This window comes from Mustela lutreola, chromosome 16 (genome assembly GCF_030435805.1).
Source record: "Mustela lutreola isolate mMusLut2 chromosome 16, mMusLut2.pri, whole genome shotgun sequence".
Taxonomy (NCBI): Eukaryota; Metazoa; Chordata; class Mammalia; order Carnivora; family Mustelidae; genus Mustela; species Mustela lutreola.
This window is the reverse complement of record NC_081305.1, coordinates 2,152,007-2,293,902: the sequence shown is the minus strand read 5'-3', so window position 1 is coordinate 2,293,902 and position 141,896 is coordinate 2,152,007. Positions and strand designations below refer to the sequence as shown.

General features: G+C 58.7%; 2 long non-coding RNA genes across 2 annotated transcripts; both read right to left on the bottom strand.

Moving 5' to 3' along the window:
- Positions 1–32,781: 32,781 nt before the first annotated feature.
- Positions 32,782–87,933, bottom strand: LOC131817886 (uncharacterized). The gene is made up of 3 exons (XR_009348625.1): positions 87,745–87,933; positions 68,595–68,694; positions 32,782–32,995 (listed from the first exon to the last, which is right to left on the bottom strand). It is a non-coding gene; the product is annotated as an uncharacterized LOC131817886 (long non-coding RNA).
- A 4,568-nt stretch (positions 87,934–92,501) lies between these two features.
- Positions 92,502–100,878, bottom strand: LOC131817884 (uncharacterized). Its single transcript, XR_009348623.1, has 4 exons — positions 96,295–100,878; positions 96,080–96,176; positions 94,973–95,151; positions 92,502–93,244 (listed from the first exon to the last, which is right to left on the bottom strand). It is a non-coding gene; the product is annotated as an uncharacterized LOC131817884 (long non-coding RNA).
- Positions 100,879–141,896: the final 41,018 nt, after the last annotated feature.

The window sequence follows — 141,896 nt, the reverse complement described above, 5'->3', positions numbered from 1 at the left end:
GTGTGCGCAAGTGGCCTGGGGTGGCGATGGGCAGGGGCTAGAGGGGCTCTGGGCGTCCCACTCCGTCCCTCTGCCGGGAGCCGGGCGCTGGCGACACGGCGTCCTCCCCAGGTCACGACCCCTCAGCCTGTATCGAGGTGAGAGTGTGCTTTTCCGACGGCATCTCACGCGCTGATAGAAAGTGAACTTGGCAGAAGTCTGACAGTCCTGACGGCAGGTAAGCACTGACCTGGCATTGTTTTCTAGATTCTCGGCTCATGTCTTGATCTAACAAGGTGGACACAGGACGTTTATCGACAGGACGTGCAGGAACTCGAGCCGCTGGTCGGAAGCGTTTCAGGGGCCTGTCCTCAAGCCCACACCAACCCTTCCACGCGTCCCTGCTGCCGACGGGGAGCAAACCGTCCTGGGCCTGCAGGCCAGCGAGTGGGGTCAGGAGCAGGCCAGCCCGTCTGCCCCACTGCCCTTGCGCGGGCCCCTTACCCGAGCATGAAGGCCAGGGGCCGGCTCACGGCCAGGGTCACGCAGGTTCTCCAGGGACGGGACGAACAAGAAGGGGGTTGCTTGCCGTCCAAGCCCCCCACCCGACACACACACCGGGAGACGCCGTCCAAGCCCCCACCCGACACACACACCGGGAGACGCGGAGAGAGCTCAGCGTGGCCTGTGCGCGGGGGCGCGGGGAGGTCTGCGTTACAATTTCGGGACATTGGGGAGTTCCTGGGGTCATCGCAGACTGATTTGTTCCGGGTCACAGGTTATCAGAGAGCGCGCTTCAAGTCAGGGGAATAGGGAAGTGGGTGGTTTCTGCGGGCCTGTGAGCAAAGACCGGAAACGGCGGTTTCTCAGCCGCCGAAATCCCGGGAGGGGGCTGCAGGCTCCGTGCCGGGCCGGCCCCGCTCACCGGCCCCCAGGCCACCCGGCCACAACAGGGACAGGTCAGCAAACGTCTGGCCGCAGCTCACAGGCCCCACAGGGCCTCTGGAGACGAGCGGCTCTGACCGGAGAAGCGGCCGGCCCGGTCACCTCCCCAGGTCCCCCGAACAGCAGGACAGCAGGCCCGGTGGGGTCCCCCACCACACGCTCACCCTCGGGGCAGAGACTCAGGAGGTCGGGGAGGGCTGCTGACAAGCAGCCTCTCAGGAAGCCCCAGGAACCCCCACAGCTTCAGGCGTCGTATCGAGCGCTCACACACACCCCAGACGGTTCGCCTGACGGGGCGGGTCAGTGGGGTTCAGCGCCCTGTCCTCACCGGCTTGTGTGACCGTCACCACAGGCCATCGGAGGGCGTTTCCATCGCTGCTAGAAGAAACCCAGCCTCCCTCGGCCACCACCTGCCCTGCCCAGTCCCACACCCATCCCAGCCCCAGCAACCAGGAATCCACTTCTTGTCCCGGAGTCATTGGATACGTGGCCTTTGAGGTCTGGCATCCTCCCCGTGGGGTGATGTCCTCAAGGTTCACCCACGCCACGGCCTGTGCCACAGCTTTGTTCCTTTTTATGGTTGAATCATACCCCGCTGCCTGGACACACATTTTACCACGATCTGGGGATTTTGCGTTGAAAGTGGTGCCGGGTTCTCATCCCCGTCTCCTAAGCTAGCTCGTGGGGGAGGGTCCTGCCTGACCGCAGATATCCTTGCGTGTTTTCGGAGAGGGGTCAGGGAGGCAGGCGCGCTGCCCAGGGACGTTCCGGAAGTTGACCTGTCTGGGAATTAGGGAGAGCGTGCTGTGCCGGCATGAGGGGCATTTCCCACATGTAGGGCTCAGCTGCCAATGAAGTTATGGAGTGGACAGAGCTGCCGTCCCCACGGCTCACCGTATAGATGATGAGGCACAGACGGGGTCTCCTGCCCGAGGACGCTGGAGTGGCAGGCGTCCTCCACTTCCACGGCCCCCCGACGGCCCCTGTGAGCGCAGCGGGCTCCCCCTCCCCGGGGCACGGACCTCTGACTCTTCTCTCACTAACGGCTTCCCAGACGTGGAAGAGACTCCAGGTCCAGGGGGACCCGGCCCGAGCTCATCTCCATTTCATGACACGCCTCTCTTGGCGCGGACCTTTGGCCCTTTCTGAAAGCACCCACAGGCATCACAGACCCCAAAGTGGCCTCCAGACCCCCAGCTCCGTCTGGATGGTTGCTGTGCGGATGTGGGAGGCACTGATTTCACCCAATTCCCGACACAGGTCCGGGTTCCGGGAGAAGCCTCGCAGCACCGGGGGTGGGCAGGGAAGCTCCTGGTCACTGGCTGGACACCTCTGGTCCCTTATCACTGGTGCCTTCAAAGCAAGCATATTCGGGAGCCAGATATTTTTCATAAATAACGGGGGTCAAAGCTGATAAAAATCAACGCATCTGAAACAACGGTCCGTTCCTGGTGCGGCGTCCAGCGGATATCTTGTGGCCCGGCGGGTCCCTTTGAAATGCTCACAACAACAGAAAGGCTTGTTTTTCCATCCAAAGCAAATGGAAGCACTTGCAGGAGCAAAAGCAAATAGTGTCTGGGGGCTGGAGTGTTTCCGGCGGCCCAGGGGCGCCGAGGGGGCCCAGGAGATTCACGGCTACGGCCGTCTGCTGGGAGCGGCGTGTCCGTGGAGCAGGCCGCGGGGTGAGGAGGCCTTGGGGCTGAAGAGCCGGCAAGAAAGAACTCAGAGTGCGGTGACAGTGGCTTGTGGAGCCGGGGGACCCCGGGTTCCATTCCTGTGGCCACCACTCGTCTACCTCCTTCCCTCTGGGAGCCTCGGTTTGCCTGTCAGCCAAATGGGATAGTAACATCTGTTTTGGTTTGTTTTCTGTAGGTTGTCGGGAGAGAAAAACGGGTTCCGACGCACAAGTCCTACCTTAGTGCCCGTTCTCCACCCTGTCAGGAGCTAGAGAGCTCTGAGTCCCCCGCGGGAGCTCACGTTTAACCCGCACCCAGGACCCAGAATGCTTCCATCCCCGTGTGTTCCTGTCGGCGGTCACTTTCAGGACCAGCACGTGAAAACTGGATCCCTTCCAAGGCTCTTCAACCGTGTGGCTGAGTCTCTTCTCTCCAACTCGATTGCAAGGCGCCCGGGGCAGAGGCCATGCCCGGCCCATCTCCTGTGTCTGCCCTGGACGCCCATGGAGTGAGAACAGCCAGTGGTCGCGGAGCCTTGGGGAGTGCTCACCAGTACCGGCGCCTGTCACAGAACCCACGTCACCCCCACGACCACCCCCTGTTGGGGCGACGCAGTCATTATCCACACTTAACGATGGGGCCAAAGCTCAGGACGGCCCACGACTTGTCCGTGGGCATCAGCGCCAGCGAGGCGGCCTGGCCCTCTGGGTCCACCCACGGTCTGAGCCTCAGGGAGGAAGTCCAGCGAGGGGGTGGGAAGCGGCCACCGCAGGGAGGTCATGCAGAGAGCCCCAGGGTCAGCGGCTGGGTGCAGTCTGGAGCAGGCATGTTTGGACGGGCCCAGGAGAGAACTACAAAGCAGCAGACTGGGAACGGGACGTGGGGCTGCCCGTGGAGAGCAGCGTAACGGTCCCTCAGAAACATCAACACGGAATTAGCACGTGAGCCAGCAAGTCCACTGCTAGGGGTGTGCCCAGGACGACTGAGAGCAGGTGTTCAAAGACCCTCGCACACGTGTTCACAGCGACACTAGTCACAGCAGCCACAAGGGGGGAACCACCCAGGTGTTCATCAGTGGATGAACAGATAGATCCAGACGCGGTCCATCCACGGCCCGGAATCTTCCGCGGCCACAGGAAGGCACGGGTTCTCATGTGCGCGACCACGGGGAGGCGACACCATCAAGCCCCGCGACAGAAGCCCGACGCCAGAGACCACATCCTGCATGACTCTGTGGCAAATCCACAGAGACGGACAGCGGGTAGGCGGTCCCCGGGGGCGGGGGGAGGGCATCAGGGGACACCAAAAGGCTCGGACTGACACAAAGCGGGTGACCACACAACACGTGCCCCACACTCAAGGCCACGGAATTGTTCACTTTATACTGGTCAATCATGTGACTTTCACGTGAACCGAACAGGAGGCCGGGGAGGAGGCGGGCCTTGCACAGACGGAGACGCAGGCACCGGAGGAGGGAGGCAGAGTCTCAAAGACGTGAAAAGGTAACGCCCACTCAGAGCAGGGAACCCAGAGCCGTGGCAGGGGCAGGCCAGCCCAGGGCACAGCCAAGGCCACGATGCCAGCAAGGCACAAAGAGTCCAAGCTGTTCTCACCAGACGGTGGCTGCCTGGCCTGTGGGTACGGACGGTGCAGCCCGGCCCAAAGCCAGGGTGAAAGGCAAGCAGCAGAGGCGGTGTCGAGAGGGGGTGACTGGCTTTGCCAATCACAAAATGCATCCATTGGCTCCTTCGTGAACATGTTTTAACTGAGCACCTACTGCGCGCTGGTAGGAAAACTCAGTGGTCAAGAAAGATCTGATTCCTGCCCTTGTAGAAGTTACATTCTAGAAAGACACACACGGAGTCAGCCATCGTGGGACGTGACCTGAGTACTGAGCAGGTGCTACGATGAATGTCAGGGACCCCTTACCTGGCCAGTGAGTCAGGGAAGGCTTCCTGGAGGAAGTGACATTAGCCAGGGATAGAGAGGCAAGAAGAGCACTGTGCAGAGAGCAGATGGCGTGTGCCCAAGTTCCAAGCTCAGAGGGAGCACAGTGAGGGTGAGGGGCAGAGGACAGCCCCCCATGTGGTACCGGCTCAGAGAGAGTGGGGCCAACTGGTAATGCTGGTCGTGTGCCGGGCACGGAGCTGAGTGCCTTGCACCAGGGTCCCCGTGCCATCCAGTGGTTCCCACTTTCCAGGGAGGACGTTTGAGCACACAGAGAATCATTAACGTGCCCGAGGTCCCTCGGCCAGGGAGCACGGGGCAATTTGCACCCGCCGGCAGGCGGCAGAGTCGGCTCCGAGCAGCTCGCCGTTACACGGGGAGGGCGGGGGCGGCGAGGCCCAGAGCAGACTCAGAAGCCACAGCCCAGTCTCCCCACTTCATGGCACGAGCGCGGAGAAGCTCCTGAGGGTGGAGGCAGGGTCAGGTCTGCGCTGTGAAGGGGACCGTCCCGGGACACGGGCAGTAAGGGACGGGAGGCAGAGCAGGAAGACCCATGCGGAGACGCGGTCAACAAAAATCTTCACTGAAATTCATGAAAATTTCCATTTCTGTGAAAATTTATTTCCACGCAAAAACTCATCCATGAGCATTCACCGCAGCTTTATCCCAGACGGAAGCTGGAAGCCACCCGATATCTTTCCGCAGAGGCGCGGGCCGACAGCCAGGGTGCCTCGCGCGTGACCGGGATCCGCGGCCGGGCTTCGGCGAGCCTCTAGACAGCCCCGTGAGGAAAACGAGCCCGTGTCAAGGGACTGTGCGCGGCGATGCCCCCCGCACAGCGTTCCCGACGCGGCGGCGTGGTGGGGGTGGAGGGCGACTGGGGGTCGGCGGGGCTGGAGGCCTGCGGCTGTGGCCCCAGGAAGGAGGCACCGGGGAGAGAGGCGTGCGGGCTTCCCGGGGCTGTCTCTCACCGCGGCACGCAGACCGACAGTTAAAGCAAGGCCAAAGGTTTTTTAATGGAAGTGGATCGAGGGTCCCCCAAATCTTAATTAAATTAGAGGAAGTGGGAGACGGTGGCACCCTGGGTGCGGGAGGTCCCCGGAAAGCGATCACCCAGAGGAAGGACTCTGCTGCACCCGGACGCTAGGAGGACCTCACCGTCCCACCAGGGAGCGAGGACGGGAAAGGCAGGCCTTGTCCCCGCGGCTGCTGGGCAGGGTCCCCAGCCGTACGTGCGAGCGACGCTGGCATTTCTGAAGCGTCCCCAGTTGGTTCCGTGGGGGCCGCTGGGGCAGGGGGAGGCCCCGTCTCCGGCCGGGTCTCATTCTCAGGGCTGGCAGGGGACGGTTCCCTCGAATCAAAGGAATTCACGGGCACAGGGAAAGCGTCAGCGCCTGCAGAGATGCGGCGAGAGCGCGGTGCGGGCCTTTCTGGAAGTTCTCTCTTCTGCCTGCTCCCCCGTCATTTTCTCGGGGCAAAAATAAATACCGACATCCCCGCTTGTGTCAACGTGACGGGTGTGTCCACCGTCAGCGTGAAAAGTTATGCCCCGAAGCCGAGCTCGACAACCAAACAAAACCTCCCTGTCAGTGAGTGGATGTGTCCAATATTTCAAGCAAAACGGTTTAAAGCTATTTTTGTAATGTGACTCTAAGTGGATAATGGAAGGCCACGGCAGAGCCCAGCGCATGAATACATTTTTGTTTGCAGCTTGAAAATCAAGAGCAGACTTGGAGACCCTGTGAGCATTTGTGCACAAGACAGTCTGTGTCATTGGATCGTGGCCCGGCGGCCTGGGGAGGAGGGACCGGCCTCTGGCTTCGACGGGCCAACGCCAGCCTCGGGGACAGAGGACCGGACTCTCTACCGACCGCTGCTAATGACCACGTGTGCGCGCACAAACGCTGTCCCCGGGTCCTCACCCTCTTTCTGAATCTGAATCTGGGATGGTGGGTTCGGCCTCAGGGACAGTTTAATTCACCTGCGGTGAAGGTCTGTGTCTGTCTGGAGGCTATGAGCCTCCTTGTCTGGCCTCCGTGGCCACCAACAGGTTTTCTTAAGCAACACCTCCTCGCACACATGCTCCCTCCGTGGGGACACGGTCTCCCTCCTGGGCATTGAGACAGCCAAGCACTCAGCTCCGAAGCCCCCACACCTCTTGCCTGAATTGTTGGAAGACTTCCTAGTGGAGTGGTGCTTCCCCTGGGTCCTCCTCTGATATCTAGTGGCTCTGTGGGGCCCTTGATTTGGGTGCAGAATTCCATGTGGAATCCATCTTCCTGGGACGCATGTCGGTCAGCTTCTCTGCCTCTCACGGAACCCACCCCCACAGCCTGACGCTCAACTGTCCCGAGCAGGTCCAACTACCCCCCACCCCCGCACCTGCCAGCCTGCACACAGAACCCAGTCACCCTGCTGTGGGGCTTTAAAACATATTTTTCCCATACTACCAAAGTGATGCATTCTCCTTACAGAACGCTGAGAAAAATCCAGATAACACTGATATCCAGATTCCAGACCCCGATGCCAAAACTCCAGCGCGATCGTATCTGCTGCCTCCTGCTCCAGATGCCTGGCTGCCCCCAGCACTGAGGCGAATTGCCGACCTCTATGCTGCCCGTGGGTCTCCGCGGCCCAGGGTCCCCTTCCGGCACTGTCACCTAATAGCCGCTCTATTAAGTCTGCATAATAAACAAACGGTGTTTCCAAACTGGCCATCTGGTATCGCACAGATAAGACCTCTTATCTGCTGATAAAGAGAACTGGAACCCCAGAGGCAAACGTGCACCACTAACTTATTCTCATCCTGCCTCCATCCCATTTGAATCACCGCTAAGATTTCCTGAGAGCCGGTGCTGTGGGGTCCCCCTGAAGGCACACGTGGGGACTCGGGTGACAAGGATCTGGAGGCAGGTGAGTTCAGGAAGTGCTGGGCAGGGAGCTGGCCTGGGGGCTTTAACAGAGAGGTCGCTGCTGGGTAGTTGGGGTGGGCCCTGCTGGGAGCCTCAGGGAGCCATGGGGAGACACGTGGAATACTCCTCCTATGGGGCCAGACCTGCGTGTGTGCAGCCTGCTCCTGTCCTCACCGAGGGGGCGGGGGTTGCTCTGGGGACAGCGACTCCCTGCAGGGCCTGGGCTTTGAACCAAGAACCCTCATGGGTGGAGAGTAGCCGGTGCTTAAGGAGGGAGGCTGTGCGGGCACAGGAGAGTCGCCCACCCAAGGCTTAGGCAACCTCTAGGGAGGCAGAGAGGGGAATCGAACAGGTTTGCTACGTGCAACTCTTGTGGGCCAATTCCCTGCTAAGAACTGTGGGTGCGCCGCAGCTTGACCATGCCCCCCACCCAGTGGGGGAACAACCTCGGCTTGGCCATGCCCCCCACCCAGTGCGAGGACAACCTCGGCTTGGCCATGCCCCCCACCCAGTGCGAGGACAACCTCGGCTTGACCATGCCCCCCACCCAGTGGGGGGACAACCTCGGCTTGGCCATGCCCCCCACCCAGTGCGAGGACAACCTCGGCTTGGCCATGCCCCCCACCCAGTGGGGGGACAACCTCATTGCTCTCCTGCCTCAAGTACGAGACACCGAGAGGCGGATGGCAGAGGACTTCGCCGTGGCCCTCCCGAGCAGCGGTGGACGGCACACCTAAGCCCGTTTTTGTCTGATTCCAAGTCCCACGACCTCCACCAGCACGCAGGGCGCCTCCCTGGGGAAGGGCCCGGATGGCACCTCACCGGGCCGGCAGAGAAGATGCCAGCAACAGGGAAGCGCTGAGTCGCGGCACCTGAGTTCTGCTGACCTCATCTGTCCCAACACTTTCAGGAAAAACAATACATTCTCTTTGATCGACATCCAGGTCCATGACGGGCTCAAGTTCAAAATCAACACGTTCCCAACGTGTGGAAGCCCTTAGGTTCTGGGAAAGCAGGGAGAAAAGGGTTTTTCTTCCTGGAGTTTATTTAAGATTTCCCCTCCCGTGTTGCAAAAGTGTCCTTGAGGGAGGCCACGTGGCAGCAGGCACCGGGCACCCCCCCCCCCCCGTTCAGGACGCAACATTCCAGGAGAAGCCTTGCTGAGAGGCCATGTCTGCAGGAAGGCCTCAGTTTCCCCCTTTGCAGAATGGGATGGGTGCCCCAGTCCCACTGGAAGCTGTCACCCAGACCGGCTCTGGTCACACACGAGTGACGCGAGGCCTGGAGTCTGCGTCTCACCTCTACCATCACCGTGCGGACAAGAGGGCCCGGGAGGCATTAGGTGCGCCCCGCTGGGGGACAGAGGGCTTGGACGTGGGGAAGCGAGACGGAGAAGGGTCTGCATGGGGGGCCGCGCCTGCCGGGGGCCACATGCTTACCTCTAGCCACGCCAATGCCCAGCGACCGTGGTCGGACCCTCAGGCCCCACCGCCTACTTTGGAGCCCCTGCTTTGAGCCAGTAGGTCAAACTGTTTTCCTTGCTAGAAAAAGAATCTTAGGGCCTGGACAGGACTCGGAGATCTGCACACAGTCCCTTCCCATTTGCTCTCAGGCCACCTGCACAGAGCTGGTAGGGGGCATTCCTGAATCCACGGGGTGACCAGAAAGCCCCTTAAACCACGTGGACCCGGGTCTTTCCACCTGGGACTGACGACGTCCAGGATCTCTCTGACACGGAGCAGAAAGGAAAGCTCAGGCCAGGAAGCAACCCTGATTTTTTGCGCTATTTTCAACGAGAAGGATTTCATCTGGGAAGCCGGGCGGTGAGCACATACACACCGAACACACACACTCTCTCCGGGAGGCGAGAGGCCCGTGCTAATGATAATACATTTCCTGAGAACTTTCCACTTGCTCCGAAACACTTCTAATTATGTCTGGAGTCCTTCCTTCCTACCCCACAGGATGAGCTGGAATATGCAGCCCAGGAGTCTTATCTCTCGCGCGGCGGCCTGGACCTGTGCCCAGGACTCGGGACTCAGAGCAGGAGGGGAGCCCTGGGCCGTCACCCCCCTGAGCTGCCCTTGCTCACCTGCCAAGGGTGGGCAGCAGGACCATCGGCACATGAGGGGTCCCTGGAAGGATTCAGTGACGTGGTGAGTGGAGACCCCCATCTGCCGGTGGCCCCCGTGCGCCTGATGTTCTTGCCCTGGTTCTGGAGGGGGAGGCAAAGGGGGGGTCCCCCCCGCACCCAGCATTGTCTGGATTGTCATGAAACTACGACGATCTTGTAAGGAACTCTTGGGAAGCCAAATGCTTCTTTGAGAACATATGGCCTCCGAGCCAGCATGTCCCCAACCATCTCCTGGGGCTTCACAGTTTCCGGACTGAAACAGAGCGTGACTCACTTTACATAATGACATTATGTTAAATGATAAATATAGGCTGGTTGTGGAAAACACGTCAAATAAGGGGGAGATGCTGGAATCAGGGACACGAGGGACTGAGTACAAGAACGCAAGGACATGGAGGTCACTCAGCCTTGTCCCCAAGCCTCGAGCCAGGCCTCCGAGGTCTGGAGTTGTTAGCTCTGCCCTGACCCCTGGGCCTGGTCTTTCTGAGCCTGTCTCCTGACCCAGCACCTAGGGGCAGGGCCCTCATCATGAGGTGACCGGCGCCGCAGAAGCTTTGCCGAGCCCGCCTACACAGACGGCACGCACAACGTGTGCCCCGGGGAATCTGTACCTTCGCTCCTGCTAGCAGGTTTCCCTTGTTGGGACCTGGGGACGGATGAGGAAACAAGGCTGGGAGAGCTGAAGGCTCTAGTCCAAAGTCATGGGACCCAGGACAGAAGGTGCTGGAATCCTGAGTCCTAAAGGTCCTGTTATGCATGTCTGTGGGCTGCACTCCACAATCCGGCCAGAGAGTCCGCTCTGGCGCTCTTCCCCCTTGCACCGCAAAGGCAGGTCCCAGCAGGCGTCCGGGCTGGCGTGTCGGTTCCTCCGCTTTCCCTGCCAGCTCCAGCCCCAGCTCCTTACCTGGCCACCCACGGACAGTGTGGGGGGCGAAGGAGGGGGAGGAGGTGCCCCCACCTTTCCAGATGCCGCCCTGACCCTCCCACGTTCTCCCAAGACAGAGGTCTGTGCTCTCTGCTTGTGGCGGGGGCGGGTCCTCAGCATATGGCGGCCCCAATGCCTTTGAAAGGACTTTAGCAAGTCTCACTTCACAGCACTGGGGACTCATTTCCCTGCACCTCAGCAATCACAACATTTCTTGGGTCTAGTACTGAGCCTGGCACGAGGCCAGCAGGCATTACAGGAGCAGGTAGCCTTTGGCCTTTGGCATCAGATAGACCCACTTAACTACCTGGCCACCTACTGGTGGTGTCACCTAGACAGGTTACTTCATTCCACCAAGACTTAATTTCCTCATCTGTAAAATGGGGATTATTTCCAGGATTGCATTTGGCTTACTGGGTTCTTAGAGGGATTAAATAGCCTGTATAGGGCCCTTAGCACTGTGCCTGAGTGAAGATACACACTCAAGAAATGAAAACTAGCATCCTCACCGTCACCACTGTCACCATCATCACCACCATCTTCATCACCACCATCCTCACCACTCCCACCTTTATCATAATCACCAACACCAAAATTACATCATCACGATGATCATCACCGCCACATCACCACCATCACTACCATCATCACCACCAACAACATCATCATCATCACCATCTTCATCACCATCATTACCAACACCATCACCACCACCACCATCAACATCACCTTCATCAACACCATTATCACCATCATCACCACCATCATCATCCCCACCATCATCACCTTCACCACCATCACCATCATCTTACCATCACATCACCATGATCATCATCAATCATCACCACCATCACCATTACAATTATCACCATCATCACCACCTTCACCACCACCATCACCATTACCACTATCACCATTACCATGACCACTATCACCACCATCACCATCATCAATACCACAATCACCATCATCACCATGATTGCTACCATCACCATCATCACCACCATCATCATCTTCACCATCATCACCCTCACCATATTCATCACCATCATCACCATCACCATCATCATCACCACCATCACCGTCATCATCACGAACACCATCACCATCATCATTATAATCACCATCTTCATCACCACCATCACCATCATCATCACCAACATCACCATCATCATCACCAACACCATCACCATCATCATTACAATCACCATCATCATCATCATCACCATCATCATCACCATCATCACCACCATCACCACCATCAGCATCTTCACCATCATCACCATCAACATCACCACCATCACCGTCATCATCCCGAACACCATCACCATCATCATCACTTTCACTGCCATCACCACCATTGTTTCCTCTGTAGGCGCCGGCCTGACACAAAGACTTATTCTCATGGCAGCCACTGCAGCCTCGGTTTAGAGCTAGTTGTGAAGCAATTCAAAGCACGTCTGACTCTGATTTTCCCAACTTTACTAGCCTCTTCAATTTAGCTAACTCGCTTTAACGACAGCATGACAAAGGCAGGAGGCCCAGGAAAGGGCCAGTACCCTGTGTGCTCCAACTGCTCAGGGTCCTGCCATGCGGTCTGGGGCAGGTGTTTGGGTGGATTTCAGCAACACCACCGCCTCCCCCTCTCTATAACGGAGGTCCCCAACTGGCCAGCTGAGCCAGGGTGTGGTAAGAATTACTCATTCCGTGGCCTCCTTTAAGACCTGCGCCAGGAAGTGAAGAAGTCACTTCAGAGGCTCCTGTCCAGAAATGGAACATTTTCTTCTCACTTGTGAGCTCAGTGTGTACTCAACCAGGATGAGACCCACGCCAACCAGCGGGCTGTGCCAGGGTGTTAGGAACGTTTAGATCCTAGGTGGAGAAATGAGAAGCAGGGATGTGCCCACATTTCCGATGACCGGTGGTCACTGCTAAATGTCTCCGCTGCGGCAGTGGAGCGGTTCTCTCATCCCTGAAGAATGTTTATGACGGGGGAGATGCCCTCAACCTGCTTCCTTCCCTCCAAAAGCCACCTTCAGCGTGGAGCTTATGTCATTCTTGGCCGAGAATGTGGCAAGTTTTTATGAGTGATGCCTTCCCGAGAGAGTGGTTGTTATACCTGTTTCTTTGAAAAGGAATCACAGCCCAGATATGCCAAGTGCCATGCAGAGAGTTGGACAACGTTTGCCGGAGCGTCCAGGTCTTGCTCTGATCTCTGCTTGAGTCCAGTTTTCTGAAATACGTGACGGCTGACCTTTGTTGAGGGTGTGCTCTGGACACTATACATTAGTGGGTCTGCTCTCTATAATAACCCAATAAATTAAAATTTTCAAGACCCCCTGTGGGTGAATGAGGAAAGGGAGACCAGAGATGTTACGTAATTCACCCAAAGTCACACGGTTAGTATGTAGGAAGCTAGGATTGGAGGCCAGGAAATCTTTCCCAAGAACCTCCTTCACGGGTCACTGTAATCTTTGGTCTGTGCTGGTCTGGGACCGGCCCTGCCCCCTTGTCACTGCTCTCTAGATCTGGGAAGTACCTTTCCCAGCTCCCTGCTCTGACTGCCCGGCAGGCTCAGGCGACAGAAGGCATTGGTGGACAGGAGGCGCAGGGCGGCAGGAGGAGAAAGCCCAGGGCATCTCTCTTTGCCTCTCTCCACACATCTCCTTCTTGACTGCATGGTCCCTCCATGGTCCCTGGTCCCACTGCACAGGACCAGCGAGGCGCCAGCCTCCACCAGGTGGCCCTGGCGCCCGATTACATGCCCGTCCAGCCCAGGAGTGCCGCCGGTTCTCTGCTCTTGCCATTCCTCGCGGTTCCCCACATCCCTCCATGGTGTTTGCACATGCTTGTCACCTATAAAGCCGCATCCCTGAATGAGATCCCTCCATGTGAAAGACCCACAGTGGCTCCTGTCGGTGGAAGGGACACAGAGGTCAGGAGAAGAGCGGGCGGCAGAGAAAGCAGAACTCAGTGAGCAAAGCTATGACCTTGGCATCGCACTGCGTGCCTCCCAGGCGCCAGGGAAGCAGGTGCTGTCTTCGGCCGCGTCTCACGGAGGAGGAAAGTCCGCTCCGTGAGGCTTAGCAACTGGTCCCACCGAGAGAGAACAGACACTCAACCTCACTCTCCTTGGATCAAATGCGTGGCTCTCGCCTCCATGCCCCACTGCCGCCCCAAATGCCCGCCAGCAGCTCCCACCCACAGCCTCGCAGGAGGGCATGATCTGTACGAGCTCGTGCACCTGACCTCAGCCTGGGGAAAACAGGATTCTACGCCGCCTTCTAGCGCTTGGGATTCTGACCACATTCACACTCCCGGGCTTTCCACGGCCGCACGGTGAGGCCCGAGCCGGACGCCCTTGGCGAGAGCTGCCCTGGCAGGCCCAGATTTATGGCTTTGTTATTACTGTGTTTGGGAGCTGTTACAGCCCCACGCTCCCTGGAGAATCCCAGCGCTTTCTCTAGGACATATCATTCAGACGGTGGAGGAAATATCCAAAATGCTGGGAACATCCTGTGTCATAGTGTCCCCCCCCCTCCTCTGGCCCCCAGGTACCGGCGGCCTTTTGTTTGCAGCCAGAGGGAGGAGGAAACTGATAAAGGGCGGGCGGTGGGGGGGGGGGAGGTTGGCCGCTGCCGGCACCTCTGGTGCCCTGGTCTGTCCTCCCCCATGACAATGCCCCCAACTTCCTGACCCAAACAGTCATCACCGTGGGCCCTCTGATGTGCGGCCAGAGCTCCGGCTGGAGCGAGCCCCTCTTAATTAGCCCCACTCGCTCCGGGCAGATTGCTGACTCCGCAAGGAGCCTGTGCGCTCGCCGGCGGGGTCCGGTGGAGTTTGCCCACATAGGAAACAAGGCCCCATTGTCCTGCGGCTGCCCCTCCCCCACGGCCCGCCCCTCTCTCCCAGCATCCTCTGGGCGGCCGCTCACTCGGGGACTGGGCCTAAATTCCAAGGGAGGCCGGGGAGGACCGGTGGGAGGGAGAAGGGAGCCGGGCCGGTAGGAGCGAGGCCAGAGCGAGGCCGGGGAAGGAGGCGCTGGCTACGATGACAGCCGGAGCCTGTTTGGTTCTAAAGTACACACACATAAAAATAACAGAACCAGGAACGAGCAGAGATACAGGAAGGTCTGGGAGACGTAGCTGAGCTGTGGAAGGGGCCTTTTCTCTGACTGGTGGGATACATTCATTTTTCTTTCCATCAGGCTGTACCAGTTCCGAGGAGAGCGTCTGTCACTTGTTCATAGGAACAATCATTGTTTTGCTCGGACGCGTGTAACCCTGATTCCCTCTAAGGGTCCTTCATGCGGGCCCCTGGCGCCGGGGCAGACAGGCGTTCGGGAGGCGTGCGTGTGCGTGTGCGTGTGCGTGTGCGGCCCGTGCCCTGGTGTTTCCGTCCGTGCCCTCGCGCCGGCCCCCGGGGCTCCCCTGTACTCGGCGGAGGGAGGACGGGCCCCGACAGCCCCTGCCTGGGGCCGTGCCGCCTGCGCAGCCAGGGCAGCAGGCCTGGAGCAGCAGAGGAGGCCGGCCGGCTCAACCCGGCGCCTGGCAAGGGGCAAGGCACGTGGTGGACAGCCCCCCTCTTGTCGACCCGCAGCCCCGTGTCCCCCCCGCACCCCACAGACTCCGCAGGCCCAGGCTGGCCCCGGGGTGGGCAGCAGATGGACGGGGACAGAGGCAGCGGGGCCTCCGCTGTGGAGGCCACCCAGAGATTGGGCCCCAACCTTCCACCCTGAGAAACAAATGTGACCTGTCCTCTGACCTCCAGCTCACCCTCATCTCCTCTCTGACCCGCCCCCAAATCCAGGCCCTCTGAGTCCCCCCACAGGCAGCTGCCGGGCCACGCCTGTGCTCTCAGGCGCAGGTCTTTGGCCTCCCCAGCGCGCCGCTGCTAAAAACACACCGTTATTGACGGGCGACATGTGGGGGGCTGTTCTCGGTGTCGGCCGAGCACAGTGGAGCCATTCATGATTCTAGTGTCTGGGGGCAGAAGAAATGCTCCCCTGTGGTGACAGATGTCCCCACGCCCAGACTCCAGTCTGACCGGGGCTCGGAGGCGGCGCTCGGCATCTGGGATACTGAGCTGCGTGCGGGCGGCTCCCGTCCGTGTGGCGTCCTGCTCTGGACCCCGCGGAGGTGGGTGAGCCCAGTCCTCGGAGCCAGGGTGGGCTCCCCACATCGCCTGCTTCTCTCCCCTGCCCACCCAATGGCACCGGGCACGAGGGATCGCCAGGCTCACCCCAGAGGGGGAGCTTGGAGCTGCCCTCACTCTGGGTTCAGCCACGGCCACCGTCACAGCTCACGTCGCTACTTGAGTCCATAAAAGCTTCTAAGAAGGAGGAGAAGGAAGGAAAGAAGCTGTGTGCCCACCGCCCCGAGGGCGAGGGCTGCTTAGAGCTCCCCTCCCGAGATGAGACCCAGAGATGCTGAGCAGGTCCTCCAAGGGCACAGCGTGCGACTTCCAGGATGCCCAGCAGGTCTGTCTGACTCTGCCTCCTCTGTCCACGACACACTCATGCGGGAACAAGGAGCGCAAGATGACCCTCGCGGTCGGGCCCGTACGTCAGAACAGTATGGACCAAGCTCTCGGCATAACAGCACAGGGTGGAGCAGGACACTGGGTCTTGTTCTCGTGGTTCAACATTTGTCCTTCCACTGAACGACCCGGAAATATGTGGGAAGCTTCAGGGGAGACATGGGGAGCCTGGGCGGCTGAGCCTGGGAGCCAGGGTCCAGCTGGTCTCCAGGAACAGGGAACAGTTAGACCCCAGCCCCGGGCCCGGCCTGCCCGCCGTCCCGCTCCAACCCCAGTGAGACGCTCCACCTCCGAGACAATCCCTGGCGCGTGGACACCGTGTCCCCCTCAGCGTTCCCTGTCCCAGTCTCACGGACATCGTTCTCGTGAACCAGGTCAAAACTCACCCATTCGAGGGACAGGGCTGAGAAACTTAAAGGATGACACGACCCACGTCAGAGCCCATCGCGTGGGGCACCTCAGCAGGCGTCTCGCTCAGGCCGTGCACACGGAGCTTCGGCATGTCCACGGCCCTTGAGGGTTGCAGAGGTGAAGCGGGTGTGGCAGCAACGGCCGTGGGCCCGGAGCGCGAAGGGGTGGCGTACAGTCCTGCCTGTGCCCACAGCTCCCGGGGCAAGCACTGCGTGTCTGAGCCTCAGTTTCCCCTTCCGCACAACGAGGCAACCAGACGGACCGTTTCCAAATGGAAATCCCAGTAGTTCCTACGGTTTGGTTGACTGCTGTCAGCCTGTCACAGACTCGAGGGAGGAGGCGCGTGGTGGAATGTGGCCGGCCACAGGGAGGTGACCAAAAGCAGATGAGTGGACGGGGCGGCAGTCGAGGGCCCGCCGTGCGTCTGGAGCTTAGCAACGGCGTGTCGGCGCGTCTCGTTTTCTCTCTCCGTGGGGATCGGGGCAAGGCTGCCTACTTCCCAGAGCGGGCGGTGAGGGGAGAAGTAAAACGGACCAGAAACGCTCGGCTCAGCGGGCTCCCGGCCCCGAGTGAGTGCTGCAGTCTCGGAATGTGCTGGAAGAGTGGCCTCCAATTGTTGCTAAAACTCACCAAGACAGGGGCACCCACAAACATCACCGCCCAGGGCCCATCCACCCTGGGGAGAACGCTCTGCCCGTCTAAGCGGGCCTCACCCCAGGCCAGCGTGCCAGCCCGCAGCACGACGGCCCTGGTACGCTCGAGGCCCTGCGGGCTGGGGATCTGCCCGGAGCACAGCAGAAGTGACGAGGGAGGGAGGGTGCCCACGCCCCGGCCCTGGGTCCTCTAGGAGCCCTGCATCCCGCATCCGGCACCTGGCCTGGGACGACGGGAAAGAGGAGGTGAGAGGGGCCGTCGACTGGGTGTCCACAGTGCGCTCCACGCTCGAGCCGAGCTGCCTGACGGTACGGCGGCCGCGGGGCCGCGCGACGTGCCTACAAACGCCTCCAGCTTGCAGCCTTGGTGGGCCTGCCTCAGAAGACGGGCGCATCGCTGCCTTCTGGCGCGGTCACCCACCCGCCCAGACTGAAGGTGGCCATGTGGGGACAGCCTGTGTGACCCAGTGCCTTCCCTCTCACAGTCAGCCCTACAGAACCACCTGGTCCGCCCTTCCAACACGCCTGCCCCAGGCCCCGTAGGACCACCCTCCCCTCACTCCCCCTACACTAGCCACATCAGCGGGCGGCCTCCCTGCCACGGGCTCTCTGAGCCCACGCCCACCCCAGGGCCTTGGCTTCGCAGTTCCGCCTGCCGTGCCTGCTGCCTCCCTGACGGTTCTGCTCTGACGCCATCTGGTCAAAGAGACCCGCCCCCGCCCGGAAGAGTGCCCCATCTCCCGTCTTCCCCCCCGCCCCGACACTATTCACGGCACTCACTATCCCCAACTCCTTATGTCTATTCGGAACGTCTGCGCCCCCCAAAACACAACCCCAGAAAGCGGGCTTGGAGGCACAGCTGCGTCCTGCTCCAGCCCTCAGCAGAGTAAGCCAACACTTGCCGAATGAACGAATGCGTGTGCACAAACCCAGCAGGCGGCCTTGGGTCCAGAGGAGCGTGGGGGTCAGGTCGCAGACACAGGTGGCGAGGCTGGGACGTGCGGCCAGGAGATGTCCGTGGTGCAAAGGAAAAGACCACTGGGCCACACTCGGAGGGGAGATCGGAGTCTGGGTTTGACTCGGTCCCTCCCTGACCAACCGGATCCGCTTGAGGTCAGCTTCCGCGAGCCCGTCTCCCACCTGGAAAACCAGCGTGACGCCTGCCCAACAGTGTGGCGCAGAATGCCCGGCAGCTGGCCCAGGACGGAAACCGCTAGAACGCAGTGGCTCAGGCTGCTACGGCGATAGTAGCACAAGCACCCGCACACCTGCCCCTGGTGGGCCCCTTCCTGGGAAGACGCGTCGCCACGCGTGACTATGCCCCAGGGCAAGCTCGAGGCTCCGGGGGGAAAGGACCGCCCCCTCCGGACGGCCTTCCTCCCACCTGTGCGCTGACCACCGCCAGCCTGCCTCTCCCCGGGCCTCTGTCCCACACGAGTGACCCGGGAAGGTCTCCCAGGCTTGTCCACTGTGGAATGCCACGGAGATGAGGGCGTCTGTGTGCATGTGGTGGGAAGCCGATCCGGGGATGCCCATCCGTGGCCCCGCTGCTCTGATGAGAAGCCAGGCCCGGACAGGAGGTGGGAGCAGGCTTTCCCTGCACCGGGACAGGCAGCAGGGCCTCGCCCAGGAGAGACGGACGCATCTCTAAACACTTGGTACGCCGTAGGTCATTGTGAGAGCGAGACAGGACGGAGGAGCACAGATGAGAAAACTCCGTCCACGCAGCTCACCGCGAACACCCAGGGACAGCGCGCGAGCTCGGCATGGCCGTGCGAGGGCGGCGGTCTGGGGGACAAAGGCTCCGTAACCTTCCATTGCTGCACAAGAGACACGCGGCACAGCACCCCGAAGTGTCCGGCGCAGGGACCCCGCCAACCAAGCATGCATGTGCCAGGCACGGACGATGTGGAGACACGCGGGGTAGAGGCGGGGCCCAGCCCCTTCCACGATGGCATCCATCCCCACGAGCATATTCTCTGGTCTCACGGGAGCCTGCACCGCCACGTGCCGGCCCTCGCCCCAGAAGGAGCTCACGTGGCAGCGCGGGTCTCGGGAACACGACAGTCTGCGTCCCCAGCGGGACCGGGTCCCCCAGGGCAGGACCACCGGGCCTCTCGGCTCCCCATCCCGGCCTGGGTTCCAAGAAGCCGACTGTCCCAGCTCACCTCTTGGCTCCCTGCCGTCGCCAGGAGACATGGGACCCCGCTTGCTCCCACCACGACTTCACCAAGGCCAAACCAGGGTGGACGCGGGAAAGATTTACCCGGCGCTCAGCCCCGTTGAAAGCCTTCTGTCAGAGCGTTTGAAAACCGCGGCCCACATTCAGCGTTGGGAGACAGCGGTTCCCTGGGAAGGGGGTGACGGAAAACACGCCGGTCTCTCGTGTGGCCGCCCAGCAGCCGGGCGCTTGGGTCCCGACAGATGGGGGCCGCGGAGGCCAGGGAGCCCGGCGCAGAGACGGCTCCTGCCCAGCCCCAAGTCCCCCTTTGGAAGGCCAGTGCAGCCTCAGGGGCTCCGGGGACGCTTTGGGGGAGAGGCCCGAGACGGGGCTCTGGGGACACTATAGATGGAGCACGTGGAGGTTCGTGGCTGGGAAGAGGGAGGCACGGGATGATGCTGCAGAGTCTCCGGCTCAGCCTCGGCCTCCACTGGGAGCCATGGAAAAGGGGGCGCGCGGCTGGCAGGGAGCGGTTTCTGGGGCGCCTTCTTTCGGAAAGCTGGGGCTGAGCAGGCCGTGGCCCGGCTGCTGTGGGGAGGGCAGGCTCTCCGTCCTGCTCTGTGCACCCGCCCCCCAGCAGGGCCTCCACGGGTGTGAGGGGGTGGACCTTGAAACACAGGCGTGTGCAACGGACTGCTGTAGGACCCTGCCTGGCTCTTCCGAAAGGCCTCTGGGGCCCCGGCCAGTCTCTTAGCCAGGGACTGTCCCCATGGCTGACGTTGTTGTCCAGCTCGCGCCGGCCCAACATCACCCCCTCTGACAGCCTCCCTAGTCACCCATTCTGCAGAGGAGCCCCGACATCACAGCCAGGCATCTGCACACACATGCACACGTGCCCAGGCTCAGGTGTGCACATGCTCACAGCTGTGTGTGCACACCTGCACACAGTACACATGCACACGCACACTCATGAACCTGCACACACAGATACATGCACATGGACACTCATGAACCTGCACACACAGGTGCACACACAGGTACATGCATGTGCACACTTGTACACACGTGCACACACCTGCACACACAGGTGTGCACACAGACATGTGCACGCACAGCACACGTACACACACGCACACACCACAACAGGACTCTGGAGCTACTGCGCAAATCCTGTCTCTGCCATGTGTCTATGGATAGGTTACTTAACCTCTCTGTGCCTCAGTATCCCCATAAGTGAGATGGTGCATGGCTGCACTGTCCAGTTGCTAGGACCCTTGGGGAGGGGCGCTAGATGAGGCAGCGGGGCAGCACTTCTCCTGTCCCTGCCGCATGGGGACACAGTGAGAGGCTGTTGTCAAAGTCATCGCCACGTCAACACTACCCGAAATGACTTAGCGACGCACCTGCTTGCTGCTCCACGACCTCCCTCCCCGGAACGGAAGGGCCCCCAAGGCAGTGTGGCCCTTCATGGAGGCCAAAGAGTAATGGGGGGAGGTGTGGGAAGACGGGGTCTCCTCTGCAGCCTCCCCAGGAGCCCGGCTGTGCGTGGCCACACACTGCATGTACAGAGGCCCCGAAGGCTCTCCACACGCAGGTCCGGGCCACCCCTGTGCGCCAGGCGGCATGCCAGCTGGAACCCGCACTTCTTCCTTGCAACCCGACCACGGGACGGGGCCTGTCATCACCGTGTTTCAGACAAAGCAGAACGGAAGCCCAGAGAGGGCGCGTAAATCAGACAAAGTCCCACAGCGGAAAACAGGAATGATCGTCTTAGAGCCCAACATGTCCTTCCTGTAACGTGGACCTCAAACACGCTTTCCTTCCCAGAAGCTCCTGTGAGACAAGAAAGCCTTTCTCTATATTTTCTCACAGAGCCTCCTGACAACCCTCTTGGCAGGTCCTTCTTTGACGTTCTCACCAGAGTGGGTGAGGCCCAGGTGATGTCCTCAGAGCGGCCCAGGGCCAGGGTGGCAGAGCCCCAGTCAAGCAACGGTGGACACGGGGCTGGCGTTCACTCCGCTGTGACCTCCCTGACCTGCACAGCAGTACCGTGCGCTCCCCCCATATAAAGTGAGGCTCAGAGAGGAGCACCGACGCGCCCAGCCCCAGCCCCCGGGGCCGGTGGGAGTGGCCGTGGACTCAGCCCTGGGGGGCGCTGGCTGTGCTACCCTCCCACCATGCCCACGCGGCGGTTCCAGGTCCTGTAACTCTGGCCCGGCTTCCATGGGCTGGCACACGCCAGCTGACCCAGGTTCCGTGGCTGGCACACGCCAGCTGACCCAGTTCCGGGGCTGGCACACGCCAGCTGACCCAGTTCCGGGGCTGGCACACGCCAGCTGACCCAGTTCCGGGGCTGGCACACGCTGCTTTGCACAGTCTTGGCCGAGTCCCTTTTCCATCTTGTCCCACTGGGTGCACGAGGACGGGCTCCCAGGCCTTCTCGGCCTCCGTGTGGAAGGTTCACAGACGAGGCTCCCAGCAGAGTCCCTGAGGTGCTCAGTGCCCAGGGGCTGTCTCTTATTGGGGGTGGCAGCAGGCAGCTGCTCGCTCTGTCCCCGGGACTGACCGGAGCCGCTCGGGTGACACTCTCGGAGCCCGCTCCCACACTCCTTGGCCGGAATCACCGGACGGCCAGAGCCCAGGAATCTGGCTGCTTGCGGGAATCAAATCCACATTTTGCTGCCCACACCCAGGACCCGGAGGGTCTCTCGGAATAAGGTTTATGAGGTGGCTTCTGGATTTGATTACAAGGAAATGTGTTCCCCATCTCAACCCTTCAACTCTCTCTGCCCTCGGCTGCAGGAATGTGACGCTGGCTGGTTTCTCAGCAGCTCCCTCGTTTCTCGCAGACACCAGATGATGAGCCGGCGTTCTACGCGCCTGTGCGACTCACGGATCTCGTGCGACTCGAAGGGACCGTCAGACTTCTGGGCCCCTCCGTCGGTGAGAAGCGAGCGTCCGGGGCCACCGCAATAAATCACCACCACCTGGGTGGTTTCCAACGCCAGGAATTCATTCTCTCACTGGTCTGGAGGCAAAAAGTCCAGAACCAGGTGTCACGGAGGTCACTGCACTCCCTCCAGAGGCTCCGGGGAGGATCCTTCCTGCCTCCCGCAGCTCGTGGGGGCTCAGGCGTCCCCTGGATGCAGCCATGTCCTCCTGTCTCTGCCTCCCTCCCCTCCCTCCCCTCTCCCTGTGGGTGTGTCTCTCCTCTGTGTCTCTTCTAAGAAACTGCTCATTGGATTTAGGGCCTGGCTGGGTGACCCAGACTGAGCTCATCTCAAAATCCCTGGTTTAACTACATCTGCAAGGCCCTATTTCTAAATATCATCATCTCCACCGGTTCTGCAGATGAGGACATGGACACATCTCTTTAGGGGACACCATCCGAAGCTCTACCGTGGATTTCCTACGCTTTCTCCTGAGCAAGCGTAGGAAGAGCCCTCAACCGGCTGGGCTGTCCCTGGGGAAGAACGGAGCTGGCAGGTGGCAGGGGCACGTGCTCGAGTCGCAGCCCCTCCCTCCCCTCCCACAACCAAAGGAGACCTTGGTTCTCGTCTCCAGCATCCCTGTTCTCCAAGCTGGGGATGCAGCGAGAGCCATGACCATCGGAGGCCGGGCCTCCTCTGATATCACGCACCACCGAGGGAGCCAGACAACAACCAAACATGAGAATAAATGGGCGGATAACTATGCCACGTGGTGCTAGAGCGCTTCAAAGGACACTACAGCAGGATGCAGGCAAGGGAATAAGGGAGCAGGAAGGCTGCTTTAGATGCAATAGTCGTTGGAGGTCTTCCTGATGACAGCACTGCAGAGGTCAAGTCTCTCGGTCCTGAAAATAGCTAGGGGTTCTTACAGAAGAGGGAACTGCCATGCAAAGGCCCTGGGGTAGGTGTGCACTGGGAGTGTTTATGGAGCACAAGGAGGCCCAGTAGGGTCAAAGAGATGATGACACAAGATGATGTGGGGCCTGGGAGGCTCAGGGAGGGTTTTTGAATTTTCTCAAACTATGCACAGAAGCTGCTGGAAGGTTTCCGGCAGTAAGCGATGGAGTTGGATTTCCCTTTAAGGGGCTCCCTCTGGACGGTGAGTGGACAGTAGAGTCCAAGCAGAACAAGCAGGGAGCTGGGCGGTGTCCTGAGCAGGCAGAAGCAAGGCCCACGATTCTGTTCTGGGTGGAACTTGAATCGTGCTCTCGACCGGCTCCCTCATCTGTGTAAGGTAAGGGGAGACACCCCCAGACCACACTCGGCCCCTGAGGAGCCGTGCAGAATGCAGAACCGCTTCCCGGTGCCCACGTGTCCCAGAAGGAACAGGACAGCACAGTCATCACCTCACCCGAAACAACCGTGAGCAGCGACATCCCGGAGCACCATCGCACGTGGGAAGTTTGGCCAAGAACGGGGTTTCTCTCCCTCAACACCTCTGACGTTGGGACTGGATGGTTCCTTGTGATGGGGCCATCCTAGGCCCCGTCGGGTGCTGACAGCCTCCCTGGCCTGCCCCCGCGAGGTACCAGTGTCACCCCTCCACTGACACCAGCTCACGTCGCCCGCACACGTCGCCCACCGTCCCCTGCGGGTGCACGCAGGCCAGGTGAGAACCTCTGTCCCAGGGGATGGCCAGCATGGTCTCACCTGGCACGGGGCTCCCGGCTCCTGCAGACCCGTGCCAGCCCTCAGACCTCCCACGGGCATGGAGACAAGAGTGCCTCCCCTGCTGCGGCGGGGCTAGAAGGCGCCGTGTGACCGAGCCCCTGCTCAGATCCTGGAAGCTACCAGACCCTGGCTTCTCCCACAGAGCCCACCATCCCTGGACCCCAGAGGGGTCCCCTCCTCTTCCTCGTCTGTTCCCAGCAAGCCCCAGAACCTCGGCAGACTACCTGCCCCGTGACCCCGGCTTCTTGGCCCTAAGGCGGAAACAGTGATAAAATGACCAGGTGCGTGTGCCATCGTCCACAGCCTCAGTCCCGGACCCCCGTGCCTCCCAGCTCTGGCCTTCTGTCTCTACCCCCGCCACGCCCGTCTGCAGCCACTCTTGGCACACCTCTGCCCACCCCTGCCACATTTGGTGCCCTGGGTGGTTGGGTGCAAAGGGAGGCCAGGGGACCGCGTGGTAGCGTGTGACCGGCTGCCAGCCAAAACAGGTTTCCGGAACGCCGGCTGCCCTGGTGCGTGATGGGCTTTGAGGGCCTGCCAGAAATGATAGCCAGGCCCTGTGTGCTTTGTCTTATCTGAGTGTTTTGCACCAGTATTACCTCCTGCCCCCTCTGTCCCCCTGTGGTGGTTATCAGCAGGCAGCCACAGCAGCTGTCCCGCAGGGTGAAGCCCGCGGCGACCTTTCCCACGCCCATCTGTCTGCACCCGAGATCAAGGCCCTCCACTTCCACGCACACCCTGCCAGAGGGCCGGCCTCAAAACGGGGAGCCTGGAAAAGAAACCTGTCGTCCTTCAGAATTCAGCTCGGAGGGAGCCCCAGAGAGGCGTGTCTGCGAGTGAGGAGGGGACCTTAGCTGTTTTCTGTCCCGGGGCCCGGCATTCTAGAACCAGCTGGGGCTGCCGTGACGGAGGACCGCAGGCTGGGTGGCCGACACAACAGGAGTTCACCAGAGGCCCCTAGTCCGAGATCAGGGTGTAGACAGGGCAGGTCCTCCTGGGACCCCCAGGGACTCTGTGGCCGGCCTCTCTCCGGCTCCCGCTGGCTTGCTAGAGACCCCGGGCACCTTCGCTGTCGACGCATCACCCCATCTCTGTCTGGCCCCGGTCCTCACACGGCCTCTCCTAGTGAGCGCATCAATGTCCACATTCCCGCCCGTTTTATAAGGACACGGTCGTATGGCCGACGAGGAAAACGCTGATGACCACATCTTAACTTGGTCCCCTTCTGCAAAGGAGAATATAAGGTCACATTCACAGTCCCTGGGGTCAGGCCTTCAGCATCATTTCGGGGGGACACGACTGGGAACTAAAAAGCACACGTCCAACTTCCGTGCCGTCCCGTCAGCAAAAGCAGGAATCCACAGGGAGGCTGGGCGATTCCAGAAGAAAGCCCTCAGCACTGCGCCTGAGCCAATGGACGTGGGGAGACGGAAGCCCCAAAACGGGACCCGTCCCGGCTCAGCTGATGGCACCAGCAGCCTGCGGCTGCGGCCCCCTCCTCCTCACTCACCGCCGCGTCCTCAGCCACAGGCTCCGCAGAGGCAGAGCCGGGCCCAAGGATGCTGTCCAGGCCGCACGGTGGGGGTCCATGTGGAGTGCAGGGCCGAAGCCGCGGCCGAGATTTCCAGGCTGGTTTCCCGCACGTGTTTGGTTTGCACGTCTCACCGCAGAGGGCGTGAGGCAGGACCGTCTCCGTTCTCTCTACGTGGGAGAGGAAGCTCAGAGAAGCAGGTTCTCTTACTCAGGGCAGCAGAGCCAGCCAGGCCCATCCAGCTCCACAGCCTGCCCCCCACCCAAACAACACAGCCTGGGAAAACCAAGCCTGTGGGCGCTGGGCTGGGAGGCGGTCCCGGGACAGACTGTGGGGGTGCGGGAGTCTTCCTGCGGCGGGCTCAGGAACGGCTCAGAACAGAGCACGCCCACGGCCCGGTCCCAGCTCTGCCGGCTCTGCCCAGCTCTGCCGCGGACCGGCTGCGTGGCCTGTGCCTTGGTTTCCGCACAGGTAAAATAGGCACAAAAGAGCACCAACCAGTGAGGGGCCTGGCGATTTGACAGAGTGGCAAATGTTGGCTTGCGGCTCCACAGAGGTGGGCCCGGCTGTCCCCCCGCTGCTCTCCCCAAATTTATGTTTCAGATCAGCCCCGGCCCCGTCTCCACTCACGACCGCCTCCCTCCGTGGACGCACGACAGCTCACTCCAAGACCCGTCCGAGCCATGGCTGAGGTGATAAACCTCCCTCCGGCCCCCGCCGCCCGCTGCGCTCCCCACACGGAGACTGAGCTGTTAGGAATGTGTCCGGCCCACGAAACCTAACCCCGACACGCCCCGGGACAGGGTGGCATCGGCGACCTCCAGCGCCAAATCTGACTGGAAGCCAAAGCCTGCACCACCCCCACACCCCCCAAAGCGGCAGCACGGGGCTCTGCAAAGAGGAGATTCACTACCAACGCTAACCTGGGGCGCACCTCTGGCGGGGGGGGGTCTCCACGGAGCCGAGCCTGGGGCGCACCTCTGGAGGGGTGGGACTCCTCGGAGCGGAGCCTGGGGCGTACCTCTGGGGGGGTGGATCTCCACGGAGCGAAGCCGGGTGCGAGCGAGAGCAAACCATGGGAGTTAGCAAGGAGGAGGGAAAGCGGCGTGCGAGCCCGGGCACCCACAGCTGGGCACCCACAGCTGGGCACCCACAGCTAGGCCCCAGCCCATGCTCTGGGATCTGTCTTTCCACTCATTTGGGGCAATAATGCCATTCTCATCCTGCTCCCCGTAAAAGAACTTACTGGCTTCTATAACAAAACAGTCAACCCAGGGGGGGTCTGGGGCTTCAGGCATGGCTTGCTCCAGGCCTCCAACAGTGTCTCTAGAAACTGACTTCCGTCTCTATTTCTGGGCTCCACCACAGGCTCGGGGATATGATGTGGATCATGTAGGTGGGGCTACGGGGCATTTTTCAGCCTATTACACACACACATTTCGGGGTGTAGAAAAATGCTCTGTGACTGGTGCAGACTAGTACTCCTAAGGACAAAGCTGACATTTGACTTTGGCCCTCTGGTTTATGAAACCCTGTGCCCAGAAAATTTTATTTTACAAATAACAGTAAATGCTACTTATGGAGTGCTTACTACTCCCCGTCTGGGATCCACGCTGAAGCTCTTCCTTGCCTTCCAAGGGGAGGGCTACACACCCACTTTGCTCACCAGGAAATCACAGCCCAGAGACTGACTTAATTTGCCCAAAGGCAGAGCAGGGGTTCAGCCAAATGCCTCTGACTCCAGAGCCTGTGCCCTTTCCACCACATCCTGTGGTCTTCGTCATTCGGAAACCCATCACTGGACGATGAGCTGGCTTCGGGGCTAAGTATTAGTAAACCCGACAGCTACGATGGTCCGGGGCGCGGCTCACACTCACACGCTCACCGATTCCACACACCGGAAACCATCTTTTTGGGGAGCCGGATGCAGTGGTGGTGTGGAGGAGGAAAGTCACTTCCCCCTGCCCTCGAGGAACTTGGAATCTGCAACCCACGTCAGAATGCACATAAAAATCCTGCTCTGAGGAGGACCCTGAGGTTCAGAGAGGACCCCAGCTGGTGAACAAGGGAGCCAGGATGTGCCAGCCCCGCACCTCGTTCCCCTTCCAGGTTCGGTAGCTGTGTTCTTGTGCTAAAATGCTGTGGATTACCACTGGCCCCGAAAAGACGAGGCCCCCAGACGAGCTGTGTGAACTTGGGACAGGTAATGAGCCTCTCAGGACCCCCTTCTCCTGTGCTACAGACAGAGGGCGGACCTGTCAGACAGTCACAGCAGGCAACGGACTAACGACTCTGAAACGCCCTGAGCATGAGGGTCCCACACCCGACCGCTGCTGAAACCACGTCAGGCCGGTGGGTTCTCCTCTCCCCTGTGGTCCGTGCTTCAGTTCTGGACCCGTGCTCAGGGCTCTCCTGGCAACCGGCAGCCCCCACAGCTTCCTCCACCCGGATTCCAGCCCAGCAGGGAAGAGGGAGCGTTTCCACGCCAGTGTTCTCTGGGCAGCCTGCGGGCATCTTCTGGCAGGGCTGTCCCCAGTCACCCGGGCCCTGCTCACCCTTGAACCAGGCAGGCTGGCCGGGGCAGGCTGGATGGCGGAGCCCTGGGTCGTGTGCCGCTGGCTCCGTCCCGAACAGGCACAAGGAAGGAGGGATGCACCCAGGCACATCCACGGCACCCACACGGCACCCACACGGGAGGGCTCCACGGTTCCGGGCTCAGAGCACACGCTGCCATCACCGGGAGCTCGCAGAAATGCCGGTGCCTCCGGGCGAGACGGGCTAAGTCCGACCTGCTGGGACGGGCCCAGACATCCGTGTGCCGTGCCACACCCGTAGGTGCTGCCGGGCACCAATACCAAAAACTTGCTTACTTAACCAAGGTGGTTTTTTTTTTTTTTTTTTATCTTTGAAAGGCTGACAGCCACAGGCAGAGCCTCGTTTGATGGTGTCTGGAGTCTTCGAAGCTTGATTCCCCCATGATCTCCAAAATGTTCTCCTGCAGACAGGCCTCAAGAGCTGGCCGGGAGGTCCCAGCAGGCACCGCGGCTGCTCTGGTGTCCCCGTGGCCGAACAGCCTCCTCTCTCGGGGGGAAGGTCGTCCACTTCCACCCAGCGCGTGGCCTCGGGAGGGACGCATGTGGGGCGATGGGGGAGGAAGGGGGCGCCCGCCCACGCAGCCAGGCCAGCCAGTCAACCCTGGTGGTCAGGGGGGCGACAGACGTTGCAGCTGTGATGCCCCCACGTCCTCAACTTCCATGTTCAGCAAGCGGAGTCTTAGCCTGACAGGGCGGCGCTACGTAAGGGCCAGAGACGGGGGCTTCCACGGGCTTCTGTGTTCTCACGGTTCTCCCTGCCGTGTTTCTCCCACTTTGTACAAGGACACTGACCGCCTTGTATGGGACCCCAGCTGGCCCTGCCCCTCCCTGCGGCTTCACCTCCCACGGCCGTCCCGTTAGAGGCTGGGCCTTCAACACGGGAACTTGCCGGGGATGGGGCTCGGTCCGTAGGAAAGTGCTTGTCCCCATATCACTGATACAGGCCCAGAATGTTCTAGGGGGAAAGAGAACACATCAGAAATTCTGCACGACAAGGATCTGGACATGGGAGCAGACCGCCGTGTCGTGGAGTGAAATGGCGTGAAGGGTGACAGGCATGGGGTCCCGGCCGGCCTCCTCATGCTTCTCCATTCAACGGACTCATTCGGATGTCCACGGAGGCGCCCACCAAGCCACCGGCCCCCCTGAAAATTCTTTATCCGCTTGCAACGGACAGAGCAGAGAGCCAGACACGGTAAATTACTCGGAGCCTTCCGATGACCCAGCTGGAGTCACCCTTGTCAGCCCGCGGGGTCGGATGACTGACGGGTACACACGCGGTTCCGTCCATCACGAGGGCCTGAGTCGGGAGGGACAGGCCAGCAGGAGAGCCGCAACAGATGTGGGGCGGGAGAGCCGGGCCCGCCACGCAGCCGGGCCAGGTGCGCCCTCCGCCCCCGTGTCGTCCAGGCGGTCTTCACGGACGGGACAAGGTCAGGCACTCCCTTCTTCAAAATAAGCCACCAAATGCCTACATGTTACTGTAACGTCCGGGTGGTTATAATAAATAAATTCTACATTTGCAGGAAGAGAGAAAATTGACTTTCTCAGTATCTGCGTATGTGGGAGCAGCTCCTATCGTTTTCGTGAGGGGCTGAACGCTGTTCACTCTCGGATGACCCCATGGCGGCACCTGCTCGTCGTCCGTGGGGACTCCGGCGCTCGGGAGGGCCGGCAGCCAGGAAACCCGGAGCACGTTAGCACTGTCTGCTCACTTTGTTCTAAGAAACATGTCTAATACCTTTTCAGCGGTTTCCATACCACAACATTGAAATTTAGAGCAAATTTTTACTTTTGGGTCACGAGGACAATCCCTGATGGCATGGGGCCTGCGTGGTTCCCAGCGAGAGCCCAGCGCTTCCTTCCTTCAAGATCTCTCGGGACGCCTGGGTGGCTCAGTTGGTTAAGCAGCTGCCTTCAGCCCAGGTCATGATCCCAGCGTCCTGGGATCGAGTCCCACATCGGGCTCCTTGCTTGGCAGGGAGCCTGCTTCTCCCTCTGCCTCTACCTGCCACTCTGTCTGCCTGTGCTTGCTCTCGCTCCTCTCTCTCTCTGATAAATAAATAATCTTAAATAAAAAATAAAAAGCTTTAAGATCTCTGGACGGAGGGTGCCGGGCAGTCGTGGGCGGGCAAGACACTGAGGCTCAGGCCTCAGCGGAGACACACTCGAGCCATAGAACTCGCGGACGTCTGAGCTGGCGGGAGCCCTGAGGACGCACCGCAGAGGCGCGGCACCGCCGGGATCATCGGCACACTCGGCGGGATGCACCTCACGTCTGCCCCAGCTCTAGGGATCTCCGACCCGGGGATTTCAGACAGCCTTGAAGGGATCTGGCTACACATCCAGGGGTCACACGGAGCCGAGCCTGGTCCAGCTCCTTGTCTTGAGACAGGGAACGCGAGCGCCCACGGAGGGCGGCTGGCGACCGGGACCGCGCGGTGAGGAGCAGAGCCGAGGTTGGGCCGTGCAGCAGGGCCTCGGCTCCCACACTCCCCGAGGCTTCAAGCACCGAGACCATGTTAGTGGGTGGAATCGTGCCCCCCCAGAAGACACTGCCGAGTCCTAAGCCCTGGCACCTGTGAGCGTGACCCCCGTGGAAATTGGGCCTGTAGAGGTGCGATCAGTCATGAGCCCTAGATCCACAACGCTTGGTGTCCTTCTAGGCAGAGGAGGATCTGAGACGCAGACGCAGAGGTGAAGGCTAGGCGGGGGTGGGGGCTGACACTGGGGGACGTGGCCACAATCCAGGAAACCCCTGGGAGCCGGAGAGGCCGAAAGGATCTGGGACTTTCCCAGAAGCAGAGCAGACAGCATGAGGAGGCGTCAGCCCAGCCGCACGTTGGGGAAGTTTCCACAGCAGGTCTGGCTCCGAGGGGCCGTTTCCCCGCAGCCCTGGGCAGGCCGGGCCACGGCCCCGGACCGCACCTCCCACCTCCCTCCGCAGCCCCATCCACCGAGGCTTGACCCATTCCCGCTGCAGCCGGGAGACCCGTCCGGTCCAGAAGGGCCACATTCCGTCTTCCCGCCCTTGTCCTCCGCTGGGACTCCTGACTCCAGACAGAGTCCCCACCTCCACCGAGGGGCAAAGGCTCACCAGAACCAGCCCCACCTGAAGCACGTGGACCGTCACAGGCCAGGCCGCGCCCACAGCTACGGTCCCACCACGGGCTGGCAGGGAACCAATACTGGCACCGGCCAAGAGTGTGTGCCGGCGTCGCCCGTCGGCGCCCAAACGTGGCCTCTGCCGCTGCCCGGGGCGGACACGCAGAGCTCCCCAGCTCCTTGCAGCCACACGTCCTGCTCCTCAGCGGAGAACATCACATGTAGCTCTCGTGGACGGTGCTGGGAGTAAACACCATGGCGCTTGTCACAAGGGGAGCTCACCACCAAACGCGACCGTCACGGAGGGCTTTGCCGGCTCAGGCCATCCGCTGCCGGGGCCCAGCTGTTTGGCAGCTGGTAGGTGGTTTAAGCTGAGGACTGAGGGCCTCTGGAGGCCCAGCGGAAGCAGGAAGCAGGCTAACACGAGAGGCCCCAGAAGGGACCCTGGGATGTGCTGCTGCTGGAGGCAAGCAATCCTCTCCGGGGCAGCTCCACGTGGCGGAGCCCAGCGAACAAGGGAGCACACCGGGGGCGACGTCTGCGTCTGGAGACGGGGACAGGGAGCAGAAAGGGAGTGGAGGTCCGGCTCGCTCCTGTCCTGCCCCCTGACAGTCTCCAGAAGCTCCTTGGAACCCCCAGGCCCACAGCCATGGCCCCGGTACACCCTTCAGAGCCGCTCTGGTCGGGTCTCTGAGCACCAGGCCAGCTTCATCCCTCGCCAGGCCGTCTCCGTCCCCACCTCCAAGTGTACAGCCCAGCCGGGCCGGCCTGGTTTTAATCCTCTTAGTGACTGACGGGTGGGCGGATGGATGGAGGGAAGGAAGGAACGGACGGACGGACGGACGGACGGAGGAGGAGGGAGGGGGGAGGGCCAACGAAGGGATGACGGGTGAGTGCAGGGGTGCGTGAGGGAATGAGTGAGCGCAGGGGTGCGTGAGGGAATGAGTGAAGGAACAAATGAACACAGGCCGGCCCTGTGACACAGACAGTGTCTTCCCTCCGTCCTCAGCACTGTCCTTTCCGTCCTCTGGCTACGTGCGTCACACGCGTCCCCCTAGGTGGTGCCCCAAGTTCAGATGGACTTGATGCGAGCATGGCCTGGGGCGGGGTGAGGCGAGAGAGAGCTCAAGACTCCCTGGTGGAAAACTTACCTGCAGAGCTGATTTCTCTACAGTAAGTTCTATCCTGTCTTGTGTTTTTAATCCTGTCACATATTGATTGTGAAATTGCAAACACTTACAAATTACAAAAACTGTGAAATGCACAAACACTGGAGGCGTCTTAAAAAGATCGCTCAAGGGGTGTCCGGGGGGCTCCGTCGCTGAGCATCTGCCTTCGGCTCAGGTCATGATCCTAGGGTGCTGGGATCGAGCCCCCCATCGGGCTCCCCGCTCGGAGGGAAGCCTGTTTCTCCCTCTCACGCTCCCCCTGCTTGTGTTCCCTCTCTCGCTGTCTCTCTCTGTCAAATTAATAAATAAATAAGATCTTTAAAAATAGAGAGAGATCAGTCAATGTCGGGCTCTGCTACGCCCGTGTCCTGCTCTGGTGTTAATGTGGGGCCCCCACAGGGACCCTCTTCCCAGACAAACGCCGAGAGAGGGCTGACAGACCTTGGCTTGCTTCCCGTGCTTCAGAACTTTCCTCAATCGTCAGCACAACAGCTTCACTGGGGGTCTGTGCGGACTTCGAAGGGACGCTGCGTGAAGCCTCTCGGTGTGTGGTTTTCGTATTTCTCTGCTCCCGGGGAGTCGTCCAGGGTTGCACGGCTACTGGGTCACCGAGCCAACATTCGATCCCGGGTGTGCTAAAAATACTTTCTCCTCCTACAAAAGAGCGGTGTCCTCAGAGGCTGACCCCTTCATGAGAGGAAGCTTGGATTTAAGATATAGATCAACGCTTTCGGAATCCGAGTGACCCAGGCCTCCCCTCTGAGTGGGGCCAGCAAGTCTGTTCCCGCGTCCCGAGGTGGTGAAAAGTTCAGCGTCGGAGCCTCTGCAATCTGACTTCCTGAGCTCGAACCCAGCCCTGCAACCTGGGAGAGCGACCCTGGGCAGCCTCGCTCCCCGGCCCGCGTGCGGCCGCTCCCGCACGAACACGTTTTTGGAGCAGTGGCATAGCCTGCGGAGGCAGGTCCCGCGTGCGCCCCAAGGCCCAGCAGTCCCACCAGCCCGTGTCCGCGTGTCCCCCAGAACCGGGGCAGGCCTGCCCGTGAGACCCCGCCCGACTGCCCGAACCCCACGCACAGGGAGGTGATGCGTCTGCTGTGCGGCGGCTGCTGGGGGAGACCCCGCGGTGTCATCGATTCCCAAACAATGCAGGCGGCTTCCACGAGCAGCCCCGGCAGCAGAGCCCCGCGCGAGTGTGTCTGCGGTGCGGCTCACTTACACTACGTTCACAAGGGGCAGAAACACTGGAGCTGGGACTTCGGGAGAGCCACCATCTGGGGCTAGGGGGGCCTCTGGGCCTCATGACACTCCCTGTCTGGACCACGAGTGTGCTCCGCGCGTGAACGTGGCTGTGCAGGTCTAGATGGGAAGAAGTACAGATCCTACAGATGTAGACACGGTAAAACTCGAATGAAGCGTGACTTCTACCTGCAAATTCCTCACTCAACACCACACCTGCCCCCAGATAAGCCATCGGGAGCACCGGTCCCCAGCGCTTCCCCCGGCTACACTAGCGCACACACCTTCACACCAAAGGAAAACGTCTTCTGGGTCTCCCGGGCTGGTGCGTTCCACGTGGGCCGTCACCGTGGGAACCACGCAGTCCGCCCAGGGCGGGCCCACCAGCCGCGACACGGTTCCACGCCGCGCGCCTCCACTGCAGTCCCCCTCCTCTCCCGCGCCCGGGGTGGAGGCGCGGGGCTGTGAGGTCGGCAGGTGGGCAGGCAAGACCTTGAGCAGAGGTGAGCCAGGCCGAGCATCGAGCCGGGGCTACGGCAGCAGCACGGCCTGAGGGAAACCCTTCTGAAGGTCTGGGGGAGCTAAAGGCATAGCCGGAATCTGGGTACCGAGGCACCCCTCCAGGAGGCTGGGGAAAGTTGCACGAGGGAGGCCCAGTGCTTACAGAACAGTGTGCGGTGATGTCGAAAGTGTGAGGTGGGGGCCATCCAGAAGCCCAGGGTGCAGAGGACAGGTGCAGGAGCTCAGAGGCGAGGCTGGGGAGCACAGCCATCCGGGACCTCCTGAAGTACGAGCTGGGGCTCGAGCAGAGCCTGGTGGGATCAGGTAGGGAACAGAATTGCTCTCAGAGGGTTGAGGGGCTCCAAGTTAACCCTTCTGACTCCCAGCCTACCCACCTGATGGCCCTTTATGGGGTTTCTGGGGCTCCAGGGAGCAGTCGGTAAAGCTCCAGGAGATGTGGGCCATGGTCTAGACAATGAACGCTGAAATCAACAGAGTGAGTAAAGCAGATTGCTCTCCATCACGTAGGTGAGCCTCATCTAATCAGGTGATGTCCTTCATAGAGAAAAGACTCACTTTCCCCAAGCAAAAGGGAATTATACCACTGACAGTCTTCACACTCAAGCTGTAGCAAGAGCTCTTCCCTGGGTCTCCAGTCGGCTGGCCCGCCCTGCAGACTGCAGACTTGGCCAGCCTCCACAATCACATGAGCCAACTCCTTTGAATGAATGAACGAAACTTAGAGATGAATTTAGAGATAGAACTTTCCAAGCATTTGTTGCCAATGTAGATAGAGGCAGAAGAGAGGGTCTGCCGCCAGCAGAAAGCCAGCTGGACTGGGACAGCTGCAGGGTTGGACACTGTGTAAGAAGCAGGTGCACCAAATCTCCATGACATCCTGTGACTGGACAGCCCTGGACACTCACTGTCACAAGTGACACCCACTTGCCAGCGGGGCCCTGGGAGCTGACCACACCTGGCACAGGTGCAAGAGGCACTTGGTGCACAGGTGCAGACACATGGCTGGAAGTCCCCCTTCAGGTGTGAACCGCGCCCAGGGGGGTGCTTCTCTGTTTCCCCGTAGCGCCTGCTCAGTCTAGGACACGCTGTTCCTCCGTGGCCTTCAGCTTGGTGTCCCGTTCCTACTTTCCAGTACACCAGGGTAGTTCATTTCTTTGAGATGCACTGTAAATAAGCCTATTTGTGACAACCACGGGATTTAATATTGTAAGGGCCACACAAAAAAGCCTAACACTGCTCCTGGCAAAGAAAAGTGAATTTTTTAAAAATATGTTTCCCTTAGACGTTTCTCAGAATGAAATGTTTCGAGTCGAGCAATGACTACAGCTCCCGCCCACAAACAAAGTGCTTTAACGTCTTGGCACGCTTTGTACAGCAGCACCGGGGACACTTCTCACCGTTGTGCTGCGGAACAAAAGGAGCCGACACAGAGGAGAGCCCTCTGCACGGCCCCAGGACGGGCGCTTGGAGCCCTGAGAGTCAGTGGGAGAATCAGAGAGAAGCTTCCCCGCGGAGGAAAGGGCTGGTGTTGACCAGAGGGGCATAGGGGCTGCCGGGGGCAGCAGTAGACCAGGCAGATGTTGGTCTCCGTGATGCTCATGTGGGTGCGTGCACGCGGGAGAAACCCAGAGCGGAACACGGAGACGGGCGCTCCTCCCGGAATGCGCTGACGTCAGTAGAAAATACGCAAAACGGCCTTATCCTAGAATCGAGGCTAGGGAGCAGTGGGTTTAAATGTTTTTACAATGGCTGGGGGGAAACGCGTGTCCGTGGCTCTGAGCTCGGAAGATCTCCGCTCAGAAACCTCATGCCATCCCGGTCTCCCCCTGCCCCACGGGCTCCCCGCACGGCCTGCCACGTACCAGTGCACCTGACGGGCCTGGCTCTTGGATACGCCACACGATTTTACCTCCTCCAGCCGGGAACCGCGAGTTAAGAATTACTGAGGGCTCCCTGGGCACCCGACATTACAAATGCCACTTCTGTTTTTTATCCCCCTTTCATTGGTGGGGAAATTGAGGCACGGGCATGGTAAGCAATCTGCTCCAGGCCACGGAGCTAGTGAGGGGCGGAGCTGGGCTCTGAGCCGTGCCCTCAGCCCTGTCCCGTGGTGCGGGATGCCTGGCTGGGGAACTGGACCATAATAGCCAGTCGTGAATTTTCTGGCGACAGACCGATAGGGATGTTGCTGGGGAGCAAAATCCATCTCTTTTACGACTGTCCTGACATGTTTATAGATCCGTGCGTTTGATGGGGGAGGGGAGGAGAGAGGGCCCTCCCACCCACCCCAACCACTACGCAGGGCTGCATCCAGCCCCTGCAGAAGAATGAGGACCACTGCCCATTTTGCACGATTTCTACCAAAGAAGGTTCCAGAGTTGATCTTCCCCGCATCAGCCGCCCGGACCCCGGCTGATTTTAAAGCGTTGTCTGGAAAGCAACGCAGACGTTGGCAGGGAATTTGACGTTTGCATCTCAAAACCTTGTTCAGACACCCATGGCCCTGACCTTGTTCCTGCACCACTCTGTGGCTTCTGACGGGGTGCCCCCTCACCACGGCACACAAGACGGGGAAGGCCCCAGGGCCAGAGAAAGGACAGAGTGCCGTCTGCCACCCAGAGTCCAGGGACCCAGCACCTGACGCTCTCCCCGTGGGGTAACTCCCCACCATCCACGTTCGTGGAGCACGGTGTGGACTCGGGGGCAGCGTCCCAAAGGCACTACGGCTTCTGTTCTCTCAGTTTACTTCCTCCGGGGGCACAGGATGAATCCCTCTTCTCCCCGCGGGACAGAAAACATCCCGGAGGCAGCTCAGAAGACAGCCTTCTCGTCGTGCGGAAGTAGAGCCCAGAGTCAGGGGTCTGGGTGTGCCCTCTGAAGGAAGGGGCAGAGGACTGCGGTTCAAGGCTCGTCCTCTGCGCTGAGCTGCCTGTCTTCGTGAGTGGCACCTAGACCGGGCAAGCTACTTATACAAGCGGAGGGACACCGGCTGCCTATGGAACCCGTCGAGGGAAGGGGCAGGCACCCAGACCGTGATGGCCAGCAGGACCTCGCCCGAGACAGCGGGCCACGGCCGCTCCCCACAAAAGCCAGACCATGTAAGCTGCTCCGTGGAGAGGCGCCCTCTGCCAAGACGCAATGATCACCCGTAATTATTATGCAAGCTTCTCATCACTGCATGCTGGCTAATTAGCTACAAATTGCTCTGGCAGTAAATCACCTCGGGCAGAAAGAGCTCCTTCCCTCGGAATGTGGGCGGGTTCCTGAGGGGGAGGCAGGCAGTGCTGCCCCACAGAGGTGGCCTGACTGAGGAGTCTCTGGGCAGAGAGGGTCGGGGATGGATGGCAGCCCCAGGCCAAACTGCCGCACGCCGTCGGGATGGAGGAACAGGGTGTGCGCTCCCGGACGGGCCCCAGCTCTGGTCGGGCTCCACAGAACCTCCTCCGCGCCTGCCTGTTCTTGCCCCCCCGGGAAGGGCTGCCGCTACCCCAGCTCCCAGCACCCGCAGCACCGGAAAGCCGGACCCCGACTCGAAATCTGCCTGCTCACACGCGCTGGCGAGCTGCAGAGAGCCCCGTTGCGCCCAACCCTGTCTTCTGGGGTCCTGTTGCTAATTTTTAAAGAAGACATTAATTAAAAAACAAGTGTCCTCTCCGGGGCGCCCACACCAGCAGAGCCTTTGCCTCCGTGGAAAGCGGCGGGACCTCGCGCTGGATGCAAGCTCCATGGGGCGGGGCCACACACGCCCCGGCTCCAGAGCAGTGTCGTTGTCGGGCACACAGTAGGTGCTCAATAGATGTGCGCAGCAGGAAGGGCTTGGGCAGGACAAACCAGCTGCCACCCTGAGGCACTGAGGTGTGGTCTCGCAGGCACCGACTTCAAGCAAACCAAGCCAGTCCCGCACACACAAGGAAGATCTCACTCCTTCCGTGCTCACTGACACGGCTCGGCTGGCACGCGTGGGACAGTGCCGACCGGCCACCGTGCCGGAGCCCTCGGATGAAAGGCGGCGCCCACGGTGGTCAGGGGACAGCAGGCGGGTGGCCACGCATGGCTACAACGTGGAGTGGCCCCCGCCCGGCCTTCTGGAGACCAGCAGGCTTGAACTTCTGAACCTGAGTTTTGCTGAGCTCCCAGGCTCGGGCTGTAGGGAGGGGGTGCTGGACCCTCCCAGGGCCCTGGGGCTCGCTCTCCGCCAAGGACGCTGGGGGCCCCTGGTCCCGGGTGAAGCTGGATGAGGGGCTTCCTCAGCGGCCCCCTACTGACTCAGACTCTGTTTAAGCTGCCGCCCCATGATGGCTGCTCGCAAGTCCTAGAGCAGAGTGTCCTCTGAGCACCGGCACCCATGCTACACGTGTGGTTCTGTACAAACCACAAAGCGACGGGAAATCTGTGCGTGAGGCCCCGAGTGTGGATGTTGTTCTTACACCCATTTTACAGATGGGGACATGGAGGAACCCCAGGAGAGGACAGGCGCCGTCTGCTACACACCCCTCCCTGAGCCTCGGCTCCCACCCCAGGAAAATGGAACTGTGAGGGCAGCTCTGCTGAGGTGGCCTCTCTGGGGGCGGGGAGGCCGAGGGCACTGACAGCCCTTCCTGGCCGGACTATATCCGTGTCGAGGACCCTCAGTGGCGCAGCCGGGACCAAGGCCACAGCAGCCGCTTAAGGAGCCACCATCCAGGAGCCGATACAGCAGAAACGCTTGCTACAGCGCCCAGTGCTCCAGAGTCCAGGGTTCTAACGCGCCGAGCGGACTCCTATCCTGGGGCTGCATGAGCATGAGCTCACAGGACCCACACACCTGTGCCCTGTGGGGATGGGGACAGGCGCCTGGGAAGGATGGCTGCCCTTGGCTCTCTTCATGGACGGCCAGATCCCGGGGCTCACGCTACGAGCTGTCTCTCTCCTGCTGCGTAACGTGTGCTGCTGATGGTGCTGGAGGCAGCGACGGTGCCCACCTCACCCTCCGGCTCAAATCACAACTTTCAAGTCCCTTGAAGTGGCCGCTCCTGGCTCAGCCCTCTGGACGCCCCTAGAGTTTGTTACGTGGATGCTCCCCGCGCTGGGACTGCCTGGCCTCAGTCCAGCTCCCCGCTGAGAAAGCAGCCAGGCCTGGCCGCCCCCGTCTTGCTCCTCCTCCGGCCTACCCAAGCCTCCTTCATGTTGCTGGCGGGGGTTGGCTCCAAGAGCTCCCATTTTAGAGGTCAGACTGCAAAGAAGCTTCCCTTAGGGCACCCCCGGGACGCGTGCGGGCTGACGGGTTTAAGTTCCACTTTGGCCTGGTGACTGTTTCACCGAGCTAAGGCTCGGTCTCCTCCACCAAGAAGTAGGAAGAGAACATTATAGGATTAATGCATACATGGGGATGAACGGTGTCTCCCCAAAGCTCACATCTACCCAGCATCTCAGAACGTGGCCTTATTTGGAAATAGGATCCTTGCAGATGCAATTAGTTAAGCTAAAGTCGCAGTGGATGACCGCGGTGCTAATCTAATGACTGGTGTCCCTAAAAGAGGCCGTATGAAGACAGAGAGGGGGGTCGAGGCCCTGTGACCATGGAAGCAGAGGGGAGGGACGCCGGAGGCCACCAGAAACCCCCCCCCCCACACTGTGACTGGGGGCGTGTGGCCTCCAGGACTGGTGGGCACAGCACCTCTGCACCCCCAGACTGCAACAGCGGGCTGCGGCAGCCCTGGGAGGCAGAGAGGGGCCTCAGCACACTGCTCTCAGGGCGGGGAGGGCGGCTCTAACTTAGCGCCCGCCTGCATTGCCAACACCACGGTGGTAACCACCACTTTCTGGGAGACACAGCAGGACCCGAGTATGGGCCACCTTGGCAAGACATCCAAAGGCACCAAATGAGATAGGAGAGGCCTGCGGTTTCGGGACCGTCCCCTCTGCGCGAGCCCTGGTGGAGGCTGTGCCCACAGACCTCCCCCTTTGCAGTGACCACAGCTGCCCCAGAGCCCCCAACCAGGCAGAGCCCCCAACAGTGGAGCAGACTGTGGGATGCTGCCTTTGTCTGCCTGTTTAGGGAACAGGACCTCGTCTGCCCCCTGGAACCCAAATACAGATGTGTGGGGTCAGAGGCCGGGGCTAATTAGCTTAGGAAGGCCACGTACACTTGACCGGAGCCATGAAGGTCATCGGGAGACCCCAAGATGCCCCTGTGCTATTTTTAGCCTTGGGGGCCCTGTGATTAGATCACAAGGTCTGCATGGCCCGGGATGGCTGGGTGGGGCTCCGCTGAAGACGACGGAGAGGAAGGAACGAAAGGGTGTCCAGGCCAGTGATGAAGGGTGCCCCGGAAGACACCAGCCGGCCCGCCAGGGCCTGCGTGACGGTCACAGGGCCAGCGCTCCCTGGGACTTTTCACTCGCACTCTCTGTTCAGGTTCATAGCAGCCCTGTGGGCGTCGGCTCCCTCTCGATGCTGGGGAAACTGAGGCAGGGAGTGACAAATGTCCCATACACGAGCCCGTGATATCCCAACGAGACCCCGCAGACCCTCTGTACCGTAGGAGTCACGTCTGAGGGTTTCGCAGGGTAGAAAAACACATGCTTTCATGCAGGATTAGGGGGTGCACGGACGTTCCCAGACGTGAGCTCTGGGGCAGGCAGGAGAGAGGTGAACCTCACTCCACCACTCCCGGCGTGAACTCAGAGCCGGGCTTCTGTGTGCGGGGCCTCAGGGCCTCTGCTGCAAAATGCAGATTCCTGCCCGAGGGTCAGAGGGAGAGGGGCCGCGTCCGGTGAGCTTAGCATGTCTCCCCAAGAGGTCAGGGCTATACCGGGCTTCCTGTGACACCACAGCCACCCCAGCTTAAGGCAGCAGAGGCCAGCGACAGAGGAGGAAGCCTTGCAGGGCTGCCCTGGGGCAGGGGTGGCCCCCCAGGGCACAGGAATGGGGGAAGCCAAGGAGGAAAGGGGGACAAGGCAGGCCAGCCGGGCCGGCTCCAAGGCTGCGGCGTCCCGAGTGCGGGGCCCCAGCCGTGGCTGGGACGCTGAGCGCAGGGAGACGGGAGATTGATGGGGCTCTGATTACAGGGAGATAGGGCTCTCCACCGGCTTCCAGGGGCCCCCTTTGTGGGATTAGTATTTATTACGCCCTGAATTAGCTTGCAAGAGGGTCGGCTGCTGTGGAGACGGTCAGCAGAGCCTCGAAGCATAATGTTCCTTTTACTGCCCCATAAACCCAGCCGAGGCTCCCTCCTCTTCCTCCCGCCCTCTCTCAGTCCCGTCCTTTTACGCCTTTTAAACCTTTAATCAGAGGCTAATTGGGCAGAATAATAACAAATCCCTTTCAGCTCTGCCCTTCCAGAAGCCCCGCCTAGAGGTGGCTGAGGGAGCAAAGCCCTACAAAAGACGCGTACAGCCCAGGAGGGCAGAACCTCACGCGTGTCCTATGAAATACAGAATACCTAATACCACTGCTCAAACAAGCGGCAGAGAACAGTCTCAGAGGAGGTTATTGCTGCTGCATGCTCCTCTAGGGGAAGCCATTTTAACCTCACCCCGAGCTGTGCAGTGCACAACCTGGGCAGCCACGCTACAGCAACCAGGTAAAATAGAAATGCGAAGACACACAGTCAAGGCCAGCAGTGGCATATTAAAGGAAACTTGTTTTCTTCTGAGCTTCCCCTGCATTTTCTAACCATTCTTCTGTAGTGAAGAGGCTTAGAAAAGCCAGCCCAGTTCCAAGTGCTTGGTAGGTATTCACTCTGCTCACAGGCACAATAATCCTAAAAGCCAGGTCTTATCATTAATCGCCATCTTACAGATGAGGCACTGAGGTGTCACGTGACGGACCGTGGATGGCCAAGCTGGCCACTCTGATTCTGTCCTCCCAATTACGAACACCACATAGATCGCCTCTTACTGCTCCATTCCCAAATGATGTCAACTGCATTTAAGTGAACCGGCCACATGTCACATCTAGCCCTTCAGTGGCCGCCCTCTCCCTTTCTCCAGGTACCTGCTTTTCCTTCACTCAAACCCTCTGCTTCCCACCACACAGCTCTCTGACAGACAGACTTGGTCCTTATCAGTCATTTACACTCTAGCAAGAATTTTAGACCATACATAGCCCCCCAGGGACCTCACTTCTAACTGAATGGTGAAATTCCTCCCTGGGATCAGTACACAAGCAGAGAGGATCCGGAATGGGAATAGGGAATTCTGCTACAGATCCAGAAATCAAAATGGCTAGGCATTCCTGAACAGAACCTGACGGGCTAACTTCTAGGAACAGAAGGGTGTTAGTGATTGTTTAATGACAATTCTAGCTATGGGAAAAATGAGGAAGGAATGCAATTTCTGCAAAGCACACAGGAAGACCGTTTACAACCAAAACTGTGAGTCTCACTCAAAGATTATCTTCAGACCTGGCTTCACGTGAGAGAACATAGGCGTCCGACAAGCCCCCTCCTCAGACTGACCCGAGCCCTGAGACATGGAAACATCGCTGCATATGCTACAGACGTCAGGGGCAAAGGGTGCCTGGGGGCCCAGATGGAACTGCCCCATCGCAAGATGGGGAAGGCGAGGCTGAGAGAGTTAACAACGCCGACTGTGGCTTAGCAAACCCCTGTGAGTCACCAGGCCCCGTGCCGACTGTAAAACTCACCGCAGTTAACCTGCTAGCCCGTAAGGTAGCCAGAGGTTTGGCAGACGCTGGGCTAAGGACACTGGGACAGAGTCTGTGTTTGTTTGTCTTAACGGCAGGCTTTTCAGAGCCTTGACAGTGTTTACGTGTGCTGTGACTCTCCACAAAATAGACAGGATTGCTGACTTCCCTTGTCGTCTGGGCAAAGAAACCCCTTTCTGTGGAGCCCGTCCTGGAACACGGTCCGGTTCTAGATTAGAACCACATTGACCGTCCAAGAGCTCTGTCAGTTTGGCGTGTATGCAGATGCCCTGTAAGTGGTCCCAGCGGTGAGGGCCCGAATTCCAGGACAGGCAGGCGGGGTCACCCTGCCTCTGTCCGGCATCACACAGACGCGTGTGGGGCTCCTTCTAGCAGAGGCCACGGAGCCCGTCACCAGCGCGTCTTGTAGGCGAGTGAGATGAAACCGTGTGCTAGACATGGTCAGTGGCACAATCAAGCTTCTCTTTGTCTCAGACACAAGAAGACCACGCTTCTCAGCCCTCCTGCCCCCGGGGAGCATGGTATGTGCCTGGTTCTTCAGCCTGGGAGCCAAAGGGACACGGGTAAGTCCAGGGCCTGGTGGGTAAGGAGAGGTGAGGCCCCCACGTGCTAACGTGAAAGCCTCACGTCAGGGCAGCAGGATGGAATGGCCCAGGCCCTGGACCACTGCATGGAGGGCAGCTGCCCCAGAAGCTCACGGGGACCCCCAGGGGAGCGGCAGGAGCTCGAGCTCGCCACCTGCCGCCTCACCGAGGTCGGGAGCTGTGTGTTACCGCAAAGCAGCTCAGCAGAGCCTGGTGGCCCGGAGAGCACCCAGCAAAGATCAGTGAACCAGACACGAATCCCTCCTTGGGGCACAGCGCTCAGAAGGGGAGGTTCGACTTGAGACACGGGCCTGGACCCAGCTCTCGTGAGGTTGTCAGTCCTGGGAAGTCCGAGCCTCCCTCTGCCCCCAGTGACCTCAATCACACACCTTCCACCTGCCCCCTCTCCCTCAGTCCCACGCCCCTGACCACCCCAGTAAAGTCCAGCTCCAGAGTGCAGCTTAGGGGGACCCCGGATAAGACCAGGAAGGTATTACCGGAATCAGAAGGGGAAGGTTTTATTTTGTTTTGTTTTACAATTCTTTTTTTAAGATTTTATTTATTTGACACATGGAGATCACTAGTAAACAGAGAGGCAGAGAGAGGGGGGGGAAGCAGGCTCCCCGCTGAGCAGAGAGCCCGATGCGGGGCTTGATCCCAGGACCCTGAGATCATGACCTGAGCCGAAGGCAGAGGCTTTAACCCACTGAGCCACCCAGGCGCCCTAGGCGAAGGTTTTGTAACAGACTCAGGGAATAAAACATTGAAAAGCAAACACTGCTCCACAGAGAAGTGACAGCAAAGGTGGCTGGCGATGAAAGCCGCTGGCCAGGACCCCCGGCCCCTTCATCGTTTCCTCTAAGCTTCCCCACAAATACCTTTAATTACTTCCTTGATTCTACACATTTGGAAACTGAGGCTCAGAAAGGTACCCTCTGTGCTCTGAACGGGGTGACTTCCCATCCACCCAAAATATGTTCTGGGAGAAGCAGCAACAGGAGAGAAAAGGTGACTCTCCATTCAGCCCACTCCAAGAAGGCTTCCTGGAGGAAGTGGACAGTTTTGGACATGGAACCCTTTATGGGGAACCAACACAAATGCGCAACATCATGATAACTGTTGTGACTATCCCCATCCCAGTGAAAAGCCTGAGGCCTGGGGTGTTCCGTCAGTCCCAGATCGTTTGTTAGAGCCAGGAGTCTCTAAGTGCTCCTTTCCTGAGCTTGGAGGGCCTGGGCTCCCATGCACGGTCAGGAGACAGTACCCAGCACAGGCCGTGGCTAGGAGAAGCTCAGCAGCAGTGGACAGAGAGGGACAGCCGTCTGATCTCTGGGGCCGCACGGACAGCCAGCCTGGACAGGCACATCCCACCCCGTGGCATTTGCACGAGATGGGCTAACGCGTCTGTCACGGAACAAGCCGGTGGACAGCAGCATCACGGCAGCCGTAGGGGCACAGGATCTCAGCCTCGCGTCCAGCTGCAGACCGTCTCCCCAGCAGGCGGTGTCCTCCTGCCCCGCTTGTCCTGCCCGTCCCACGCCCAGGTATGGACCATCCAAGACCGTTTCACTCCCAGATGGAGTTATAAACCAGTTCTTTACTGGGACGGTGCCCACGACCCCGCCTGGCTGGCCAAGAGTGAAGACAAAGGCCTGGCCCCAGGCAGAGGCGGCAGGACCACAATATTTGTTCAGCGGGTCGGTGCGGCCGAGCTCCCACGAGAGCCCCGTGTCAGGGAGAGCCGGTCCTTTGAACCGTCCCCCGCTTTGTTATCCTAAGAGGCTTGACGATAAGCCCACCCAGCACAACGGATTCTCAGCTCGGGCCATATGGACTCCATTAATCGGCCCTCACACCTTTAAGAGCTCCGCAGCTCCCGCGGCCGCCAGCTCCAGGCAGGGCGAGAGCCCCAGGGTTAATTTTCTTAAATGGATTTTAGTCAGGCGTAGCCGGGCCTCTCCGGAGTGCATGAAGTTGACAACCGCCCACCAGCGGCGATCTGGCCTTGGGGGAAAGGCGGCTGCCCGCCCTGCACCTCCCACCTCCTTGATGGAGGGACACGTCGGGTCCACCGGCCGAGGGAGACCCCGCACGGCGTCGGGGGCAACGGGCTCGCGTCAGAACCGCAGCCCACCCCCGGCCAGCCGTGTAGCTTGGGCACACGCCTTGGCATCTCTGGGCCTCAGTTTCTCCCCCGTAAAGCACAGGACGCGCCCGCAGCCAGCTCAGGCAGACTGTGAGCCGGAGCTCAAGAACCTGGTGCTAACCTCCCGGGGCATACTGGGCTCAAAAGGTCTCTGTCGGTTGGGGGGGGGGGCAGGAGCAGCCCCGGCCGTAACAAGACTCCCCTCAAGACGGAAAGGCCCATGCGCGGCACCCGGAGTCCCCATGGCCGGTGGCGCCCAGCCGGCTGTGAAGGCCAGCCCTCTCTTGGGTCCAGCCGAGCCCTGCGGCCCGTCTCTCCGGGGGCTCCCGCCCATCACTCCGGGCGTCCGCGTGCGTCCGGCTCACCTCCGCTCTCCTCCACCGACCACGGGCGCTGAGAAAGCCCCACGGAGCTGGTAGAGCACGGCTGGTCCCCAGCCCCGGTGGTCATCTGCAGGGACGTCACCGCGCGTGCTTCCCCTTGACCGCATACGGGATCGAAGCACCTGGCCCAGGGTCGCCCGGACCTCGGCAGCGCCCCTGCCCCCCGCCCTGCTGCAGGCAGACCCACGGCTGCCCGAGGGAGGTGGCCTGGAAGGCGCAGCCTGGCGGGCTCGGGCCACCCTGTCCTTCCTCCTGGTGCGAAAGCTGCCAGCGGGCCCGACGGCGGATGCACAGCCTCGGGCACGGCGCTCTGTGGCCGGCCAGGAATTCCCTTGCCGGTTCTGTGTTCGGTGTCTTCATTTTTCTTCTGCTGCGTTTGGGGCACAGGGAAGGGCTGTGACTTCCCCCAGAGGCTGTTATTTGGCAAGAACCAGCGTCAGATTCAGCCCCCTCAGAGCTCCGTCTACTGCCGCCAGACGGCGCCTCGGGTCGGGGCTTATGGGTCGACGGTTACGTGGGACGCCGAACTGTGCCGCAGACGCCTCTCCTCCGCCATCCCCAGCGCCGGGAAATGCCTCAGCACACGGGACGGCCCTGCGGGCGTCATGCTAGGTGACGTGTGGGACACAAGAGTCCGCGCAAGCCAAAGTCCGGACACCGGCCAGAGAACGGGGTCCCTGGGCATGGGCAGGGGGCGATGGGGGCGGGGGTCACGGGTCAGAATTCCCGCCCCAAGATGAGGACCTTGGGGGGGCGCTCAGGTGCGGCGTGGGAGCTGCGGGATGGATCTCGGATGGTCTCCCCACAGCAAGTGCGCAGGTGGAGGCCTCTCGCGGTGACCGCCGTGCAGCACACACGCCTCCGGTTGTCCCACGGACACCTCAAGGCGCCCGGCATCTCCTCCCTACCACGGACCCCTGAGGCTGGGAACGTGACCAGCGCACCTCCCAGATGGAATCATTACCAGTGGGGGACTCGGTCCTTCCATCTGGGACCTCCCTGTGAGGCGGGGGCACGGGGCCGAGCTGGGGTCGTCTCAGGAGCTGCTGTCAGTGACAGTGACAATGATGACGTGCCACGGGTGCCATGGTGCCGCCACGGCTGTATCGTTGGGTTGCTGTGGGGGCTGTTGTGTTGTCATTGTCACTCCTGTGCTGTTTTATCTGTTAGTGTCACTGCTGGGCCGTCGGGGGCTGCTGGGCTCTCATCACTCGTGTGTCGCTGCATCAGATGTCCAGCCCCACGCTACCTCACTATGTCAGGGAGGGGGTTCAGGTGCACATCTAAATTCTGTGCTACCTTAAGCTCACACAACCTGGAGGGTCATCATTAAAACACACACACACACGTTTACATACACAATGACCAAATTTAGTATGAGACTGTTTGTGTGAGAAAAGAAATGAAATTCCGAAGTTTTAAACTAATAAACACAACAAATATCACACAGTCCGAAAACACAACGTGCCCTTCATTATGTAGCAGCCGATGCCGCTCAGACCCTCCCCTGCCGCCTCCGCGAAGACCATCAGGGGACGTGTGAGCGCGGACAGCGCGGCGGAGTCCGAGCCCCTGGCTCCCGGTCCACTCTGCCACGTCCTGGCTGGGGGGCCCTGCACCCGAGGGCCTCGTTTCTCCACACCTCCAGTTCCTCGCCTGTAAAGCGGGGAGCTGCTGGTAGCTGAGCGACCCCCCAGGGTCGGAGGCAGAGCAAGAGGCAGCTCGGGCTGCAGCGGTCAAGCTCTCCTCTGCAGGGCCGGCGACGTGACTGGTTTCCCCACATTTCCTCCTGGACGAAGTAGGTGACTTAGAACGGCGACCGCATTCTTGCCAGTGACCACAGTCCAGGCAGCCGGCAGCAGCTGGGTAAAGGCGTCGGGGTCCACCCCGCAAGCGGCTCTGGGATGAGCGTTAGGGACGGGGCTGGTGAGCTGCGGGGTGACTGGCATGGGCAGGGGCGCGGAGAGAAGAGCCAACCGGGAGCTGTCGGATCGAGCCGTTCCCACCACGGGGGGCTGGGCCTCGCTCCTTCTGGTGGGTTCCCCATTGCTGCTGGCACAACTCGCCCCCAAATCGTCACTCCGACCGCACGGCTGGGTACCTCCTCGTTCTGCAGGGTGAAGCCCGACGTGGCGGCCGCTGGGGGCTGCGGAGAAGAGCGCAGTCCTGGCTCTTCCACTTCCAGAGGCGCTGAAGGGCTTGGCCCCTGCCCTCGCCCCCATCTTCCGAGCCGGCAGGGGCTGGGGGGCTGGGGGCATCGCTGTCAGACCGGCTCCCTCTGTTAACACGGGACCATCCAGATAGCGCAGAACCCGCCGCACCTGCGCGTATCCGCGACCGTCACTCCTTCTGTCCTTTGTCACATATTCGCAGGGGCCAGGCTTCGTCTGGGGACGTCTTGGGGCCCTGATTCTTCCCACGCACCCGAGGAAAGCCTGCTTCTGAGGACGTCCCCTCCTGGGCACCAGGGAGCGGGGGCCTCCGGGGAGGCCAGTCCAGGCGGGAGTCCCCTGTGGCTCCTGTGGCTGCGCTGGGCCCCGCACAGTGGCCCCTGCTGCTGGGAGAAGGCGTCAGGCAAGGAGGCCCCAGCACGGTGTGGGCAACATCAGGCCGGCGGGACACAGACTTCAGAAGCGGTCCCGCCACGCGCTGCCCTGTGCGCCAGCTCACTCTTCCGTCCTGCCTGGAGGGAGCCGCAGCCTCAGGCCCCACAGGGAGGAGGGCCCGGGACACTCCTGTCCCCTTCAATTCCGCCCGTGCCCTGGGCCTGCCTTCTTTGGGTGCGTGTTTCGGCCCAGCTGCTGGGCTCAGGGGCCCAGCTAAAGCCAGGACAGCGAGGTCTAGGGGTCCCAGGGAGGTCAGCAGGGGGCTGGGGCTCGGACGCTGCATCTCCCAGGAGAGAAGCAACCATGGGCGGCTGGAGTCTGCGTCGGACGGAGCTGGCCTGGACAGGCGGGCGGCCAGGGGCATCCTTCCGCCTCGCAGAGACCCACCTGTCATCTGCCCTTGCTCAGGGCTGCAGACAGCGCAGGGGCCCCTCTCCTCCAGCCCCGCCCCCTCCACAGGTGACATTCGGTCAGCAGCTCCTTCCCGGCCGCCCGAGCATCCCCGCCCAGGCCCGCCAGGCCCCAGGGTGGCGAGGGAGCATCTGGTGGGGCCTCACCCCATACCAGGGGCCTGTGTGCCCGAAGGCTGCCAGGGGCAGCTGCGCCGGCTCAGGTTCCGGCCGGCCTCCAGCTTCGGTCCCCTCACCAGCGGGTCTCGGAAAATGCCAGAAATGGTCCACGGCAACCAGTGCTTCCACGCTCCTGGCGCTGTGCCCCCTTCCACGGGAGCGCCATGGCCGGCCGCAGGAGTCTCCCGGCTGCTGGCCCGCAGGCCCGGCCCCTCCCCTCCGCCGCCCTCTCCCTCACTCCCTCCGCGTCACCCTGCTCTGCTTGGCCGCCATCGGCCGCAAGGTCCCAGGACGCAAGATCAATACCCAAAGCGGGTCACGGTCGTCCGCTCCAGCCAGGGACCATCCGAACACGAAACGAAGAACCAGTCCCGTTTACGACAGTGTCACAAGAATAAACACCTGCGACTAAATTGAACAAAAGCACAAGACTCAGGAGAGATCCCTGCCCTCTGCAGAGAGAAATGGAGGCAGAGGGGACCAAACGGAAGCACGGTCTCCGTGCGCGGACGGGAGGACTCACTGTTCCCGAGTCAGCGGTTCTCCCAAAGTGATCGATCGGTTCCGTGCGATTCCTATAAAATATTCCAGCAGGTCCTTTTTTTTTTTTTTTTTTAACAGAAATTGACAAGGAGATTCAAAAGATTTCACGAAGCCGCAAAAATACCTAAGTGCTCTAAAACTCACTCGTGGTGATGGCTACCGCGCTCGCGTTAGCAACCTTACCGAAAGCGCAGACTCGTACCCTGGACGTGGTCGGCGTCCCGGTCTGTAAACACACGTCTGCGAAGTTGCTTCTGCAAGTCCCCCGGTGGGGACGCTGCGGAGTCAGCGAGAGGTGAGGAAGACAGGTTCTCCCTCCACCCCGAGAGGTGCCAGCGCTGCCGGGTGCAGACACCCCCAGGGCAGGGGCTCTTTTGATGTGCTCGGTTCCCAGGACTGTCATTTAACCCCAAAGTGCCTCTGAGTCCGTTTCCCCTCGGCCGCCATGTGTGTGACGTCACACAAGATAGTCACCCTCTCTGAGCCACAGTTTCTCTGCAGGGAAATGGTTGCCACACTCGAGAGCCACGCCAGAATCTGGACTCGGGGTTCCTGATGCCCATCCGAGCTTTCCTGCTGTCACACTTCTGCGCCCTCCAACCCTCACCCAGACCCTTGAGCCGTTACCCGTTCCAGGTGTTTCTGCAGCTGTTGGTAGCCTGACTGAGCCGCTAGTGGCGTCTCCAGGGAAACGGTGCTGCCACCAGAGAGACCGGGAGGCCTCAGTTCCCCCACGTAGGCTGACGCCTGGGCCCGGGCTTCTCAGCTCCCACCCCACTCCGCTGTCCACATGCCCTTTGTCAGGCCTCAGCCGCACCGTCTCCCCACGACACCCACGCCCGCCATGTTCACCCGACCCAGCGCACAGCCGCATCCCCAGCCCCCCTGCCCGGCCCGCGCCGGGCCCCTCCCCGGGGGAGCATCTGAAGCAGACGTAGCCACGAGTCTGCTCGGAAATGGTGTTGGCTCTCCGTTCCCCACGTAGGCTTCCTCTCCCTGCCTCCTCTGGAGAAGGGGTCGCCGTGGCCTGTGTTTCTCCTGAGCTCCTGTGTGTCGGGATCCCCGCGGGTGGCTCAGCCGATGCGGAGGTCTGTGCGCGGGCGAGCTGCGGGAGAGTCTGATCGCCCCAGCGGGCCGGGAGCAGCGTTCTGCTCGGCGGGAAGGGCCCGGAGTCGAAGGCTCGCAGGAGGGAGAGAGCAGAGACATCCAGAGCGGAGCCAGCGAGCTCGGACCCCAGGCCCCTGGGCAGGCCGTGGCAGGGAGGGCCGCGCGTTGGGGGTAGGGACGCAGGCTGGTAGACCCGAGGCCGCTGTGGCAGCCGGCCGGAGGCCGGAATGGCTGATCACGACACCAGCACCCCTCCCCCGCTGCTCCTGTCCCCTGCCTCAGTTTCCCAGCCAGCCAGACTCGCTCTCTAGCACCTCCTCGGCAGCTGGGAGACGGAGGCGGCTCTCCAGCTTGTTCGCTGGGGGCGGGAAGCCCGGAGAGAGGCTGAAACGAGCATTCCCTCACTCCACAAATCGTCACCCGCCACATGCTGTGTGTCCGGCCCTGCGCTGGGCTCGGGGACGCAGCAGTAAAAATTCCTGCCCTGTGGCATTTCTATTCCGGCTGCGGGACAGAAATTCAAAATACAATAATCAATAACCGATCCTGTAACCACCTGGCCCATCTGACCGTGCCGAGTGCGAGGACAAGGCAGGGCAGCGCAGAGCACAGCGGGGAAGGTCACGGGTCGGGGTGGGGGGCGCCCATTTACCAGACTCTCCAGGGCCCTGGAGGCCTTTGGCTTCGGGCCTCCAGGGGAGGGCCCTGGAGGAGCGTGGGGAGGAGCGCCTGCCTGCTGCAGCCCCGGGGCTCCTGTCCCCAAACCCCCCACCCCACCCATGCTGCAGACCCGTCAGGACAACAGCGACCTTGGAGGGGCCTGGGGGCACTTGCAGGCCGCTGTGTGCCTGTCTCAGGAGGATGTGAGTGAGGCTCTCGTCCCCTCTTTTCCTCCCCACCAGGACTTCAGGGCTAAATGCTGTTCTCCGTAGGACAGCGTCCAAACATGCCCCATCCCAGCGTCCCTTCCCGGCGGGAGACCCCAGACCCGGGCCAGCAAACTTTCTCAAAAGGGCCAGAAAGCAAACCCTTTAGACGGCGTGCCCGGGTCCCTACCTACATCACTCGGCCCCCGCCGCGCAGACACGACCACAGAGGCTGCGCAGGAATCCGCACAGCCGGGTCCCGGTGAAGCTTTATTTACCACCGCGGGGGAGGGACGTGGCCGCTGGCTGCTGTGCGCTGGCCCCGCCCTCCAGCGCCAGCCGGGCGTCCCACGGCTGCGACCGCTCCGAGGCCCTCGGTGAAGGAACACGTGGTGACAGCGGTAACGAAGGCCACGACGTGCGCCGAGTCCCCACTTGCCGCCACGCGGCTGTCCCGTCCGCTGCGCGGGGAGCACGGGGTGCAGGAGAAGAGGGCGGCCAGCCCCCTGCACGCGGAGCCCAGTAGGAAGCTCCCAGACCCCACACTGCACAGGTGCTGTGTGGGTCCCCATTTCACAGGCGAGGACACGGAGGCTCAGGGAGGTGACGCGATGGCCCCACGTGACACGGGCGGTGAAGGCGGACACAGGTGAATCCCAGGCTCCATGCTTCTGTTCAATCCCCACACGGCGTCCCCCGGCGGTGGGGCGGCTGCGAGCTCGTGCCCCGGAGACGGCTCTGGTAGAAGCAGCCACGGGGCCGCGAGCCTCCCTGAGCCCCACCGGGGACAGTGAGCCGTGCTTCTCGAACGACGCGCGAGGTCTCCCTGACGTCACCTCGGGTGCTTCCCTCTCCGCAGAGACCTTAGTCTCTTAACAACATCTTCGCCCTCAGACAGCAAGAAGCCCTTAGATACATGGATCACCTCCCTGTGCTCATCGGAACGTTGGCCGTCCCGGGACGCGCAGCCCGTCCCGGCATCACGTGTGGCGGACACGCCTCTGACAGGGCAGAAGAAGCTCACATGGCCCAGATGCGGGACAGGCCAGAGGCTTCGAGGCGGAGGCGAGGCGGGCCCTTGCCTGCATGGACGTGGGAGCTCGCGACGACATGCACCTGCGGGCACTTGGCACATCGGTGAAGGCGCCCACAGCGCGACCGAGGCTGGGCCGGCAGAGTCAGTCTCGGGGGGCGGCTGCCACATGGCCGGAGCCCCGCACCGAGCAGGTGCTCTGACAGCGTGGGAAGAAGGAACCTTCCACCCTGGGCCCACGGGTAAAGCGGTCAGTGGACACAGCCCGGGGCGGTCCGCAGCACAAGGAGGAGCTGGAACCAGACGGAGGCACCCCCGCGAGCTGGTCCCAGTGCGATGGGGACTCTGGTCCCTGGAAGTGACCCGCCACCATCCGCAAGTGCTGCGAACACCTCCTCTACCAAGAGCATCCAGGATGGCCCGTGGATGTCCGTGGCACCGAGGGGAGGCCACGCCTGCCAGGAGCCGCCACTGCCCCAAGGCAGCGCTTGGGGACCTAAGGTGGCCCCTGGGGATGGGGAAGGGAGCCTCTTCCTTTGGCATCACGACCTGTGAGAGGTTCAAGGAGCCTCAAGGCACCAGCTTCCATGAAATCGCTGCTCTGTGTTCGTCCGCAAACCTCACCTCCAGGGCTAAGAGGAGCTCCGGCAGCTCCAGCAGCAGCCCCCATCCAGGGTCACGGCGACCACAGCCCCACTGCTGGGCCACACTCGACGTGGCCTGCCTCCTCCTCCTCACCGTCTACCCCCTTCTGGGGGCGCCATGCGGCTTCTGGAGGCCACCTTCCGGCACCCACGTGCCATCGGTCAGACCCTCGGACGCGTCGGACACTGTGTAAACCCAGGGAGGGTCCGTCTTCGCACACGGTGCTGGGGATAGCTCTGGTCTGCTGGGCTGCTCCGGGCCGCAACGGGTCCCTCATCGTGGCTTGCCCGGGGCTGGCAGGGAGCACGTGGGCCAGGCCACGGCAGCACTGGAGGGCAGGTGACGGCGCACGGTGGCCCAAGATGACCTGATGCTGAGCGGCCGGGGGAGCTAGCGATGCTTTTGCATTTTTAAAATGTAAGAAGTAAAACCAAGAACGTGGTACCATATGTTTGTGGTTCACAGAGCCTAAAATATTTCCTCTGTGTCCCTTCACAGTGTTGGGGACCCCAGAAGAGGGCCTAATCAACAGAGGGGTGGGGGGTTGCCATGGTTACTGGCACTGGCCAGGAGGTGGGTACCACGGCTCTCACCTCGCCTCAGGATTCTGGCCCTGTGAGGGGAGGAGCTCCCGTGAGCGCTGCAGCCCAGAGACCACCGGCCACGACCTCGCCATCCAAAGAGCCTCGAACGGCCGTGGGCTGCCACCTCACAGACCACAGACGTGGCCTGGCGAGGCCCTGGCACCAGCTCATGCTCTGCCCCAGGCCCTTTCCTCCCCAGCAGGTGAGGCGGGTGGCCAGGAAGCTTCAACCAAGTCATATGTGAAGGGCACTGAATTCAGAGGCTCCTGGTGGAGGGCGAGAAACAGGCTGGGGGTGGTGACCGTACTGGGAAGAGCACCACCACAAACCCTGGTGAAAGCCGTAGTTGGCAAGGCGGCGGGGCGAGAGCCGTCACCAGCATCCCACGGCCGGCGGCGGGGCTGTGCCTTCCCCGAGGAGAGTCCAAGCTCCTCCTCTTTCTTCCTGGCCGCCAGAGGGGCTCCGGTGAGAGAGACCCCACACAGACCTCAGCTCGACGGCGCAGCACCCGTCGTGTGCAGGGAAGGGAGAGGCCCGGCCTCTGGGCGTGTCCTGCGGTGCCCAAAGCTGCAGCAGAGGGTCATCTCACTGGCCCGCAGCACTCGCTCAGAGCCTGGACCGTCCCCTGCCACGCTGACGCTGGGCTCAGTCACGTGACTGGCTACGGTCAGGGAGACGTCAGCCAAGGTGACAGAAGCGAAGGCTCCGTGAGAACTTGCAGTCTGGGGGTGGCCGTGCTGTAGGAGGCAGAGGTGACCCGGAGGATGGGGCTCAGCCCCGGGAGCAGCACTGAGATAGGAGGCCATGAGGGGGACCCGCCAACCCGCACAGAGGAACACCACGGAGCTGCCAGCCACACCACCACCAGGCAGCCCACGGTCACGCAAATCACTGTTCACACCCACTAAATCTGGGGGGCTGGCGAGGCAGCCAACGCCCCCCACCCGCAGCACCACAGATGGTTCTGCCTCTGTTTGAACTGAAAACGACAACGACCTCATTGCAGAAACCAACACCCCCCTTCTGGGCTACTTCCTTCGGAAAGAATGCCGGACGCCAGGACCACCCAAGTTCCAACCACCTTCTGGACACGCAGTGGACAAGCAGCCGCCGAGAGCCGACCGCCGCTCATCGTTCTTCGCGCGGCTGGGTTCAATGACCCCCGCTGTCACTTCGGGCTTCCCGCGCTCTCCATGGTCCCCTGCGGGTCTCCGGCTGCGCTGCCCAGCCTCTGAGCTCTGATGTCAGGCCCCGTCACGTGTTCACGGCCACCCAAAGTCAACAACCCACACAAATGGCCCTTTCACGTGTGAAGTCAGGGGAGCTGCTCCCGGGTGGCATCCGCGCTATTCGGGAACCAGCCCAACGGTCGTGTTTGGCACGACAAGGCTTGCCCTGGGGGGCAAGGCTGCATGGACGATGGGTCCCTGGTAGGTCCGAACCCTGGGACGAGGGCCCCCACGTTAGGAGGTGACAGCAGGGCGTCGTGGAGGGTCTGGCACAGGCCAGGCGCTGTGCTAGGCATTTCCAGACAGAAGGGCATTGCTCGCGAGGCTCTACCCACAGCGGACCTTTAGGGCAGTGAAGCTATTCTGTGTGACGCTGCGAGTGCGCGTCCAAACCCGCAGATCGTACTATAGCAAGAGGCGAGCGGCAGGCACAGCAGCTGGTCGCGAATTCACGGCAGGGACACACAGCGTCAGGGACACTTCTGCAGCCCTGAAGCTTCCCTCAAATCGATGATCTAGTGCTTTGGAAAGAAGGAGAGAGGCAAGGCAGGGGGGGAGGGGCTGGGGATAAGGAGGAAGGGGGAGGGAAGGCCGGAGGAGGTAGGGGAGGCGGAGGCGGGGGAGGAGGGGAAGCTCCACCCTTGACGAAGGGACGGTCCCCGGCTACCTGGTCACTGTTCCTGCCTCTCAGATGCAGCCCCTGACCCTGCAGGCTGGGGCGGGGCTGGGGCGCAGGGCTGGGACGTGAGGCGGACAGGCAGGCCTTAGGAGGCTCTTGGAACCCAGGGCTGAGAGGAGGGCACCCAGCCGAGGGCGAGCCGTGGGGGTAAAGTCACACCCCAGAGACAGAACCGGAGCCCCGAGGACAGAAGGGCACCCGCCCGCCGGTCCGGCCTGACGCCGTCGCCGTGTCCCAACTGTGTGCTCGGGTCTGCCGCTCAGACCCAGTCCTGCTCCTCCTGCTCCTGCTCCTGCTCCTTTTTTTGATAATGTGTGACTTGTTTCAGGGGTCCAGGTCTGTGATCCAGCAGTCTTACAGCTCACGCGCTCCCCTCAGTCCCTCCCCGCTCCCCCCACGCCCTCCCCTCCAGCAGCCCTCCGTCTGCGTCCCGAGACCAAGAGTGTCTCATGGGTGGTCCCCCTCTCCGGGTTCCTCTTGTCTCCCTTTCCCTCCCTCCCCCTGTGACTCTGTCCCTTTCTCAGACTCCTTGTTATCAGGGAGATCAAACCATCCCATCGTTGTCTTTCTCTGCCTTATTTCGCTCAGCACAATGCCCTGGCATTCCACCAATGTCGTGGCAAAGGGCAGGATTTCTGGGTTTGTGATGGCCGCATCGTATCCCGTCCTACATCGACACCCGCGTTCTTCATCCACTCGTCGGCCGACGGACATCCGGAGACCAGTCACGCTCGCAGATAAACGAGGTATCGACTAAGTCTGCACACACGGCACGCTCTGCGAGTGTCTTCCAAAAAGTAACTCATGACAGCGAAGAAATCCCCAAGTTGGCAGTGTCCACGCGAACCTGTGCTGCTAACATTTCTAGGAGATCTACACGCGGCGCTGTTTCCGGGACAGGAACACTCACGCTCGGGCGCCGATCTTCGTACATAAAGCGTCAACGGAGGAATTTACGATCCTCTGAGTAAATCAGAAACCGGTCTTCGATCTGAATTTGCAAAAGCCAGTTTTGACGGCGCCACCTCCCATAGGCCAGGAGACAAAAGCTTTTCGCAGCTAACAAGGGACTGAACTTGCAGGAAACCAGGCGCGCCCAACGCCAGGCTGCGGCCAGGCTGCGGGAGGCGCTCCGCCACCCACGCAACGTCGATGCGAAATACACTTGTCCCCATCCCTCGTTTGTTAGGGAAACACCAAAACCTCCAGCAGGGGCCAGAAATGAACTGTGTGACTTAAAATGGCCTTGTCAAGACTGAGAGGTTTTAGTTACTAAATATTTGTGGTACTTCAACTTTTTAAATGATTTCTATTTGACATTTATTTTGTGTTCATCTGAGTTTCTTTTAATAGTTTCTGTTATGGAACATATGAATCAGGTACAAATTAATGTGAAATGTTATCAATTACTGAATCACATACTGTCAGAATACACTGATTCCAAACAACGATAAACCATGCGTTTACCATTATATGTTAATTTAAAAAGAAAAAACAAACTTCTGAGCATTTTCGCATTAGCCTATGGCAGGATTTACTCTCCGGGTCTCCCATCCGTACTTAAATCACATCAAGTGATGTGGAAAATGCAGAATAATTTACAGCTCAGGAACTCTTGGCGAATTCCCAGAAATTCTGACATGCTGTTCCCGAATCCTGACCCTTCATCTCTGTTGGGAACTTGGAAGTCATGTCCTGAAGGGAGTAGTTCAGAGAGGCCGGCAGACAAGGACAGGGAGCAAGGGGGACGCAGCCAGCAAGAACAGCCGCGTCCCGGAGCTGGTGGCCACGTCCCTCGGTGGCTCGAGTGACCACAGGAGCTCACAGACCTGGGACGGGGTGGACACCGGGCCTGGGAAGAGCCACCCTATCCCGCAGTGCTGCCCTCAAATGCAGGTCAGAGGCACCCTGGGCCAGGACCCCAGCGCATGGGGACCTGGTCTGGCCAGACCACACATGTCACACGGGGCCACCCGTCCCGGCAGACATGGGGACCCCCATGCACTCCCTGCTGCACACGCAGGCTGCGGTGGCCTGGGGGTAGGGCATGCCGGCTGTCCGAGCCTCGGCCTCCCCAGCCTTGCCTGCCCGGCCTCTGAGCTGGACACAAGACCCTGTATAAACACGGGGGATTTTCCTTGGAGGCTTACGAGTGCTTCTCCAGGCCGTAACCGTCACCTGCTTCCGCAGGATTCCAGGATTCCAGGTCTGCGTCTCCAGGGAGGTCTCAGCTCTCCTAGGCCCAGGGAGACGAGGGTTCTTCTTAGCTCCTGGGGGACCAGCAGTGACTCCCACGTGGGGACTCACGGACGGCCGGCTCATCAGACTCACGGCGCTCACCCAGGCAGTAGGCCGGCAGCAAGCGCTCCCTGGGTCGGGCCGTGCTCGAAGCTTCGGACGTGCAGAGAGCACAGAGCGGGGGAAGGGAATGCTTACAGCAGCACCCCTGGGAGACACGCAGGAAATACTTCATGCGGAGAGAAGCAGCCAGGCCTGGGCGAGGGGCGGGACTCACGGAGGGAGAAGTGTTTCCGTGGCTGGGGTGGGTGACGAGCAGCCTCAGTACCTGGTCTGTCCACCGGCCGGTGGAAGTTTTGTAAGGAACAATCACACCGAATTAAGACAGTCATGGAGGGGCCGGGAGCCTCAGGTAGGGCCCCCAGGGCTCAGCCAGAAGGCCTGGCTGGGGGCCCAGGTCGACCGTTTACCAAGAGCCGTGGCCCAGGACGGATGTCCGAATCTCTCTGTTCCGCAGCACCCGTCCTGTTGAGCTGGCGGTGGGACGTCATCACCGTGAAACAGCGAGTGCTCAGCAGGGCCACGCTCGGTGAGCATGGGCTACCTGCCGTGGCGGTTTTCTTCCCTTTCCAGGTGAGGGCACTGAGGGTCAGCGTGCTGGAGAGTCGTGCTTGAAGCTGCCCGACGCAGGAAATGGCAGAGCCAGGACTGGACCCGTATCTGTGGGGCTCCGGAGCCCTTGCGCTCGAATAGGAGCCGAGTGAAAGAAGCCCGTCTCCAAAGGCCGTTCTGGAACAAGCAAAGCTACGGTCAGGAAGCAGGTGAGTGGCCGCCGAGGGCTTGGAGGAGGCCGGGGCGGCAGTGACCAGCTGTGGGCACGGGGTCTCCCTCCGGGGTGATGCGGAAGTCCTGCCGCTACGGTGGTGGTTTCGCCGAACCCACGAGGCTTGCCGCCGGACTGCTCGGTTTAAAATGGTCTACTTCATGTCACGAGAATTTAGCCTCCAGTTTTCAAAAGCGGCAGGTGAAGTCTGGGACGACTGGAAGCCCCGGAACGTCCGTTGCTCTGCTGCTGGCGACGTGCGAGCGGGAGGCTGTGGCAGCCCTGGGAACCCGGGCGCGGCTTGAGACGCTTGGGGTTGAAAGGAACAGGAAGCCCGCACAACGCTACAAATCAGGACTTTCTGACTGGGTTGCCTGTACGGAGCCGAACAAAGTGTAGTGACTGTCCCGAGGCGGTGTGAGTCCCAGCTGCCGGGCTCCGCGCGGGGTGGGGGCCCCACCGCACTGTGGCCGCACAGTTGGAAGTTGCTCTACAAAAAATTAGGAATCGACGTTTTAATGAAAACGGAGTTAGAACTGGCATTAAACGTGAGCCAGAGGATTTCGGGGACAGGCAGGAAGGCACACATGGACAAACGTCTCGCAGGGCTGGAGCGGCTTGGGGACATTTCCTCTCCTGGGCTCGGTAGGGGGCTCAGCTCACAGCGAGGGCCCTGGGCAGGGTTGGGTTCGAAGGTGACGGCACGCGGAGGCGACACCCCAGTATTTCTGGGTCCTGGTAGGCCAGAAATGGGGTGTGCACAAACCTCTGTATACCCTTCCCATGGCTCTCAGGGCCAGAAGCCAGAGCTGGGCTTTGGGGAAGGTCCTATCTGCGCCAAGAGGGACCTTTCTGAGCCACCGGGACCCCTCTGTGCCAATGCCACCCAGTCCGGTCAAGAAGTAAACCGACTGATGCACTCTGTCCCTCCTTCTCTTGTCTCCGGGGTGGAGGCCAGCACCCTGCAGGCCTCCCCCGGACCCCAATCTCTCAGGGCTTCCTGGTCTGAACCCCAGACTGGGTTAAACCCCCGGTTATGTGTAATTGTGCCCCCCGTGGTCAACATCCTGTACTGGGACGGTTCATACATGGGCCTCTGGAATACCCAGGATCAGGCCCCCCCATCTCAAGACCCCAAGTTCAATCTCCTCGGCAAAGTCCTTTTTGTCTCACGAAGTCGCACTGGGATGTGGGTGTCTCGGGAGTGTTCTTCGGCCGACCTTGGTGGGAAAGGGGGTCTGTCTTCTTCATCGAAACAGACACAGTTTACAGACCCACGGAACTGACCACTTGGTAGGGGAGAGAGGTAAAGAAACAGCTGCATGAATAACCTCTCCAAGGGTGGCCAACGTCTGTACCTCAGCGAAGACGAGGACGAAGAATGCGTATTTATGGAGCACTTACCATACACCGGGTTTTCTGCTGAACAGTCCTAAAGGCTCCTGCATTTCAAACGGTAATGTTGGGGAAGGGGTCTTATCATTCCCAATTAACAGAAGGGAAAGCTGAGGCTTCGTCCAGAGCTGGCTTCGTGGCTACCATCCTACGCGCAGGGCCCCCCAGTCCGCAGCCCATGGACCACACGCATGGCACAAGCTGGGACAGAGACCCAGGAAGCCGCGGGGAGGTGCTGTCCTCTTCGTAACTGTCCGGGCGAGGAAGAGAGGGGATCGGCGTCTTCCCCTTCCGTGCAGCCCCTTCCTAACAGGTCCCCGGGGGTAGCAACAGGAGGTTAAACGCTTCTGTCTTGGCCAGCCTGGCCCACCGCAGGCTGCCGTCCAGCCAGGCACGGGCAAGGGAGCACCTGGGCCACCTGAGCCAGGAAGTCACACGCGGCACCGATGCCACTGCTGGAAGCCTGCGGCCTGGGGCTCCCCCGAGGAAAGGAGAAGTTCTCCCCCACTGTACACAGACGTCTCCAGCTGTCTGGACCGTGATCTGGAGGTGCCGCTCCCGCCTCCGCAAAGGACCTCGCTGTTGTCCCTGTGTGCTCAGGGACGTCCAGCGTGTCCCCTGTCCAGGTGTTCAGGAAGCCAGAACGCCTCTGAGAGTAGAGGGAGATCCGACACACCGTCTGTGCTTATGAACTCTTCGTCTAGACACAACTCGAACCAACTTGGTCATCCTGCCCAGAAACAGATGCGAGTGCCCGGATTCGGACCAGGGAAAAGGGAAGGACGGTCAAACGCATTACGTCCTCCGTGACAGTGGTGGCCCCAGTGACCCAGCGTGTGCAACGGTGCAGCCAGGAGGCCGGCCGCGGGAGACAGGTCCCCTGCCCTCGGGCACCATGGCGTCAGACAGAGACAGAGCGTCCTGTGTCAGACTCCCACCACCCGCTTCTGTGAAGTCCAGGGCGACACTCCCACCACAGGGGCTCGGCTCTCCCATGAGAAGCCAGTGCTGAGGGGAAATGAGGGGCTGGGAGCGAAACCCCAGGGTGGTCCCCGTGAGCTCTGGGACGGCCACGTGCCTCAGCGGGACAGAACCGTCTCTAGAGCCTGGCCCCTCGGGCGACCAGCTGAAGGCACGCGTGCCCCCGCGGAGGTGTTCTAGAGGGGACAGGATGAGGGGGATGAGGGGACTGAGCCGCCCGGAGGCCCCGGAGAGCGAGGGGCGCCCCAGGCCACCAGCTCCGTGGGCCACTCCCTTCCCCTGCTCCTCTCAGCTGTGCCCTGGCCTGGAACTGGAGGGCCCTGGGGGCCGGGGAGCTCACCCTCTCCGGAGGTACTTCACTCTGTCCTGCTCTACTTCCGGGAAACGCGGATGAGGCAGCCAACATCAGAACCTTCTCGACCACCCCCAACACACACGCCCCACAACCATGAACCACAACACATGGAAACTCATTAATTATGTCTGAAATCGATGCCTTCCTCACGATTTAAGAGAAAACCGCTTGATCGCCTTGTAACACTGATAGGGAATCCATCTGTCCCCTCAAGTACCGGCACACGGAAAGAAATCCCTCCTCTGTCTGAGCCGCCGCCGCACGCGGTGACCAAACGGGTGAACCAACTCCAGCTGAGCAACCAAGACGCAGCAACGGAACTAGGGCGTCGCTGTTTTGCGGCCCCTGATGAACTAATGGAAACACATTTAGGCATTAATAGCTGCTACCATCGAAGCAGTGGGAAAGGGGAGAGAAAACACATCTCGGACGCAGAGACTCAGAGGCAGGGGAGAGACAAACCCCGCACACCCCCGCGGTAACGCCGACCCCAGCAGGCAGATGTGGGCGCGCAGACACCCGGGGCGGGGGTGGGCAATGTGTCGGCCCTTCACGGAGACACGTGAACTCCGCTCGTGCCTTGGAAGCAGGACGTTTGGGTGACCGGAGAGGAAATGCAAACCCTAGCGTTAATCCAAACATCGCTCCTTGTTTTCATAATCGCCCCACGGAGCATGAATTGCAAAGTCGTATTAAGTCCACGTCGTGCGGCGCCAGGCCCACTCCGTTGTCCTTTCTGTCTATTTTTGGTTTTGATCCTCGAGGCGACTAATATTCATGCTCAGGAAACAAATCTACGAAAATTATACCAGCGTCTGTGCCGAGAGCAGAGTGAGCGCGCAGGTGCGGTGTGTCCAAGCAGCGAGGGGCACCCTGGGCATCCCTCGCCCTGAATCCCCACCATCTGTGGGTCCACGGGAGACTTAATTCTCCAGGAAAAGGCCCCTACCCTAATTAGATTTTTCTTGGCTTATTAGCAAATCTCATTCACTGACTTAATGAGAAACAAAAGTCATGTGACAGAAGGGTCAGAGCACTAACATGTTAACTAAATTTATACAGCACAGGGCTTGAAATTTTCCCTCCGTATCAGCAAAACTGAAATCCACAGTGGAAACAGGAATTGCTATAAATGGCTTCAGACCTAGGCAGGGACTATTTATATTCAGGATGTACTTTATTCCAGAGACGGCGCACATAATTTCGGCATTTAAAGTGCCAGGCGTGTGTTCAAATCTTTACTAATTGGGAGTAGTAACAACCGCTAAGATTTACTTCGCGCTTCCTACGTGCCAACCTAGTCGAACAGCTTTAAATGCATTAACACACTTAACGGCACGAGCAGACTATTATTGTTCCCATCTCGCAGATGGGAAAACCGAGGCTCCAGAGGTGACGGGGCTCACCGGGGTCACTCAGAGAGTAACCATCAATGACAGTCGGCGGCCTCCAAGCTGAGAGAGCCAGCTTCCACTAGTCTCCATGCTCAAAAATCAAGAGAGATCTTTTCTGCTTTTTTACTCAAATGTTAGGGGTTTCTTTAAAAATTATTATAGAATAATTCTGAAACAGGACTGCACGGTGGGATCCGCGTGGACGTCAGCTACAGCTTGAAGACGAAGACCCTCTCAGCCCCATTTGTCATTGGTTTTATGATAGTACCTGAATTTCCGTCAATTTGAAAGGAGAGACTGGGGTCTCTGAGTGCCTCCGAGGGGAGCACGGGCTTTCCAACAGTCGAGGTCAGGAGGGAAGTCGGTGACGAGCAGGACTTCTTCCTGAGCGAGTGAGTCAGCCAAGGCGGCCCCGTAGCCGCCCCCACGTGAGGGGCAGGTGCTGGTCAGTGTGCCCCTGGGAGCTGGATGGTGAGGGGCCCCTGCACGGGAAGGGCTCACACAGACTCTGCCGTGGCTGGCTGAGCCCTGAGCTCTCCACAGCCCCGGGTGCTCTGAGACGCCGGCTTCACCACAGACTCGTTACGAGCAAAGCCGAAGGTGGACGGGCACCCAACGTCCAAGCAAGGGCTGGGCAAGAGCTGCCTTCCCCTGAACTTCAGGCTCCAAACACACATCCCTTTGGCCATAGGGCACCCCTCTGCCAAGCCACTGAGCAAAAGTCCTCAGGGTTATTCGAACCCAAAGCAGAGAAAATCACTCTCGCGTCGTCTGCTGTTTCCCGAGCTATTGTGGCATCGGTCCTGTGACCGCCCAGCCTCGTCTCTGCCCCAGAACACCATCCCCTGGGGGCAGTGACCAAGTCCCGCGAGGGCCCAGAGGGGCCTTCTATCCAGTTCCCTGGATGCAGGTCGGGCAGGGGACCCACGCTGGGTCCCTGGGACTAGTTCTTCCCGGAAGTCCACTAGAGTGCATGGGTGGTTTTCCAGAGCACCTGGCTCTGGGGCTTCCTGGCGCCCAGTTGCCTGGTGCCGGCCGGTCCTCTCCTACCAAGTCTGAGTGACTCGTTCTTCCTTTCACGCTCTTGTTGCTCAGTCCCTGCTGGAAAGCTGGCTGGGACTCCTGGTTGCAAAGTTAGAAGCTTCTCTTGGGCCAACCTACCCCAAAAACCCACTGGTTGTTCCCTCAACTAGAAAATCAATGGGGTAGGTCTGGCCTTGGTGACGCGTGGGGCCCGGGATCCCACTGAAACTACCAGGAATCTGTCTCTGTCCCCATCTCCTGACGCTGCTCGTCTGCCCGTTCTCAAGTGAAACAGACCTCGACAGCACCAGGCCTCCCTGCTCCGCACAACACCAGACCCGGGGGAGGGAGCGCCCCTCTCCCACTGGCCCCGGGAAGGGCCTAGGGAAGGCCGTGGTCGGCTCTGGATGGTGCCATGTCGGTCTCTGCATCTCTGATGGTGGATGGGGTGTGCCAGGAAGATTCAGAGTGGCCAGGCTCAGGTCATGGCCCTCCACAGGCCGGGAAGCAGGACCAGGAAGACACACAGAGGACTGCAGAATTCCACGGGTTCTCCAGAGGAAACAGTGCCAGAGAAAAGCTCCCACCAGCAAGGAGATCACCCTGCTACAACCGAAGGGCCCTGTCTGAGACCAGCTGCACTGAGTTCTCTCTGAATGTGGGGACGCCGAGATCAGTCGGGCCCACGGAGAGACGGAGCACTCACAGATCTTCCAGGAAAGCCTGCCCACGGGCGGCGAGTGGCTGGCGCAGAAAAAGGGCGACCTTCCAGCCAAGGTGAGGGATGGCTTCAGCCCCACCGGGGTCGCACCAAGGCCCACCATCCAGGTCTGGAGGGCTTCCAGTGGGTGATGGAGGGAGAGACGGCCCAGAAATAACAGTGCTCCCGACTACAGTCACCCTGAGGCCGCTGGAGGGGAGTAAGAGAACCACACAGAAGCCAGGGAGCCAGGACGCACCCCTACGCTGGGATCCCCGGCAAGGACCGGCTGCTGTGTCCTTCAGACAGGAAGAAGCCCCGCGAGCTGGGAGGCACCACGGGGGAACAAGAGCGTTCTGCAGAGGTGGGAGGCAGGAGGGTCTACAAGACACCATGTCTCTTGGGGTACCCGCTCTGCTCCCACACGAGGCTGGCAGCTGACCTGTGCTGGTGGCTCCCAGGCGTCCCCACCACAGACATTTCGTGCCCCTCTGCACCGTCCCCGCCCCGGGGATGACAAGGCTGGCCCCCATGCCAGGGAGCCGGGATGCTCACCTGGGACCAGCATCGAGGCAGGGCTCTGTCAGGGGTGGAGCAGGAGGTGGGCTCTCTGTGGCCCCCAAAGGCCCCCAGGGACGAGTCCTGCTGCCCCCACAAGGGCCTGCTCGTCAGCCATACTGGTCCCTCTCCGCCCACAGACGGAATGTCCTGGGACCGGTTCCCTGAGCTTGGAAGCTCTGACTCAGGCTCTGCTCCCGAAGGCTGTGAGGGGGAGGACCCGGGCCGTTCTGCTCCCTGAGCATCCCCAGGGCTCACAGCAGGTGCTCCAGACATTTGATCTGAAGAGCAAACGAATTAAAACACCTTGGCCCCACTCTCCAGAAACCAACACTCAGTATTTGTTACCCAACACAGACAGGCCAATGTACACGTTCGAGAATGTTCTAGAGACAGTGGGGGTGTTTGCCTCAGGCTGAGGGCTGTCCGTTGGCAAGGGCAGCGTTCACACAGCCTGGGGAGCGCCCCGGAGCCCTTGTCCGAACACAGGTGCCTGGGCGCCGTCTCTCAGAGAGTCTGACCTAACCAGCCCGAGATGGGGCCCGGCGACCCCCGACGCCCCTCACATGCAAGCCAAGTGAGGCCCCGAGGCAAACTGTAAGCCCATGTGGGCTACCCTTCCCTTTCTCGTCACATCGGCCGAGACTATTTCATTTTAAAAGAAAGAAGCCCATCAGGACAGTTTATGCCGAAAGCAGGGCTGGGGTGGTTGATGACGGAGATGCAGGATGTCTGTGAAGTCAAGGCAGGGCTGACCCAGGAGCCGGGAGGCTGGCCAGGCCCCACTGCTTCTGGGTCTGGGTCTTCTCTACACAGGCCAGCACTGCCTGCTCCCCCATCCCCAGAGCAAAGAAAGGCCTTGCTGGGGCCGCTGGGGTGCACATGTTCCCCGGGCATGACGCCAGTCAGCCTGGGTCCCCTAAGTTCCGACAGTCCTGGCTCAGGTCAGGGGACCTCTGCAACCAGACCAAAGGGACGGACACTCACGGTACAAGCAGGACATCCCAGGCATGGGGTGCGGCAGGTGTTCAAGGGTCACCCTCCCCCTGAAGCTCATAGCGCCCCTGTAAACGGCTCTCCCTCCCCGTCATTCTTCTGAGAGGTCTACACGCCACTCACCACCCCCCCACCCAACACACACGGACAGCCTGTGCTTTTCGAATAAACTCGCTTCCTACACCGCCGTGTGGCCTGTCTCCAGGTGGGAGCATCTGCGAAGTGCTGGGTTTGGGCTGTTAGAAATGTTCTCACGGCACAAGACGACACAGGCAGGCCACACCGGGTCGCGGACGTCCTCCTGCCCTCCCTTAAAACCTCGATACTTTGTTCACCATGCGTGTTTCTGGAGTTTCCAGTCTTTAAATGTTGTTGTTGAGTACCATCCGTCTGGCTGGCCGCTGGTGCTCCTGGCCATCCCGGGTCCCAGGCAAGTGCCCCCTACCCCCGCACGTTCTCGGAAACAGAGGTTTGTGGCCTGGGAGACGCTTGTGTCACCTGCCTGACATGCCCCCCCAGCCCCGCCCAAGAAACCAAGGCCCAGCAGATGGGGCGACTGGCCGCAGATGTAGCCGCGCAGCCGGGGTCCGCCGGGGGCCCCACCCCTGATCCTCAGCGGCCTGACGGACCCCAGAGGAGATAGTGGGGGAACCAGGACCACGGTCACCGCCTCTGCGGGCTTTGTTTAATTTCTGGAGGAGCAAACCACCCCCGCCCAAGGAATCATAAATCCCTCTGGGAAGCAGCCTGCCACTCCTGAGCCCCGGCCAGGGCTGCCCCTGGGGAGTGCGAGGCTGGCGGCAGAAGGGGGGGAATCACAGCGAGGGCCCCTTCTGCCTCCCCCGCCTGCGCCCAGCATGTTTAGGGAGTGACATCACAGGGCAGGGAGCAGAGACCACCCCTGAAAGGAAAAGCAAGTCACAAAAAGGGCCGAGGGGCGGTGGGAGGGGCGTGGCCAGCCCCCTCCCTTGCCTTGGCAGGCACCATCAGCTGGGAACAGAAAGATTCTCCAGTTCTGTGAGGCTGTCGGTTTTCAGCACATCCCTGGGGCAGGTTCCGGGCTGACAAGGAAGCAGATCATCCCCCCGAAGGCCTCCGAGGAAGGTGCTATTGTGTGCCCGTTTTACACACGGGGACACTGAGGCTAGGAGAGGTCATGAGACTTGCCCAAAGCCTGTCTCTCCATAAAAAGTGGGGCCAGGTCCCGAACCCAGGCGTGCTGGAATTCACAGACCCCCCTGTGATATGTTGCAACAGATGGGCAGGACCCCCACATGAGGAAACCCATCCTCTGCCCGAGGGGGCCCCAGTTCTTTGATACAAAAGCCAAAGCATGTTCCCCAATCCCAGCTCCAAGAGCACCCACACCCCAAGCCCCCCTCCCGGACCTCGGTCTTCTCTCTTTCCAGCCCCCCACATCCCACCCACCAGCAGGTCCCCGGACCCCTCCTGCCCCAGACTCGCTCTTTCACAAGATCCTTCGTAGTACCTGGGGGCTGGGCCCATGCCCCAAGCTTGCACCCCTCATGCTGCCCTTTGCGGATGAAATTCAAGATAGAGCCTAGATTCCGCATGAGAATCCTGCAGGATTATGTGTAATTTCGGGAGGGAGCGGGGGCTTCGCTATTTCAGATGAGACTAAGGGGCTGGCTGGAGCCCTTCTCCGAACTGGCTGTCTCCCGGACGCCCGACCTCACCACGTGTGACTGATGGGTCGGCGAGGAGCCCACGCTCCTGCTTAGCCAGGTCTGTGCCTCCAGAGCGCACGCCGTATCCCTTCCCAGAAGTGGGAGACGAGGCTTTCCCACTGCAAAGCCCATTTCCTGCTCAGACCAGGTGGAAAATCTGCTAAACTCAAAAGGTCAAACCTAGTTTAATTTTATACCCTTTCGCTAAGAATGTTCCCTTGAAAAAGAAAAGAAGGGGGAGGAAGCTGGATGTGTCTTTCCAACTTTTCAAAAGTTAATTCATGTGGAAGAAAAAAAAAAAGATTAGGATAAAATTTCAAATATTAAATTCAAATGCAGGATTAATGACTTCTATTTCTAAGCCCAAGAGGTTGTCTGGAATTTCGGGCATTTTTGGAGCAGTCGAGACCAGACATAACCAGATGCGGTTGTGTTTTGGACCAAGTCAGCACAAATTTCGTACCTTGAAAGACTATATCCACGTCCGTCTTAATACAAACAGTCCCTCTTTTCCAAAACTCTCCGTCCAGAATGAATTCAGAGCCATCGGCTTAAACACGAAGACTAAACACTTTCCACTTGCACATGAAAGTAGCTGACGAATGTGACCTTAATTAGCCGCCCCCACCCCTGCACGAGGCACACGTTCTCCCCCGCCACCTCGTCACCCTCCTCAAACACACACGCACACGGGCCAGAGGGACAGGTGACGGTCACTCACCGGAAAGAAGAGAGAAGCGCGTTCCCGCGGTGTCTCCGCGATGTCTCCAAGGTTGGGAAGTGCAGTGCTGACGTGAGTGGTGGGGCATCTCCGGGTCCGCCTAGAAGAGCGGAAGAACTCACGTGAGGGCCCAACCCAAGGTGGTTTGGACGAGTCAGGGCGACGTCCGACCAGGGCGGTTCTTATCCCAGCCTGCGGATGAGCCTTCCAGAACGGTGTCGCATCGTCCAACAGCGCTGGCCCCAACGATGGACAAGGAGCGGAGGGAAGGTACACCACGCCTGAGAGCCACGGGCTACCGGCCAAAGAGTATGTTCTACGGAACATGAAGGCTCCTTGAAAAACGAACACATTCCAGTACATTTGGACAATACCGCATCCTCTGAGACCGGGGTCAGCAAACCACGGCCCAGGTGCCAAATCTGGCTCTCCACTTGTTTCTGTAAATAAAGTTTTATTGGGACAAGGGCCACACCCATGCATTTATATACTGCCTGTGGCTGCATGCCGAGGCCACCACAGCAACACGAGGCCTGTGAAGCCTGAAGTGTTAGCAGTCTTTTGTAGACAAAGCGTGCTGAGCCCTGACCTAAGACCACCTTAGGGATTCACAAATCCCGTCAGCACATTAATGACCACGGAATCATGCAGCTAGAAAATCTGTTCCACTGTTCAACATAATAACCACCACTCTACGTTATGTGATTCAAAAAAGCCTTTTTCCTCCATGAGATACTTATCAATTCCTTTCCTAAGAAGGGCTCCACACACCTTGTGGGAAATGCGTGCCTGTCTGCGTGTGCCACTCCGCCTCTGGTGTTCGGTTACGGCAACCCAAGCTCACACAGCAAGTACGGCTTTTCGGCCAAATGCTCAGGAAGGACGCCTCATGTTTTATCGCTACGTCTTGTGAAAGACTTCCTTGCTCATGTGCAAGCGTCCGGCCTACTGCTGGGTCTGAGTTTAAATCTGCCCCTTCCTCCCTGTGTGAGGTCGGGCAAGCTGCTTGCCCTCTCTGAGCCTGCGCCCCCTCATCTGTGACGTGGAAACCACCCGTCCCTCGCCTGGGAGGGCCATTGTGCTTGTGTTTGCAAGGCTGAGTGAGGCGGCAGGCACCGGCACAGCAGGGACAGGCCACCGCCAGGCAACGGTTCTCACGATTACCAAGTCTCCTCCATCCCAGGGGACCTAAGTGGGCTCGATCCATCATCAACGGGCTGAGAATTTTAAGGGTGGAAAGAGACGCTAGAACATAGGTCCTCGTCGAGGACAAGAAGCTTTCTGGCGACAGACACATGTGCATGTGAGGGGGAACGGATGTGGGGCTCTGGGCCTTAAGAAAACAGGATACTCCTCTTGGTCTGATGTTGAGAGAGGCAGGGGCCCAGGATGCAGATACAGCAGTGACAGGCTCTGGGGCAGGCTCAGTCGCAAGGGCCTGGACACTGAGGCCCTAAGCCCTGGGGCCCTGTGTCCCGCAGCGATGGGTGCCTGACACAGAGCCCACATCACAGTCCGGCGTGCTCAGCAGGGAGCCCCAGGCTCCGTCCATCCGTGCCTCTGCCCTCCCCCTGTCTTGGGGCCTCTACAGTGCACACCACGTGTGGCCGCGGTCAGTGGTCACATCCAATCCCAACGGAGGCAGGGCTGCAGAGGCTGACCCAGTCCTCGAGAAGGGGACCCTACCTGGGTGTACCAGACCCGGTGGGTTCTCGACCTCTGCAATGGATACGGGATGGACCTGCATCTCAGCCCCGGATCACGGAGCGGGCCTGTGAGACACCGGGGGAATTCTCCAGCGGCAGAATGGCAGGAGCTGGGAGAGAGCTTCCAGGCAGGGTCTGCCGTGGGTCCCCACCCCCGCCCACCAATCACACCACCCACACAGCGGCCACCCTCTTCCTGCTCACAACGCCTCAGGCTGACGGACACTGCAGTGGGGGGCTCGGAGTCCGCCTGGGCTGGCACCGTGCACCCACAGACGAAGGGACGGAAGGGCCCTGCGTCGGCCAGCCGCCTCCTGTGAAGCAGGGGCTGGTGAACTGGCATCTCTGAAGCACTTAGCACAGCACCCAATACGGACTGAGTCCTGGACGAGTGTCAGATGTCTTGAGTAGTAGAAAATAAATCCACAAATACCATCTAATGGTCTTACTGGACGATTATTGGACTTTTTTTTTTTGATTGGTTGAATTTCACTTGTTTTTGCCCACATCCAGCAGCTGGGTTCCGGGGTTTCACCATCTCCAGGAAGGCCCCTGGAGCATCTACTCCTTCCTACCTGCGCACCAGCCTCTAGTGATACGATCACAGCGCGTTCTTGTCCATGTAGCTCGAATGCTCCGGACAGAGTATGTTCGTGGGTAGAAGCATGAGCTTGAGGGTGAAATCCCAGCTCTGCACACGCACTGGACTAGAGCCAGCAGCTTCACTGCTCCGAACCTCCTTTCCTCGTTTGCAAAATGGGGGCAACTGGAGAACATGGGGTTGTTGTTAGGGTGTCCAGAGCCGCTCTGTACCCGGCCGTCGTGAAAGCGACGCTGCGGGGCGTGACTTTCTCACCGCTGTTACGTGGAGCTGCTGGAAAGTCTGCTCAGATGACAGAGACAGCGCCTGGCACAGAAGGACCGCTCCACGACGGAGGGCTGGTGTCACACTCACCAGAGTGACAAGTGTCCCCGGACACTGGGCGGACGGGACTTCCAAGTCTGAGCAGTGACGATCCTGACCACTGTATCATCGCACAGACAGCAACGAGGCAGTCTTTCTTCTGGACGGACCGGTAAGGGGCCAGACACCCCGGCCGGGGCCCTCTCCTGCTGCTGGAGGGAGGGAGGCCCATCCCCCACGCAGCTCGGCCAGCTGTGGGCCGGGCAGCCGGCCCATCGGGATGACGTGCTCCCCTGGGACCTGGGAGGCCCCCGCAGGCTCTTGGGGCAAGAGAAACAGGCCTGGGCTTCTGCAGGCCCCACATTCCCACAGGCACGGCTGGCTGGACAGCCAGTGAGCGGGAGGCCGGGGCCTTGGACTCCAGCCAGGCGGAGGCAGGGGAAGTCTGGGACATGCCCGTCTGCTCCCCAGCCTTGGGGTCACAGGAGCTGGGATCCGCCAGCACGCCTCGAGCCATAGGCCCTCAATCTGTCATGATACCCCAGGAAAAAATACAGTGAAATACTGTTTTTTTATCCCACTTATTGCCCTAACAAGGTGCTTAACCTGGAAGCACTGTTGGCACCGAGTGGCAAGCTGAGCCCGCGGAGAGAGGGGGCTGCTGTGCCCCGGCCTCGGCTGGGCCTCCTCAGGGAGAGAGGACGGGCACGGGTGAGGAGGGGCCGAGGGCGCGGCTCACCCTGACAGCTTCACGGCCCCACACCCGCTTCCACAAAGATCACCTCTGCGCTGACGTCAGCGGCCTCTCCTGGGTGGGGCTGCCCGCGGTGGAACCCAGCACCAGAAGTCAGCTGTTTCCAGTTTTCAGGGGTTGTGACCCTTGGGCCAGCCCCTGGTCAGGATTCAAGGGGGCGGGGGACCGTCCCAGAGGCACGGCCCCTTCCCTGCACAGAGCACCGGGCAGATCTCCACCCCTGAAGAATCATGTCTGGACGCAGCTGCCCTTGGATCCTAGATCGAAAAGCAAAGTTTCCCTCAGTGAGTTGTTTCTCATCAGCGTTGATCTCCTGGTGTCTGAAGGGCCTCCTGCTTCCCGGGTCCTTCCAGGCCAGGGTGTAAATACTAAAGGGAACCCAGCAAGGGCGAGAAGGTGCAGGGCCCATGCTCAGAGGGACCCCACACTCGGTCCGATGCTCTGCTGTGGGCGCTTGAAATCCTTCACACTCTTTCCGCAAGGGCCCTGTTTCCTCTCGCACTGGACCTCCAAAATCACGCAGCCAGCGCTGTCCACACCTCACCCGCCTGGTCCTGCCCCACGCTGACTCTTCTCAGGCCCTGACCTCCCGCAGGACCTCCTGTCAGCTGGGATCTCGTGAAACCGTCCAAACAGCCCCGGGATCGGGGAACTACTATGGATCCTCATTCTGCAAACGAGGAAAGAGATGCAGGGACCATGAGCCGCGTTCCTGAGCCCTCACCGCTGGTAAGCAGCAGACTCAGGACCAAACGCAAACTCTGCTTTCTTTTCTCCCGCGAGTGGAGAGGAGGATCCAGAAAAGCCTGAGAAGGGTCTCAGCCCAGGGTTACTGGGAGACGCATAGACATCGGAGTGACTGGGCCATTGTGCCAGAAGAGAAATTCCGAGTGAGGCCCAGTGGTGGGCACCAGGGGCAGGAGCTCAGACAGAGGACGCAGCAACATCCCTGGCTCTGCCGGCATGGGGCACTGGCTTCAGCACATGGGACATGGAGTCCCCCAGCCCGAGGGGTGCGGGCCACACCCCAGCGCTCCAGTCTGCACGACCCCATGACGCTTAGCGTCCCCCCGACTCCAACCCGGCCACCGCAGGACAGCATCGGGAACAGAACGGAGAACACTGAGAAAACGGGTCTCATGCCGACGCAGGTGGGGTCGTACGCCAGGGCTACCGGCACTCCGGAGCGCTGGCCCAGAGAAGCAACGGCCCCGACAGCCTCACAACTCTGCCGTGGAGGAAACCAGCAGACGGCGAACGCCCGGCACCAGCTTCCCGTGAAGACACCACAGTGGCGAGCAACAAAAATCCTGCGGGAAACCGGCTTCTGGGAAACGCCATGTCCCGGCAGGGATGCGGCTGGCGCAGCTCGGTCCGACCTGTCAGGGCCAGGGCCTTGCTCTCGTCCACCGCCAGGCCTGCAACCTAGAACCTGACCGTGTCCAGGGCAAGTCCAGAGACCACTCCCGCCCCCAAGCTAAGAATGAAAGAAACCTTTTCCCGGGAGACTCCCAACTGCCCTGGGGCCCAAGAGACTGACTGAGCTCCCAGAGCGGGAGGGACCCCAGCCAGGCTGCCTCAGGCGGCTGCAGGCAGGGCTGCTGGTAGGATGGGGGGGGGGGAGTAGAGCGGGGCCCCTCGACTGGACATCCCTCGGCATAGACAGGCGCCCCCGAGAGAAGATCGGGGCCGTGCACTGGCGTCCGAGCCCTGGCTCTGAACTGACCGCCCTGTGACCGCAGACCAGTCCTCAAACCTCTCTTCGGCTGCCTGTGGCCCTCGGGGAAACCGGCAAAATCTGTCCCGTGACCTACGAGGCTGGATCAGGGGAGTGTTACTTCCACGACACTAAAGCCGACCAGGCCGAACTCAGTAGGAGCCACCGGGGAGGACACCGCGTGGCTCACGTTCTCTCCAGGAGCACCAGGGCAGATCACGGGCCGAATGGCCAGGAGCATGGCCCCAAACTGTCCCCGACAGCGGGGCTTCCCGGCCCCTGCCCCAGCCCAGTAAAGCTTCCACTGCACCTCACAGACACCAGGATATCCGCGGCCAAAACCAGGAATTTAGAGAACGTGCTTTTCTCACATAAAGGTCTGAGTTCTGGTCTCTGACATCACTGGGGTTCCCCCTCGGACACGGCTGCGTCCGTCCCCACGGGCTGTGGCGATGCATCCATCAAAGGGCAGACCCGAGGGCCGGCCCTTCCCTCCACGGGCTGGAGGGTGCACGGCTCACGGGCCAGGGCGTGTCCCATGCACGGCGCCTTGGCAGGGGAGGTGGGGACACTCAGGCTTCACCCTGGGTGACGGGGGACGCAGCTGGACATCCTGTGACTGCGGACGGGAGGATAAGCGGCCGCTGAGACAGCGGCGCACAGAGGCTCCTATCTCCGCCCTGGACACTGTTCCTATCTTGCCCACCTCTGACCCCAGCTCCGATCCCAGCTCCGATCCCTCCTCCGACCCAGCTCCAGTCCTAGCTCAGCTGTCACTTGGTCTCCACTGTCCTCCCCAGCCTGGGCCTGCCTGTTCTAGAACCTTCCGGGTTGGTCACTATCTGGCTCCGCACGGACTGCCGTGTGACCACAGACCAGTCCTCGAATCTCTCTGGGCTGCCTGTGGCTCTCGGGGAAATCGCTCCAGCGACGGTGACCCCTCGGGGTGGGCACTTTGGCTTGCTCTCCGCCAGGCACGAGCACCTGCTTGGGGCTCTCCACCTACTGGCTGAAGGCCCGAGTAAATGGGCCTTCCTGAGCCCGGCCCGAGCCAGCGGATGGACACCGCTCGGAGCTGTGAGGAGAAAAGCAGGCAGGACCATGGCCTAAGCCTCTTGACCATGTGTCTGGTGCCCCCCGCAGCCCTTGGAGCAGGTCACGCCACATCCCCGTCCTGCACGAGTGGGCACGGGGACAGACACTCCTAGGGGAGCTGCCGTCCGGACTGAGCCAGCACACAGTAGGGGCTCTCCGGGCCATCTAGGACCCGATCCTGTCTTCGTCCCCTGGCCTCTTCTGGGAGTTCATCCCAGCCTAAACCAAAGTCCCCTGCACAGGCCTCCAAGGACCCTCCAACCCAGAGACCCACACTTGCATGAAACCATCTCCAGAGGTCGGCGGTGTGGCCTGCTCCTGACAGAGGCTCCCAGAGACCTGTAGCTGAGTGACACACACCTGTCCCCTGTGGGGCCATAAGCAAGCAAAGAGGCAGTCCTGTGCTCTGTGGGGGAGGACCGAGGGGCAACAACAGGACAGGTGGTTCAAACGGGAGATTCCCTGTTTCAGCCAGGAGGCCGCAAGCCTGAGATCCGGGACGGGCAAGGTTGGCTCCTCCTGAGGTCGCTCTCCGGGGCATGCACCCGACCGTTCCTCCCCAAGCATCTGTGTCCTGATCCCTCCTACAGCCACAGTCAGGGTGGTCGGGCCCACCCCGCGGACGTGACTGAAGCACCCGTTTAGGAGCCTTCTCTCCAAGTACAGTCACATTCCAGGGTCCTGGGGTGGAGGCGGCAACATGCGAACTTGGGGGACACGATTGCACCCAGAACAACCGGCTGAAATGCACGGCACCTGCTCTGAGGTGTCTTCTGGGGCCGGTGAGGACACTCGTCCTGCCCCCCGACACGGCACGAGGAGGCGACGGGCTTCCTCTGGTCAGCGAGCAGCTGATGGTCGCGGAGCGAGCTCTCCTGCTCTGGGCTCCGGCCCTGCCGGCCTTGCGCGGGTTAATCGGAAGGTCTCTGGAGTTGGGGGGGGGGGGGTTTACTGCCCCCAGACCTTTATCATCTCGCCCTGACGCTGAGGGCTCACATTTCCCACTTAATTACTTGTCCCGCAATCAGAAGAGATAGCCGGTTCTGTGCTGAGTTGGCTGCAGCTGTGAACTGTTTATTTACTTTTCCTCGGCCCGGGAATGGCTGTAATTTGAAGGTTCAGATCTCAGCTACCCCGCCTGGTGCAAAGCCTGCTAAACACTTCCACATTGCTGGGGTGGAGCGCCGCTGGAAGCCGCCCCCGCCCCCTTGCCCGGCCGGAGGGCGCTGGGAAAGCAGGTGTTCCTGGTTATCACGGCCGCAGGGCAGCGAGGGGAGGCGCTGCCCGTCCGCCGCCCCCCCACCCCGCTCGGTGGTGCACCCGAGGAGCTGGGCAGAGAAGCCAGGGGCCACGGTGGGGACAAGGACCTCGAGGTGCCAGGACAGGAGCGCCCCAAAAGAACCCCCCCCCGCAAACCAAGCTGTCCCACCACACTGCAAGCCACAGCTCTCCCTAATTCCTGCGCCAAATGGTGTAATTACCACTTAAGTTGTCAAATGGTATCCAGATGGTCTTACCTTTCACACCAACGGTTTAATAAGCTTTTAGGCGTGACCTTTGCAGCCTGTCCTCCACCTGCACAGCCCCCTGGTTTGTGAAATCCGAGCCCACAATTAGATCTGATAATGAGTGCCCGGGCGACCAGCCTTGAACTCTGCAAGCTCTCCTCGAGGGGTGCCCGGCGAGTCACCCCACGCCACGGGCAAATGGCATGTGTCTCACCACAAACGGAAGGGCCCCTGTGCACAGGCCCCGGCGGCCTGCCTGCGGACCTCACTGAGGCCCCGAGAGACCCCAGAGTGCGTGGGGATGGGGAGGCAGGCGACTCCGCGAACTCAGGCCACCGCACCAGGAGCCGTGCTCCAGGAGACCAGAGGCTCCCGTCGGACCCACTCCTCCAGGGCAGCCCACTGGGGAGGAGGGGTCTCTCTGGCCCAGCCTCCCCCATCGGCACCCGTGGGGGCCCACCCCAACGCAGGAACACCCTGCTGCCACAAAGCTGTGTGGTGACCCTCTGTCCGGGTGGATGCTGCGGGCGCGCGCTCAAGCCAGAGAGACTCCTGGGGAAGCTCTCAGCGGAAGGACCCTGCTCTCTACCGCCTGCTGGGAGACGTCAGAGTCCCTTTCCCAGCGCGGGGCAAACTGTGCGGACGGTTATGGAGCTCGTGCACACGCGCCCGCACACGCAGCCCGCACCGCTCCCAGGGCTCCTCACCTACTCACTGACTCGACCCTCCCGCAGCCCCGGGCTACGGCTCTCCCCCACATGCAGATCAGAGAACAGGGGTGCAGAGATGTTAACCAGTTGGCCCAAAGTCACGAAGCTAGCAAGCGGCAGGAACGGGATCCGAACGCAGGCGAGCAGCAGAGTGTGTGGTTATTAACCTAATTGTTTCAGTAATTAAAAAGTAGGTACCCATGGGGGACGGCACATTGTACTGAACACGGTTAAGGATTTGCACGAGGGCTTTGAAAATGCCACATAACCCCCCAAACATCCCGCACGCTGATTCTCGCAGGGCCCTGTGATCTGAAGAAGAGGGGTGCACAGGAAGACAGGAACCAACCAGAAGCTTTCTTCACAACGGGCTGGAACAGAGGGTGATGACGGAGGGACCAGACACTTGAGCTCTTGGCCAGGGACAGAAGTTTCCATGGGAGACTCTTGTCTCTGATCTTTGCCAGGGAGCGGTTAGAGCAGACCACAGACCAGAGAGTCACAGGAGACTGAGACCCCACAGGGAAACTGGCAAGATGTCTTTGCTCCAAGCCCTCATTATATTTGAGTCCTGGGGTGGGGGGGGGCATCACTAACCCTCTCCTGACACTCCCGGGGATCCTGCGTACGCTGCCACTGAAAACCTCCCCCTAAGATTTCATCGCCATTCGTACTCAGGTGTGAATGACTAACATTTAGGAAGGGGAGACGGTGTCAGGTTATCTGTCACCTGAAGGTCGACTTGGCTTTTCAAACAGAGACTGTGAGAAGGTCCTAGATAACCACGACGCACAGAAAAGTCATTTTTACTAACATACTGGGAGGGACACACTGGTTTCTTAAAACACCTCTGCATGTACTGTGGAACGCAAGCCAAGAATGGCGTGGGCTTTTTTTTTTTTTTTTTTTTTTAAGAGATATTTATTTATTTGAGAGAGAAAGAGAGAAAACATGAGCAGGGGGCAGGGCAGAGGGAGGGAGAGTCTTAGGCAGCTGTGGGCTGAACACAGAGCCTGACTCGGGGCTCGATCCCACGACCCTAAGATCACGACCTGAGCCGAAACCAAGAGTCAGACGCTCGACCGAATGAGCCACCCAGGCCCCCCAGTGGCATGGACTTTTGAAGCAACGAGACGCCCCCAAAGACCATGCTTGGCCGGTTCCCCTCTTGGTCTCCACCCCTGGGGAGGCAGCTCACTTCGTAAACAACTCCACGACAGAAAACCTCAAGGAACAAGGCTGTAAACATGCACGTTCTTCATTCCAATGGCGACGCCGTCCTGCACGTGACGGATTTATTTCCGTGTGAGCTGGGAGCTCCCGGTGACAAGGCTAGGACTCGGGAGCCGCCGATACCAGATGCTTCCAGAGAGCCGGCTGTCTCAGAATGCTCCAGCCAGCCAAGCACCCACCGGCAGGGAGCCACCGGCAGACCCACCTTGCGGCCCACAGACCCCTGCCGAAGCCACAGCAGCCGCGGCCCCTAACACGCCGGGCAGCTCTGCCTCCGAGCTTAGCACGGGCCCCTCCTGCTTGAGATGTCTCTCTCCCTTGTCCACCCGGAGGGCTCCAGCTCCTCACCACAGGGCCCCCGTGCCCTCACCCCGTCACCACTCCTGCCCCCATCGTGTCCCACTGCTGCCTTCACTGGCCTCTGCGCCCCGCCCTTGGAGCACCGACTGTCTGGTCCGCCCTTCTGCCCACAGGGGCCGGTGACCGGGACGCCTCCCGCACAGGGCTTTGCTCGGCGCCTCGCGTCCCCTGGTGGCGGGGCCTGGGTCTGTTCTGCGCCCGCTGGGACAGGTGCCGTCCCTGTGGGCATCCATGAGCCACCCTCGTCCCGTTCCCCAAGAAGACTTTGTCTACAGACCGGCCTCTGGCCGCGGGGCCGTGTCTCCCCTAAGCTCAAACGAGACACATAAGAGCTAGCAGGAGTCACCCCCAGAAACACGGACAGGTGGCGTGACCTGCTCCGGGGAAAGCGGGCAGAATGCCAGGCTGCGACGCTGACCCTGGGCCTCGGCAGAGGGGTGCGCGGGGACGGGCAGCGGGGTGGGGCCTGGAAGTTGTGGCTTCACAAGCCCCGTGGTTCGTCCGTGGCCCCCAAACACCCTCCGTGCTCGGACTCCACACAGCCAGGGGGCGGGTTCCGGGATGGCGCCCACTTCGTCAACGGGAGGAGGGTCGGAGATGCCCAGCAACGTGGCCGAGACCACACGGAGGCAGAGCATGACCCTGAACGGGAACCGGCAGGCTCCAGAATCATCTGACGCGCCCAAGGCGAGGGACGGAAGGAGCTTGGGTTGGGGGCAGGGAGGCGGACGGCTTGGTTTCTAAGACCCCGGTCGGTCCCCGAGAACACGGGTGCGCGTGTGCGTGTGTGCACACGTGTGAGTGTGTGCTGGTACGTGCGGGGGGGTGAGAGGGTGAGATACGCACACGTGTGTGAATGTGGGAAGGCGTGCGTGTGAATTGATGTGTGCCTGTGTGCGCGTGCGAATCAGTGTGCGTGGACGGGTGTGTGTGTGTGTTCCCGCCCCAGGAAAGCCTCGGGAAGACAGCATGAGGACCTTGGTCGCGCCGCCATGTTTCACGCTTTACTGCAGCCCTGCTTCGGGAAAACGTTAAGGCAACAAACGTGAAAGCAGCTCCCAGCTACCGGCTTCCTGCTCCGGGTGCACAGAAACCCTGAGTCACAGGGTATCTGGGGAGTCCCTGAGCCAGGGAAGAAAGTTCACAGACGGTAAGGACCCCAGAGCTCTGAGGATCCCACCGGGCCTCCCTCCACACCGGCCCTCAGGAAGGACGGTGGGAGCCGACACATGGGGAGCGGGCCTGCCGCCACTCCTGCCCCAGAACCCGCTGATCCTGTCGGGGGGGGGCTGGCTGCCCGTCACACCTCCTCTCTGCCCACGGTCACCCCACAGGCCCAAAGTCAAGCCAGCGGGCACCCTGGTGCGGGGAGCCGCCCCCCCCGGGCCCCTGCTTGTTCACCTGCAGAACGCGGCCCACCAACACCACCTCCACCGCCAGATGACCCTCCTACAGCTCACATCAGCCACGGGGCACCCAGCACCGGGACCCTCCAAGGAGGGGAAGTGGGAGCTCGGACGCCCACGCTGTGCAGCAGGGACCTGCGACTGCGGGGTCCCGGGCCTGGTGTGCCCTCTCTGCAGCCCAGCCTGGTGCTACCTCACTGGACGTTTCCGGAAGGGAGCTGACCGGTCCCATCTGGCAGGAGCACCTCTGAGGGGTCTCGCTGTCCTGCAGCTTCTTGTGGGAGACACAGGCCTTTGTCCCACGCCTCTTCCTGAGAAGAGACGGTCCCTCTCCGGCCCCAGTGTCCTCGGCTCTGAGAATCGCAGGACCCCGCAGTGCTTCCCAATTCAGCGTCCCTGGACCCCAGGGGACAGAAGAGAGGTGGAGTGCCTGGTATTACTGTCACATCCGGGAGTTTTTAGTGCACGTAGCACGGTCCTAAAATGGGGCCTCAGAGGAGCTCAGGACAGTCGAGGTCTCTGCTCCTGACTCCCAGCGTTGGAGCTCGGTGCAGGCCGCCGGCTGCCCACGAGGACCAGAAACTGCCAAGGTCACATCCTTGAAGGTCATTATGAACAATGAGACTTAAGACGTAATTAAGAATTCATCTTTCCTCCTAACAACCCCAGTCAGTAGAGGGGGAGACTGAGGGTCCTAGGAGCTCCGAGACAAGGAGAGACCAGGAGGCAGCGGTGAATTCAGACTCAGCCTGACCCCAGAGCCGACACGCTGCCGGCCGGCACCTCCCAACGGGCCTGCTCGGCAGAATGACCTGGGGCCTGGAGGGAGCGACGGACGCCTCGTGGGCCACCCCAGACCCAGCCAGGCTGACTCTGAGCCCCGGGCCTGAGAATCTGCATTCTGAAACAGCCGTGCCTGGAGATAGGCCTCACACCCACGGCCCGCACCGCAGCACAGAACTGGGCTGATGACCTGTGTCCCCCCACTCCCGGCTCAACAACAGCGCCTCTCACAAGCGCCCCTGATGGGGAAGGGGGCACGGAAACCAGCCCAGGCCCGGCAGGCAGGCCTGTCCTGCCCCCGCCCGCCTACACAGCGCCCCCGAGGGCCATGCGGGGCACTGCGTCCCCCGCGGCCCCTCCCTGGCAGGGAACCCACGGGGCCTCTACACAAAGAATGGGCGGAAACGCAGAGGGCAGGAATTCACCCCTGCATTTCACACCGCTGTCCGCTGGGACAGGCCTGCTGAGGATCCGAGGGCCAGCAGCAGCTGAAAAGGCCAGGGACACGGGGAGCCCGGCCCCACGGTGCGAGGGACCGGCCAACAAAACACACCTCCCCCCAAGCTGGCCAGAGGGCAGCCGAGCAATCGCCCGCAGAAATCTGCAAGCTCATCACGGAGCTTGGAAACCTTGGTGGGGACACAACACAGGACACATCCTGCTCGGCAGAGATAAGAGAATTCCCAGGTTCTCCCCTCTCCCGGGGGACAGAGAGCTGGGGGGAGCTTAGGGGAACAGGAGAGAGGTGCCCCGAAACGCCTCGCTGCAGGGAAGCTGCCCCGTGCCCTTCACCCTCCCTTCCGAGCTCGGGGACAGGCCTGGGGGGCGGGGTCACAGGTCGGGTCGGGGTGCTGGGACCCCGTCACAGATGTCACTCGTCCCCAACATCGGGCCTCAGGCTGGCTTTCCAACACCACCCCTTCCCCATGGGGCTCTGGCGACCTGGACCAGGGGCTTTGCTGCTCTGTGCCTCTGTTTCCCTACCTGCTAGCTGGGGCTGTGGGGCAGAGTAACCACGGGTGCGCGTGGAGGGTCCCCGCGGCCGCAGCCCTCGCCGCTCTGTCCTGTCAGCCCTCCCAGCCAGGCCCGGGCGTGCATGCCTCACAGACCCCTTCCGTGGTTTCCATCAGGAGACGGACACAAGACGGACAAGACGTGGCACGGAGCAGGGGGTTGAGCCGGAGCCCAAGGCCACCCTCAGTGACATCGCGTGTGGCTCGTTGGGAGAGCGCGAGTGAAGAGCCCGACCCCAGCAGACTCGAGCTCCGCCCTTGCTCTGTGGGGCCCCACCGGTGCCGGCTTTATCCCGACCCTGGGGTCTGGGCTGCTCCCGTGTGTCAGAAAGGACGACACGCCGAGGAGTAGAAGCAAGCGGTCAGGGCCGCGCGGACCCTTCCACGCCCCTTCCGTGCGGGGTCCTCCCTGTGGCCCTCACAAGCCGACTCATGGAGATTCCGACAGGTTAGGTCACCTGCCCAGGGTCACCTGGCAGCAATCGGGGGCCTAGCACATGCACAGAGCAGACATCCAACACTCGGGAGCTGTGTTGTGCCCGGAGGACGGGCTCTCACCCTGTCCCTCTCTGTGGCCCCCACAAGACGCCGGCGTGGCAACCAGCCAGCGAGGGGTCAGAAGTGCACGGCGGATGGGCCCGTCTTCTTCCCCGCGTGGTTTTGAGCGGGTGGCATCCAGATCCATCCAGGGGAAACTGCGGGCCGTTCGTGCCCGCGGGTATCAGGATGGGGGCACCCGGCGGGTCCTCAGCCCCTCCTGACTCGACCAGGGACTCACGCTGCCCGTGAGATCAGCTTCCCTACCTCTAGGTTAGCTGAAGGAATTCGGGCAGAGCCAGTGTGTTTTGGGGAAAAATTCAGAACGAATTGTCCCAGCACCCATGTGGGAACACAGAACCATGCGCCAGATCTCCAGGTAGAATTTCTCTAAGCAGATTCCATGTGCGCATGAGTCCTTGGGGCAGGACCCAGTGGCCTGCAGAATGGAAGCCCCAGGTGGGGCAGCCACACCCCTTCCTCCGCCGTGATGATGTCAAAACAGCACCTGCCCCTGCAGACCTGGCCTCTGTCACTCTCGCTCGGCGTCCCAGGCCCGCCGGCGGCAGTCACGCTGCCCCAAGCACCCACCTGGAACGGGACAGGCTGGGCGCTGTGCACACGTTCTCTCTCCTTCTCAAGTCAAGAAGGTGCTGGGAACCAGGACAGCCCACTCTGAAGCCCGGAACCTGCCCCCATGGCTCCAGATGCAGAGCCCCAGGTTCCCTTCCAGAACTCCCGCGCCGACCACGGACAGCCCTGCAGACGTGCTCTGGAAGCCGCCGCTTCCTGCTTCCTGGGCCCGGGGCCGCCACGAGCCACTGCGGTGCGTCCAGGAACTTGGGAAGGGGCCACAGCAAACACCGCAGACGGAGGTGCTGGCTGGGGTCTTTGCACCCACCTTCTCCCTGGCCTGCCTAAATGGGATCTTTGGGGATGCTTCTGGGAAACCCTGGGCTCTCCCGATTGGAAGACACGGACGCAGCTGGCGCAGTCCTGCCGCCTTTCTCCTCCCGTCCTCCTCTGAACGCAGACATGATGGCTGGTGATGCAGCAGCTCTCCTGAGGCTGTGAGAGCACAGGGAACGGCAGCGTAGCAGACAGAACGATGTCCCACCTCTCCCCAAACCATCCTCAGCCCAACCCGCAGAACCTGGGAAGATGCTAGTTTACACGGCAAGGGGGGAGCAAGGCTGCCGAGGGAGCAAGGGTTGCTAACCAGCAGCTCCCAACAGAGCACGAGAATCTGCATTACTGAGTGGCCCAGTGTGACCACCAGGGTCCTTATAGGGAAGAGGGAGGCAGCAGAGGACAGCGGAGGGACAGAAGTGGTGGGAAGGAGGCGGAGGGACAGCACCTCGCCGGCTCGGGTGAGGAGACAGAGGGGCCCCAAGCCAAGGGACACAGGTGTCGCTGGGACAGCAGACGTGATCGGGATTGCCTACTTCACAGGCCTGAGCAAGGATTCTCCAGTTCAAGGTGGGGCTGGCTTCCCCGCTGTGCTTTTAGGGCGGCTGCTTGTCCCTGACAGGACCCCGCGGACCGCCAGCCCTGTTTGGGGAACACAACTTCACCAAAACATAACTTCTGCCTCGTGTTTTCCCAATCTCCTTTATCACTTGTCCTGTGGCGGAGTTTCCAACAACGGCTGGCCGCGGTAAGAGCGGGGCCTCCTCTGCGGACCCGGGCAGTGGGACGGGAGACCCAGGACCCTCATCATGGACATCTACTCTGTGCTGGGCGGGGAACCGGGCTCTGGAGAGGGTGTCCCAGTGCAGGACGGGCTTGACAAGCTGGGTGCCCCCGGGGCTCCCTGCAGCACCCGAGGGCTGGTCCCACATGGAGAGGCCACAGCAGCCACAACCCCTGTGCTCCTCGCCGGCGTCAGGCCCCACGCGCCGCCCTGCTCGTGTTCCTCTCAGCAGCCCTGACAGGCCCGCACGGCCCGCTCACGAGGGGAGTGAGCCCCGAGCCCCCGCCCAGCATTGCAGAGGTGAACACCGGCAGGTGGTGGGCTCACTGCGCCCGTCCCCAGGACTCCAGCCCCACAGCCTTCTCGGGCCCCACGGCGCAGCCCGGTTAGGAGGGAGCAGAGAGAGTTTGCTCTGTGCTGCAGAGCCCACGGCAGAAACCACCGGTTCGCCCCGGGGCCTGAGGGGGTGCGGGGCCCATCGCAGGACGGGGAGGCCGCGGGACCCCCAGGGTGTGGTCCAGAAGGGGGGCCTCCTCCCCCAGCACACCCCATCCCCATTCTGCAAGACTCTGGGCCCAGCGGCGCCCTCGCCGGCTGCGGCCAGCAGGGGTTTGCCACTTGAACCCCACTCTGACGCCGACTACCGAGTGGACCCCATGTCCTTCTCCATGAGGCAAGAAAGAAGCCACTACATCAGGGGGAGTCTTGGCCAAAAACCACCCCTTACGCTCCCAGCAGGTAGAAACATATTAATTCATTTTCTTCATAATGAGGCTGTGAGTGAAATCTTTGGAACGGTAAGAGATAAACTTCTCATCAGGAGGGTTTTTGCAAAGAAAAACGTCTCCCTCACCTTCCGAGAGAGCGTCACGCACTGGCCACGTGTGGCCCTGGGCTGGCCGCTCAGCCCTCCGCCGGCTGCCTGGCCACATCTGCTCCCCGCCCACTCCTCCTTGTTGACAGGATTCTGGTTTTATTTGGCTTGGCAGTGGACCCTACTAAAAATATGCAGTTTCCCAGACTCCTTTGCAGTGGAGACTGGTCAGGAGATACAGCGGCAGCCACGGCGACTGAGGTGAGCTGCCGAAGACAGCCCTTCCAGAGGGACAGGAGGGCGCGCCTCTCCTCGGGCTGCGACGGAGGCTCACGGGCACGGTGTGTACCTCGTGCCGGAGGCCCACAGGCACTGGGCCCAAAAGAGGGGGGAGCCAGGCCGCGGCCCAGACCGCCCGCCTCCAGCCGCCCGGGCCTCCGACGCCCCGCCCTGTCACTGCCGACCACCACGGTCCCGACCCGCGCGCCGCCTGACGGTGAGCAGCGGCCCCCGACCCCCCTCTTCCCGGAGGGGACACTGGCGGCAGACAGGCCGTCTCCACGGAAGCTGCTCCCCGCCAAGCCAGGGCCCGCCTCCCCCTCACCCGTGAGAGGGTCGAAGACGAGGGCTTCCAGCTCACCACAGAACGACAGGCTGCCTCTACTCACAAAAATACATGTTTTATGTATTGGTCAGTTTTATTTTATTCATTTCCTTGGTGAAACCAGTTTCCCACGACAGCCACGTGGCACCCAGACTTGCTGTTTCCTCCCGGCTTGTGACTGAGGGCCATCCCCTCTTAGGAGGGCTGGAGCGCCTGCATCCGTGAACCGGGGTGGCCAGACCCACCCGCTGGCTGCGGCGCAGCGGGGCAGACGCTGAAGCCGTCACCCGCCCCGGCCTGCGTGCTCCGAGCTGGGCCCGCCCTGACCTGCGTGCTCCGAGCTGGGCCCGGGTCTCACACCGCTCCTGCCTCACAGCCCCCTGCCTGCGGGGGTCGAGGAGGAGGCTCTGCGCCCCTCGGTGGCTGCGTCACCCAGGCCCGGATTCCGCTGCCCCCACACCACCCCCGTTCAGACGCCGCTGCCCCATCAAACACGCCTCCCACAGCCTGCGGTTGCCCATGCGCACGTCGCCCTCCCGAAGGATGGTGGGCCGCGACCGGTACCACAGAGTTACCCCAAGTTCTTCACCCTTGAGTGGCGTCTTGAAGAAAGGAGGGGACTCACCAGTCGGAGAGGGAAGCGGCACTCCTGGGGCAGGAACAGCATATGCAAAGGGACTGAGGCACAAGACAGCAGGAAGCCCTGGAGCAGCGGTGAGCCTCGCGGGTGTGTGTCACGGAGCACAGAGAGCAGAGCCAAGGCTGGGCCGTGGCTGCTGGTTTTCAGAGCACAGTATTGTCGTTACTCCTGTTCACAGTAACGACGGCACTTGCTGGCCGCGGCCTGATGTGTCACCTCCATCCCCATGTGAGGTGGGTCCTACCGTTAGCCTCGCTCCAGAGAAGACAAAACCGAGGCCCAGAGAAACAAACTGACCTTCCCCAGGACAGCCATTCGGGAACAGCTGAGCTAGAACCCCAGCCTCCTTCTGCCTGGCTGGACAGCCTTGTTCTCAAGGGCCACGTTTGACCCCGAGAGCAGCTCGCCATGGCAACTATGTCACCGTCCACTTTCACCACGGGCAAGCGCGTGTGATGTCGGGGGTGGCCCGCGGGCGGCCTGTGACATCGGCTGGGCTGACTTATGTGTCTAGAGTTCCACAGCACTGAATGGGGCCACGAGGTTCTGCGTGTCCCGGGTCCTTCCTCAGGCCGGCACAGGTTCTTCTCATGCTGGCCCCAGAGGCACGAGGGCGCTGCCGGAAACAGGTAAACATTTCGCCAAGCTTCTGCCTACATGACGTTTGCTAACCTCTCATGGACCAAAGCACGTCAGATGGCAAAACCATGACCCAGAGACAAGGAATCCGCCCGCCTCCTGGGAGAAGCAGCTACAGATCCTCTGTGGAGGGGTGAAGAGCCCCGACCATGGGTGCGTTCTACCTGCTGCAGGTGAGGACGGCCAGGGCCACGGCCGAGGAGGGGGCTCCCCTGCGGTGTGGGAAGGGTGACTTGTCTGCGGCTAGGGCACGCGTCAGCGAGAGAGCTGTGATCCCTGACCAATCCTTCTGACTTGAAAATCCCCACCCCTGGGACTGGCCATTAGATCCAACGGAGAGAAACAAAAACCTCCCTGAGTACTTAAGGCAGCTTCCGTACCTGGAACACTGCCGTGGAGACGGAAAAGCTCGGACGCCTACGGGCGGAGCCGGGGATGAGCCGTGAGGAAGCTGCCGGCACCCCTGGGCTGCAGAACGGGAGGAGGTGGGGTGGGGGGCGGCGAGGGCCTGTCCTACGAGCAGCACCACTGCCGAAGACACAGGGCTCTTCCCTCCCCGCCCTGCCACCTCCGCCAGAGCCTCCCCCGGTGCCCCGAGTTCAGACCAGCAGGAGCAGGGACGCAGGAGCCTGTCTGGGGCGGCCTCTCGGCCCCTGAAGCACCCGGCAGGCAAGGACGGGACGAGGAGGGACCTGAGTGCGGAGGGTCCCGGAGGGCCGGCATCGGCCGCTCCCCGGAGCAGGGAGAGCCCGTCTCCCCTGCGCCCCAGGGCAGCGCTCCTCGGGCAGCCAGGATGTGCACACAAACCCCAGGTCTGGTTTGGGAGGGCGAGGTGGAGTCTGGGACTCTGCGTTTCTAACCGACTCCCAGGTGCTGCCAGCTCTGTTGGTCTATGGGCCACACTTCCCACGGCAAGGCCTAGCATGGGAGCGCAGCCTCCGTGAAGACCATGGGCCCGGCTCTCCCTCCTCGGGCGAGCCTCTGAGGCAGGAGCAGCAGAGAAAACCGAGATCTGGCAAGTTCAAGAGACTTACCCAGGGTGCCCATCTGGTAGATGCGATGCCAGGCAGCCCCTCTGCCCGTGTTTTTCGGGGCTCCAGGGACTCGCCCAGAGACAGTGGCGACGTGGTCCTTTATCCAGCACGCTCTATGGGCCCAGATTTTGCATTCACAATCTCAAATCCTGACAACCTGGAAAAGGAAGGTCACTAGGTCCTTTTTACGTAGGAGAAACTGAGGCTCAGAATGTTACAGGAACTCAGCAAGCGTCTGCAGAGAGGGCGGGCAGAGCCCCAGGTGAGCCCCACCTCCTGCGGGAGAACTTCTGCTCCAGGCCTCACACCTCCCGCCTCTCAAATCCTCCCGCTTGCGTGTCCCCTCAACAGAGGAGCTCACGGAGGCCCTGGCTCAAGACGTGGGGTCTGCGGTCCGCTGGCCCCGATTCGGGGCCACAGTTCTCCTCACCGTCCGACAGCGGCTGTGCCGCGTGCAGAGTTCCACTCAGCCTCCCTGGGACTTGGTTTCCTCAACTGCCGGGTGAGGACAGTGGTGTTCCCTACGCTGTCCACCTGCTGGGAGGCAGCGTCCAGTTACCCCAGCCGATACCTGGCATGCGGCCAACTCTGGCTTAACACCCAGTCTTGTGTAAGTCTGCCGCCGTCCCAACGCTTAGAGTCTTGGCAGGGGAGACAGTCGACTCGCAAAGCAAAACACAGGAATTTGTTAAATGACCAAGTGTCCAATGTTAGAGCACCAAGAAGGTGGGGTGCCGGGGTCGCCAGGGCCAGCAGCATGGCATCACTGTCGGAGTCCCCCTCCCGGCCGAGTCTGTGCCCCTGCTGCTGGTGCTTGGGGCTGGGCGCTCCAGAGAGCTCCTGCTCTGTGGACAAGCCATACATCCTGCCGTGAACGTGCTCATTCCTGCCACCGCAAGCCCGGCCGCAGCCTCGAGGGACACCTGTGCGCCCAGACCCTCTCCGGGCGATGGTCAGCATGGAATGTTGGGGCCCCAGCTCAGCTCCTGCTGGACACCTCCTGTAGCAACAGCCAGGCCACTGGGAAGGGCGGCCTCCAAGACTCATTGGTCCAAACCATGCAGAGAAGCAGGTTGAGAGTCCGCCTGAGAGACGGGCCGGGATCCGAGCTTCTGGTGCGCGCCTGCACGAGGAACCTCGGGCTCCCTGCTCCCGACGCGCAGCGTAAACACGTTAGCTGGACCCGGAGGGAGTCCCCACGGCTCCCCACCTCCCTCTGAGAGCGCTCCCCAGCAGGATGAGGAGGTGGTGAACCCCGTGGGCTTTACTCCCCACCGACGGCTCTCTCCATCGAACGCTGGATGCTGAGCGGGTCTCCCGGTTTGTCTGGGTAAACTTCTCTCTTCTTTCACGCGTAGCTAACACACAACGCAAGATAAGAGCTCTGATCGCCATTCAGCTCTTAGGAGGGCAGTAACGATGCCTCCCCACCTCTGCTGGCCGAAATCGAACGTCACTTCCACAAAAACACAATGTGGAAAGTTTACAGATTCGACACCAGACCCTGCAACGGCGCGCGATCACTGCGAGCCGCCCAACGCGCTTGCTGGCGCCACGAGCCTCGGCGTTTCAGAAGCCCACGTGAAAGAAGGTGCCCGGGCCACTCTGCAGCCTTCCACCGAATACAATAGTAAAGAACAAAGAATTTTTAAAAAGTACTTGTTGGGGCGCTGGGTGGCTCAGTGGGTTGTGCCTCTGCCTTCGGCCCAGGGTCCTGGGATCGAGCCCCGCATCAGGCTCTCTGCTCAGCGGGGAGCCTGCTTCCCCCTCTCTCTCTCTCTGTCTGCCTCTCTGCCTACTTGTGATCTCTGTCTGTCAAATAAATAAAATCTTTGAAAAAAATAAAATAAAATAAAGTATTTGAAAAGTAAAAAACAAAACAATAAAAGCCCGGAAAAGCAGCAGCAATAATCTTTGAGGCAGCTGAAGTCCTCCGGCTTGGCTGGCAAACTGAAGCATAAACATAGTTTAGGCTGAAGTTGGTCAAACAGTCTGGCTAAGTTCGTTTTCTAGAAAAAAATCTTGCCCCAAACAAGCTGCTTCCTACACGTGACGTCTGAAAGTGCTTTTCCTTGCTGGGTTGAAACCTGAAGTATTTTCAGCTAAGCGAGAAAATGTTCGCCGTTGGACGGCCTAGGAGAGCCGTCACGAGCGTGACTTCTGGAAATAAACACGATCGTAAGAAGGTCAGCCCGAGCAGAAATGTAAGTCCACATGAGTAGCTGGTGTCATTAAATTGTCCCGTCAGCCAAAGTGCCAAGTGATACAAATTTTTTCGAGTCAGTTCCAACATGATCGCCTGCCTGGATCTGTACGAGCCTGAACAGATCTCACTCCAGAAATCACTAATTTTATTTTCTCCAGGGTCCACGTACGCTCTCCGCTCCGCCTGCCAGCCAAGTATTTGGGACAGACAAGACCTTATTTTCTCCGGACCCGTTTACGAAGGTTCCCTCGATACAGACACTGTCTACGTTTCACGGGTCAGTATCTTGCTCGAGAAAATTAGAGCTAAGTTTCGGGAGGATTTGTTTTCATTTTAGCTCTTGCTTGCTGGTCACAGCCACACAATACTTAAACGACTTTCTCCCCAAAGGGCAGTCTTTAAAGCAGAACAGAATTTATACGGCTGGGTTTCTTGCACAATCATCGTAGTCATATGGACACTTACGGGCGGTGGGTCACTTGCCCAGTCTGTAAACACACACAGGTAAAAAAGCCTGCACGTCATTTGGTTGAAGTTTTAAAGGACAACACGTGATTTACACGAGGAAGGCGTCCTACTGTGCTGCATGGACGCGTTCCTACGTCTTTAAACAGGGCTTCACATTCAGAGTCAAATGAACCCTCTTGCCGTGTTTTCATTTTTCAAAAACAAGTGATGACATCTCTTTAGGAACCAAAGGTAAGCCTTTCTGTCGGCGCTGGGCTCTGTTTCACACAGCGTCAGGTGCACGCTGTTTCTTTTCAAATTAAACAATGTGGCAAGTCACTACCCAAGACAAATTAAGGAATCACAGTGTCTGTCCCACGACGCCGAAATCATTTAAAATTGTCTTCCCCTGAATTTTAACAACACACAGGTTGAAAACGTGCTCATAGGGTTCGGAGATTCTCCCTAGCAAGAGATGGGGGCAGAAAAATGTCTGTCTGTTCTTGAAATGAAGTGGGAACCATTCTCGGTGGCATGGAGGCGAGGGCCACCCCGAAGCCTCTGGAGGGAGAGGACGGTCGAGAAGCTCTAGGACGCTGGCGGCACCGGCGCGGCAGGCGCTGACAGGACCAGACATGGGTCCGGGCGGCCACTCCCACGCGTGTTCCTCACCCCCAGCGGAAAAGCCGTTGTTGAGAAGGTGAGACTCGGAGCCCCACCCCTGCATAGCCTGGTTTCCCGCATCCGGACGTGCACAGGCGTCCTCGAGTGTGGGCTCTGCCCGACTGCCACGGGAGGATGGAGAGGGGTCAGCTCCCCCCGACACACCAACAGGCAGCAGATCTAAAAACACCCACGAAGCCTCCTCCATCGCTCTCGTGAACGGTGCAGGGAACGTTCCTCGCAGGCGGGCTGCTCCGGGAGGGTGAGGCTCCCGCTGGCTAGCGTTGGGCTCGGACACTCGCCGCACTCCCATCGCGCGGCACGGTTCAGCGAGGCCTCAAACACTCCCTACTCCGTACGTTTCCGTGGACTAGACGCGCCCTTGGGGAGGTGAAGGGGGACCTGACCGGGACCCCCAGCTCTGGGGCAGAATCTCAGCATCTTCCCCACCCCCCAGGCCGGGGACCACTCCAGAAGTAACACCGCCATCTGCCGGGCAGCCGGGGAACCGCGCGGGAGGCCGAGCCGTCCGCCCCAGCCATGCAGCGGGGCCGGCAAAATCCGTTTCTGTCACACCGCGCCGCGGCCTCTTGGGCAGGAGGACGAGGACCGCACAGTCTGGGCAGACGCATGGGAAAGTGGCAACAGCCTTCTGGCTCTGGTGGGCGGCGGTTTCAAACACACTCTGGCCCATCCCCTTAGCCTGCGACCCCCAAATTGAGGAGGTGAAAGAAAGGGCATCCCTACGTTTAATTTCTAAGACTTCTGGATTAGTTATGAATTTCTGGGGTGAAGATTTATTTTCCAAGCCGTCAGCACCCCTCTTCCCCCCCCACACACTTCTCCAGGCTGGGGAAGAAGGGGACACGCACACACACACACACGCACACACACGCACACGCACACACACACGCACACATGCACATGCACACACACGTGCACACTCACATCCCCCCTCAGGGTTCTTTAACCTGACAAGCCTTCGCAAACACCAGAGCCCAAAACAAGGATAACCCAAATATTATTCTGAATCCTTTTTCTCAGGCACTTACGCAAAACAACTACCATTTTTGAAGTTTATGTAACTTTTCCTTATAAATACAATCCTGTTCTGATCCCCTATCTGTAGGATGGCGATTTCTGGGTTTTTCTTATGCAAACAACCGGCTTGCTTTTCTCCTTCTCCCTGTTCCTAACGGATCTCCCTGATTTGCCTTGAAATTTGAGCATTAAGTGCTTTCTCTCGGTAATTAAAGGCAGGGTATTCTTTTCAGGAGAGAACTGCCTTGTTTTACAATTGCCTACACTCATTAGAATAGTTTCGTGGAAAGAAGTCAGTTGTGGCCTAGAGTGTTAACATTATTTTTTTACTACCCTTCCAACATCTGACAAAGATGTTCAGAAGATTTTTAAAAATAAACAACTTAGGTTACATGAAAAATACAATTGAATTTATTAAGTATCACAAGGCACCCATTTTTAAAGAGAAACATTTTTTACTGCACCTTATTTTCTTTATTACACATCATAAAAATTTTTTAAGCATCCTAGGAGCCTAAAGTCGGGCTTGCTATTACGTTACAGTCAGGAATTACTTCATTTCATGCCTATATTCATTTCACATACGTGTATGTGGGCATCACCAAAGTATTTACATTTTGTAACTTAATTTCTCACTCAGTAGAGTTCGAAAGATCTGGACATCATAAAGGCAAACTCATTTTCTGCTGGAATGGAATGAGAAGATGAAAATTTTTAAATTCATTTGATTAGGTAAATTCAGTAGGGACCCACGGTTCGCCCTGAAATAAACCAGCTTGCTTCGTTGACTTTCGCCATCTTTCGGAGCCTTAAAATGAACACGGGAGTCACGGCCGCGGCCGAGCTCTCCCCGCCCCTTTCCCGTCCATGCTCGCGCAGACATCACAGAGACTCCGCTCCTCACAGTCCACGCGGTGCTGGGGCTGAAGGAGGGGTTCGTGGAGGAGCCCCACAGAAGGTTAACTGGCCGAGAAGGACAGGGGAGGCAGGACGGACAGGGTCAGAGCGTCGCTGGAGGAAGCCCGGGGAGTACTCACAATTTCCAGCGCCTGCTGCTGTCTGTCTCCAGGTCCCGATTCCAAAAGGAAATGTGGCTCTTTTGTGCAGAACCAGAAATGAACATCCAGGAAGTTGGCAAAATCACTAGCTCAACAATTTAATAGAGGAAACACAACAAAATAAATTGCCAAATTTGGTTTTTGTTTGTTTGGGGTTTTGTTTTTTTTTTTTTTTTCCCTCCATAAAAGAAAAGAAAAAGGGTAAACCGGAGGGTGGCAGGAAAGGGCCTATTTTATTTTCCCCGGTGAGAGCGAGCCGGGCCCCAAGTGGGCCTAAGCGCGGACCTGGGTACGTGCTCGCCTGCACCCACGCAAGGGAGAGGAGCAGCAGCTGACTCAGAGCTCGGGCTCCCGGCAGACCCCGAGACTCTGTGCGAGTTGTCCGAGTTCCTGCCGCAGATCTGAAATGAGTTTTCCTATGAAAATACACTTAAAACTCAGCGACCCCCACCCCTCACGAATGCCTTCAGTGACAGGAAATGTTAACCATTTTAAGCACTTTTTATTTGCATTTGCTTCGAGGCTGAAGGAGCGAGGGAGAAATGTACCCTTAATGGTTGGTGGCGACGGGGTTGGGGGCTGGGGGAGAGCCGGCACGTGTGTTTCTGGGCACGGGCGGGCGTGCTGGGTCCCGAGTGGGCCCCAGACGGCGGCGACTCTGCCACGCACTCGCACAGAAGGAGGACAGGGTCTGCGTGTTGGGGTGAGTCGCATCCCGAATTCCCCTGTGTTGTTGATAAATGAGAAGGCAGTACCCTTCCAACCCCCGGCTGGGGAGGGTGAAGGAGAGGCCCCGGCTTGCAATGTTTGTGGTGCCGAGACGTGTTTGTGTGAGTGTTTTCTCCCTGGGATCAAAAGGGGGGGAAAAAGATTTTTTTCCCCCCAAACCAACCAAACACTGCAGCTCAGAAACACAAGGAATGTGTACAACCTTGTCCTTCAGAAATCCATCTTGAATTTTTTTAAAGCCCTCTCTTTGATCAAAAGCCGACAGAGAATTACATTTCCCCCCATTCTGTTGCATTTAACGTGGACTCACACGGGGTGAGTTTAAACAAGCAGGTGGCCCAAGCATGAATGCTCCTTTCAGTCCAGGCAGGGGAGGTGGGCCGGCCCGAGGGGGCGGGAAAGGCAGCGCGGATTAGTTACAGGGAAGGGGCAAAAGCTGCCGCGTCTCAGGGCCAGTAAGGCCAGAAGAAACCCGTGACGAGCACCCTGGACGCTACCTCTGCGCGCTGGGCCAGGGCCCTCTTGCAAGAGCACAGGGTAACAGCAAGCCCTTCGGCGGGAAGGCAAGCGGCTGCTTTCCGTCCACGGGTGTCAAGTTGGGAAAACAAAACAAACCCCTTCAGAGTGTATTTCAGGAGATCATGGCGTGCCCCACGAGGGCACAGTAACACTCCTCAGCCCCAGGGAATCCTGCACCGGAGCCTCCTCTAGCTGCCTGGGCAGGAAACGGGACTGAGAAAGGCCAGCCCTGGGTTGAGAAGCTTCGAGGGGCGGCATGAGCGGCACCCACTCCCTCCGAGCCCTGTCAACAGCAGCCCCCGTGTGAGGACCTGAGCCACCAAGCCGTGGTCCACAGGAACCAGGAGCGTGCACACAGCGGGGCACACACACATCCCAGGGCACGTGGACACCCTGAGGTCACAGCTGAGAGCCACGTCAGTCTGTCTCCCTGGGTTGAACAACGGGCGAGCTGATGGTGCCCGTGTCTGCCTGCGTGCTCCGGCCTCAGCCACCCTCAGACTCCCCTCAACAGCGCACAGAGCCCGCAGAAGAGGGATGGACTGCCTCCCTCCTGCCCCCGTACCAGGTGTTACGAGAAGTCCCCAGATCCCAGCCACTGTCTGACGACACCCGTGAGTGGGCATCAGGGCCAAGCAGGCGGTGAGACGGTCCAAGGCAGCGCGTCCACGTCCCTGGTGCTGCGGGCGCGACGAGCAAAAGCTCCCCTCCGAGGTCCTGCTCCTCTGGGCTCCAGGTGGGCGGCTAGAAAGAAGGGAAGGTAGGTACAGGTCGCGGGGAGGAGCTGACTCGCCATCGAGCGAGCGTGCCCTCGGGGGCGCCGTCAGTTAGAGAACAGGCGCTTCCTGGAAGCTCAAACCAGAGGGCAGGAGCTGGGACACCAGGGGCGGACACCGACAGGGCTGGGCTGCTGTGAGCGGCTCGGAGGCCTCTGGCCCCAGGACCCCACAGCCCCACTCTGCTGCTTCCCACGGCCACGTCTCCATCCCTCGGGCTGCTGAGCTGACCTGTGTCCCCGAGCTCGTGCGCTCAGATTCCCGCTCTCCCAGCATGTCGGGATGGACGCGGCCCCGTGCCCAGAGGGGCACCGTCCCGACAAGCTGGCGAAGGCAAGAGAGCCCACAGGAGGAGGAAGACAAAGAATGTTCTAGAAGGGCACAGAGTCCAGACCCTGGGCCAGGACGTAGCAGCACCCACTTCCTCTTCTACCGGTGTTTCTCTGAAACACAGACAATGAACCAGGGGCGGGAGGAATGCGTGTGTAAAGACACTGTGGGGACTGCGCGCACGCGGACCTCCTACTGGTCACTCATCTGCTTAAATCCCAGACGGTTTCCTTCTTTTTTTTTTTTTTTTTTTTTTACACGTTTTATCCCCCACTCTCACAGAGCTTCCCTCCGTCATGCAAGCGAAGGCATTTCCCACAGCCCGGGTGCTGGAATGTTCTAAAATGCTAACATCGACACATTTCTACTTCATTTTATTACAGAAATGTTCTTTTATGGCACGGAGTGTGTGGTGTGTGTGCAGAGCAGGCAAAGGGGGGGGGCTCCCCTACAGCACGGCCCGCGGTGCCGCTGCCTCATATAAATCCCGAGAAGTGACAGTCAAGCTGGCAGGAGAATTTGGGAAACCAACAGACAAAATATACAGTGCAGCCCGTGGGCCTCACCTTTACAAGGCAGAGAGAGCTTCTGGAACGGGCGGGCCAGGACCTCCGGGGCCGCTCATTAGGTCGCTGATGAATTGGACGGGGGCCCGCTGCCCTCCTGGGGCAGCAAAATGTTCGAAAACCGAGTTTTATTAACCTAATAAAATGAAAAGGGGGGGAAAAGTCGGGGAAATTTCAGCTGGAAGAATGAAAGGAAGCACAGTAAGTTAACCTACTTGGAATATAGTTGGAACAGTTCTGGCGGACGACAGCCGTTGCCACAAAGACCCCGCGTTCCAGATGCTGGCTTTCAGCGGAGCGGTCGGCAGTGGGCCGCAGCCGTCGGGAGACGCCCGGCGATGCCCTGGTCTTCCGTTCTTACGAATGAATTTCAAATGGGTACTTTTTCATCTTGTCTGACGCCAAAGCCAGGGGGTGCCAGAAGGAACAACAGCAAGAGGACGTCTTTGGGGCGAACGGGGGTTTTGGAAAAGGTAGTGAACACTGCCCGACCCTGGCCGGGACGGGAATGTCCCCAGCACTAGGGGATCTGAGCACGCCCACCTCAGGGAGCAGAAATCTGAGAGTCAGAGAAAAACACGTCCGGGGCACGCAGCCGTGACAAGGTGTCCGTTATCCACAAATACCTTCAGAGACCCTCCCCTCTGGAAGTGGGGGCTGGGAGGCTCCAGCTGAAGAAGAAACTAGCTCCGGGCAAGCCTCCCATCTTCTCCCAGACGCATGCGCAGCAGCGAGCTGCCAGGTCAGTCGGCCAGCGCTGTGTGGACCTGAGAACATGCCTTGTCCAGCCGGGGCACCTGGCCTGGTCCCCCATTCACTTCGCCTGAACCTCCAAAAGACAAGAGAGCTTCATTATCTCTGGATCCCAGAGGCAAAGGCTGCTGGTGGCTCTGGCTCATGCCGTGCGGGCACGAAGGAGGCAGGACGCGTGTCAGCCCCAGCCACGTCCACAAGAACACGCCACGGAGGAAAGCTGCCTCCTGCCGGATCCCTGGTTGGGGGCACACCAGCTCAGAGCCGGCCTCGTGGCACCATCTCCCATGGGGCAACGTGTGCACAGAATCGCCCCCAAAGTCACCCTCCTGAATCAAGGAGGGAGGTGCGGCCCTACTCAGCAGGGACGCGCACCCCACCCCCCCACGGCCATGCCCTTCTGCTTTAATATAAGATCCGTGTGCCGCCACCATTACGCACGCATACGCAGACCCGACTGCCCTCCGTCCTCCTGCAGCCACGTCTGGCCCCCGGCGTCTCTCCTGCAGCTCTGAAAACGAGGACAGCTGTTTCTTAAAAGCTGCTTTCACCCTTCCTTGCCATCAGGGGTCCTGGAGGCCGTGAGACTGTCCCGTGTGATCTGGGGACTGTGCATACGTGACATCGCACATCTGACAAAACCCACCAGACGTCCACCACCGACAGTGACCGCCCACGGAAACCATGGGCTCCACCCGACAATGACGTGTCCACGTAGTGTGCTGGACCATGCATGATGCCCGCGACCCAGGAAACTGAGGCAGGAGCGGGACGGGGATGGGGCCCGGGCTCGCCACCAGATTTTTCTGCAGACCTAAAACCACTCTAAAACCTGCCGGCTACTAAGAAAAGAGCCTCAGTGCTGAAGTGACGGAAGGAATTTCTCTTTGCCTGCTCTCTTCCCCTTTGGTATTTCCTGGGACAGGATTTTCAGAAAACAGAAAAGTTCTGAACAAAACAAAACAATCCCACTGAGGCACAGCTATTTCGGCCGCCCGCTCGGGGCCCTGCTGGCGGGGTCCGGTCTCCAGGACGTTCCCGCAGGCAGGTTTCAGCAGACCTGGGAGCGCGCGCTAACTTCCACGCTATCCGTTTACCTTTCTTTCTCACGCTACCGCCCCGGCTCCGAGTACAGTGACGGGATCTCAGTAAATAAACCAAAATCCTCTTTCCGTTCACAGCTGGCGAGATCCAATTTATGGCTGAATGTCAGCCCGTCCAGCGGGATCACCAGAAGGACAGTCCCTGCCGCAGAGGCCAGAGTGTGGGCTGAGCCTGCCCGCGAGCCTGCAAACCTGGCACAGGTCATGGAGGAGGAAACCACCTCGGGGTGTAGACTCCAAGGGGACAGCTGACTTGGGGAGCCTCCTGCCTTAATGGGGCCTCCGTGCCAGCCTTTGCTGAAAAGACAGGCCCTGTCCCTGGTAAGAGATGGACAGACAGAGACAGAGAGGGAGAGAGAGGAAAATGGAGAGGGGCTGGCGGGAGCTGCCATCTGCAGCCCTGGCCCCTGGGACCATGGACGCAGCCCCCCACACCCCACACCGTCTGGCCCCTGGGGCCCTGCCTCCTCCTGCAGCAGCCGTGGGGGGACGCCACCAGGTGGCGACGAGGCAAACGCAGGTTTGGGTCCTTTGGCTCCGGTGCAGGAGGATTTTATCCGGGTGGTTCCAGGATCTCCAAGACCATGCACCAAGGGAGACACCACGAACGTGTCCCTACCAGCGGTTCTGGGTCTGCGTGGTCCCACTGTGTCATCTGAACGCCGGCGTGGGGAGCACATCCATACCTGACGCCCCAGGAAGGGGCTCAGAGGACCCCACAGTGTGCATGGGAGTCCGTCTCCTGCGCTGCTGGCTCGGACGGGGCAGCAAGTTCCCAAACATCTGGCCCTATCCCTCCGACTTACAATTATACCTCCTCCGTGGGGCTAGGAGGGCAGAGCGGCAGAGGATATCTAGCAGAAAAGAGCCTCATCGATATTCAGTCTTCACACAGGACACGTAGGTTGAAGCACTGTCCAGGCACCGGGTCCTTCCCTCCCCACACGTCCTCAGGGTGCTTTTCTAGACTGAGCCATAGGTGTCTTTATGGGACTTCTTGGCTGACGGTTGGCATCGAAAGGGAAACATCAGCTAGTGCTGACCACAGACAAGCGGCCATTGTCAGAGCCAATGTTTGCGGGGGCTTCCCTGGGTCTGGCCCCTATCATGGGTCAGAAGTCCAAGTGCACAGCTAGGAAGTGGCCGACCTGGGGTGGGAAGCCCACAGCACGGCCTGTGTGCACCTGCCTCCTGTCCACTGGCCACATTGCATCGGGCCGCCTCCTGCTGAGGGACCCATTGCCGAGGTAACATGCTTCACCGCACTCGTGTCCTCACCAAACTGGTTTAGGAACAGGAAGGCCAAGGGGAGGTGCTGGAGGCAGGCTCAGCGGCCCCGAACCCCACGAGGCTGCTCTCTCGAGGGGGTGCGGGGTACAGGGCTGTGCCAGTCCAGGGGATGCTCGCCCTGGGAGCCATCTCGCGGAGCTGCCCTCTCGCATGGAGCCTCAAGGGGAGACTGAACAGAAGTGCCCCAGGCAGGGTCAGCTTCCTGACCTCGCAGTTAGAGCGCCTGCCTTCCTCCCCTTGGCCTGGAGGAGCTTCGGCCTTTCGTCTGCCAGTGGGTTCACAACGAGCACCTGGGCTCCGGGGCCTATGTGACACTGTGCAGAGAGGAGCCACCCGGCCAAGGCCGTGTCCTCAGCAACAAGCCCAGCTCCTGTGCCGGGCTGTCGAGGTGCCTCCACAATCTCCCCTCCCCAGTGGGACCCCAGGGGGCTTTCATCCTGATGGCACAGCACGCGGTCTCTTCAGCGGGAAAACGAGTGTAAGAAAACTTGTGCAAAACTGTAACACAGCTGGAGGCAGCCCCAAGCCTGGAAGGAGCGGCAGCACCACGTCCAGCCTGCAGACGCTGTTCTGCTGCTACCACTACAGATGCTCTCTGCCCTTTTCCAGCGCTCAGTGTTCTTGAAGCTTTCGTAAGAAGGAAGGCAAAATTGCAAAGGACAAGGAAACGTGAATCAGAGGCAAATAGTATTTTTTGCTCCTGACCCACACTCATCTCCCAAGTTCTTGGTGACGACGAGCCTCTACAGTCACGGCCGTGCAGAGCCTCAGACCCCATAAGCCTCGCTGGGGTCAGAGTCTGGCCCCTCTGGAAGGGCCCCCTCCTGTCGCTTCCTCAGCAGCAACAAGACAGGGGCTTCCAGGTTGGCAGGGGCCCTGCGAAGCCTCCTGGGCCATGCTCGGGGCCTACACTAGCTGTAGTGCCTGAGGACCGTCCGCCGCGGCCAGGGCCCCGTCCACCCTGCCCTGCCGTGGAACATCCCTGTCTGCCCACGCCTTCTCTTTCACCATTGTCAACGGCCACACAGTTAGTATGCTTGCACACAAAGTGCCTCGCTCTGTGGTCGGCACACAGGGAAGGGTAAAGTCCACGCCTCCCCCCCGAACGCAAGTGCCACCCGAGCCCGGTGGGCCTGGGGTCTCTGCGGTTTCGCTCCGTCTTTCGAGTCTTGGCTCGGGAGGATGAAAAGCAGCAGCGCCGGCAGGCAGTGCGGCAGGCCTGGCCTCCACGCTTCCTCCCGCACATGTCAGGACTAAGAATAGCTACCTCCCCCAGACAAACGAAAAGCATGACAAACAACGTTCCGGCGGTGAAAGAGAATCCACAGATGGAGAACCCCAGGCCCAGACATCCGTGATGCATCGCTGCTGCGGCGTGGAGGGGGTGGCGTCCGAGCGGCAGAGGGCATCCGAAGACCCCGGCCGCCGGAGGAGCTGGGACCGCACCCCTCCACGGCCGCCCGCCAGCGCCGTCCCACAAGGCCCGGGACAGGGCTGGCCCTCGCAGGTGCGCGCAGACGGGACGAGAGGCCGGGCCTTGGCCATTGGACAGAGGCAGGGGACCAGCACAGAATCGGATTTTCTTCTTGCCCGGCGAACCCTTCCCCTGCAGACTGTCGCCAGGTAACTGACCGACAGCAAAGACCTTGTTGCCTTCCCTTGGTTTCGCAGGAATAGTTCTTTGCCCCTCCCCCGACTTGGAACACCTTTGCTTGCTTCCCGCTCTGGCCACCGCACCCCACCCACAGGCTGAGCACTTCTTTTCCGGACCCCTCAGCACTCTGCCGGCTGACTCCCTGACCAGAGGCGCCTGTGAGCCGCCCTGATCCTACCAAGGGGCCAAGCTCCAGGAGCTCAGATGGGCCCCGGTCCACCCCGTGGCTCCTGCTGGCAGAGACTCCAGGGGTTTCCAGCTGGACCCCGCGCGTCCTGCACTGCGCGCCCTTCTCCGAGGTCGGAACCCCCTGGTGCTTTCCATTTGTGGGAGCGAGAGCACTCCAGGTTGGATTGCTGGGTCACATTTGATGTGGGCTTCAAATTTCCAGTTGCTGCAAGTTTTTCCCTCCGCACTTGTAGCCATTTTCACAAGCGCAGCAACAGAGGACCGGCCACTTCCACCCCCAAAAGCTCCGCCATTAGCCCACAGGGCGCCCACGGTTTATACTTTCCTCCGTCTGCACCAGCCCTGTATCTCGGCCACGTCTGAGTCTGAAGGACGCACACGCTGCCCCCTTTGATCAGCTCTGGCTCCAGTTCCCTTCCCCGTTACATGTGGAGGATCCCAGCGGCCAAACGGGGCTTCTGGCTAAGGCAGCCGTTAACCAGGCCCATGTTCCCCCACATCTCATTCCACGGGGACCAAAGTGGCTGGAGCACGCCTCAAAGGACGCCTCTGATCCAGCCCTGCTGTCCGCCTCTGAACCCTCCAGCAGATCTGCGATCTGGCCCCTGGCGCCCCTGCCCATTTGTGGCCCCCTAAGCAAGGCCCCTGTCACTGTCCTACAGCGGCCGGACACGGGAACACACGTAGAATGCCACACCCTGCACACCGGTCAGCAAAAGCAAACCAGTCCCCAGCCCTCCTGGAGCGCCGTCCGCTGACGGAAGTGGATACGAGTAAACTCAGCACACAGGAGAGAAGCTTTAGCTGCCACACGCGTTAGGAAATGGGGCAGAGACGGGGCATCTCGGAGTCTGAAACAGTCAAAGTTGATGACCTGCCCTGAGAGATCCAGATGGCTTTCCAGCCGAGGAAGCCCCACGGGACACGCAAACGGACAATGGAAGAACACATGGAAGGTGACTTCTCAAACCACGGGAGGGAGCAGGGGGAGCTCAGGGCTTAGCAGGGAGGGAGCAGGGGGAGCTCAGCGGGTAGCAGGGAGGGAGGAGGCGAGCTCAGGGCTTAGCAGGGAGGGGGTATGGCAGATCCGAGGACACAGCAGAGAAACTGAGCAGATCAGAAGTCCAGCGGCAGAGAGCACTCAGCCCCGTATTGGCCATTTCAAACCCAGAGCCCAGGGCCACGAGCAACACAGCTACAGGCCGGCTTGCTGAGCAGGCACCGCACACCGGGAGTAATAGGCGCATGTCAGGTGGCAGTCAGGAAAGGACCCCGGCGAGGTCGCGTGCGGCGAGGTGGTCCCAGGACTGGCTGCGCAGGGGCAGGTCGGGATCTGTAGGCTGCTCAGGCGGCTGGAAGAGCCAGGGATCGGATCTGCGTTCCGTGGAAGAGGCTAGGTTATAAATGTATTTTTAACTGACGGGTCGATATTCTGTTTCCATTTCACTGTGAAACAAACCCTCCCAAACACTCGTGATTTGAATCGATGAAAATCATTTTGTGCATGAATCTGCGATTTGGGCCGCTCGTCTTCCTGGCACCAGGTGCGGGGCCTGGGGCTGCCGGTCAGGACACACACACGTGGCCTCTCCACATGCCCGAGGCCCCTGACCACTCTGGCAGATTCCGGGGACATGTGTCTCAGGAAACAGAGCCCAGTGGAAGTGAGGTCACCTCATCCCCACAGTCTGAACAGGGGAAGCATCCTTCTGGCCACTCCTTCCACTGAGCCTCTCACAAGGACCAGCCCCTGTTCAAAGGGAGGAAAACCAGATCCCACCTTTTGTTGTGAAGCCCGTGCCATAGGAAAGTGAGAAGGAAAGAGGCGAGATACCCTGATTCAATTGGCCTTTTGAAAAGATGACTGGGGGCCATGTGGAGGCTGGGCGGGAGGGAGAGGGCGCATGCCAGGAGGCCGACGAGGCAGCCGGGACCACAGCCTAAGGTGCAGATGCAGGTGCTCTGGCCCAGGGCTGGAACCCGGGGGGCCGAGTGACGAGAGTTTTCAGAGCCGAGAGTGCAGAATGATCCTTGGGTTTCCAGCCGACGGCCATCGCCCTGCCCTCACCTCTGGCTCCTGGCCCTCTGCGTGCTCCATCCTGTCATCCGAGTCCCTGCTCGGTGTCCCTCTAGAAGCCTTCCCCGACGCCTTGGGCTGGCCCCCGGCCCCACTCATCCATCTCTTTGCACCCAGCTCTCCTTGTTTATGGCACGTCCCGTTTCCGGAAAGTATGCGGTTTGTTTCTTTGTGTAATGTCTGTCACCTCCACTGAGCACGGACCCCATCATGACAATAGGAACCTTGTCCACTGTTTGTCGCATCTCTAGTCTCTTACGCAAAGTAAGTGCTCAATAAACATCACTCAAAGTCAGTGAACCACGGCAGCAGTGATGCCGGGAGTGCCGTCTTCTGAAATAGATAATGCTCCAAGAAGACCTGCTTGAGAGAAGAAATGGTGACCCTTTTGTGGACAGGTTGAGATTGGAGCTGCCCCTGAAATGCGACAGGAGTTCAGAATATGGACTGAAGCTCAGAGAGATCCAGGATCAGTACAGTGTTGTAATCTTCTCTCTAAAGGAAACAACAAAACGTGGGTACAAGGGGGTCTGCTTAGGGAGAAAGTGTTAAGTATGAAATAAAGTGGGCCTAGAAATGACTTTTGAGAACCCAAACATCTCATGGTCAAACAGAAGAGAAGTGAGCATGCGAGGTGAGCCAAGCAGATGCAGCCGGAGAGCAGGAGGACGACCGGGGGAGTGACGCCGTGAGAGCCAAGAGAGGCAGTGTTTAAGAAGGACGGGGTGGCCCCATGGCCAAAGGCCACCCACGGTGTGAAGGCAGGTGTGAAAACTGTCTTTTTGGATATAGTGATGTTGAGGTCACTGATGACTTTGGCAAAGCTGCCTGAGTGGGGCAGTAGACGTGAAAGCCAGATTGTGACCTGCTGAGCAGCCAAGAGAAGTTTAGCAGATGGGCAGAGCGGGTATAGACAACACTCCAGACAGACACAGCATGAAAGGAGAGAAGGGGAATCGGACAGTAGTTGAAGGATGGTGTGGGGTGAATAATGTTTGTTTTTTCTTAATGTGAGAATTGGTCATGCTTATACTCTTGGGAAAAATAGTTGTTACCTGGAGTTTACAGTATAGACCTTTATGTGAGCACGGTCCATCTTCCGATAACGTCCCGTGGGCTCACAGGAGTTCAAGACGCTTACCAGACGACACTTCCAACGCCGTCCTCATCTTGCTCTCACCTATGATAAGAACACGCCACACATCATGACTATCTTTGCTCTAGATAGTAGGATATCTTTAGGGCAGCTGGATGTGGGAAACAACAAAATTTGTATTTATCTTTGTTTTTACCATGCCTAGCACTTGTTATTTCTTTATGCGGATCCAAGATTCTAACTGGTTTCATATACCTTTTGCCTCAAGAATTTCTTCAAACATTTCTTGCAGTGCAAGTCTGCTGGTAATAAATAATATAAATTTTTGAATTTTAAATTTATAAATTTTTGAATTTCTTCAAACATTTCTTGCAGTGCAAGTCTGCTAGTAATAAATTATATAAATTTTTCTGAAAAAAAAATCTTTACTTATCCTTCAGTTTTTAAAGACATGTTTTCCTGGGCATGACATTCTGGGTTTATCTTTTTTCCTCCCCTTTCATACTTTCAAGGTAGGACCCCATCGTGTTCTGGCTTGCATAGTTTCGGCAGAGAAGTCTGTTGTCATCCTTGTCTCCACTCTTCTGTATATAATGTGTCCTTTCTCTCTGCCTACCTTTAAGGTTTTCTCTTTATCTTCAGTTCTCACCTTTCTATATCCTAATGAAAGCCAGAATGAGCTGGTCGTGTTTTAAATGATGATAGGGGTCTAGTGAAGAGGATACACGGGAAAGAAACCTTGATCACTGCGGTTTCTGAGAAGATGAGATGAGAAGTCGGATGGAAGGATGGGTGTTAGATACGAGAGCAGGTCATTCTTCACTGCAACTGGAAGAAACAGGCATGGGGCAAAGATTGGAAGATGTAAACCAGTCTCTGCATCAGTCAGGCTTTTCTGGGATTGTCAGTATGACCGCACCAAAGTCTCAGTGGCCAATGCGGTAGCCATTTACTTCTCATTCGTGAACCTGTGGCTTGGCTGAGTTCAGTCAGGCGTGGTTCTGGGTCTGCTCCATGTGCCCCTGATTCCAAGGGGCGAGAGATCCCTGACATGTTCTTTCTGTGCAGACAGCAGGAGCCAAAAGATGGAGCAAGATTTTACGGTGAGTCGCCAAGCCTCTTCCTGGACCGGTGCCATCACTTCTGCTCACATTCCTTCAGTCACTTGGCCAAGTTCGAAGCCCCTGGACAGGGAGGTGTGCTCCCTCTGGGGCTGGGGAGTGGGACCTGAGAATCTGTGTCACAACCTATCATAACATCTTTGGAAGGACAATGAAGGAGCTTAGGTTTCTTCTAGCAAGTAGGGGACAAATCCAGCTCTTGCAAATGAAGGAAGGGGGGAGGGCAGGTTTTGGGGAAAGTGGACCAAGTCTGAAGGAATGTGGAAATATGTATGTCCTGTGAAGCACAGGCTTGTGGAACATGTTATGGGTTTGCTCTTCTGTGTACGCTTCAGCAGGAGAGAAGCATGCCATGCAGGGCACCACTGGCACTGCAACTCTGGCTCTCACTCAGGCTCAGATGTATGTGCAAATCCTTTGCCCTGGACTGGGCTGCTCTGGAGAAACACCACCTTGTCTCCCTGGGGGAGGCGTGCAGGAGTTGGTGAGAACACACTTTCCCGACTCTCCCAGCTTCATTTTAAAAACATGAAGACTCCATGAAACTGTTTTCACAATTCATTTTGGAATAGAAAACACCCACCCCATCCAATCACCAAGGTAATCTTTTTTCCTGTGTCAGAGCAGAGATGAACTTGGCCAGGTTATACTCCACTCCAGGTGTAGTGTAACCAGCTGGAAATCCAGGCAGCTGACAATTCTGTCCGGAGTTGCCTCTGACTGGTCCCAATCTGAGTTTTGTCAGAATGTTCCAAAAATCATTTTGTCATTGCCAGATACACTCTGGTGCTTACTCAGTCCTCTTACTGTAAGTGTTTAAGTGCCAGGGTATCCAAGAGAAATCCAATGCCAGGGCTCCGTTCACCCCACTTGAATGTTAGAACACCTATTTCTGGCTGTAGTGGAGTTCTTCAAGCCATCCCCTTGACCCAGGGGGTAGTCCATGCCAGCAACTCCCCTGACCAGTGTCTGAAGACTGGCCAAGAGACCATCTCAAAACTCACCTCTCCTGCTGATCACGACTAGACTTTTCCCCAGGTCTACTGCCCTGCCAGGGTGAGGAAACAGGAGTTAGCACTGCTTCTGAATGTCGCATTTGGTTGACCTGCCACAATCCCCAAAGCAACCATGTTCTTAACATGCAGCCCCCCTAGCTATGGCCCCTGAAAGCCTGGGATTCTGACAGGGTGACAACGTGCACGTGGGAGGCACTGAAGCAAGGAGCCTTTCACCACTGCCATGCACACACCCATCTGGTCCTCCAACAAGTGACACAGCACAGCAGCCCCTCTAGGCTCGGGGACCAAGCTGGAGTGTGTGTGCGTGGAAACCAGGAGGCATCAGGCGTTGCTGCTAAAGAACCAGGATGGATGGCTCATTAGGGCAAAAAACTGCATTTAACAGACTGCGTGAACTCGGCTTTCCTGGTCCAGATGCCAATGCCTAACCCTGACGACTCTCCAAGGTGAGGGTATGTTCATTTCCATTTCGCAGGGGAAGCGGAGGCTCAGTCATGGGACTCATTCCAAGTCTCACAGCTACTGGCAAGTGACAGCCAGGATCCAAACCCACATAGCTTCGGGACCATGACTGCTCCCGTCCAAGTGCTGGTAAGTCATAAATCACACTCTCCACATGTGACCAGTGTGGGTTCCAAAAATGTGAGATTTAGGGGGAAAATGGATTTAAGACGTTTATGACTTTCACAAAACTAATTCCACTCTCACAAGGTAACTCTCTTTCCCAAACTTCTCGGCATAACTTTTCTCATCAAGCTCTTGTCTCCTAGGGACAGGTTATAAACGAAGTGTGAATCGGTGTGACACACCTGTGTGACAAATGAGCAATGTGCCACACGAACCTCAAAAAGATTCACACCAGTTGGTTGGGACGACTTTGTAATTTACGCCCTAAATCAGGACACTTGAGAGCAAAAGGTGTGCTGTGACCACCACCGCTCACTGGGTCAGGACAACGGGAGAAAAGAGGGACTATACAGAGATGCCTGTGGAAGACCAAGCAAGACAGCGTCAAGGACCCCTGAAGAAATTCATTCCTTCGTCCAGCACTGATTCATAATTACTGATTGTGTCCTGGCTACACGCCAAGTATTGACGACGTGTATGTCGGAGGACCATCATCACCATGACAGTATTAGAAAACCACTGACACGCCCATTGCTAGTGAGACACTTAACATTCTGGAAGTCCCAGGTGACAGATGACTCTGCAGATGTTAAAGTTCAAGGTTTCTCATCATGAATCAATGGGGAACATAAAATATTAAATAAAAAGTATGAAGCAGTTATGTTCAGCACGATACTAGTTTTATAAGACTATAGAAACACTGAGTGTTTATGCACACACTGACAAAAATGGTAGGTGGTGTATCTAAGAGGGGAGGGCAGGTTTCTCAGGATGGTAACACTGAGTGGTTTCTATTTTATTCCGTGCATTTTTTTTCTTTCTGTATTTTTGAGTCTTGCACGTGAGCCTGTGTTTTAGCACAAGGACCAGGACAGAAAGGATCACGGGCTTGGTGGAGAGAGCTGCGTGTTGCAGTGCACAGGGCAGGTGCACAGGGCAAGTCCACCTCAGTCAGACTTGAGTCTATGGTCTGGGTGGCCGGGGGCCTGTGGTGCCGCCCCTCAGAGCCTCTGCTCCTGGCCTACAGACCGGGGGCAACAGCGGCGCCTTCTCCTTGACCTGCTGAGCAGCGCCCATCACGGCTCCTCCCCAGCCTGTCCTTGGCCCCGTGCCGCCATCTTGGTCAGCGGTTCTCGGATCTGGGCTTTCCACCTCAAGAGGAAACCAAAGCTGAGGGAGCCGAGGGAGTGGATGTCGGCGGCTCCTCCCACAGGACAATGGCAAGAGGTTCTGGTAAAAGTGGCATCTTCCTGTCGGCACCAGTGAGCCCCGGGAGCCCCAGGCCTAACCCTGCCAGGCACTCACTCTCTTCAGCAGCAGTCACACTCTGAGAGGTCTTTGTTGAGTGGACTTCGGGTTCAAATCCCACCTGTGCAGCCCACTGATTCTGTGATCTAGGACGGCTTGTTTTACTTTATGATTCTCTGCCTGGGATTCCTTAGATGTCAAGTGAAAATGAAATATGAGCCTTCCTTCTGGGGCGGTTGTGGGGACTGAAAGAAACACCGCAGGTCAATACTTAGAACAACACCGGGTGTGTGGCCCGTGCGTAACCCGTGTTCACGACCTGTGACCGGTGCCCACTCCGTTTGCCTGGGGAGCTTGTAAGTCTCAGGAATCCAGCTATCAACAGGATGGCCACAGCAAGCAAGTCCAAAACCACGCATTTGTGAATGGAAAACGTTCTTCTGTGGTTCCCACCGTGACTAGAATTATTTCTTTAAAATTTTTTAGTTTATTAATTATTGTTATTTACATAGAATGTATTACTTGCCCCAGGGGTACGGGTCTGTGAATTGTCAGGCTCACACACCTCACAGCACTCAGGGTGCTGAAACGCACATAACATAAAACCCAACATTAGTGCTATTTATAGCACAACATTGTGCAACCGTCACCATCAAGTTCCAGAACATTGCATCCCCCAAGAGGAGACCCTGTACCCACCAGCAGCCACACCCATTCCCCTCTTCCAGCCCCTGGCAACCACTGATCTGCTCTGTCTCTGGGCTTACCTACTCCAGACCTCTCATACACACGGAATCCTATAATGCGTGACTGGCTTTTCTTACTTAGCAAAACGTTTTCAAGGTGCATTCACGTGTAGCATTTGGCAGCACTTCATTCCTTTTCACGGCAGAGTAATATTCCACTGGACAGACAGACCACACTTGTGTACCCACTCGTCTGCCAGTGGACATCTGGGTTGTTTGCCTCTTTTGCCTGTGAGGAAGAATGCCGCTGTGCACCTCCCTCTACAGCCTTTTGCTTGAATTCCTGTTTTCGTTTCTCTCGGGTAGATACTCAGGTGCAGAATTGCTGGGCCGGAGGGTAAGGAGCTCTGGGTTTAACTAACGGAGGAACTTCGAGACTGTACCATTTCACATCCCCACCAGCAACATATGAGGTTTCTCCACATCAGGACTGTCTCTGGACAAGACCCTTGTCAAAAACAGTGTCCAGCCTGTCTCCCTTCCAAAACATCTGCTCTCCCACGGAAGACCCTGCCTAAATGGACTGTGGCTTGGCACCATTTAGAAGGGTCACGGAAAGGCGCACATGACCACCGTGTGAGGCTCCTTCCAGCCTGCCTAGCAGCACATGTGTGAGGAAAACAGCAAATGCCACCAGCCTGCAGGATGGCGAAGTCCCCACACCTCGGCCTCCAGGAGCGCACAAATGGCCTGAGCATTCGGAGACAGTCCCTGCGAACACACGGGTTCTGATCAGGCGTGCCCTGCGCAGCGTCCCATCCGTCTACAACTTATCGTTCCTGACAAAGTATCCTCCCCTCCGAGCTCAGGGAGCCCCCACCGCACCTGAATGGAAACGGTGGGCTTGACCGGACTCAGGTTGGGGCTCTGTCACAAACTCAGGATCTCCGTTTTGTGGCAAAATGTATGAAATGTGTGAAAAGGCATCTTCCTCGGGCCCTGGGTCCCCGTTATCAGAGGTAGGTTTTATCAGACTTATCAAAACGGAGAGCGGAATGATGGTTGCCAGGAGCTGGGACAGGGCTTGGGGGGGGCGGGGGAGGGATGTTGGACAAAGGAACGGGCTCCCAATTACAAGAGGGGTAAGTGCTGGGTGTCTCGGGCCCAGCATGGCAACTACAGCTAATAATAGCACACTGTATCACTGAAAGTTGCCAACACAGTAGGACTTCAACGTTCTCACCACACACACACACACACACACACACACGCGCACACACGCACACACACACAAGCACGCAGCCGTGCCGGGTGATAGGTGTTAGCTGACCTTATTACAGTGATCACGTCACAGTATGTACACACACCAAATCATCATGTCATAACCTTAAACTTACACAGTGTTGTATGCCAACTGTATCTCAATAAAACTGTAAAAAATATGGGGCGCCTGGGGGACTCAGTGGATTAAGCCTCTGCCTTCGGCTCAGGTCATGATCTCCAGGTCCTGGGATCGAGCCCCGCATCAGGCTCTCTGCTCAGCAGGGAGCCTGCTTCCTCTCTCTCTCTGCCTGCCTCTTTGCCTACTTGTGATCTCTCTCTGTCGAATAAATAAATAAAATCTTAAAAAAAAAACTAAAAAATAAAAGTGGGTTTTACAACTCCAAGGAAATCCAGGTTTGCACTGGAAACAGATTTCCCCATAATGGACTCAAAGAGGGTTGAGTGGGAGCCTGTTAGAAATGCAACATCTCAGGTCTCTTGGGGTCCGAATCTGCAGGTGAACTCGGGCCCCTGCAAGCCCTGTGCACAGCGTCATGAGAAGCTCTGCCAGGGGCACGTGTAGGCTCCAGAGCGCTGTTGGACCCGACCCAGTGCCACGGGCCGTGGGCTGTGTGGGCAGCTTCCTTAGCCTCACCTGACTTTGCTTTTTAGCCATCTGGTAGAAGGTATCCAGCAGCATTCAACTACTTTGGTAAACTTCTGCTTCAGATTCATCTCATGGAGTGAGTTTTCATTCTTACTGCTGCAGAATGAATCGCCTCCAAGTTCAAGGCTTACACTGATAAATGGTCTGGTATCGCACAGCATTTTCAAATGTACCCTGGACAGTCATAAAATTTTAAATCCTATTCATAATTATCGGAGTCTGTCTGATGCTATCTTGCACATAAATAAAATGTTTCAATATGCACTAAATTCTCAGGAATGTGACTACTGTGCACATCATGGGGGGTATTGTACTTCCTGAGAACTTTCTCAGGGATGATCACCATCAAACACCAAGGACAGAGTCACTAGCAACATCTCTGGGTCCACCCCACGTCCGCAGAGGCTGCACCCACAGTGCCAGAGTGTACGGAGGACATATTCATCTCAACCTTGGAGCTGAAAACTTAGGAGCGCTTTCAACGTAAGGGAAATGCCTGACACAGAGACCAAGTACAAAGCTGGTGCTCACGAAGTCCACCATCCACATCACTTGTCGTTCCTAACTGGAAAAAAGTTGTCTTCCTTCTGTCCATCCAAATGTGTTAACAGATGCCTCCAAACACAGTCCTTTTGTATTGGAATTCTAATTCTAAGGTAGAAAGAAGACAGACGATTAGTTAAATAGAAATGAAGAAGGATGGATGGACGGACGGACGGATGGATGGATGGACGGATGGACAGACAGACGGACGGATGGATGGACGGATGGATGGATGGACGGACGGATGGATGGACAGACGGATGGATGGATGATGGATGGATGGACGGATGGACGGACTGGAGGATGACAGGTTGGACGGATGACTGGATGGTGGATGGACGGATGGACAGATGGACGGCTGACGGATGGCTGAAGGGATGGGTAGACAAAGGATGGGTGACGGACAGATGGATGAATAGATAGGCAAGGGAGATACCTTCACCTTGATTTTGTCACCTGGATAAAAAAGCCTTAACAATATCTTAGGGGAGCTCTCTTTGCTTTTCTTCCCTAAGGACCACCCTCGAAGACCACATACTGTCAAAGGCCCCCTTTGTCTTACACCAGGAGATAATTTATCACAATACGATTCTATGCTTTTCTCTGATACACCGAAGAGCGCTGTGAAGGAGCAAAAAAAGAGAAAAAGAAGCGGAAGGCAGGCCTGCTCGACTCTACGGAAGTTAATTTCTTAAATTATCCATATTCCAGTAACATCCAGAAACCCTGTGGGCCCGAGGGAGCTAGAGCTGCTGGACAACGTCCTATTCGGTGCCTGTGCCACTCTGTCCTCTGCCACCCCGTGCTCCAGGGACGCACCGGACCAGCCGTCAGCCCAGTAGAGCCCCAGGTGTTCAGAAAGGTCAGCAAGTGCAAGAGCACAGAACAAAAGGCTAATCCGGACAGACCACGAGCCCGTCTTCCTCGGCAAACAGGTCAGAAACCGAAGCTGTTCTCCGGGACGCAGGCCCCTCAGACTCCTCGCTTCCCCCACCCCAACCCCCCGACCCCAGTCACATGAGAGGCACATGCTGGGCCTGCCCCAGCCCAAGAAGGCTGCAGAGGCCTTACGACTCCTCAGGCTGAGGAAGGAAGAGCAGGTGGGTGCCGTTGAGGGAAGGATTTGGACACTGCTCCCCATCCTCCAGGTCTATGGCCCTGGCGCCCGGGCCTCTTCCGGAGGCTTCTATCTCCAAATCCGCAGCCTGCCCCCAGCCCCACTGGCAACAAGGTGGCCCGTCCTGGGATTACAGTGCCCTCTGGGGTCAGCTGGTCTCACTGCCAGACTTGGGAGAAGAAAGGATCCACGTTTGTGGGTTCTCACTGCCGAGGATACGTGCTCAGGCTTCCCGCGAGGCCTGGGGCACAGGTTTGCTTTTGCTCTGGGGCTGCCCGGTGGTCTACGGCTGCAGCCTGTGGCCGGCGCCCTCTGCTCTCACAGGACCCCCTGGAAACGAAACAGACGCCCGGGGGTGCTGTTCATGCTGCACAAGAAACAACGATTAGGCATCCTGGAGGGAGAGCGGGCACTTGGGAGAAAATCAGACCGCGAGAGACAAGAGCCAAACCAAACTCACTAGCAACCCGCACCCGGGGCAGGGGGCGGGGGGACAAAGACCCAGATCGGGTCAGAGGACTTCTAGGTCACACGGGCATCTGGTGAGGGAGGAAGGCAGAATGTGTTCTCAGGCGCTCTGTTGCGAGGAACCTGCGCGTTTACAGGCCCCGGCACGGCGCTTGTCGAAGCTCGCCGTTTGCTGCTTTCCCAGCGAAATCATACATGCGCTCTGTTCAGTGGAGTACGGGACGAGTTTGTTGGCTGGGGGCTATGGCACCCTCCGACGTGAAGGCTGGGGGGCTCCTGAGAAATGCGTTCGGTCCCGTCCCCCGCCAGACCTCAGAGCCGGGAGCCTGGAGCCACCTCCCAGCAGCGCGCCGCACGCCTGCCGACCGCCGGCACCTTCTCTGCTGCTTGAAGGAGATTTTGCTTTGGACGACAGTCGCAGCTAGAGTGGCCTTCCACCTACATTCACCTATACACGCTGGCAACTTCGCGTTCACACGTGGCCACTCACACAGCCACACACACTCGTGTGCACAACGCTCACCCCACACGGCACACACCCATACCCACACCTGTGTATGTAGTCCTCACCCCCACAAGGCCGCACACTCGCTCACACACTGGTGTGCACAGCCCTCACCCCTACACAGCCACACACTCACTCACACACTCATGTGCACAGCTCTCACCCCTACACAGTCACACACTCACTCACACACTCGTGTGCACAGCCCTCACCTCCACACGGCCGCACACTCACTCACACACTCATGTTCACAGCTCTCACCCCTACATAGCCACACACTCACTCACACACTCATGTGCACAGTCCTCACTCTCCCATGGCCACACACTCACTCACACACTCGTGTGCACAGCCCTCACCTCCCCACACACGATTGCTGAACCTGTTAAGAGTGCTTCACAGACACCACGACCTCTTGCCGGCTGGGCTTCCGTGGGCCCCTCCCAAGCAAGGGGACGGTTTATGACAAGCACGGCGCAGCTGTGACACTCAGAACGCCGTCGCCGACACGCCGCTGCCCCAGAGAGCACGGGGCACATTTGGATCCCCCACAGGTCCCACGGCCTCCTCTGCCGCAGTGTCTCCCAGCCCGGGCTGCCGCTCCCCACCTGCTGGCCCACCGCGTGAGCCTCCGTCCCTGGAGACACCCGCCGTCTTCCCGCCGCTCACGATACTGGCTCTGCTGGAGGGCACAAGCCCACTGAGGGTCCAGTTTCCCTCGACTGGGGTTAGTCTGACATTTCCTCATTATCTGATTCAGAGTGTGCACTGGGGGCAGGGAAACTGCGGAAGGGACGCTGTGTCTGCGGGACACCGTACTAGGAGCCCACGACCAGGGATGTGAATTTTGACCACCTGGTTAATGTCGAGTCCCCTGGATTCTCCACCATGAAACCCCTTTCTGGTCCTCGAACGGCCCCCGTGTAGGCCTTCACTGAGCAGTGGCAGCGATGTTCGCCTGAGTGACTTGATGGCTTCTCTGGAGAGTCTCACTTTTTTGCTTCAGAAACACCATATCCCTGCTGTCAATGAAACACCGCACCATTTTCCTTTTTTAAAAAGATAATAGAAATATAATTTTTAAAAATCAGCTACATTTGCCTTCGTAGGACTCTGACGGAGGCTTGCTCCCTGTTAAACAGGAGAGAATGCCACGCAGCTAGGAGCTGTTAAGGACCCATCAGCATCAGCAAAGACTTTCTCCGTGTTAGCTCAAAGGACGGACCTTACAGCCAGATACACCGCAGTGCTGCTTTGATGGCTCCGCCCCCGCCACCCGTGGCCGGGCCCTTTGGTGCAGGGTGACCCGCGGATGGGAGCTGTTCCAGCAGTGACTTCGTAAGGATGCGTCTGCGCCAGACCTCCTGCGCTCTGTCTGGAGTTCCATCGACTTCAGACTCCCTCTCCCTTGCAGACGGAGCGATCCTTGAGGACTAGCCAAGCCACCTCCTACCATGTAATATAGTCCCGAGGTATTTGCTCCAGTGGACCCGCTACAGAGGCGGGATCACACACTCTGACCATCTGAAGCCCCCCACATGCTGGGAAACCGGGTGAAAACTGGATTTCCTGTCCATGTTGGTCTCGCCCGTGGACTCTTCAGTGTAACCTGGACCCTGTACCTGGTTCATTTTCTGATCTCAGTGACTCAGCGCTCATTAAACATATTAACTCGGCAGCCTCAGTCTATATCCCAGGAGCAGGGTCATTTTTTCCATAAAATCTCTCCCAGGGTATGAAACAGATCTTCAACACAGAGCTGCTCTGTTGGGGTTGGAGACCCCCCGGCTCACAGGCCCCCTCCTCCGAACTCTCCGTAACAGTCCTCCATCACTGCCGCAGAGTGCCAAGTGCTGCGTGGGAAGAACCCAGCTGGGGAAGCCCTGCTCCCCACGTAGAATACGGCGTGGGGAGCCCGCTGTGGTGCAGGACACGGGATGTTCCCGAGCCCAGAGAGGCCAACACGTGGTCCCAAGCCCATTTATATGTGTTCCTGAAGCTCTGCAAAGCCCTTAGGAGGAAAGGTATTTATTAACCAACCGTCACCCTTGGGCCAACCTCACAGATCACCCCAGAATTCACGTACATGCTCCCAACAGCCGGCACAGTCAGCAAGATGGCCATTAGCCCCATGTCACAGATGAGGATGCTCAGGTCTGTGGATGCCGGGACGTTTGTCAGGTCCACGTTTACCCAACGTGGACGTTCACCCAACCACGAAGCGACACAGCCAGATTCACAGCCAGGTGTCTCTGACCCCACAGGGCTGCACTCACAGGCAGGGCTGTGAGACCCACTGACCGGGGCTCCCCTTCTGCCCACTCTAATAGGACCCCTGGGTGAGCTATCAGGATTCCCTTTCCCTAAATTTAGCTCACAGGAAGGAACACCAGATGTAGACTGTGGCCCCCGGGGTCCACATTTTTTAGGAGTTGGTTCTTGTTTCTTTTTGTTGTTGTTCCGTTTTCTTTGAACGTAGCTCCCTGCACACCAAAGTCCGTAAAAATGGTACTTTCCAGGGAAGCTTACGGAAAGCCCTTCCCAGGCCCCAGGTGCCCCGAAGAGAAGCGCGGGTCTGAATGGTGTCCCACAGCACAAGACCCTGCAGGCTGTTCTGGAGCTTGGCCGTGGGTCAGGGCCCAGCCCGATACTTCACACGTGACCACAGTCTGGGAGCGGCCGGGGTGGCAGGACGAAGGTTCTGTGCCCCACGAAGGAAAGAGATGCAGCCAGCCCTTTCCCCCTCCCTGGGACTCGAGCAGACAGCACGGCACACGGTGACAGCATTCCTATATTTCCAGCCAGTGCCAAGCACTCACAAGGCAGACATACTTTGTTCAAGCCTCAGCTCTGCCAATACCTAGTCGTGTGACCTTGGACAAGTTACCCGCTCTGAGCCTGTGAGTGCTAAAAGGGCAATGACGAGTGTTTCTCGGACACACAAACGGGATAACCCATGTAAAAAGCTTGGGAAAGTAACACACAGCCCTCAGTCGGCGTCCCTGGTATTAAAACAACAAGCAATCCAGGGACAGGGAGGAACTGCTACACTTCAGGGAAACGCGGTCAGTGCTGACACGCGCTACCACTTAGTGCAGGGTCCTGCTCTCCAGACCCGAAGCGTGTTCGGACCCGTACATCGTGGCCGCGTGTTCGGACAGACACTGAGTCCCTGGACCCCAGCTACCCTAGGCTCTGGTAAGTTTTCACACACAAACACTGTACATGCATGTCATATATACATTGTAATACATTGTATCACTGAAACCCCAGCTGTCTTTTAATCTAGAAAATGCTTTCCATACCTGTGCAGTGAATACACATGGTCAGATCAAATTGTACCACTTGAACCCCCAACTCTTCTATGACTTGGGAAGCTTTCATGTACATAAATTTATATGAAATATAAAATATAAATATATTTTAATAATATATTTTAAAGATATAAAATATAAAAGTATAAAATTCTATATGTTCAAATATAATTGCACCATTGGCCCCCCTAAGCTGTCTTATGATCTAGGTCGGTTTTGTATGTACTCATCGTAGATGTATGATGGGACACGTCCTGCACTGCTGGGTACCCTCACGTCACCCTACAACCCAGGGAGCACTGCTCATCCGTGGGCAGTATTTCTGTATGTTCAGGACATAAACCAAAGGTGTCATGTGCTCAGACACTCTTTAATACCTTTCGACAAGATTCCGTTGTTTCCACGGTATAAACTCTGCCCTTCTTAGCTATGCTAGTCCCAAGTATTTTATTTCTGGGGCTATCGTCGGAATCATTTTCTTAAATTCATTCTCCGATTTTTCATTGCTGGTCTATCAGCACACAAATGATTTCTGTATATTGACCTTGTATTCTTACAACCTTGCCAGACTCTTTATTATTATTATGGCTGAACCCAAGACCAAAGAAGCCCGTTCCAGAATCATCCAGAATCATCACGCGGCCAAAAGCCTGCCCAACCCCAGTTTAATGCACGTGAGCAAGAAACTGACTGGTGTGTGTGACCTTGAGGGCCTGTTTGCAGAGCAGCTGCCAGCACCTTATCCGACACAGCCCCCTGCTTAAACCCCAATTCCTTCCTGGGTCACTCCCTCCCTAAATTAGGAACCTCCCCTTGATTCTCTTTCCTCTTATTTGTTTCCTTTTTAGCCTTATTAAAAACTGTCATTGTTAGGGCATCTGGGTGGCTCGGTCGTTAGGTGTCTGCCTTCGGCTCAGGTCATGATCCCAGGGTTCTGAAATGGACCCCTGCATCGGTCCCCCTGCTCAGCGGGAAGCCTGCGTCTCCCTCTCCCACTCCCTCTGTGTTCCCTCCCTCTCTCTGCCAAATAAGTAAATAAAATCTTTACAAAAAACTGTCATTCTTCAGCCACTTATGTCCTTGAAAAAACTTTCTCTCTTTTTTCTGTCCTGGAGGCAGAGGCTACACTCACCTCACCACTGCTCGGCCGCTTGCCCACCAGAGCGCATCTCACCCTGAGCAGAGGCACACCAAGTGCTTACTGCGGGCATAGACGCATCATCAGGCTTCTGCTGCCTGACTGCAGCACTCACGGGGGCTAGGCAATGGCGAGGGCTTCACGGCATGGCACTCACGGAACCCCCCAGCACCCCTCTAAGAGAGCGACTCTTACTCCCAAGCCACCGTCCAGGGAACGCAGCATGCCTGCTGGTACATCGCCAACAAGACATGGAGTCAGGATTCAAAGCTGGGTTTCGACATACTCCTCCACGGGTCATCCTCTCTGCAAAGTAGACTTCCTGTTTCCACAAGAAGATCCGGTTCTATAGGTGGCCCTTTGGCTATTCCAACCCCTTCCAGGAGAAGTGCAGATCTGAGAGTCTGGGGTGCGCACAAATGTTAAGATCCCATCCAGGAGCCAGCCAGTGGTGGCTGGAGCGTGGAGGAGGTCCCTGGGGCCTGGGGGTTTTGCTGTCTTTGCCTGACTGCCCTGCGGGGACTCGGTCTTGCTTACACATGAGCAAAAGGGCTGAGAGGCCAAATAACTCACCCAAGCTAGCAGATGACAGCGTGGAATGGGTCCCAGGTCTGACCTGACGTGTGTCTCGTCCTCCCACAGTCTGGCAGGAACAAGAGTGGCTGCATGCCAAGGCATCTCCTGGAGACAGAGGGAGCACACTCGGAACATCCTCAGGACTTACTGGCCACCAGACTGGAAAATGCCTCTTGCAAATATACATTGAAAGTTTTGCACAAGAATAGAACATAAAACACCCACATATAAATACCTACCTTTCCTCTCAGTCTCCAAAGCCACATTCACTCTGATTTATAGAAGCATTTCCTTGCAACAGGATATGCTGGAAAGTTTGAGCCCAGCTCAAGAAAAAGCGAAGTATGCTAATTTCAAGGCAAATTAATTAAAATGCAATCCAAGCTCTTTGGAAATGACATGAAACAGTACTCAGTGCTTGGTGACCGTCCAGACAGAAACAGATGCTCCTGCCTTCAGCCGGCATGGAGACAACCTCGTTTTGTCTCATTTTCATCTTGGAGTTTTGATTCCCTCATTCAAGGAGCTCAGCCTGGGGTATCACCGAGCATTTCTGTTAGTATTCCCGTCTTTTCATCCTTTCAATAAATATTAAACAGAGAGAGTGCGGAGTCAGGTGGCATCTCATTCAAGGTCCCAGCAAGAACCAGACAGCACATTAAAAAGAGGGGACTGGGTGTGCCTGAGTGGTTCAGTGGGTTAAAGCCTCTGCCTTCGGCTCAGGTCATGATCTCAGGGTCCTGGGATCGAGCCCCACATCGGGCTCTCTGCTCAGTGGGGAGCCTGCTTCCCCCTCTCTCTCTGCCTGCCTCTCTGCCTGCTTGTGATCTCTGTCTGCCGCTTCCAGTCAGTGATGAGAGAAGAATTAGGCACAAACAAGTCAGCAGCAAGAGACTGGGAGCAGGGGACCACAGTCGAAAAGACGGCTGCCACGAGCAACTCCACAGTCTCACTTTTATTAGATAGAAACAAGAGCCAACAGAAGGACCGATGAAGGTCGAACGTTAGTCACTGTCTTGCGGACGAGCAGGTTTATAGTTAACCAAGCACATTCAAAGGACTCATCTAGAAAACAACGGGCGCTTCTGGGAAGAGAAAGGAGTGAGAACGGGAAAGGGAAGCAGGCGGTTTTCTTTCCACCCTGAGCTGACCGGCCGTTCCCAGCTGCCCGGCTTCTGTGAAGGGGCGGCCTTCTGCCCTGAGCGAGCCGGGCAACCCCAGCTGCCCAGCTTCACGGTCGTGTGTCGTCCTTCCCCCCAAAGACCTGTTGCCAGTCTATGTTTTTCTTAAGGCCGTGTCTAAATGAGCTTGGTAACTAGTAAAGTCCTCCAGGAGTTACAGTGTAAGTAACAAATTGTTCCGAGGGGCACTAGCATCTGTCTGTCAAATGAATAAATAAAATCTTAAAAAAAAAAAAAAAAAAAAGAAACTTTATTAAAAAAAAAATAATAAAAATAAAAAGAGGGGACTGGAGAACATTGTAACAGAGGGACCACGGGAGGTGCAGGCAGAATGCAGGGAAACCACGGGGAGAGCGCAGATGCCCCAGGACAGGCCTGTCAGCACCCCCAGGGCCGCAGGGTGGGGCGGGAGCAGGTACCAGATCCCGGGACGAGAGCAGCAGGGACAGAGCCGCCCAACCAGGGCTGCGGCCTGGGGCAGAGGAGCTCGGCCGAAGACATGACCAGCCTCGCTCCTTCCACCTTCGGGCCCCTGCCATGCCTTGCAGGCCAAGCCCGAGGTGAAGGTGGAGGGTAGGAAACCACGGGTGCGGTCCACACCGCCAGCCTCTGGGACCCAGGGCAGGGTGGGGAGGCGGAGCGGGGTCCTCAAGGCCAACAGAGGACGTCCGGCACAGGCGGTCTCACCTCTGTCTCTTGCGAGGTGTGTGCCCTTGACACACCTTCAACGCTGTCTGTGTCTCGGTCTGCTCTTCCAGAAAAGGACACTGTCCCGGTACCGGCGACTTCACTGTGAGGCATCGGTGAGCCCTCGGCCGCCGCGGCTGCTGGTCAGCCACAGGACCTCGTGGGCCGGAGGCGAGGGCAGCCCGGCTCTAAGAACAGAGCTCGTGTCTTGGCCCTGCGGCCCGCGCTCTCCTGGAAGCACCGAGGCCTCGGGGCTACTGCGCGCCCCACGAGCGTGAGGGCGGGAACGACAATGGGCATCGCGGCGTGACCACCGCAGAGCAGCACTGCAGGGACTCAGGGAGTCACGCGTCAAGCCCTGGGACAGCCGGGAATGACGGGGAACGCAGCAGCACTGAGGAAATGGCCCCACGTTCTGGCCTCAGAAACCGGATGACGCTCCTCCCACCCGAGACAAAGGCCATTTCCCTGCCCCTCCAGCTCCGGCTTTGGCCAAGAGAGTAGCTGAAGCAGCAGAGTCACGGTTTTGAATGCGGCCCCAGGGTCTTGTGCCGTCCCTCCAAAACCTGCACCCACGGGGGGACAAGCCCAGCGGGCCTGCTGCAGGGCAAGAGACCCGCCAGCAGTGGTGAGACTCGTGCTGACGCGGCAGGCAGCCACGGACGCCGAAGGAGCCCCACCAGGCCCGGGAGGACCCGGCCACTGAGCCCAGCCGAGGCCGCCGGAGGGCCGGGAGCTACATCAGCAGCGGCGGCGGAACCTGCCCGGTCCCGCGTTGTCCGTTACGCCGCGAGAGCTCGCTGACGAGGGACGCCGTCAGTCACTGCTAGCGGGCACGGTCATTGCTGCTCATTCGCTGGGAGCAATATCAGTGAGGCTGACTCGACCCTGGGTCGTCTGTCCCACGAACAGTCGTCCGGTTCTCAGGGCCACCGACTGCCCACGTGTTATCTCATTCGATCTTCAAGACCCTTCCAGGTCGTGTTGTGGTCTGTGTCCTACAGCTGGAGAAAGTTCCAGCAAGGGGACGCGACCTCATCCAGGAAGTGGGGAGCCAGGACAGGGGCCAGCGTTTCTCCCACAGCCACTGCTGGGCCTCTGGGATAGTCACCGTCCTGATCTTCTCGAAAGCATGGCATTATCTGAGCACTTTAAATTTTATTTTAAAAGCTTCGTCATTACAGGATGAACAGATACGGCAGAGTCTGCACAGTGTTCTTTCTACCCTTGGCTTAACCGTCCACCTCCAACCCTGTGTTGGCCGGGGCGCTTTCAGTGACAAAGGGTTCACACAAGGTCAAGACCGAACCTTTCCCCCAGCCTGTGGCTCTGCCCTTCCGCATTGATGGTGTCCCCAGTAATGTCAGCAGAAGTGACCTGGGTTGTGTGTGGCCATCCCTGAGCTGTCCCGCATGCTCAAGGCGTGAACACGGGTATCGGTAAGTCTTGGGAAATTGTTCAACCCTGGAATGTGACAGAGGGGTCAGCCCAACCCAACTGCAAGGAAGAAATTAGGGAAGAGGGTCTCCCCTGGGAAAATCAAAACACCATTAGCCAAACACGAGGGAACGGTGATGGGGCCCCAACAGACCTGCATAACCCTGGTTCTGGCCTTTGGACTTGCACCTGTCCAAGGAGGGTCTGAAACTCCCAGAAGAGGAAAAAGCCGTGCACTCTGACCACATATAATCCTGGAACCTCGTAGGTCAGAAGACGTCACACTACAAAAGATCTGGTTTCTAGACTTATTCAAGTAAATCACAACATATTTTAGCACCTTCTCACTGCACTAAGGGGGCTACAGGTCCTTCAGTGAGCCACGTGACCTCTGTGAGCTCAGTCCCCTCGTCCACAAACTGAAGACATTCACGTCGGTACTCATGAAGGACCACAGATCCAAAATGTCCTAGACCAATGCCTTGGCCAGATTTTTCATTACTTTTTCACTGCTTTTTTTTATATAGCATTTCACAAAGTAGACCAGAAAAGACACATTTTTCCTGTTTGCTTAAATTCCTAAATGGGAATCCTACCCACAGCTCCGCCTGCTGGGTGCTGACATCCACTTCCTGGTCACTTCTTGCCACTTCTCCTGTCTTTGGGAATTGGTGTCTCCTGGAGGACAGTTTGACTGCCGGGAAGAGTCGTAAGCAGATGGCTCCGGCCCGTTTCTATAGACTGAAAGTACTGCCCGGCATCGGACAGGAAAATGTCAGCCTCATGATTAGCCACAAAACTCCAAGAGAAAGGATAAATCTGCTCCTAACAAATCAAATCATTAGACTGTGTAACTTGAAAAGGCGTCCAGAGAAACGATGTCTCCTTAAGCGAAGCCGGAGCAGGAACCACCGTGATACTGGCGGCTTTCGGCTGCCCCTCCGGGTCCTCCAGCAGCCCCGGGAAACGGCACCATTCCTGTCCCTGCTCTGAAGAGGACAGAGCTGAGACCGAAGTTCCGAGGTTACCCAGCCAGGATGGGACAGGTGGGGAAGGCGAGAGAAGCAGGACCGGAGGAGGGTAGGCAGGAAGGAAGGAACCGCGTGGCCTCTGAGCGTCCACAGTCTCCCTTCCTGTTCTCCCTCTGGGCGGCGTGGCACAGTCACGGCCGGGAGAGGGGGGCACGTCTGCAGAGGATGAGAGCCGCTTCATGGGCCTCGCTCTCTTAGCTCCATGATGAGAGAACGCCGCGTCCTCACGTGGCAGACGCTTCTCCACGAAGAAGCGGTCACCGGCATAGCCCCGGGAGGGCCGCCATCCAGACCAGCCCCCGCCTGCGCAGCCGGCAGCTTCACTGTCCTCCCAGCGCGTCACGGCGGGGACACACGAAGACCGCACGGCGCCCCTGCCGCCCCCATCACGTTAATACTCATTCTCTCCTTTCCTCGTTTTACTGTTGGTTTTACAGAGACGCGGTGTCTGAAAACCCCAGGAACTCAAAGACACACTTTTCCAGTGAAACCAAGCTGCTTTCCACTTTAACATCTGAAAATGAAGCAAAATCTCCCTTCAAAGAATTCTCTTCCAGAGGGATCTACTCTCTAGTGGAGGCGGGAAACTTACCCACACATCCAAGGCCCATAAACACTTGCCTGTTTCCAAAGCCCCACGTGATGCGGCTCTCCTTCTGAGAAGTCACGGCTGAGCGTCCAGGAGCAGAAGCCGGGGTCAGGGAACAAGCAAGCTCTTCTACCCTACACGGTGCCCGCTGAAACCACACCCTCAAGGAAAATCCATTTGGGGACCATTGCTTTAAAGATCAATGGAGAAGCAAAGATTTCTTACCCAGGACAGAAAAATCACTAATCAGAAAGGAAGGCCTCTGAATTGTACTTTATCAAAATTAGAAACTTCTGTTCATCGAAAGATATCAACTTTTTAAGTAACCTCTGCCCCCAACGTGGGGCTCCAACTCACAGCCCCAACATCGAGTGCCGCACGCTCCCCAGACCGAGCCCGCCAGACATCCCCAGAGACGACAACTGTACTAGCAGAATCGTAAGCCACACTTGGGAGGGCGTGTCTGCAGTGCGCACGTCTGAGAAAGGACTCGGTACAGAACGCACGTCTACAAATTAATAAGAAAAAAGACAAAGCAGTCAAGTAAAAAACAGGCCAAAGCCTTGAAGAGGCAACTCGCAAATCATGTAAATGGTCCATAAGCATGTGGAAAAGTGCGAAACGTGCCTTTCCACTGAGAAAGTGCGAATACTGAGAGAACCCGAAAGCCGACCGGAACGGCTAACATCCAGAGACCGATGGCGTCGACTGCCGGGGAAACACCGGGGGGCCGGGCCTCTCGCGCACAGCCAGTGTGCACGGTGCCGCCATTCTGGTTAACCTCTTGCCCAGGTCCACAAAACGAAATACACAGCCACCTTATGAACAATCCTATTCCTAGGTGTGTACGCATGAGAAATGAAGGCCTCCAAACCCCTGACTCGGGGTCAGCTCCCACAGAACTCTGAAGCAAGACACCGCGCTTCCGGAGAGACGAGCAGTTAGGGCTCCAGGGCCAGACGCACCGAAAGTTAAATGCAAGTTCTTCTCATCCTGGCTCTGTGACATCACACAGGGGATTTAAACTTTACTTTCTTCATCTGTAAAAGGGCCATAATATTGGAACCAACTTCACAAGGCTTCTACAAGGACGCAGCAAGCTAACACGTACAGGCAGGTTTCACAACGCTTGTCGCACAGTCAGCACTTAAAATGCCTAATGTTACCAGCATCATCAAAGTGTGGAATCCAATTAGGTTCATTCTACAATACAGAAAATTCAAGCTGTCTCTAATATTTTACAAATATGGCTCTTTGTTTTTGAGACTTTAAAAGAAATTCATCCATAGTTCTTCTGGGAACAGAGGATGTTGGGGAACATAGTTCCTGGGATGTGTGACGGTGCCAATAAAGAAAAAACTGCTAGATCACCGGTTGCAAAGACTGTCTCATTGATCTGTCTCTACAGAGGCCAGGGGCTGTGAAAGATTAGGTTATTCTCAGAACAACAAGTTCGTGTCGTCTCTCGTAAGAAGACGGATTTATTCCTAAGTTTATCGCAGACTAACGTTGGGCAGGACTAAGTTCCTTTCCATGAACACTTCTCAGCTTCTCCGATGAGCATGTTTTCTGTTCCCAGGCTGGTCACCTTGTCTTTACTATGACAGTCTCGCCTCCTGTTTATTGGCGTAAGGGAAAGACTATGCACCGACTGAACGTTTCTTCTTTTTTATGTACTTCATGTGGGTTTTTTTTTAAAGATTCATTTATTTATTTATTTGACAGACAGAGACCACAAGTAGGTGGAGAGGCAGAGAGAGGAGGAAGCAGGCTCCCCGCTGAGCAGAGAGCCCGATGCGGGGCTCGATCCCAGGACCCTGAGATCATGACCTGAGCCGAAGGCAGCGGCTTTAACCCACTGAGCCACCCAGGTGCCCCTCATGTGTTATTTTGAGATTGAGAATGTGGCATGTCCATTTAGAAACTGCCCACCTGCATGAAAGGAAAATTAACAGCTGACATCTTTAATGCGGACCCAAATACGCAGCAAATAGCCTGCCTGCGAGTGCGTAGCTGGTGTTTCCTCTGACAGAGGGCACATCAGGTTTTCTCTTTCTTTTCTATCTTTTGTCCCCACACCTTCACTGGTGTTACTTGGAGAGAGACTATGCCGAGAACACGCACTGGCTTCATTACAAAGACACACACAAAGCTCGGGTCACGGGAGCCTGAAAGCCTCACCTGTGGGTCAGGGCTCCGGCTCAGCTCCCACAGCTCAGTACCAGCCATGGGACTCGACACACACGATGGCACCCCTCTGAGCCTGTACAGGTGGTTCTGTGGGCGTGCCAACCCCACGGCGTGTTTGAGACACTTACATGAGACAATACCGGTCAAGAGTCACCACTGGCCTCAAGAAGCCGTGGCTGCTAGGACTACTCAAGTTCGGATGGGTCGATGCTTTGGAAAGGTAAGATCATCACTTTCCACATCAGTGGAAGCATCAATTTATACTACGTGTTACGGTCAGTGCATGAGTTCTTTCTCTCTGTGATAAAGTGGAGTGCCTATCGGGAGGCATTCTGATACAAGGAAAAGATGGTTTAAATGATAAAAAAAAAAACACGCAGTCGTATCATAAGTCGGTGGTCCTGGGGTTGTCTTGGCAACACGATAATGTCATCCTTGTGCAGGCCCTTTGCGTCTTTCTGCTCTGCCACCCTCAACTTCTCCCCATCATGTTATCACCTCATGGCCCCAAGGTGGCTGCTGCAGTGCCAGTCACCTCAACCACATTCAGTGACAGCATCAGGACAGTTTTTAAAAAAAGAATCTCTTCTCATGACCCTTCATATGACTTATTTCCTTTCTCAAGGAATAAAACTCTTCCTTGAACTTCTCGGCAGACCTTCCTCTGGCTTACTGATCAGAATAGAGTCGCTTGACACCCTCGGGCATCAGGGGAGGCAGAGGAAGCACCTTTCCGGCTCATGCAGGGTTTGCAGCTGAAGAAAGGCGACGGTGGGGATTCTGACGCCTGTGAGGGACAGTTCCTGCTACCAGGGGTAGGACTGGGATAAACAGGTGGGGATACCCAGCCCTGTGCAGCCACACGAACTGAGAGTTAGGAAGAAGCATGGTACAACTCACTGGCTCCCCAGCTGGGATCTGGCCAGGGTGAGCCTGATCAAGCACCGAGCCTCCGAGCCTCCCCTCCACAACCTCCCAGAGAAACAGCAAAGGCACGCCGCTGCTTTCAACCACGTGAGGGAAGAGAGCAGACCCTGAAGAGCGAGCGACGGCTCTCTCGCGGGGGTCACGGGCACCGCAAGCTCGTTAGGACTTCTGAGAAGGAGGGACTCCGTGGAGCTGTGTGAGGGACGCTTTCAGACAAAGAACGCGCCGGACAGTAAAGAGGCTTGAGCTGTGTGTTGAAGGATGGGTTGGCTCGGGAAGGTCCAGGGAAGTGGGAATTCCCAGCACAACAGCGTCAACCAAGGGGCGGGGCGGGCAAGCCCGGTGCTTGTCTGGAAGTCAGAAAATGGATGGATTTTACCTAAAACACTTTTTTCAGCAGCCTGTTTTGCCCAAAACTAGTCGCCTGAGATGCTAGAGGAGGGACAGGGCCCGTGGTCTATTACATCAGATCTATCACGTGACACCCGAGCCCAATACAGCCAATAACAAGCGAATAGGGCCAGCCACATCAACAGTTCTGTTTCAGTAGGCGCACCGAAGAAATACAAAGGAATAAATGAAATATATCTATTTAACCTCGTGTCCCCAAATTATCGTCACGTCACTGTACAATCGATCTAAATAGTGAATGAGACACTCTGAATTCTTCTTTTTCATACTGAGTCTTCAAAAAGTGTGTGTTTACAGCCACAGCACGCCACGGTGCAGACCAGCTGGGTTTCTGGTCAGTGGCCACACGTGGCTGGGCCGGAGGCAGCAGCCCCAGCTCCTCCAGGGGACCCGAAGACAGCCACTTCCTCTCCTCAGCCCCCTTCCCGCCCCCACTTCCTCCCTCCCTCCCCGCTTCGTTCCCTTCTGGCCTCAGCACTTCTCCCCCCAGGAACTAGTGCTGCAGTGAGCTCACACACGGCGCACGCGGTTCTGCTGCAGTGAGCTCACACACGGCGCGCACGCGGTTCTCGTGTTTTTCCCCCCGAAGCGCTCCCCCGACGGCAGAGAGCAAGCAAGGACCTTGGAGGGGTGGGTGGGAGGTGTCTGTGATTGTCCCTCAAGCCACGCGGCCGCCCTTATGGACTTTTTTTGAAGTCTTCTGTTTTATCCTAAAAAATTGTGGAGATTCTACATTCTACTCCAAAATATATCCATGTTTGTTTGCATTCTGAAAGTGTTTTAGATTACTTGGCTTCTAGGGAAAACCAAAGCCTGTATATTTATGTTGTAATTCTCTTGCCCATTCTGTCTACCCTCGGGGTTATGTGCACGCCAACTTAAGGTGCACATGATTGATTGATCCCCAGGCCCCCCTCCAGCTCTGGGTGTCCACGACTTTCTTGAAAAATTAAGCTGGACAGTCCATTCCCTTATATCTCAGCAACCCATGAGCCTGTGCAAAGTTTTGTTTTGTTTTTTATTTTTCTTAACCATTCTAACCTAGGATAACCCACCAGCTGGAGACGTTAGACACCAGCCTTCCAACTGCTCCCTTCTCCTGCCAGTAACTCTCTCCACTTGTGCTGAAATATCCCCAGAATTATTCCCTAAAGTACCTCCAGGAAATTCTTCCTCCTGGAGGACAAGTGATTCCTACTGAAACTACCTGTGAAAAAACAACACTTGGACAGACATCCCCAGTATGATCATAAATTTCTACTCTTTATTAAAGGATCACCAGTAATTAAAGTGGTAAATTTCATAAGCATTACAAAATGCTTATATATAAATAAATATATTTCACATGTATAAATGTGACTATATTTATTATATATGTTATATATAGAATATAAAAATTATTTAAGATTTTATGTATTTATTTGACAGAGAGAGATCACAAGTCGGCAGAGAGGCAGGCAGAGAGAGAGGCTCCCCGCAGAGCAGAGGCTCAATCCCAGGACCCCAGGACCCTGGGATCCTGACCCAAGCCAAAGGCAGAGGCTTTAACCCACCGAGCCACCCAGGCGCCCTTGGAATATAAAAATTCTTGTGTAAAAGTAATAAAAATACAATAACTGTATAAAATAAAACAAGTTTTTTTTGAGAGACTGGGAGTGTAGGGAGGGGCAGGGGCAGAGGGGCGTGCGAGTCTGAAGCAGGCCCCACGCCCAGCATGGAGCCCAGCACCGGCCCCATCTCACCCCCCGGAGACCACGACCTGCACCAACGCCAAGAGTCAGAGGGGTCAGACTGAGGCACCACCCAGGCGCCCCTAGAAAACAAACGTTCTTAAAAATTAATAAAACATAAATATATAATATACTATAGATGTGGAAATTTTATTATAAGTACATAATAAATAAAATATAATTATATAAAATAAACACCTAGGTTTATAGATAAATATATTCTAAAAATTTATTTAAATTTTTTCAAGCTTACCATGAGTAAGGACAGCGGTAACTCTCTTTAGCCTACAGGGCCTGGGACTGGACGTGGCCACAGGCCCCTGGGCGGCACAGGGCAGTCTGGGCCGTCACAGGAGGCCGTCCAGACTGCGGGGGCCTGAGAGACTCCCAGAGGGGCTTCCTGCGGCTGGCAGGGATCCCCCTAAGATTACCACCACCACTGATTCCAAGTCGCACGCTACTCTTGGGGATGGGTGCTGGCACGCCTCCCATGCCCTGCGGGGATGTCCCGTCCTCTCGAACCCAAGGGGGTGAACTTTGCAATCTCCACCTGTCTCCACCTGTCAAGTCTGATGGAAATGACCACCAAGACCAGACCCTAACAGTGCTGTCCACGTCCACGCTGCACCTCCTACGTCTAGACGGCTGCTCTGTGCTGACAGGAAGTCCAAGGGCAGAGGCGGGCTGACAGAGAGCCGTGGCGGTCCCCGGCTGATGGCCAGCACTGCACGCCACACACGAGCGAACCAGCCTCGGACGATCCCAGAACCCAGCCGTGCGTGCGCTGCAGCTTCCAAGCCTTCCTGGCCGGCACCCGCAGAGACGAGCTGTCCCGAACGGCAGACTCATGAGCGAGAAATGGATAAAAACAACAAAACCCGAGTGACACCACGCACACCCCCCACATGCACTCACACGGTGGTTATGAACGGCGTGCCCCTGAGTCTGCTTTACACACTCCTCACAGATGAGCTCGCCCATCTCACGGTGGTCTGAAGCGGTGACCCAACCCTGTATCGCCAGTTCCCAAATCACGCAAGTCTCTTCCCATATCTGCAGCACAGTCATTGGGTGGCGGAGCTGTCCGTGTAGGGAGCAGGGAGGCTGGTCAGGGCTGCCGGCCCCTACGGTCTGCAGCAGAAACTCCGCGAGTTTCGTTACCCAGGATCCCACGGGGCAGCTAATGATATACAATATAAGCAGTGATTAAACATTCTGAAATCCTACAAATCCTGAGTTCTGAAACAGATATGGCCCCCAGGGTCTCAGATAAGGGACCCAGATGAGGGACCCATGGGGTAGACTGCTCAGGTCAGGAGCCCCAGTTGTGAACCATGGAAAACAAAAGGCTCACACTCACTGAGGCCCCGGTGGCATTTCACATGGGCCATTTCATTATCGTTCACGTCTCCCCGGGTGCTACAAACCCAGCCCATGAGGCCAGAGGGAAGCCGTCCAGCCTCCAGCCGTGCTCAGCTGGGGGATCACAGGCCGGCTGCCCGGCGAGGGCCAGAGGCACGCTCCCAGGCTTGGCACCGATGGTGTTTCCCAAAGCCCGTGCCCCCGCGCGCTGCCGCCGACATCAGGCTCCACACTAAACACCAGATTAGAGCTGTTTGTCACAGGATTTGCAAGGCTTTCCCCCAACAGCTCAAGGAGAGCCTGCATTCCCCTGGAACATCTAACACAGCTGTCAGGGGCTCTCTCGGGCCGTGAGCACACAGCTGGGCTTGGGAGGGGACGGGGAGTGAGGAAGGGGCCAGGCCCCCCGCTGCCGGGGAGGAGGAGGGGGACTTCCAACGCCAACAAGCTGCCCGCGCCTCACAGCCCTGGAGTCTTCCCTGGTCGCTTCGCTCCTGAAAGGCTATGCCTGCTGCAAAGAGCTGGTTTCTCCGGTGTGTGGATACGGCCAGATTCCCAACCCTGCTCCTAACTTTGGGACTTTGGACAAGGCACTGAGTCTTGTCATGCCTCAGTTTTCCCACCTGTGACTTGGGGACGCTAACAACTCTATACACACCGTGGGGCTACCATGGCACAGAGACACCAAAGGACCAAGACTCTTGCATGCTTTATTCAAAATGTCCCCCCAAATGGAAATGGCCCAAGTGTGTGTCCGCAAGAGGATGTGTAAACACACTGGGGCGCGCTCTCACCACGGAGCTCTGGGCAGCAAGACAGAGCAGCGGGCTGGCTGCAGCCCGCACACGGGCGGACGACGATGTCAGACGGGCGGCACGTGACAGAGGCCGGCGTGGAGCGGGACCAGCCGCGTGACTCCCCGGACGTGAAGCTGAAGGGCGGCGAGGTGAAGCGCGTGGCGGTCGGGGCCGCGGCGAACTGGCGAAGGGCGCTGACAAGGCAGGAGGACGAGGGCACCCTCGGGCGTGCTGGGGGGGTCTCTGTGGGTCTCGGGAGACACGGACGTGGCCCCGCGCTGCGCTGCACGTCCACAGGTGTCCACTGGTTGTGTTTAAGCCGTGCCTCGGTGAAGCACAGAAACGAACCTGGTGCATCCCGGGCGCTCCGAAGGCGCAGCTTCCAGAACGTCTGTGTGCGGCCCTCCGCGCGGGGACGGCCTCTTGCCCAGCCAGTCCACAGGCGCTGGGGACTTCATGCCCCGGAGGCGTCGTCGGTTTTCTTTTTCTCTCAGTTGTCATTTTTCCTGACTGAGTAGGGTTCTCGCCAGTTGGTGTGGTTATGCTGTCCGGCTGTCTCTGGTTTTGATATTTTTCTTTGCAGGGAAAGGAAGTTGGGGAGCAGGAGGGCAGGAAGCGGAGAGCCAGAGTGCTGGGACAGCGCCGACGTGAGCAGCCGCCTTCCAAGACGCGTCTGTCAGCGAATGAGCCTGGAATGTCCTCTGCGAGAGCTTCGGGGCTCGACTGCTGGCACATGAAGCCCCGCGCTCCGGGAGGGGCCCAGAGCCTGCCCCAGTGCGGCTCGGCGGTCAGAGCCACCTCCCGCGGCAGGACCCTGGTGGGACCGAGAAGCGGCGCCCCGGTGCGGGAACCACGGCTCTGCTCTGTCCCAGGAATGGGTGGGTCCCGGCCTGGCTGGGAGCGAGGCCCGAACCTCCAGGCCAGAACACCTCCTCGCAGATTCTTTAAACACTGCTGTGTTTATCTAGAAGGCTGGCGGAGGCAGTGCTGAGGCCGAGGGTTTTGAGGGGACTTGCTTCTCGCCTCCAAGCAGGAGGCCTCTGTCCCCTCTCTGCAGGTGGCCTTGGCAGGGGTGAAGCACGGACAGGGGACACTGGACCCGCTGTCCCTGGCCCGAGCTCACAGCAGTGCTGGGAGGGGGACGCCCACGTGGACCCAGATGAGAGGCCGGCTCACCGGTACTCGGGCCAGCCTCCGGCCCTCCTCTCCGCTCTGGCTGCTACAGCCCAGGCCTCCGACGGGTCCAACACAACACGAACACCTTGTTCAGGGAACCCCGACCCTGTGCCCACACACTCAGCCTGTGCTGAAGGGACCAAAGGGCCCTTATGGATACCCTGGGGCCACTGAGTCCGACCACGTCAGGGAGGGCTTTCTGGGGCAGAGGCAGGTTTCAGCCACACCCACACGACTGTGCCGTGTATAGGGCCTTCCCCCAGGTGTTCCGAGTGTGCACCTGGCGCTGCCATTGTCGTGGCCACTGCATCACCGTGTCCTCCTGCTCAGCACTGGGGTTCCCCTGCCCATGGTGCTCTGTGCACCGCTGGTCTGTCGTCTCCAAGGCCTGCAGCCTGCTGCACAGTGTGGTACCCACACTACGCACCACTCCCCAGGGGTCTCGCCGACCCTCCCCGGCTCCTCCTCCACCACAAACACCCTCACCTCCGCCCCCTTGTGGACCCCTGACACGTGCAGAAGCAGAACCGCTGGCTACATTCAACTCCTGGGGCCACTGCGACAAACAGTTCAGACTTCGCCGCTTAAGACAACACAACCTCACTGCTTCCAGTAGATTCTGGAAGGCAGATGTCCAAAACGGGTCTCGGTGGGCTCCAGTCAAGGCGCAGGATGGGCTGGACGCTTCTGGAGGCTCCGGGGGGGAACCTGGCCTCTCCCAGTGTCCAGAGGGGCCGAATCCCCGGCTCTTGGCCTCATCATCCTGGCTTCTGCCTCTCTCGTCACGGTCCCTTTCAGACTCTGGTCCTGTGTGCACCTCCTACAGCAACCCTTTGGATGACATTGGGCTGGGGTCACCCAGGACCATCTCCTCACCTCGGGGTCCTTCCTTAACTTAACATCTGACAAGTCCCTTTTGCTGCGCAGGGTAACACATTCACAGGTTCTGGGGACCGGCGTGAGTCTGTCAGGGAGGGGCACGCCGAGTGAAGGACACACAGCCTTCATCTGTCCCAGCGGGAAGAAGCAGCGTGAGCTCCCAAGGGTCTGTGCGGACTATAGTTCGTCCGGCAGAGCACGAGGGTCCCCATCTTCCCACCCTCCCTCCCTTCAGCGACCCCACATTCCCTCCGACAGCTCTGCTCAGTCTAAGACCCGGGAGAGTCATCTCGGAGGGTAACTGCCTCTAGAAAAATCGGTCTCCAAAGGGTACATCTTGTAAAACATGAACAAACATAATACCCAGTGCTGGCGTGGACGTGGTAAGAACAGCAGCCTCCTGCCCTGCCCATGGGGACAGAAAGCAAACCAGCAACCAGTCCCTAGAACCCTGACAGCACCTGGACATTCTCATCCCCCGACCTGCTCTGGCAAACTCTCCCGGGGAAATTATCCCAAATACTTCACGTGGGCAGTGCTGCATAAACGGTCGCTCGGACGAGCTGAGCTGGACCTCGAGGCAGCGGGGGCCAGAAGGGGAGAGGCAGAGGGGAGCGGCCAGCAGGACCCGCACCCCCTGTAGGAAAATAACCCCATGTTAGCGCATCACAGGACAGACGGCAAGTCCGGGGCTGAGCAGAGACATTCCTCCTGTGTGGTGGGCGGCCACCCGTCGGCACCCCTCCTCCCCCCATCAGAGCCCCCGACCCCAGCTCTCTGCTTCCCTGTGCGGGAGGGTCAGGACCGCTACTTTCCAGCAGAGCAAATCATAAACACCAGAGACAGAGGGAGAAGGTGAGGGCGAGAAGAGCCCGAGTCAGAGGGGGAGAGGGAGGCGGGCAGGAGTGTGGGAACGGGGGAGGGGGAGCTCTACGCTGACCCAATGCACTGGCCCACACCACACCGGGAGCCTGGGGCTCAGACTGTCCCGGAGGCGGCTGCTGTTCCCTGTCCTCGCGCGGACCAATCACCTCCGATCCCGGGCCTCACACGGTGGATGCAACGCACAGTGAGCCTCCCTCTCCCCCCGGCAGAGGAACAAAATACCATCTTCCTCCATCCTGCTGGGCGGAACTCGGACGGCTTGGCCACCGTCTTGGTCCACAGGGGCCACGTCCTGGGGGGATAGAGGGCTGAGCTGGAGGCCCCAGTGCCCCCGGACTGTACAGCAGCGGCGCCCACCGGCCCCCACAGCCCACGACGCAAGCGAGAAACCAGCGTCTCTCATTGGGAAGGCGCTGTTTTTCCGGTGTCGACCACTCACAGCTGAATCTGATCCCAACTAATACAACGGCCAACAAATAACAAAAAATATAATTTTATTAGAACATCACAGTTCTAATAAAAATTATTATACTGTGTAATATAACGATATACAGATAGAACATCATATACTCTCAGACTGGAACGACCCTTACCCTAGGGCTCCACCCCAGGGCGCCCCACGCTTTGGGGAACCTCCCGCAAAGTTTCCTAAACTCCCTCCAGTGGCTGGGACCCGGCTGCCAGGCAGGGGACCCGCTCGAGCCCCGGTCATCCCTCCCACCTCCCGGCCCTCCACAAGGGGTCGAGGAGACGCTCTGCGGAGCTTGCGGGTTTGCACTGCGGGGTTACGCCGGCTTCTCTGACCAGGCCGGGGGCACGGATGCCCAGCATGGGTCAGCGGGACTGCGCGAGCCTGGGCCACAGGATGGTGTCGGAGTCGCTCAGACGGTTTACTAAGACACGAGCCCTGAAGGAACACCTGCCTGGAGCCCGGCACATCCTCCAGGCCGCGCCATCGCTGTTCACACGCCGGGGATCACTGCTAGTCACAGAGTCCATGTCCATCCAGGCTCCATTGTAGTAGAGCTAACCCCCGTCCCAAAACGTAAGGGACCTGGGAACCAACTTCCTAGAGCCAAGTGGGGCCGCTCAGTGCCCACAGCGTCCCAGTCCTGAGGAAGTAGAAAGCCGTGCGCTTCCCCCTCCGTCTCCCTCCTGCCCAACCTGCCATCCGACAGGCTTCTCGAAAAGGCAGTCTCTGCCGCAGCAGCTCGGAGTCCCTCCCTTCGTGTCTCTGCTAAAAGTGACGGCCGGGCACTGCAGAGCCCAGCAGACAACAAGGAGCAGAGACACACGAGGGACGGCCAGAGGGCCGTGGAGTACACACGGCTACACACCTCCTCTCGTCAGCCGCGCAGCCAGCCTGTGGCCGAGCCTGCCCACCTCCCCGGTCTGCAGGAGAAGAGCCGGAGACCCCCTGGAGGACGGGGCACCAGATGTGGTAGGAGGCAGCCGCCACGCCCTGCACAGGGGGCCACGGAGGGAGGAGGGAAGGGGACGGTGCAGGGAGCAGGGGGAGCGAGCAAAAGCGCGTTGACGTTGTTAGACCGTTTCAGCTATGCAGCAAAAAGCTGACTCGGCCCCTCCAACTGGCTCTGCCTCGCGTCGCCGAGGGAGGGTGTCTGCATTCCACGCTCAGACCCCAGGCCCCGAATGCCTGCACCCTCAGGAGGGAGCCTGGGAACTGGTATTTTAACTCCGAGGAGCCTCGGCTGTGCAGTCAGGGTGAGGAGCTACTGGATTAAATTCTCTCTGCATTTCTCCCCTTCTCCCACTCGGGCCCCTCCACCCCGTCTTGGGAAGACAGTCCCCTCCGACCCCCGCTTCCTTAATGTAACACGGTGTGGCTCCTCACCTCGCTTTGTGTTACAGAGAAGGACCTGAGACCCGGAGCAGGAGAGTGACGAGGCCAATGACCACAGGTCACTGATGAGGTTCACTGCCCCTGGCTCCCCAACGACTGACCTCTGGTTCCAATCTGAACCCTCTAGGGGCTGCTCCCCTCCATCCCAGAGAGCAGCCTCAGCTACGAACATAAGCATTAGAACGTAAAGGAGACGAGACGGAGAAGGACACCGTACCACCGGGTGCCCAAGTGCCGCAGGTGACAACCCAACGTCATCACCTGGCGACCACAGGCTCTGCCGGCCTGGTGTTCTCAGACACCCCCCAGGGGTGCCCGGGCAGGACCCGGGAGAGGCCACCTGGGACGAGCCGGCCCATCCAGCAATCTGTTTCCAATTCCCTGACACTGGGGGCACCCCCCCCCCCCGGCGGCCGCCCGCAGGCTCCACATGCCTCAAGGATTACACGCTGAGTGAACTCTGCCGGCGGCTGAGTCAACGGGAGGCAGGACAACGCGTTCCATTGTTCCCCACCCGCCTTCCAACGCCCTGATGGGCAAGAAATGTCTCCGAGACACAGATGGAAAGAAAACATCCCCGGCCGGGGCCTCCCCGTCAGGCTGATTAGCCACAGTCACGGAGGTGGCCTCGCAGCGGCTGGCGGGCTGGGCCCACTTCTGTCACCAGACAAAGCTGTTTTCTCCCGTATCGGTCCCTGCTCCCCAGGAATCAACCTCAGAATGGGGGTCAGCCCAGGGGACCATGCACCCACACTTCCCAGGGCAGGCCACACTGCATCCAGCACCACTTACTGATATGGTGTCGCTAAGACAATCTCTTGGTCATTTGCAACGTGCCGCGCAAAAACCCCGCGCGCCCTTCAGGACGACAGAGGCTCCAGGTAAGGCACCTGCCCCCTGCCTGGCACCAAGATGCGAGCTCCCTCCTCATTTGGGCCTGTGGACACGGCTGTGAGGGGGCTGTTGCCGTCAGTCCACCATAGAGACGGGAAGACAGACCGACAGGAGGCAGCTGGCGAGAAGAGGCGGAACCCGAACCCAGGTCTGTCTGCTCCGAGCCCATCAGCCATTTGGCCGAGCCGCAGGAAACGCACAAACCACTTCCACCCCTCAGCTCAGAGCCCTCGTGGTGGGCACCCCTGCCCCCTCTTCAGGAGCCCGTCACAGCGGTGGTTCGCAAGGGCTCGGCACAGGCCACACCAGCCACGGGGGCAGCTGCTTCAGGGCCTCCTCTGGTGAGAAGCACAAGGCTGAGCCCGAGAGAGGCCGTGTGCCCGGCGTGCTTCAAGGGCGCGGCATCGCGTCAGAGAGGTGACATCACAGGTGGGACAGATGCCCGAGAGAGCGCACCGGGGCCACACAGAATGCTTCCCCTGTGGGAAGGCTCTGGAAGTCAGTGCAGCAAAGGTGACCCGCGCCGGGCTCGAGGAGGAAGCAGGAGGAAAGCGCTGCCTGCATCAAGGGAGGACACGTCGGACGGGAGGGCCGGTGCAGACAACTGTCCCCGGCACCCAAAGCTCTCCTGTTACGCCAGCCCCAGAGAATGTTGGGAAAACCCATTATGGAAGGAGAGGCCCTCGTGCCAGTGGCGGGGAGCACTAGCTGTCCCCTCTCCTGCTGTGTCCTCGTCAGACACAGTCACGGGCCTCTGAAATGTCTCTACCAACCGGTCAGTCTGTGCCTGAAGCAGACCCACTCGCTCTGTGTGCTGCACTCGCGTGACGGGCTCCCCTCCTGCCGTAGCTTTGGTCACAGCGCTCCACCCCTCGGGCTGCCACGCACGGGACCCAGCCCCAGGCAGAGCCGAGGCGCCACAGGAACGCCGGCCCTCGATGCCGCCGTCTTCTCTGAATCGCACGTTTGCATCCCTGGAAGCAGCCGCTTGGCTGGAAGGTTTGCAGCCTTGGGCTTTGGGGCCAAACGTTCCTTCCCCAGGAGACTTCCCCTCCCAGCAGAAAGGGAGGCGCAAGTCTCACCAGAACAGAGCAGCAGAGATGCAGCTGCACAGAGACGGACGGCCCCGCGCCAGGACCAACAGACCCTCACACCCAACAGCCGTGGGTCCAGGTGCCTCCATGGACACATGCCCCCTGAGCTGGGCCTTCCCAAGGTTTCTGCCCTCGGGGAGACTGCGGTGTCAGCCCCGAGTGGCTCCGCTGCGGAGGAAGAAACGGGCCCGGGGGACGCCCTCCCAGCCGCCTTAGCAGCCCTGTCAGCACTTCCTCGGTGCGCCTCCCAAAAGCCATTCCAACCAGCTTAGGCGAAGAAAAATAAAAATAAAAACTAGTAAAAACACACAAGGAGGCAGAGTTGAGAAGAAAAGATAGAGGGACCACGGTGTACCCTGAGCAGCCGTCCAGGCCACGGGTGGTCTCACGCTCGGCGACCGCACCTTGGAATTCTCAGCTTCAGCTGTGAGCGGCTCCGTCGTGCCAGAGACCTCGGGGCCCTGGTGCAGGACCAGCCTCGGCAGACCCCTCCTTGCGGTGAGGAGTCCGGAGCATCTCTCTTCCGGTCTCCCCCCTTGCTGACTGGGGACCCCCAGCATCTCTGATCTGCCCGGGGGTCCCTGCTGATGGTCCCGAGCTCTCCCCGGGAAAGGGAGGCCCGAGGGCATGAGGGCAGGCCAGCAGCAGCTCAGGCCTGTGCGCTACGGGAGAGTACGGGCAGCGGGTGGTTCTACCTAGGGTGATTGCAGGGAAAATCGGGCCTAGCTGCGGCTGTGCCTTGGCCGACTGGGTGCAGGCCCAGCTGGGACTGCCGCAGTCAGGACACCCTCCCGTTCCCTGGAAACAAAGACGCTCACAACACAGCGGCCGGCCCACAGCGGTCCGCTGGGTCGGGCCACAACCCTGCCCGGGACGTCTAACGAAATGCAAACTCGGCTCCAGGGTCTGCAGGTCGGATCGTCCACGGCCTTGCCCTCCCCCAGCGAGCTCCCCCATGCTGGCCTGTCCCCACACCAAGTCCCTCTCTCACCTGCAGGCCCTTCTAGAAGCTTTGTCCTCTATCTGCAGTGTGCGCCCCTCCCTCTCCCTTTGATATCGGGACCCTTGTCACCCTCCAGCTACAGCTCAGATGTCACCTGCTCAAAGAGGCTTTCCCAGGCCAGGCCGGCTCCCCTTCTGTTAATCTCCGGAATGGCACCCTGTCCTCTGGGGCATTCGTCACCACAGATGGTGGAATTTCCTTTTCAATGTCTGTCTCCTGGCTCACTTTCAATGGCAGGAGGCAGGCGCCACGCCTGCTTCTCTCCCCAGCACATTCCTGGAGCCGGACACCAGGCCCTAAGGCTCAGTATCTGGCCAACGAATAAATGAATTTGGTTTCCTGAAGTCAAAGGGAACCTCCTGCACCTCACGAGCTGTGCTGTAGGAGAAACACCGTGGGCTGGGGGCCGTGGCAGAAGGCCTGGGAGAGAACTTCCAGCAGGACCAACCAGCACGTGCCCTTGGCTGCCCTCCGCACAGGAGGTGGACACCACAGCACCTCTGTTCCTCCGTGCTGAGCTGCCCTATAAACCCCAGTGCCCCCGGGACCTCCCGCCCCGCAGCCAAGAGGAGGGTGAATCAGCTCCTGAACATGGGGAGCCGGGGTCTCCCTCGTGCTCTCCGGGGGCTGCGTATGGCCCCCACCCTTGCTGTCCAGCCCACATCCAAAGACACCAGGACCCGTGGGCGCGGAGATGGACTCTTTCCTAAAAGCACCCTCCAGGAGGGCGGGCTCGGTGCTGTGAAAGCCAGCTGTGTGCGCGTCTAAGGGAAGGGCAGGCGGCCACTGAAAACAGCCCTGCCCGGCTCCCTCCGTGACAGAGACATCCCAGGATCTGTCTTCCCGCTGCCTTTCTCCCCTGGACCCTGGCGCCGGGTTTGCCTTTGGCCTTGAAAAATGAGAACGGGCTTGGCTGGGAAGCGGGAGGCAACTGAGCTCTGTAAAGGGGTCCTGAATTTTTAAAAATTAAAAATTGAGAGTAAATCATCAGTGACTCAGAAAAAAAAAAACATTTCTTTCCGATCTAGAGGTTCTTAACCTTTGGGGAAACTTGGACCCTTTTGGATGTCTTACACAGCCAATGAGCCACTTCTAGAATGTTCTCAAATACATTAAACCGCAGGATTACAGAGGAAACAATCATCCTGAAATTCAGTAATTAAACTCGTTTTAACTGCAATACAGTCACATATGTGCTTTTTCAGGAGCACAGATCTCACAGAACATAAGGGCTTCTTCAACTCAAAGTAGTCCGGGGCTCAGGTCATAGTTCAAAACAGCAGTCGTGACTGTCCTCCAACAGGGAGATGTCCGTGATTTCGCTGGTGACAAAGTCCCAGACCCTGTCAGTGCCCCTGGCTTGTTACCTTTATCCATAATGGAAGGAAATGCTAAATTTCGGTTAGCAGCTGGGGAGAATAAAGATGTGGTATTTCCACCCAGGTTCTTGGGTGCCCTGAATTCTGCCCCCAAATACCTCGGGTAGGGACCCCGGTGGGGTCACAAGGACCCTGGCTGCCATTTGGACCCCGTTCACAGAGTTACTGAAGAGAAAGCACTCGGGCTGGCACTTACGAAGTGTAAGATATCCAAATTTCATGGTGGGTTTTTTTTTTTTCCCCTAAATAAAAAGAACACCTGCGGGCCGGGGAGGAACTTGAACTAGATCTGGAGGTTCGGCTGAGGCACGGAAGTTAGGGTGAATTTTCCCCCATTTTGGCTCATCTGTCTTCTACACATGTATATTATTTTTATTTCTTTAAGATCTTATTTATTTGTCAGAGAGACAGCCCAAGCAGGGGAAGCAGCAGGCAGAGGGAGAAGCAGGCTCTCCGCTGATCATGACTTGAGCCAAAGGCAGAGGCTTAACCCACTGAGCCAGCCAGGCGTCGTGTGTATATGATTCTTAACTGTTACTAGACCTCCATAATGAAAGGAGACACGCGCCGGAGAGAGACCGCTGCAAACAGCTTTCATGCCTTGCTCCGCACGTTGGCACTGTCTGCATTTCCCACAATGGACTCATGGTACATGTGGAATTAAAAGCTACTACGCAGTCACTAATCTGCACACCTGAAACGGGTGAATCGTTCGGTATGTCAGGTGTATCTCCATCAAATCTGCTCTATTTTTCAATTCATTAATTAAGCAGATTTTGGAGATACGTGATGAACTTGGGATGACTAGTTAATTAAAGTTAACCAAACAGGGCGCCTGGGTGGCTCATGACCTCTGCCTTCAGCTCCAGTCATGGTCCCGGGATCCTGGGATCAAGCCCTGCAATCAGGCTCTGGGCTCAGCGGGGAGCCTGCTTCCCTTCCTCCTCTCTCTGCCTGCCTCTCTGCCTGCTTGTGATCTCTGTCTGTCAAATAAATAAACAAATGATCCTTAAAAAAATAAAAAATAAAAGTTAAAAAATAAAGTCAACCAAACACACACACTTATAAGAGAGACAACAAGGCATTAGGGAGCTGTGAGTGCTGTGTGTGTACGGGATGATACGAAGTGCTGATGGTAACATCACGGCTGTGCCTAACAGAAGGGATCTTGAGTGTGCAGGCATCTCTTTGTTTTATTCCCTGCAAGGTGTATAAATCCACAATCATCTTGGGGGCGCCTGGGGGGCTCAGTCAGTTAAGGGTCTGCCTTCGGCTCAGGTCATGATTCCACAGTCCCAAGACTGAGCCTCGTACTCCGCGGGGAGCCTGCTTCTCCCTTGGACTCCCCCTTCTCATACTCTCTCTCTCAAATAAACAAATAAAACCTTATAAAGATTAATAAATCTACAATGATCTTAACACAAAAATTATATTTAAGAAAGAGAACCAGCCATCTGTATCTTTTTAGAGATCCATTCTGACTTAGGGACTGATGAAAATATACCACCCAGGAATCTGCTTCAAGGAAAGCCTGCCTGGGGGAGGGAGCGGTGCTCTAGGCAGACTGGTCTCCGCTGTAACTAGTGCGATCAGGGTCTCCACTGACCAGTGCGATCAGAGCTGCTGCACTGTCCTGACAACACGCTGTGCATTCACTTGCAGTTTTCTCACAACCAAGCCCTTCATCCCGATGGCGCACTGGGGCAACTCATCCTTCTAGCGTGCACGCGGGACGCGAAATGTATTTCTGCTGACCTGCTTACGTTCTAGTCCTGCTGACCCTCTCTCGGCCACAGCTGGGGTCGTGCTGGTTCTTAGAGTGTATACTTTCTGACCTTCCAAGATTT